General features: G+C 42.4%; 1 protein-coding gene across 6 annotated transcripts; it reads left to right on the forward strand.

Annotated features, from left to right (window-relative positions):
• Positions 1-32,272: 32,272 nt before the first annotated feature.
• LOC121277335 (Krueppel-like factor 3) lies at positions 32,273-119,482 on the forward strand. Of its 6 annotated transcripts, none has more exons than XM_041186691.1 (9): positions 32,273-32,386; positions 41,964-42,015; positions 71,449-71,545; positions 85,114-85,368; positions 86,121-86,580; positions 87,702-87,785; positions 87,998-88,139; positions 112,053-112,216; positions 113,980-119,482. In XM_041186691.1, exons 3-9 carry the CDS (start codon positions 71,489-71,491, stop codon positions 114,159-114,161), a joined length of 1,344 nt encoding a protein of 447 aa, XP_041042625.1. In that variant the 5' UTR covers positions 32,273-32,386; positions 41,964-42,015; positions 71,449-71,488; the 3' UTR covers positions 114,162-119,482. The 6 variants fall into 6 exon arrangements, with proteins under 6 accessions (XP_041042625.1, XP_041042649.1, XP_041042666.1 ...); XM_041186715.1 differs by having other exon boundaries at positions 85,114-85,245; XM_041186706.1 differs by lacking the exon at positions 32,273-32,386 and adding an exon at positions 40,545-40,563.
• Positions 119,483-141,154: the final 21,672 nt, after the last annotated feature.

The raw sequence follows: 141,154 nt of genomic DNA on the forward strand, positions 1-141,154 counted from the left end.
GATAAGTGAGGACAAGGGGGACCCTGTCATGGTTCTGGGAGGGAGAGGAAGGTGTGAGGGCGGATACATGGGAGATGGGCCGGACACGGTTGAGGGCCCTGTCAATCACTGTGGGTGGAAAACCTCGGTTAAGGAAGAACAGAGGAATTGTTTTCGAAAGTGGCATCATTAGAACAGATGCGACGGAGGCAAAGGAACTGAGAGAATGGGATGGAGTCCTTACAGGAAGCGGGGTGTGAGGAGCTGTAGTCAAGGTAGCTGTGGGAGTCGGTAGATCTGTAATGAATATTGGTAGACAGTCTATCGCCAGAAACTGAGACAGAGAGATCAAGGAAGGGAAAGGAAGTGTCAGAGATGGACCATGTGAAAATGATGGAGGGGTGGAAATTGGAAGCAAAATTAATAAATTTTTCCAGGTCCAGACGAGAGAATGAAGCAGCACCGAAGCAGTCATAGATGTACCGGAGAAAGAGTTGTGGGAGGGGGCTGGACTAGGGCTGGAACAAGGAATGTTCCACATACCTCATAAAGAGACAAGCATAACTGGGGCCCATGCGGGTACCCACAGCCACACCTTTTATTTGGAAGAAGTGAGACAAGTTTAAGGAAAAATTGTTCAGTGAGAGAGCACGTTCAGCCAGACGGAGGAGAATAGTGGTGGATGGGGATTGTTCGGGCCTCTGTTCGAGGAAAAAGCAGAGAGCCATCAGACCATCCCGGTGGGGGATGGAGGTGTAGAGAGATTGGACGTCCATGGTGAAGAGGAGGCGGTTGGGGCCAGGGAACTGGAAATTGTTGATATGATTTAGGGTGTCAGAGGAATAGCGGATGTAGGTGGGAAGGGACTGGACAAGGGGAGAGAGAATGGAGTCAAGATAGCAAGAAATGAGTTCCATGGGGCAAGAACAGGCTGACACGATCGGTCTGCCGGGACAGTCCTGTTTGTGGATTTTGGGTAGGAGGTAGAAGTGGGCTATCCGAGGTTGGGAAACTATGAGATTGGAAGCTGTGGATGGAAGATTTCCAGAGGAGATGAGGTCAGTAACAGTCCTGGAAACAATGGCTTGATGTTCAGTGGTGGGGTCATGGTCCATGGGGAGGTAGGAGGAAGTGTCTGCGAGTTGACGCTCAGCCTCTGCGAGGTAGAGGTCAGTGAGCCAGACAACAGCACCACCCTCGTCAGCAGGTTTGATGACAATGTCAGGGTTGGACCTAAGAGAATGGAGTGCAGCAAGTTCAGAGAGAAACAGGTTAGAGTGGCTGAGAGGAGCAGAGAAATTGAGAAAAATAAAAACAAAAAAGCTGATGATGCTGGAAATCCAAAACAAAAACAGAAATAGCTGGAAAAACTCAGCAGATCTGGCAGCATCGGCGGAGAAGAGCAAAGTTGATGTTTCGATTCCTCATGACCCTTCAACAGAACTGAGTAGAAATAGGAAAGGGGTGAAATATAAGCTGGTTACCACCACCCCCCCCCCCCCAAACCAGTTTATATTTCACCCCTTTCCTATTTCTACTTAGTTCTGTTAAAGGGTCATGAGGACTCGAAACGTCAACTTTGCTCTTCTCTGCCGATGCTGCCAGACCTGCTGAGTTTTTCGAGAAATTGAGATGACTGATGTCACGCCGACAGTTCTCAATAAAAAGATCAAGAGAAGGTAAGAATCCAGAGGGAGAGGTCCAGGTGGAGGGAGAATATTGGAGGCGGGTAAAAGGATCCGTTGAACGGGGAGAGAACTCCTGCCCAAAGTAGAGAGCACGGAGATGAAGGCAGTGGAAGAAGAGTTCAGCATCATGCTGAGCCCGAAACTCATTGAAATGAGGGTGTAAGGGTATGAAACTGAGTCCTTTGCTGAGCACTGAACATTCAGCATCAGAGAGGGGAAGGTCAGGGGGTATGGTGAATACATGGCCGGGGCTGGGATTGGAAGGCGGTATGGAGACAGAGGGACGAGCAGAGGTGGAGGGTCCTGGATGGGTTTTGGCAGTGCTGTGTACTGATTTACTTTATTATATATACCTGTTCTGTATATTTATGGTGGACATTAGCTATGCAGATGCTATCAAATTCACCAATATGGCATCTGGCGTGATTCACAGTTGAAATATACACATGGATTGGATGCCATATTAGTTCCAAAACTGCATCCATAACGATTTGACAATGGGTGCTACTGAGCCCAATGTTGTGCCCATTGCACTTACAGCACAGAAGCAGGCCATTTGGTCCAAAAGGCCCATGCCAATATTTATGCTCCACAATGAGCATTCTTCCACACTTTCTGAGCATTCTTCCACACTTCCTTATCTAACCCCATCAACATAGCCTTCTATTCCTTTCTCCTTCATGTGTTCATCTAGTTTCCCTTTAAATGCATTTATTTAGTAACCTTAACTGCTCCTGTGATGGTGAGTTCCACATTCTAACCACTCTCTGGCTGAAGGTGTTTCTCTTGACTTTTCTATTTGATTTAGTAGTGATGATCCCATATTTATCTGCCCTAGTTTATGCCTATGATTCTAAAGGACAAATTGTTGCCCTTGGGTGATAAATAATCACTTGACATAAGGAAAATCAGGAGGGAAGGATTATATATGCATAACGAAGCCTGCTCAGTTACCGTGTATGTAGGTAATGATTGGAGTGTCCAATCCTATAATCGTGAAAATTGTTGTGGATGCAGGAATCAGGGTGCTTTTAGTGGGGGTCTTATCTTCAGTTAACCCCCTACCCCCACAATATACCAATTTGTTTGCCAATATACCAATTTGTGTATTGTACAAACTATTGCCCACACAGCTTTCAGTGGAAGAGTCATATTAGAGAAAAGATTTGGGGTTTAGGTTCAGGATCCCAACATCAGGGTCAAATGGGGATCCCAAACCTGGACTACGAGTGGAGCAGACACTCGGCAGTGATTTTCCCTGAATTAGCCAATTGGCATGCTCACTATTCATTTAAGGGTTGTAGCTGATCTTGAAGCTGGAGGGTCAATAGGAGGCCTTCCAGCTGGGAAGGAGCTGCAGTTTGCATTTCAGGAAAGAGAGAGAGAGAGCGAGTTTCAATCTTGAGATGCCCTGTCAGCAACTTTAAAAACTTGTCAATTTAAAAAATGGCTGTGTTGCCAGGCCACCATTGTGAAGGGGGAACCCCGCCACAGGGTGACCCACAGCTGCAGCAATGCCAGGTAGCTGGGGAGGGCCTGAACCCCAGACTGCAGTTGGGAGGCCGCCTCCAATGCCACAGGATCCTCCAGATGGATCGAAAAATTCCAGTTGGTATCCATTAAATGGACTTAGTCGGCCATTAACTTGCCTGAATTAGCTATCCCCATCTGGGGGCGTAAATTCTGCCATAGGTTATCATTTAAATAGCTTGAGAATCCACATCTGGGAGAGCAGTGTCAAAGGGCTCGGCAAATTTGGCAGGAAGATTGAAGTTTTTTTCCTCATGTACTGTCCATTAGCCTTCAGTCACCTTAAGGATAGATCTCTGTGGGCAGAAACACAAGAGTTCAGGAGCTCACAGAGCTACTGTACAAACTCCATAATTATTGTTACCATGGGCCAGATACTTCCAGGCATAATGAGTATATGTATCAATTTCCCTTAGCAGTCTTGTGGTCAACATGGGGATCAATTCACCGTCTATTTCACGTTGGACATGTACCAGATCTTGATCACAGTGTATCTTGGGGAAGGAAAAGTCCCTTATTTTCCGCTGATCTGTATGATCTAATGATCAGCTGCATTATTAATATTAATTTGGTGACAAGTATTGGCTTCACAACCGCTAGCACATTTTTCAACCACTGAACCCAAACCTGGATTTAAAAAATATTCAATCCTGATGCTCAGAATGTTATATTTAATTGTAGTGAACAATGGAATTCACATTGTGTTTTGTATTCCCAAAAGATGCTCTGTATGCTGCCAACTGAATGAAGAAATAGCTGAGGCCAGTGATGTTTCTTTATAATTTGTATTTTTATTATCTTTACATCTTTAGTTTGACATAAACAGAGATATTGCAGCTTTGCCAAAGTGCAGCAGCAGTCTTCAACGAACAGGAAGCCAAATTCAGCCAGGTACACAAAAGAAAACATTTTGTTAATTTGCGTAAGGCAAATCACAACATAAATTCTTGCCACGTTTGTTTAAGAAACGTAACAACCTTTCTGGACTGTAAACTTTGTCACTAAGGCAATTTGAAATGCCTTAGCAAGTTTCAACTCAGCTGGGAGAGTTTAGCTAGAGGGTGTTACCATAGTTAAACATTGTTAAGAGCAGGTGCAGAGTGCAGAGGGTGGAGGGCAGGGTGTGGGGGAGTGAAAGGCAGAAAATAAGCATCTAACTGCAAGGCAACAGACGTGACTAATCAAAAGCAGAACTAAGAAAAACCATAGATCAAATTATGACTGTGCTTTGCTGGAACATTTGCCAATGAACAGAACCCGTCTTTCATCAAAAAAGTAGATTGAAAAACATGTGGAGCATTTATCATTTCAATCCTTTTTTAACGACCACCAGGGGAATTTGCAGCCCATTTATTCAGTCAAAATCAATCAAATAGTAATCTATGCGCATACATGCTGATTTAGAAGTGGGGACCAATGCTAACTAGTGCCAGCATTGGCCACAAATGCTGTGGGTTGCCATTGGTGTTATACTTGCACCATAGTATAATTATTGCCACTCAACATTGTCCATGAACTCTATCAGGAAACCATGCAGTATCCAAAGCCATTAGAGCCATTAGTAGAAGTGGTTTAAATAATTCAGAATGGTGCGTAACAAGAAAATAAATTGAAGCTGCATTTATAGTATTCAGTCATAATTGGGGATAGAATAAATACCATTACCCAGGTGGTCTGTGCTTTCACCATATTTAAAAACATGGAAAATCTTTATTTTAGTGAAGTGTTTGCTTTTGTTCCTTATAGTATACCCCATAAATAAGATGGACTAGAAGGAGGGTTTACAAGATGAGGCAAAGTGATTTAGGAAAGATAGATACACTGGTTACCATGCTACTGTGCTCTGGAATTCTCTCCTAAAACCATTTCACCTCACTACCTCCTTCCTTGATTTAAAAGCTTCCATAAAACCTGGTTTGTTGACATTGATTTAGGATTCCAAACTCCTCCCCCAAATTCATGCTGTATTCTAGTTATCCATTGTCAGAAATGGCTCAACCATGCGTGTGAAAAGTTATCTTGCCTCAGCTAAAACCACCCAGTGTTCTAGGATCATCATGAAAACCAAAGACCTCCCAAGGCTTCTTTTCCGTATGATTAACTGCCCCTTCCACCCTTGCCAAATGTGAAGAGGTAATTGATTTCTTCATTTCTAAGATTGAGACCATCCATAGAGCTACCTCCACTGCTATCATCCCTTTCTCTCCTACCTGCTCCTGACCTTCCTCAGTCTCTGCCATACTCTAGCTCTGATCTCCTGTCACTTTACAGGTTCTCTCCCATCTTCCTTCACATTCCAGGCTCATTGTTCCATGTGGCCCACTCTTTTCCCTTTGGCCTTCTCCTCATTCAACTATTGCCCAATTAACTACTTGTTTTAGCACAATGTTAATCAACGATCTTAATTTCTCGCTCTCTCACTCTCTGTCTCTTTCAAATCCATCATCATCAACCATCACCTCAAAAAAAATTTGATCCATCTTCTCTTTGCAATTCCTATCCCACCTCTAAGCCACCATTCTTGTCTAAATGTGATGCTGTTATCCTTTTCCAAGACTATCTATCCCAAAACACTGAGTAGGACTTCGCCAGTCTGTCTTTTGCTTTGCTCATAGCACTAGGACTGCTCTGCTCAAAGACACAAATAACATCTTCTGTGACTGTGTCAATGATGCATCATCTCTCTTTCTCCTCCTCAAGCTTTCCACAGTGTTCAGTACAGCCAACTGCACCATTTTCCTCCATCAAGCTTCCTCTGTCTTCCAGCTCCATTGGGCTGCCCTTACACAGTGCTGTTTCTACATTTCCATCTTAGCCCTACTCTCTGGGACCTCTTCCCTTAGGTTTCTGCTTCTTCACTTCTGTATGCCTCTTGTCACCTTTGGAGAACAAGTCAAAACTCGGCAGCCCAACTCTTCACCTGTGGCCGAGCATTTCTTCCTCTATTTCTATTTGTGAAGCACCCAGGGGTGTTTTCTGCTTTATAGGTGCTATGTAAATATTGTTTTTCTTCTTGTTATACCAGTCAAAAACATTTAAAGGTGATTGCTGCGAGTGAGTAGGATGTGTGGGCTGTTTCAGTTCACCAGAATTGCCCTTAACAACATCTGTAACATTTAGAGCAAATATCTGCATTCCTCATTCATCATTGCAGCAGCAAAACCCATAGCAAAGGTGACGCTTTGATTAATTTTTATATCACTTTAATTTTTATATCACTGCATAATAAATCATTCTACTTATGGGATGATGAAGCAAACATGCCCAATTTTCAAAATCAACAAAGGCACAGGTTGCTACACAGGAGAGATTTTTATGGAACAATTGGAGTTCCTTAATGTGCAAACTGTACACAATTAATTGAGGAAACATACTCACGATTCTAAAGCCTAAACAAAGGAAAAACAAGGATGAAAGAAACAGACAGTACGAGTTCAATTACTTTACATGGAGGATGATGAATTTGTGAAACAGATGACCCAGGGCAGTAGATGCTTTTGCCAAATTCAAGGAGATATTACACAGAGAAGGATTGAAGGATATGAGAGACAGAGTACTGTATGGTATTTTCCAAACTTGACACCAACTGCACAGACCAATAAAAGCTCCTCTGCTCTTATTCTCTAAAAATGACAAATGTCTTTAAAACCAACTTTCTCATAAAGTATTCAATGTATTTACACATGAAGCAAACATCTAGGCCCTGAATTTCTACAGGGCTTGTCCCAATCTTCTGCCTCTGTGATCTGTGGAAGATCACAGCCCTTGGAGATGTTGTTAATGGCTGGATTATTATTCTGCTGATCCCCCAACATCACAAAATCTAGGGCCTGCATTAGGAAAGATCTGTCACATGATCCAGCTCCTAATCCACAAAGAGATCAAATTCTGTTTGGCAAACTTGGATCTGTAGATAGACAAATTGTTCAAAATTCTGAAATGGTGAATCTCAACTCCAAGAGATACTCCAAACATGCAAGGCGAAGGTTTTTGGAGTTGGGAAGGAATCAGAAGCAATGCTAGAATGGAGTCCACACGTACGTCTGCACTTCATTTCAGTGATGCCTCCATTCATGTGTTGCTAGAGGCTGTGAAGGGTAAGAGAGAAATATACTCTTCCCTACCAATGGGAGGTAGTCTGCAGCAGAGACCAAGAAAGCGTGGCTGGAGGCAGCAGAGGAGGTCAGCAGCAGGAATGAGGTGGCAAGTTACAGGGTTCCATGCAAAAAGTGTTTTAATGCCCCAAGTAGGTAAGGATAGGTGAGTACAGTGGCACATTGAGCTGCATCCTGCCATATTATCACCTCATCCCTTGCTCTGCCTTGTCAAGCCCTCCAGCAGATCACTCCCCACACTCACTCACCTTTACAAGTGCACCCATCGAGTCTTTCTGTGCATTTCCTCACATCCCCATCCATCCATCGATCACTCTAACTCACCCTCATCCATTTGCAATTTCATGCCTTTCCCTCACATTCAGCCACACCAGATAGTCTCCATCCGTTCGATGAACACATGCCATGACACACACTTATTCATCTCCTCTATCCTTTCTTTCAGGAAAAGAGAATACGGAATATCAGGAAGAGGGAGAAAACTGGAGAAAACCCCCCCAAAAGTCTCACAGCTAATAAGCACAGAGGAGGAAGCACTGAAGATCAGTGAAGTGTCAGTGTTCTCAGCTGGTGGAGATGGGAAGATAGAAAACTCCTAGCTTCCAGGTGGCTGAAAGCAAAACCATGGATGTGTCATATGACATTCAGTCATGTTGACCTGATTTGAAATCAGCGAAGAATGATTATCTTCATAAAGATAACTTGCAACATATTCTTACCTTTTTCTGAAGATTATTTTCTTTTATCTCCCTCAGCACCTTCACGATGCAGCAGCAGTTGGCAGAGGTCACTGACAACGATTCTTCAGAGGAGCTGAGTCCATCTGAGAGTGCACCAGGACTCATACAGATATGTACATTCAGAGGAAGCAGGAAGGCAGAGAGCTGAGTTTTCACCTAGTGACTCACACGTAACAATTGAGCAACAGAAGATGCTGGAGTTAGGGAGAGCAGTGGAGAATTTGCTTCACAGGATGCAGCCCTCTGCAAGCTCTACTGAGCTGGACACAGATGCTGTACCTTGGGGGCCATCAACAAAGGGTAGGATCATTGAGCAACAACAGACACTGTGCAATGCATTGACAGATCTTCAAAGTGGAATCAACGCACTTGTAGAGAGGGCATTACATCACAAGACACTGCAATGACGCTGTCTTCCACAGAAAGAGTAACCAGTACTATGGACCATCAAACACTGCAATCAAATGAATCCAAGCACACCTTGAACACCACCATGTAGACGCTGGATGCCAACATGTTTGCCACTTTAAATAGACTGATAGATGCCTTAACCTTGATATTGTGAGGCTGCACTGATCTGCATTAAAGTGTTCTCCAGCACAGTGGTAGCAGTGAACTGAGGCTGGGCATGAGAGGGATGATGGCGAAAGGGAACATGGAAGTGCGGACTCTACTCAAAGTGCTTCAGTTTCTTATCCACTGCCCCCATCTGCATACTGCCTCATCTCCAGTGGCCAAGTCTGCCCCTGCACATTTGCAGGAGGAGCAGTGTTTGGCTGAGCCGTCACAGGCTCAGGACATTGACCAAGAGCAACTCAGTAGGAATCTGAGTAGCTGACCTCCACTCATGCTGGAACTGCACAGATTGCACGACATTGGTATGGCAGAAAAAGAAAGAGTTAGGCTTTGTAGTTGCACAAGGGAATGCACTTGTGTGTCTGAGAAAATATCCATTTGATAAGCTTTTCTCCTTTATTTAGCTCGTATAGATGTTACTCTTTTTTACCCCTTTCCCAGTTTGTCCATTCTTGCTGGGTGGTGAATGGGGTCCTATGTGAGGACATCTTTTGATGGCTATCAATAGAGGTTGTTGAAGGGATGGTTGGTTGGTTGTGTGTCAGTGACAGTGTGGGGATGGGTGATGTTTGGAGAGGGGGAAAAGAGGCAGTTTCATTTTCAGGTGATATGGGTGCACTGGTGCAATCTAAGAGAAACTTGTATTAATAAGGGGTTTCTGGCTTTCTGGGCAGAAATGGGAGCAACTGAGGATGCATTGCCCTCATCATGTTCCTCTTCTTCTTCTTCCTCCTCTTCCCCCTCCAAATCATCTGAGGAGGATCTGAGCTCTTCACCTTGTTCTTCAGCAGAGAAAACCATGACCATTTTCATGAAACCCTGGCTGGTGCATGCTGTAAGGCACCCTCAGATCTGTCCAGGCACCTGGTGTGCACCTTTAGCACCACATTGGCCTGTTCTTTAATACATCTGGTGGTAATATGCCATTTATTGTCATGCTATTGATCTTTCATAGTTGTGTTCCCGTTGGGTGTCATGATCAAGTTTGCAGTCGGTATCCCTCATCAACTGGCAGCCACTCTTTAATTCTGCTTCCAAGTCCGAAGACTTCAAGGAGCCACAGGATGAAAGCATCACTGCAGTTGCCTGGGAATCTTACACAGACCTGCAGAAATATATTTTTGTGTTTGCAAACCAGCTTCACATTGATGGAGTGGAAGTCCCTGCAGTTGACAAATAAGCCTGGTTATACTGTGGGTGCCCAGATTGGCATATGTGTAGTCGAGGGCATCCTGCATGGGTTTCAGCCAGAGTTCCAAAGCCAAGTGCTCATTCATTCTGAACACAATCATCAGGGACAAAGTTGACATAATGGCAGTCCTGGCAAACAACCCATCATCTCTCATGCATTTGTGTGCAGCTGACTGAAGGATTTTGCATGTGCAGAGCCCTGGAAGGATCCGGAAGCAAAAATGTTGACAGCCACTGGCAACTCATTGCCACTAGTCCAGCAGGCAGCCAATATCCTTCCAAGAGGCTGCAGATGCCTGCCACCACCTGATGAGACATCGTGACTTTCCTGAGAGACTGGTATTCAGACATGTCAAGGAAACTGCTCCTCTGCCTGTAGGCCCTGTTTCCCTGCACACTGCATTTTCTGATGGTCCCTTCTCTGCTGTGGAGCTAAAGGTCTGTGATCAACAAGCTTGTGGGTGCGGTTGCAGTCCACCTTGGTCCTCACCTGGGGTCCAATCTAAAGCAACATAAGTGGTCCCCTTCCTTTGTTGTGATAGAGCAAAACTCCAAAGTTCAGAAAGTAACCTTTAAATTGTACAAAGTAACATCTCAGCAAAAGTATTGTGAACAAACCCTTCACTCGTAGGTAAGGAGACAGCTGTGAGTGCTGAGTATTTGTTTGTATCTTTGACTGAGATTGCTCGAGCCCCCTTAATTAGTGCTTGCCTTTTCTGTACTGGCAAGCTTCAGGAAGCCGGGGAAACTTGTGAACCCAATGTGAAACTGAAAACCAAGTGCCAATTTCACTTTAATTGAGCAATTAACATATAGAAATTAACAATTCGCCCCTTGTCAGGGCTTCACAGCAGGCAGCCTAACATGCTACAACAAAATGACAAAGTCAGCAGATTGGAGCTAGTTCCCCAGCGCTAGTCAAATTTGTCGGTTTTAACCTGCCCCCGACCCCCCCCGCCCCCCCACCCCCCCACCTCCCCGCAATCTGCATCCAAGCGCTCTTCAACACTAAAATTCAGCCCTATGTTCCTAATTCATGACCAGTTAAAATAATCATTGTGAATTATCAAAAGCACCTTCTGATTCATTGCCTTGATTTGCCATAAACCACTTGGCAGGATTGTTGGAAAATATACTTCTGGGTCAGATAGTAACACTTAAGGGATAAGAAACCTGAGTCCTGTTGTGATACACGAGGGTGAACAATCTGACTGCTGCTATTGATGTCACTGATGCGGTTCACATATGTGGAAATTGTAAATTGGATGTTAACACTTGGTGGGGGGGTGTGGGGGGAGATAATTTGACCTCATCTTGTCATTTCAGTCATATGTGTCTTAAACATACCAATATCAGATGATGATCATACATGTCCAATAGAGGCTAAAATCACATTGGGCAGCCCGTGGTCTTCCTAGCCCCCTACTTAAAATAAGAATTTAGGCTATTAAAATATTAAGCTATTACTTTTATAATGGCTGATCTGCAGGAGAATGAGGAGCAGCAGCACCAGCAAGGAAGAGTATACAGGAAAGGAAATGCGGGTAGGAGGCAGGGGAGGGGAGGGCCCAGGAGGGGAGGGCCCAGCATGCTCCATCGCTGTGTGAACACAGGAACCTGATTCTGTACTTGAAATTAACTGAGGTGCAGCATGTGAGCCACCCCCACTTCATGAGGGAAGCAGTCACAGAGCTGTGGCACTTGTCACAGATCCAACCAGAACACTGTTTCAGGGACAGACAATGCTGCCTTCGTCTGTCAAGGTAATGGTGGCACTTAATCTCAACACTGCAGGGTCATTCCAGGACACATAAAGTGACACAAACAATGCTATTCAATTTGCAGTCTATTGCTGCATCAGTATATGCCTGATGTGTGATTTCTTGATCATTGCCTTCCCAGTGATCTCTAAGCCTCAGGTGTAAAATGGAGATTGCTTAGGTAAAGTAGACTAGATTTAATATACTGAGCATGTGTCAGCTGTGGTTCAGTGGGTATACTCTTTTCTCTGAGTCCAGAAGGTTGTTGGTTCAAGTTCTACTCTAGGATATTTGAGCATAGCAATCTAAGCTGTGCTCCAGTGCATTATACTGAGGGAGTGCTGCACTGTTGGAGGTGACATCTTTCAAATTAGATATTAATCTGAGACCTTGGGTGGAATCTTCCATTCTAGAGTTTAAATTTGGTGGTGGGAGTGATTTCTGCTGGTGGGGGGTTTGTGTGGGGCGGCACAGCTGACCAGGCGCAATTGTTCAGCTCATTACTTACGCATCAGCGAGGAGCTCGGCGAATCTCATGGTGGGGGCGGGCAGGAGGTCACCATCCCCAGCATTACCTCATGGAGTTGAAGGTCCCGACTTGAGTATCTTTAAGCCTTGGCCACCATTCGTGAATGTGCGGCATAGGCATGCATCAGGCAAGCCAGAAGGTGTTGCTCGCCTGATTTTGAACCCTCTGAGAATGTTGTCTGAACAGCATTTGCAACCAAGTCATTGAGTGTCTTGGTGGTGTCCTGATGTGAGATATGAGAAGGATGTAAAGATGCCTTAAGGGGAGTTAGGCAGGCCAAATGAATGGCCAGATGGAGTATAAGGGGCCAAAAGCTCTCAACTGTGGTCTGAGGAATAGCAACTGAAAGTCTTTCTTGGATGCCAGGATAATGAGAAGTGTGGACTGCCAAACAGACCTGGCTATCTTTGTTCAAAGGTAACTGTGAACTAACACATAGGTGCAGGTGGCAAGTAAGGACGCAACTGGAAAGTTGTTATTAATTGTAAGTGGGATTGAGTGTAGTATTAAAGAGATCAGGATGCTGTTGCTTACAGCCTTGGTGAGACCTCACCTGGAGTATTGTATGTCCTGTTCATCTCCTTACCTAGGGAAGAATAGGCCTCCCATCATGGGGTTGCAACCAATGTTCACTAGACTGATCCCAGGGACTGTAGGATTGCCCTTTGAGGTGAATGTGAGGAGAATTGGCCTGTATTCTCAAGTGTGCAGAGGACAGAGAGGCTAAATATGTGAAGCATAAAGACATTTTACAGATCTGTTCAGGGTGGATACACGGAGGATGTTGTACATGGCTGGGGTGTCCAGAATAAGGGGACAGTCTCAGAGTAAGAGAGACTGTCTAAGAGAGATCTAGGCGAAATAGGATTAAGATGTGTAGGAATTTCAACACTCAGGTCGTGAGTGTTTGGAAGTCTCCAGCCCATTGGGCAATGGAGGCTATGTCATTGAGTATGCTCAGCTTTTTAAAAATTCATTTACAGGATTTGGGCATCACTCGCTAGGCCAGCATCTATTGCCCATCCCTAGTTGCCCTTGAGAAGGTGGTGGTGAGCTGCCTTCTTGAACCGCTGCAGTCCATGTGGTGTAGGTAAACCTACAGTGCTGTTAGGGAGGGAGTTCCAGGATTTTGACCCAACGACAGTAAAGGAACAGCGACATATTTCCAAGTCAGGATGGTGACTCGGTGGTGGGGGGCGGGGGTGGGGTGGGGGGGTGGGTGGGGGGTGACTTCCAGGTGGTGATGTTCTCATCTATCTGCTGCCCTTGTCCATCTAGGTGGTAGTGGTTGTGGGTTTGGAAGGTATTGCCTAAGGAGGCTTGGTGAGTTTCTGCAGTGCATTTTGTAGATGTTACACACTGCTGCCACTGTGCGCCAGTGGTGGGGGGAGTGAATGTTTGTGGATGTGGTGCCAATCAAGGGGGCTGCTTTGTCCTGGATGGTGTCAAGTTTCTTGAGTGTTGTGGGAGCTGCAGTCATCCAGGCAGGTGGGGAGTATTCCATCACAGTCCTGACTTGTGCCTTGTAGATGATGGACAGGATTTGGGGAGTCAGGAAATGAGGTACTTGTGGCAGGATTCCTAGCCTCTGACCTGATCTTGTAGCCACAGTATTTATATGGCTAATCCAGTTTAGTTCCTGGTCAATGGTAAACCTCAGGATGTTGATAACAGAGGATTAAGCTATGATAATTCCAGCGAAAGTCAAGGTGCAATGGTTAGATTCTCTAATGTTGGAGATGGTCATTGCCTGGCACTTGTGTGGTGTGTATGTTACTTGCCACTTATCAGCCCAAGTCTGGATATTGTCCAGGTTTTGCTCCATTTTGACATGGACTGTTTCAGTATCTGAGGAATCACGAATGGTGCTGAATATTATGCAACCATCAGTGAACATTCCCACTTCTGACCTTTTGATGGAAGGAAGGTCATTGATGAAGCAGCTGAAGATGGTTGGGCCTAGGACACTACCCTGAGGAATTCCTGCAGTGGTGTCCTGGAGCTGAGATGATTGACTTCCAACAACCAAAACCATCTTCCTTTGTGCTAGGTATGACTCCAACAAACTGGTAGGCAACAGATTTATAGCTAAAGACCTTGAACGCATGAGAATATAAACCAGCACATTAGTGTGCTTCTCCCCACCCCCTACCACCCCTGGGATTCATGGAGCTAACCTTTGCCTCCCTCCCTTCACCCAACACCCTCCCCTGCCCTGCCCACCTTGGTCAACTTGAGTTGCCTTTAGCACAGGGTTTATTGCAGCATTCAACCTTGCTAGGATCTCAATGTTATGGGACCCGTGAGTCAGGGAGCAAACCTGCTGCTGTGTGGGCTTCACCATATAGAGAACAAGCCTGATCATCATTCTCATCCAGTTGGCTCATGATTAGTGTCCCTTTAGTCGGTCATTTGTGCTCACCATTAACTCCACGCACTCAAAATGACACTCCTCCCATTTTGAAGGATCAGACTTTCAGAACAACTGTGTACTGACTCAACCCTTTCAAACCATCTTTCTCCCACCATCTCTGCCTGGAAACCCTCCCCCACCCAATCACAGGCTTCCCGACATTGTGCATTGGGAAGCTTGATCCACCTTTGAAGTCCCGAGAACTTAATTGCAAAAGTTCATCTTGCCACCGGGGAACTGATTTTTGGCATCACACCCAATTAAGTTCCCCTGCCCACCAAGCTGCCCGCTGCAGATGGGGCCGGAAGCTTCCAGCCTTTGCCGGCCCTCTCAGCTGAATGCAAAAGATCCTGTTGCACAATTTCAAAGAAGAGCGAGGGAGTTATCCCCGGTGTCCTGGCCAATATTTATCCCTCAACCAACGTCACATAAAACAGATTATCTGGTCATTCGGACATTGCTGTTTATGGGAGGGTGCCATGTCTCCTACATGGTACAATGTACACCCTACAATGTACGATTAGGATAGTGGCTAACGAGGAACTGGACACTTGTGTGAGTTAAAGGTTGGCCTTTCTAGTCTGGGAGCTGGATTTAAAACCAGGTCGGAGTGTCTGTTTACTGTAAAGATCCTACATGACATGAGATTTCTAGTAGGATTGGTTTCACAGTACCAAACCCCATTCAGCACTAGTTTGCAATAAAAAGGCAATTTTGCAGAGGCTGCAGCCCCAATATTTACAGTGAGGCGAGGAGGTGGCGGGAGCTCAGTAGCGTGAAGAAATCTGGCAAGGCCAGGGTAATTGAGTTTAATGGCTTTCCATCACTAGCCAATCAGCTTATCAAATCCAGTGGCAGGTTGTAACCAGGTTCCATTGGGACAGTCCCTGACAATTGGGATGGGAAGGGAGCAAGAGATCAGGGCTTGTGCAGGAGGAAGGTCAATGATTGCAGCAGGGAGAGGCCACTATAGGCTGGGAGGATGCCAAAGGCTAGGGGAAATACTTCTGCATCTCTTGGCCCACAAGAAGTGTTGTAAAAGGTGCTTACCTTCTTGAGCCAGCAGCTCCTGCTACTACCCTACCCCACTTTCTCATGCCAGAATTCCCAAATCCTGGGAGACCCTCACAACAACTGTTAAATTTAAAAGTAGGCTCCTGATTGTAAGAGCCCAATTTAAATAAGATAATGAAGTTTTCTGCCTCTCAAGGCTGGGGTGCTTTCATGAAACTTCTTGCCATGTGAACGGCAATGAGTGCGTCCGCAGAGGGTTGGGGTTGCATTGCCCAATTTAAAATTTTTAACATCCTCCCCCCTCCCAGCTGCCGGCACTCTACTGCCCATCGTTGGGTTGGTGGGAGTGAGGTGGTGGTGAACATTGCAGTTTATAGTTTGTCTGGTGTGGAATATGTGGAGTTGAAAACCTGTACCTGAGTTATGCTTACACTGGATCCCTGAAATGCAATAGCAGTATTCTGGTTCCAAGTTTACATGCCAGAAGCGATATGCTTCTCCTGGCAGTAACTGGGACACACTGGCAAATGGAGGCATTTAAACCTGTCAACTGTTTATTATTGCAATTTATGTCAGTTCTCATGTGGGTGTATTTGCTGACGTGTATATCACTCAGTCACCTTCAGGCAAGGTGGAAAGAGACTGGAATGATGGAAATTGCCAAACCTAACTGTATCTCAGCAATTTGTTGCCAAAGGTAAGGGATTAAAAACAGGGTGGGACCAAAGTCAGAGTGGAATTGTGTTAATAAACCCATAATTCAAATAGATGTTTGTCAGATTATTACAAGTATAATCCAACAATCATAAAATGTTAGCCTCTTCACAAATATTAACACTATTTAGAATTTCTGCAAAAGCTGCCAATGAAGTAATTTGTTTCAATTATAATATTCAGATCACTATAATGGATTGCTATACAACAAACATGCATATGATTTAGCTTAAATTAGTCCAACTTTTAAGTTTTTAATGATAACTGAATCAAAGTTTTATTGATTCACCAATTAAATATTTAACAGGAATTCATTCAAACCAAATGTCCATGAATGGTTTAACCTCAGTAGAATCAGAGAATCATAGAATAATGATGATACAGCACAGAATAAGACCATTCAGCCCAGCATACTCATTCCAACTCTTTGAAGGAGCTATCCAATTATTACCACTTGTCTGCTCTTACCCCATAGCCCTGCAAATGTTTCCTTTTTGAAAATATCCGATACCCTTTTGAAAGTTAATATTGAAATCTGCTCCCACAGCCATTTCAGGTAGTGCATTCCAGATTGCAACAACTTGCTGCGTAAAAGATAACTACACAACCACCACCCACACCACCATCCCCCCCCGCCCCACCCCCGAACCCCTGTTTTTGGTATCAATTATATTAAATGTCTGCCCTCTGATTACTGACCCTCCCGCTAATAACAAAAGTGTCTCCCTATCTATTAATTCATATCCCTTCCTAAGCACCTTCATTAAATCTTTCCTACTCTATAGGGAACAGCACGATCTTCTCTAGTTCCTCCACATAATTGAAGTCCCACCTTCCTGGTAGCTGATAAATCTCTCCTGCACCCTCTCCAAGGTCTTAAAATGCTTCATACAGTGTGGTGCCCAGAATTGGGCACAAAACATGAGCAGAAATTTAACTAGTGATTTATTAAGGTTTAGTGTAACTTCTTTAGGTGGACTCTTGTGAAGCTTTGAGATTTGAAAACGAGGTGGGCGGGGGCACTTCATTTTGTGGGAGGCAAAATATCAGCATCCCAATGGCAGAATGAAAGTCGGAAAGTAAATTGGTGACAGATTAATGACAGATCATTGTTTCTGACAGAAGAGGCGGGAATCTATTTTTAATTCATTGGCATGTCATACTTACTCATTAAAACACATGGTTGTCAGGTTAAATTGTACCTTTGTGATTAAGTTGGCAGCAAAAGAGAATCGCGTGCCTTCAGATTCACCACTGGTAAAAGTTGGCATGCAGAAGGTGAAGTAATCTTCCTGGCTGATTTGGAGTGAGTAAGAGCTGCTTTCTTGTATGGGGAGCTTTGTTTGGGAAGAGGAGGCTGAGCTGTTGCGCTGAACCTGGGAGGCAGCTTCCAGGGAGATCGGGGTGTGGCTGTCCCAGAGAGGGAGGTGAGGTTGTGGCCGCCCTAAGAAGAGTCATGAGAGACAGAGGGAGAGAGATGGATGACAGAGGGAATGTCAATCTCTACCGAAGCCAGCATAAGCATGATAAAGGAGAGATCAAGAGTGATTGAGGTCAGGTCAATGGTGAGGCTGGGAGTCAAGTGCAACCTAGGGCAGGTCAAAGGTGATAAAGGCAGATTTGAGGGCGATGGGGTGGTGCAGGTCCAGGGTGCCAGGGAGCAGCTCAATGGTGACAGAGGTGGCAGGGGCAGTTCTAGGTTGATAGACAGTTGATAAAGGGTGATGGTGGGTGGCTCAAGGGTCACAGATGGAATAGCGTCAAAGATGCAGATGGAGGGAGGGTGCATATGGAACCTTCATATGGAACTGACCATTCTTGCCTCCTTTTACCTGTCATATTTGTCAAGGCCCATGAATCCTGGCATCTATGTGATAATTTTTTTTTTAATGGAGCAAAGCAGAGCTTTCTGTCACTTCTGTTCTGTCACTTTCCATGTTTTGTGTACATAACCCCCCAATTCTCTTTGCTTCTATATCCCCTTTAAAAATGTGACATTTAGTTTATATTACATCTCCACATTTGTCCTTACAAATATATCACTTCACACTTGTTGGCACTCAATCTGCCATCTTTCTGCCCATTTCACCAGTCTATGGGCAGAATTGTACGGCCCCGTTTCGGCAGGTACGGGGCTGTAAAATGCAGCGAGACATTCTATACCTCATTGGCTTCGGCAGGAATGTCAAATCCTGCTGCCGTAAAATTTCGCCCTATGTCCTCCTGAAATCTATTACTATCTTCCTTATTGTTTACAAAATTACCAAGTTCTGTACCAGCTACACATCTAATGTCCAGGTCATTAATCATATGTGAAAAAGAGCAGTGGTTCTAATACTGACCCCTAGAGAATACCGTTGTATTCCCTCCAGTCTGAAAAATAATCATTCACCACTCCTTTCTGTTTCCTGTCTCATGGCCAATTTCTTATCCACACTGCCACTGTCCTGTTAATCCCAAGGGCATCAACTTTCTTTTCTGAGTTCAACACAGAAATTATACAAACAAATATACAATTGCTATTTTATTTTTAATGCAGTGAAATTTTAAAATTTAAGTGTAGGTGTTGGAAGATGAGCCCTGTCAATGAGTGAGTGTCTAGTTCAGTGCTCTACCCATGTTAACTGCTGGGCTGAGTCAGGGTGTGTGGTGTTGTCCTGTCCTGGGCTGAGTCAGGGCGTGTTGTGTTGTACTGTCCTGGGCTGAGTCACGGTGTGTGGTGTAATGCTGTCCTGGGCTGAGCTGAACTTAGCTACTGGCACATGACACACAGAAAGAGAAGAGCACCAAGGATTCTCCAAGGCACTAGGGAGGTGAAACCAATTCATGGAGCCCAGATGTAGCTGTTAATTTCTAAAATTATAATAATATTAGAAATAGGAATAGGAGTAAGCTATTCAACCCCTTGAGCCTGCTGTGTCCTTTATTCAGATTGTGGCAGACCTTTGCTTCAACTCCAACTTCCTCCACTATCCCCATATTCCTTAATTCCCTAAATATCCAAAAATCTATCAATCTCTGTCTTTAATATACTCAACAACTTAACATTCACAGCTCTCCAAAGTAAAGTATTCCAACAATTCATAATCCTCCAAGTGAAGAAATTTCTCCCCATGTCAGTCCTAAAAGGTTGAAATTCTCTACTGTCTTCACTCTTTTGGGAAGAGAAAATTCTGGAGGAGTATTTCCTTCTGCCTGCTGTGTGATTGTCTTTATGACAGATCTGAATTGTTGGTTTTACACCTGTCAAATATCACTCTCCATTGCTTCAAAACAGAATAAATCAGGGGAGTTGGTTAAAACAGCATTGGACCCACTCTCTTCAGCTTCCTGATGGGTGAGTTAGGTTAAAATTATTCCCCACAGGTCAGAAAATCCACTTATATAAGATGGGCATCTGCAGTGGAGCATTTGGGATTTGAGGCAGATCCCAGATCCACCGGAGTTCTTACAGCTCAAGTAAACTGGAATCTGTGGATGTGAATGCTTCTTCTGCCCATGTCTCTGACATCCCGGCAGCAGGTTCGAGGCATTCCTGCCTTTCCTGAGGGAACACTGCTGAGAACAGGCCTGAGGCCTGGGTGGGCCCCACTGTGTCTTTTCCTGGGGATGGTTTGCTCTTTGCTTCAAAGCCCAGTATTCTGTAATCAGGATGAGAAAAACACTCTGAAACATTAAAGCTTTGGCTGAACCAGCCTGCGCCTCCCCTCCTTAGAGCAACAGGAGCGCAACTCTATCCCAAAGTCGATGCTGGATAGGTGGCCCTCAGATTCTAATGACCTGTATTTGGGACAGGGTCATGTCAATGCCTCAACAGTGCCTGTCATTTTGCATTGCTGGAATTCTTTTGAAACAAACATTCACGAGACATTGTGGGGCAAGTGAAGTTAATGCCTGGGGATCAGCCAGAGCTCCTCAATTCTAAGGAGACCATTTAATTGGTGAAATGTGATTGGGCTTAAACTTGAGATTAGAAGGAAACATTTTGCACAATAAGGAGTCTATTTTGATTTCAGGTGACCGACCAGTGGAATGTGCTGGTCAGGTGCCCATTCCAGAGGTGAAGACACCCCATTGATTATGAGTCCTTAGTTAACTCTGGCACCTTGTCAGATTAAAGCCACAAATTTGTGCCCCAAATACAGCAAGAGAGGTGTGGTAGGTTGAGATCTCAGAGGGTCTGGGGTCCTGGGATAGCATTGGCCCAAATTATATTTGGGAGACACAGTGGAGACAGAGGAATAATTCAACACTTACATTGACAAGCCTCTTTGCTTTCAAGCTCAGTGGAACTGGTTGGAGTGTGCACAGTAGCAGGTTCCAACCAGTTCAAGTCTAAAATGACAATCACAGTACTTATACATCGATGAACCACAATATTAAAAGGGCTCCATTGCCTGAGATAAATGGCTGCTTTGGATACCTAGTAGGAGTTCCCCTGCCCCGCCATTGAAATGGAGCTAACTGCATTGCCAGTGTTCATTGGATGGTAGAGCTTTCAACTTCATTTGTGGCTGTTACTTCCCTGTTAACTGTCCACAGATTCACAGAGCATTAGGAGACAGTGATAGGATGATCATATATAAAACAGAAATCGCCATGTTGTCCTTGAATAAGGGCAGAATTTTCTCCTTGTCGGCGAGCTTGCACCCAACCCAAATGGGAGAAAAACAGTGTCTGATGATGTCAGGCGAGCGTCCCGACATAATTGCGCACTTGTGCGATATTTCGATCGGTGGGCACACATGGGAGTCAGCAGCGCACCCGCCGACAATTAAGAGGGCTGTTAATTAGAATTTTTCCCTGCCCGTCCAACCTTACGGTTGGCAGCGGGTGAATAGGCCAAGCAGCCTTTGGATTTTTGAGAAAACCTCATTCATTAATTTAAAATAAAATAAAAATTTTTAGAACTCATTTTCAACATGTTCCTGCCCATGTGTCAGAGTCACATGAGGGGACATGTTTTCCTTTTCTTTGAAAACGTTATTTTTAATGTGAAAAGCCTTCAGCTCACTAAGGCAACTCTTTGCCTTCAGGGAGCTTTCACTGAGCACACCCGCGTGCATGTGCTGACTTCCGCTCTCGCCCTCCTCCCCACCCCCCACCCCGGGGGCACTGAGGTTATCAGCCCACATTTCATGCTGTTTGGCCACTATTTGGCCAGCCAGCCTGAAGTCGTGGTCGGGGCCAGATAGCGGGCAGTGGTTCACCATTGCTCCTGGGCCTGCCCATCGTACCCGCCTGATGAGGTAAAATTCTGCCCAAATAATCTTTAGTCCTTACCTCAGCCCCCTCACATGGTGGATGATGTAGAAGGTCTATAAGAGTTTCAGATGAGAGTCTTTCGATTCATACCTTCATCAAAATCCCTTAGTTCCCAAAATAAGTTCAGAGATCTCATTTTTTCTTCTTAGAGAAGTATACACTTCAAGAAGACTTGGTCAAGGCTATCAAAAAATTAAGGGACTAGGCCATGTCTGTGTGGATACACTATTTTCAATAGGTGGGTTAAGAAGATCCAGGGACAGGTATGTAAGTTATAGGATGTCTGTTTTTACAGAGGCATTGGCCTTTCAAACAAATTATCAGCTCACGCATTGAGTATAGATTTGCTGGAAGGGTTCAGATTGAAATGGGACAAATTTCTGCTTCTGGTTGATAAGGCAGTATATAAAAGATAGCTGGGCTATTGGGCAATGTGAGCTCTGTTCCTCGATGTTAACCAATACCTCTTCAACCATCTGGCAGGAGAGGGTTGAGTGATGGCTAAAATATCAGGATCAGGCAACCTGTCCCCAACCCACCCCAACTCCTACCTCTTAAATATTAAAGTGCAGAATTCAGGTCATGGATGAAGCTCCTGCAGAAGGTGGGTGCCTAATTAACACACCGAAATAGCAACCTGATTACATCATTGGTGTTGCAACTTAATTTTAACAGGAAGTGAAGTGGAGGCCCAAGCTGTGAGATTACCAGTAACTGTTCTGAGAGGGGAGATGACAGCTACCTGTGACAAGTGGCTCTTCTAGAACTCCTTGAGGGTCAGCAGGAGCAGCTGTGATTCCCCACTAGAATTTTCAATGAAAGCTTCAGCCTCCCCCATCTCCAGCTTCACACCCCCCAACCCTCCAAATCTCCAGCCTCCCACCCAATAGTCCTCCCAATATGGTGGACTGGAAGTGCCATATTGATGAAGCGATGGGCCACTGGTGATGAGCTGAGATGGGATATGGGTCAATGATACAAAATGTCATATTGCTGCCCATTTTTTTGAGTCACATTTTCTGTCATCAGTTCCAGTGGAAGTAGCTACCCATTTCTGGACATGTGCATGTTAATGAGGCAGTAACGACATGGCGTCATCATACATCCAGATGCATCATTCACACCTCATTTCTGCTCATTAATCGCACCAGTAAAACTTGAGACCAAGGTTGCTCGGCACTTCCCTGAAGATAGAAGCAAGTTTTAAAAAGACAAATATGTTAATTTCTGGGGAAGTAAAAATTTTAATAATATATAATTTTATTGCATCTTTGCTGTAGCCACGGACTTTACAATTTGCATTATACTATTGATTAAGGGATTGCCATTCTCTCTTTTGCCCATTTCAGACAGAGTACAATGACTGATAAGTGGGAAGTTAATCTGCCAGACAGGTTGTAGAGTGGCGGGGGTGTTGGCGTTCACCAGGTCTTCATGCTTCCACTCTTACCTATTTTATCATAGGCCTGAATTTTACCTTTGGTGGGTACGTGTGATCGGCGAACCCAGGAATGGTCGGGAAATGGACTGCCGACCACGATTGGCCCCCACAGGGATTGCACACTGGCTGGCCAATTAACTGCCAGCCAGTGTGAAATGCACAGCTGGGATGGCGGCGAGAAGAGGGCGCGTAATGATGTTTCCGTGGGTGTGGGTGAGCGCTGCGAGAAAGCTCCCTGAAGGCAGACAGTTTCCTCAGGGAGCTGCAGACCAGCAAATGCTCAAATAAAGGTTTTAAAAGCCGCAAAAAAATGTCCATGCATCACAATCAATCACCTGAAAATATGGCTGATAAAAATGATGTTCACAGATATTTATTTTTATCTCATAAAGGAAGCTTCATCCTGCTTTTGGGTGAGATTTGATGAAAAATGCAAAAGCCGCCTGGCCGATTCACTCGTCCACCAACCATAAGGTTGGATGGGCCATGAAAAATCGGAGACAACTATGCCATTAATGGATTAGTTGTCCTCTTAATTGTCGACAGGCGGGCTTCCAACTTTTGCATGTGCCTGCCAAGTGAAATATCACGCAAATGCGCAATGATGTTGGGAGGCTCGCCCAATGTCTCCTCGTGTGATTTTATGCCCGATATGGTCGGGTGCGCACCCGCCACGGGACGTAAAATTCTGCCCATAGTCAGAGCATCACCAGCAATGTTTGCTCTTCCCACTTCATTACTATCACTTGCGAGTCCCCAAAGGATTTAAAGGATCCATCTTTAGCCTCTTCCTCTCTCCTATTTATGTGCTACCTCTTGGCAGACTGGATTTTTGCCTCTCCGTCATTGCAAAAATGGTGGAAGAGGCCAAAAATCTGAAGTCCCACCCCCAAACATGGCACCTACCATTTTCACGGGGATGGTAATGGTCTTGGGTCAGGATTTGTTTACACACTTCATGGAGGCAGCTGCCCATATAAATCAGCAGCTGCCTCTACTCTTGTCTAATTTTGGTGACCCAGGTGTGTGAAACATGACGTGCATAGGTTAGACCTGGTAGGAGCAGGTCTGAACTTTGTGGAGTCCTTTGGAGAGGTGGGATTCCCTTTTGAAAAGGTAGGGCATCCCTTTGGATGTGGTCCCGGGACACCTTTGGGGGATGTCAGGTGCCCTTTGGGATTGTTAGAAGTAGGTATGAATGTGCATAAACTCATTACTGTCAAGTTCATTGGAACTGTCAAAAGTGTCAAAATGAACTGTCAAAGGCAACTGTCAGGCAACATTCCATTATCACAGCCTGCCATTTTGTGGCTTGATTGACAGCTTCAAGTGGTTATAGACTCTTTGAAGTGGGACTATGAATTCCATTCCTTGTTTTCATAAGGAATTATGCACTTGAATGAGATGTTTGTGCTTAAAGGGGATTATGTAGTTGAAGGAATGTAAATGTATTGCTGAAAAAAGACATTTTGACAAAGCTTTTCGTCTTGCCCTCATCAGGACAATCACAAGAATACCTATATCTGGAGAAGCAACAACTTTATACTGTTCGAGAAGAGAGTGCTGATTGGTTGGAAAGTGGCCATGAGGTGTTGCCATGGAGAATGCACCAGTTAGTGGTGACTGACAGTTAACCGCCAAGCATTGTTTGAAATTTAAACCAGGCAGCTTGATTCTGATTGATTAAGGCATTGCCTTAAGGAATGAACCAGCGAATGGCTATCACTTATTTTGTTTAGCTGAAAAAGGTGTACGGTCTATTCACGGAATCAAATCTAATGTTGGACACAACTACAGTATCCAACATTAGTTTTAATTCTGAGATTGGACAACACTTGGTAAATAATCCTCAATATGCTAAAGATATTGATAGCCAACTTAAGATTGTCAAAAAAAAAACAAACAAAAAAAAAAACAAAAAAACTGCGGATGCTGGAAATCCAAAACAAAAACAGAATTACCTGGAAAAACTCAGCAGGTCTGGCAGCATCGGCGGAGAAGAAAAGAGTTGACGTTTCGAGTCCTCATGACCCTTCGACAGAACTTGAGTTCGAGTCCAGGAAAGAGCTGAAATATAAGCTGGTTTAAGGTGTGTGTGTGGGGGGCGGAGAGATAGAGAGACAGAGAGGTGGAGGGGGTTGGTGTGGTTGTAGCGACAAACAAGCAGTGATAGAAGCAGATCATCAAAAGATGTCAACAACAATAGTACAATAGAACACATAGGTGTTAAAGTTAAAGTTGGTGATATTATCTAAACGAATGTGCTAATTAAGAATGGATGGTAGGGCACTCAAGGTATAGCTCTAGTGGGTTTTTTTTTATATAATGGAAATAGGTGGGAAAAGGAAAATCTTTATAATTTATTGGGAAAAAAAAAGAAGGGGGAAACAGAAAGGGGGTGGGGATGGGGGAGGGGACTCACGACCTAAAGTTGTTGAATTCAATATTCAGTCCGGAAGGCTGTAAAGTCCCTAGTCGGAAGATGAGGTGTTGTTCCTCCAGTTTGCGTTGGGCTTCACTGGAACAATGCAGCAAGCCAAGGACAGACATGTGGGCAAGAGAGCAGGGTGGAGTGTTAAAATGGCAAGCGACAGGGAGGTTTGGGTCATTCTTGCGGACAGACCGCAGGTGTTCTGCAAAGCGGTCGCCCAGTTTACGTTTGGTCTCTCCAATGTAGAGGAGACCACATTGGGAGCAACGAATGCAGTAGACTAAGTTGGGGGAAATGCAAGTGAAATGCTGCTTCACTTGAAAGGAGTGTTTGGGTCCTTGGACGGTGAGGAGAGAGGAAGTGAAGGGGCAGGTGTTGCATCTTTTGCGTGGGCAAGGGGTTGTGCCATAGGAGGGGGTTGAGGAGTAGGGGGTGATGGAGGAGTGGACCAGGGTGTCCCGGAGGGAGCGATCCCTACGGAATGCCGATAAGGGGGGTGAAGGGAAGATGTGTTTGGTAGTGGCATCATGCTGGAGTTGGCGGAAATGGCGGAGGATGATCCTTTGAATGCGGAGGCTGGTGGGGTGATAAGTGAGGACAAGGGGGACCCTATCATGTTTCTGGGAGGGAGGAGAAGGAGTGAGGGCGGATGCGCGGGAGATGGGCCGGACACGGTTGAGGGCCCTGTCAACGACCGTGGGTGGAAAACCTCGGTTAAGGAAGAAGGAGGACATGTCAGAGGAACTGTTTTTGAATGTAGCATCATCGGAACAGATGCGACGGAGGCGAAGGAACTGAGAGAATGGGATGGAGTCCTTACAGGAAGTGGGGTGTGAGGAGCTGTAGTCGAGATAGCTGTGGGTGTCGGTGGGTTTGTAATGGATATTGGTGGACAGTCTATCACCAGAGATTGAGACAGAGAGGTCAAGGAAGGGAAGGGAAGTGTCAGAGATGGACCACGTGAAAATGATGGAGGGGTGGAGATTGGAAGCAAAATTAATAAATTTTTCCAAGTCCTGACGAGAGCATGAAGCAGCACCGAAATAATCATCGATGTACCGGAGAAAGAGTTGTGGAAGGGGGCCGGAGTAGGACTGCAACAAGGAATGTTCCACATACCCCATAAAGAGACAGGCATAGCTGGGGCCCATGCGGGTACCCATAGCCACACCTTTTATTTGGAGGAAGTGAGAGGAGTTGAAGGAGAAATTGTTCAGCGTGAGAACAAGTTCAGCCAGACGGAGGAGAGTAGTGGTGGATGGGGATTGTTCGGGCCTCTGTTCGAGGAAGAAGCTAAGGGCCCTCAGACCATCCTGGTGGGGGATGGAGGTGTAGAGGGATTGGACGTCCATGGTGAAGAGGAAGCGGTAGGGGCCAGGGAACTGGAAATTGTTGATGTGACGTAAGGTGTCAGAGGAATCACGGATGTAGGTGGGAAGGGACTGGACAAGGGGAGAGAGAAGGGAGTCAAGATAACGAGAAATGAGTTCTGTGGGGCAGGAGCAGGCTGAGACGATCGGTCTACCGGGGCAGTTCTGTTTGTGGATTTTGGGTAGGAGATAGAAGCGGGCCGTCCGAGGTTGGGCAACTATCAGGTTGGAAGCTGTGGGAGGGAGATCCCCAGAGGAGATGAGGTCAGTGACAGTCCTGGAAACAATGGCTTGATGTTCAGTGGTGGGGTCATGGTCCAGGGAGAGGTAGGAGGAAGTGTCTGCGAGTTGACGCTCAGCCTCCGCGTGGTAGAGGTCAGTGCGCCAGACAACAACAGCACCACCCTTGTCAGCGGGTTTGATGACAATGTCAGGGTTGGACCTGAGAGAATGGAGTGCAGTAAGTTCAGAGAGAGACAGGTTAGAATGGGTGAGAGGAGCAGAGAAATTGAGACGACTAATGTCGCGCCGACAGTTCTCAATGAAAAGATCGAGAGAAGGTAAGAATCCAGAGGGAGGGGTCCAGGTGGAGGGAGAATATTGAAGATGGGTAAAAGGATCCGTTGAACTGGGAGAGGACTCCTGCCCAAAGAAGTGAGCCCGGAGACGAAGACGGCGGAAGAAGAGTTCAGTATCATGCCGAGCCCGAAATTCATTGAGGTGAGGGCGTAAGGGTATGAAACTAAGTCCTTTGCTGAGCACTGAACGTTCAGCATCGGAGAGGGGAAGGTCAGGGGGTATAGTGAATACACGGCTGGGGTTGGGATTGGAAGATGGGGTGGGGACGGAGGGACAGGCAGGGGTGGAGGGTCCTAGATGGGTGTTGGTGTCGATGAGTTGTTGGAGCTTGCGTTCCTTAGCACTTGAGAGAAAGAGAAAAAGTTTCTTGTTGAGGCGTCGGATGAGCCGAAGGATAAAATGAAACTGGGGGCACGCGCAGCTTTGAAAAAGGGTACGGCGGTGCTGCTGGAGGGAGAGGTCGAGTGTGTTCATATGGCGGCGCATGGCACTGAGAGTGGATTTCAGAATGTGACGGGAACAGCAGTCCGAGAAACGTTTTATGTCCCGGAGATACCTGTAATCCTGGGTGGGTTCGAAACATGAGGGGTGGAATTTCAGTTGAAATCCATGTGGGGTAAGTCGGAGACGGAGACAGTCACTGAGAAAGGAGATATGGCTGTGAAAGCGGGTTTTAGTAAACACCTTGTCAAACACTAGGAGAGAAATGGAAAGCAATGAAGGTGAACAAGGCAACAGAGAAATCCGGAAATCTTGTCGCAGAGAGGAACAGAACTTCTTCAAGGAGGTAGGCATTTCTTGAAGAGCAGTGGCAGTCAATTAAACACAGAGAAAAAAACAAAAAAACTGCGGATGCTGGAAATCCAAAACAAAAACAGAATTACCTGGAAAAACTCAGCAGGTCTGGCAGCATCGGCGGAGAAGAAAAGAGTTGACGTTTCGAGTCCTCATGACCCTTCGACAGAACTTGAGTTCGAGTCCAGGAAAGAGCTGAAATATAAGCTGGTTTAAGGTGTGTGTGTGGGGGGCGGAGAGATAGAGAGACAGAGAGGTGGAGGGGGTTGGTGTGGTTGTAGCGACAAACAAGCAGTGATAGAAGCAGATCATCAAAAGATGTCAACAACAATAGTACAATAGAACACATAGGTGTTAAAGTTAAAGTTGGTGATATTATCTAAACGAATGTGCTAATTAAGAATGGATGGTAGGATTATTGTCAGTTGGGCTCACAGTGTGGCACATTTGTGTGTACTGGAAGCTACATATATTAATACACAGGGCCCTGTTCTTTACAGCTTTCCATTTCACTGCCTCGTTGCTGTCAGCCTGTTTCTCCAATATATAATCTTAGATGAACTGCAATTTCCTGCAGGTAAACATTGGCAAGCCTGCATGAAGACTTTGATTTTGGTCCAGGCACAAACTACATACAGTTGATCATGACTTCATACTCCCCCCTCCTGCCCATGACCTCTATATCAAGCTCAAATTAGACTGCTCACAACTTTGGCATGCAGCTCGGTCCTGAGCTAAGGTTTTGTAGGAGGGGAGGAAGCTGGAGCTCAGGCAGGGAAAGCCAAAACTTTCCTTTTTGGGATTGGAATAGCAGCACTCTGCTCCTCCTGGTCCCACAAAGCAAAGGAAAGAGTTTACCTTGGAAAGGCTTCCTCTTTGTGATCCTCTCTAACTAGAGTTCACCTGATGGGAAAGAGCTGCAGCAGCTTCCAATCAGGTTAGAATTAAAATAGCAGACGGCACTAGATAAAAACAAAAAAACTGCGGATGCTGGAAATCCAAAACAAAAACAGAATTACCTGGATAAACTCAGCAGGTCTGGCAGCATCGGCGGAGAAGAGTTGATGTTTCGAGTCCTCATGACCCTTCGACAGAACTTGAGTGAAATCTTGTCGCAGAGACGAACAGAACTTCTTCAAGGAGGTAGGCATTTCTTGAAGAGCAGTGGCAGACGGCACTAGATCTCAGTCTGCACATTTAATAAGGACCCCAGTGGCCTCACACTTTTGTCACCTATACTCAGCAGGGCTGGTCAAGATCAAAGATAGAGGGAGCCAGGAAGGACATGGTTGATCTAAACTGCTGAGCTGTCTGGTGTCTACCAAGTGGATAGTTTTAAAATCAGCCCTTGGGTTTCTTTGTTACAACCACTGAGTTGCAAGTTTAGATAATTATAAATAGAAAAGCTTCCAGCCCATCAATAACCTTTCAGAAATCACCTGGCAGAGGGGAAGGATGGGCTTGGGTGTGTTAGAAATGCACACCAAACGTTAAAAGAGTCAAAAAGATCAGAATCCTTTATATTCTCTCAAGAAGCTAATGAATTTGGTTCATATTCTTTCTGCAGTTTAATCCTAGCATCACACTCTCCTATTACTAAGTTTGGGTGTTGAAGTGCATGAGGTCACCTTTCACATTCTCTCCATCTTTTACACTATCTCTGGGCAGCTTGCACCTTGCTCATCTTTGCCTTGCTTGCTTTTTTCTAGCTCCATTTTGCACCTTCTCAGCTTGTTACCCATATATTCCACTGTAGCCTTTACCCTTCATTGAGTTGCATTGCCCGGTTTCAGCCTGGCACTTGTCGACACTGCTGTCTCAGTGCTTTCTCCTAACTGGGCTGTGACCGTTGCTGATCACTCTGCCTCTAGAATCGCCAAAAGTCTTCTGATTGATCACAATGAGTAAGCAAAGGGTCAAAGCAGTTTCAAATTTGGCCTGAATGCCTCACCCAGCACCTATCTACAGGAGCTGTGTCAAGATCTATGGGGTTGGAATCACTATAATTCAAGTTGGGCCCCCCCTCTTTCAACCAAAATCCCAGCCAGGATTGGCAGGGGACATACTTTCAGAATTGGAGTCAGGAATTAACCAACATTGGCCATTGTAATACTGGTGGGTATTTTCAGCAGTAACAGACTGCAGCTCTAACCTGACTCTGTGACACTGTTTTCAATGAGAACAAACCCCTTTCAGACTCCACTCTGTGACATTGCTACTGCGACCGTTTCTCAAACAAATCCTGAGACATCATTGTAAAACATGGAGGCAGGAAAAGCGAACCCCTCCTGTATGCAGAACATCTTGTTCCCATAGCTTGCTTCACTGGAAGGAACTTTTTTTTTGAAAAATATACTTTATTCATAAAATATCTGGAAGAACATTCCAAACCATTTCAAAATCACCATCACAAAAGTATAATCAGGTTCAACTTTTACACATGTATCACAAGGTGCATCAATACAATCAATGAATATTACAATCATTTCAATATGGTCAATGGAGACAGTCAGACAATGGTATTGGAGTTATCAACATACATCATGTTGCACTCTGAGGTGCTTCAATACAATTATAATACAATTAGTATTCAATGTAGACATTCATTTTGAGCTGTATAGCCCGAGGGACTCTCAACAGTTCCCAGCCCCTCAGTGCACTGTGGCAAAGCTTCACTGGAAGGGACAACTTTATCAACTCTTTACACTCTGTTATGCTGGTGGTGGGAGCCTGTGAGTACTCTGCAGGGAGTCCTGCCTTCCATTACTTTACATTGACGTGAGTAGTTTGTGTAAACATTACATGAAATCCTATACTTCATCCTTTAGTGCAGAATAAATGTTGCATTAATGTAGTTTTGCCACTAGTCTCTCTTATCCTCTTCCCTTTCTCTCTTCACAGCCCTGTTGGTTGCAGATGCAATTCCACCAATGCACTTTCTGCCAGTGGGAGAAATTGTAAAGTTCAGTTATCAGCGCAATCAAGATGTAAAGTCAGGACAATGCCACAATCTCACACCTGACAAGAGACTATTCACTCAGTTTGATGTAAGATTTTGGATTTAATATATATTTTTAAAAGTTGAACAAGTGGAAGAAAACCGCCACATCAGAGAGAATCAATACATCTAGTTAACAGAACTGATCTTCAAACGGGATTTATTTGCTTATTCACATTGATTAATGTACCACATGATGTGCAACAAGCACAAAATGGGAAATTGTCTCATATTTGCTCTTTGTGTATGCATCCAAACATATATCCATACTCATGAACATATAAGCTGGTTCCTGAATTTATGGTTTAATGGTTCAAGTACACTGATTTAAGGAATGTTTTGTTGCCTCACTGTAATCATGGAATTATACAATGCAAAAGGATTTCATTTGGCCTACCTTGCCTTGAAAGATCTATCCAGTTTGTTCCATTCACCCGCCCTTTCCCCATAGCCTTGCATATTTTTTTCAGCCTTCGTGTATTTATCCAATTCTCTTTTAAAAATTAATATTGAATCTGCTTCCACCATCATTTCAGTTGTACATTCCAGATTATGACAGTCTTACAGTGTAAAAACAATTTCTTGTTTGCAACAGATTCTACTTTCTGGACTGACCCAATATTCAGTCCTCAGTGTTAATTCTTTTCCGTTTGCTTTGTTGGCAATCTTCTAGTTAGGCTTTGCACAAAAATCTTGGCAGATCTCCATCAACAGTTCCAGTCTTTTTACACAACATTTCAGCAAAACCTCAATAGCCTCTCACTGAACCTGCTGGCTTAATGCTTCTTTGCATTTTCTGGCTCAAACAGGATTTATAAGCACAAAAGAAGGACTACTGACCACTTTCATAGTTTTCCCCTTCCTTCAGACTCATTTTTATGCAAACAATCTCTACTTCCACAGATACATTTAAGATATTCTTTACAGCAGATCCAGAGCTTTCTCATTTTATTCTCAGTAAATTGGCACTATGAGACAAAGTTCATTTGTCAAGTTCTTTTTATGAATTATAAATAGTTGCATGATGAGTATAAAAGTAATAGGAGATTCTGAGCAATGTTAGGAGTATAGTCCAGAGCTTTTTTAACTCCACCCTTCCCCCTTTGGGCCCGCCCTAAATTTGGGTGGTCATGTGATTGCAGAGGGTATTGGCAGTGTTCAGGGCAGTAGGATTCACATTACATTCTCAAAGGCAGAGAGAAAGCAGTGTGTTTGAATTGAAATCAAGGATTACAGTGGGGAATTTACTAAGCTACAAGTAAGTTTTACTTTTGAATTATACTGTTAATGTGTTCAGTTACAAATTTATATGTGATTGTGTGTAGTTTGCTTAAAATGTTTAAATGAACTGCACAAGCTGCAGTTCAGTTGCTGGTGGAAGTGAATGGAGGGCCAGTCTTAAACATTTTGTAGAAGATATTCCTTATTCCTACTCAGTTGTAACAATGTTTTCTCCATATTTCTGTCTCTGACTCTTTTTGTCTGTCTTTCACAATCAGCTCTCACATGTTCATCTATTCACCTGCATATCCATTTAATTTTATCAGATGCCCTAAATTTTTATCTGTATATTGTGAGGCTGCTGTTGCATAATGTATGAAGCTATAGCCTGTTTACTCATCTGTTGCTGCCTGGTATCTAAGTCATTACTTTTCTTCAGTAATAGCCCTGTGACCATATCCAGGAGAAAGAAGCCAATTTTGACAGATTACCTGAACAGGCCAAAGGAAAAACAATCTAATTTTAACTTTTGTGCCAAAAAGAAACACACAAGACAAAGATTTAGTTCAGCTGCTTTAATAATGTACACAACGTTTATTGCTGTAAACAACTATTTTGATCTGTGATATTATAAATGAGTGCCATCCAGGAAGAATAGCAAAGTTAAAATATATAAAGTTGCAGTTTTTGTCTGATCACTTGCCCCAAAGAGGAATATTATCGTCCCTAGATCATTTGGACATGTTTAGCCAAAAACAAGATTTTTGTGGTTTGGGTAATAAAAGTGAGCAGGGTAAGGAACAACAATGTGCAATGCGCTGGCGTGTGAAAAGGTACCTAGAGATCTCTTCATCTGTGTAGTCATTGTGAAAAAGTGCCTTGACCTGTACTCAATCAACGAGCTTCAGGGACCACATAAAAAAGATGCACCACTGATTACTAATGTCAAAACTCTGCGGCAGGTCTAAAAGTAATAATGAAATGGTCACAGCCTTTTCTCAGTGCATAGGTTCCTGATATTTTTTTTTGCTGTTCTGATTATGACATGCTCAAAGGTGAAAATATTTCAGCTTTGATCTATTCTGATCTTGTAGTGGAAAGATTCCTAGTGTGTCAAGGTTCTACTTGGACAAATGATGATAATTCCATTTAACCCGAGACTCTACCCAAACTCAGATGAAAGAAATTCAGGGTGTTGCTGAGCCAGTTCTGAGTCTGCCCATTGCTTATTTTGTGTCTCATTTAATTCTAAAACCACATTTCCACGTTACTACACCCACCCACTGAATTCTGTGTTTTGAACACGTGTACATACATCGTTGGCAAAGTATTCTCAATACAAATAGTAAATATAATGGAATAATCGTTTTTGAAGAGGGAATCTTGCAGGGCTAGGGGGAAAAGGCGGAGAAGTGGAGCTAGGTGAGTTGCTCTTTCAGAAAGCAGGCATGGATATGACAGGCTGAATGACCTCCTTCTGTGCTATAACCATTCTATGATTCACTGATTTTTTTTTAAAGGGGCAGGAACTTCATCCAAATGTTTGATAACACTTTTGCCTGGGGATTAATGTCTTTAAAAACAAAGAGAATTTGGCAAACAGTTTATGAAGAGTTGTACCTTTAATGCAGATTTTTTGAATACTCTTAAGAAGTTGAATTGCCATTTTAATTTTCATTGGCTAAAAGAGGACTATTTCTTGAAGTTATTTAATCTAGTTTTGTGCATGGTTATTGTTCACTGATGATCCTGCTTCCAAAGTTTGTGGTCATTGCTTTGGAGATTTAAAATGCATGGATTTGATTGTAGTAAAAGAGCTGAAATAAATGGTTTATCTTAGAACATGTCATTGTCTAAATCTGAGGTTTTAAACTGCTACAATGAAAGGGCTTCTCCACTGGCTCGATGTGTAAATGCATCGCATGATGTGATATTGTTCTGTAAAGATCACAGTTGGGTGATAGAGGTAATACCTGGCTGACTTCAGCCAATAGAATAGTCGGGATACATCTACTGGCCTAGAGAGGAAACAAGAGTCAGCCTGAACACCCCTGCTTTAAGGCGTCTGGCTATTGAATAAGGACAGCATTGGGCTTCCCTGTGATGTTATCTGTGGCTGGATAGGCTTGAGAGTGAGCTTTTACTCTCAGTGGCTAGCCTTCTGTCATGGGATTATAGGCACACCAGAAGGCCATTCAGCTCTTCGAGCTTCTTCTACCATGCAGTGAGATCCTGGCTGATGTGCATCTTAACTTTATCCGCCTGCCTTAGCTTCACATTCCGTTACACTTTGCCATCCATCTGTTAAGGTTGTATCTCAAGGGTGCAACCTCATTATTAAACTGCCAGTACTCTGTATGCTAGAGGCCAGAACAATATCCAATGTCTTGGAGGTAGGGAACCAATTGTGGAGGCTGGAGCAGAGGGTGGCAGCAGCTACTGTGAAGCCTAGTGGAAGCGCATTTGCTCCACCTGGCACCATAAAAAATCATTTCTCATCTGCTTTTTTGGGATCTCTGCTTCTTTGTGTATGTACAGTGTCCAGTTTGCCCTTGAAATTACATCAAATACATATACAACACAGGATCCCAATTTGCATTCAGTTCTGACGCTCCTACCTGATTTAGACAGGTACCTAGGCTACCGCATAGAAGGCCCAGGATATGATAGTGTAGCAGGAATAGGTAATAAATTCACAACAGCGATTTTAACTCCACGAAGGCCTGCTTCTGGCAGGTGGGCCAAGCTGAAATCAGTCCTTATTGCCTCAAGCTCTCACAGTAAGAATAGTCTGTTGGACAATTTACAAGAAGAATACTGGTGCCTGTAGAATTGAATCCCAGAAAAATTCAGTGCGGTTAGCAGAGTGGAGAAAAGGGAAGGGAATTCTATGAAGAATCAAGTGTAATTCAATTACAAATCAACTTCTTTTGAGGTGCACTAAAAAAGATTAACATATTCCATCAAGGTAAATAATAATGGTGAATTAAAAATATATTTCTTTATTGTTGGTCTTGTATAGGTGAGTTCAGTTTAGGGTTAGTTTATACAACCTGATGAAATGGTTAATGGGTGTGATTAATAGTGAAGTTAAGGCAAAGCATGGCATTGTTACATTGAACAAAGCTTTAAACCTGTTACAAAAGGAGAAAATACACAATGCTAAAAAGATTGAAATTTAGAATAAGCAGTTATAGAAAAGTCAAGGATCCCGACATGCTTTATTTATTTAGTTCAATTAAGTAAGATTAAATAATTGATCAATCTGCTCTTCCTCCAATTGCCCTGTTCATTCCATTTTCTACTCCTACCTTCTAGTTTAGTTCTGTGCATCCAAAGTAGGTGCAGGCCTGTAGAAATCATCAATGTAATGGTTGTGAGTTTGAGTTTACAGGACTGGGTCCCCAGCAGGACTCATTTCCTTCACTCCCACTTAGATCAGCAACATTTATAGAGTAGGACCAGGTGCTGATGATCATGTTGGAGAGTACTCCTTGATCTTTCAGCAGCATTGTGAAACTGCTGAAAATGTAAAGGCCGGTTAATAGCTCTAGCAAATTATACCTTAATAGCTCGATCCATGAGGTGCGTTCTGGAAGTTGAAGTCCTAGGATTAATTTTTGGAATCTATCGTGCATCACTCCCATTAATGGGCTCTTTCTGCCTGGGTGAAGTTGTAGGAAAGAGCATCATAATCTCACTCATATCTGTGACATTTACATATAATGGGTGATTCTGTTGTGCCCAGTGTCTTGGTGTAATATTGTGTTTGAAGAGCCTATAGCTTTTCACTGGTATGAACAGGCATGGCTTGCCTTTCCAAAAGAATCTCATTAATAATATTGAGCAGCCACTAATAAAGAAAACTCATTGACTGTGTGACTGTTTTTATTTAAGTTTATGTAGTAGTTTTTAAAAATTTGGGTATAGCTTATAGTTTCTGTATTTTTCTTTGTAACTCCTAAACCGTAATATAATGAAACAAAAACAGAAAATGCTGGAAAAACTCAGCAGGTCTTGCAGCATCTGTGGAGAGAGAATCAGAGTGGTATGATCTTAGCTCATACCATCTGATGATTAATAGTCTTTAGAACAATAAAAAGAAGAAAATAGTCTCAAGGGACTTGACCGATCAATTATCAGAAACATGTGTGCAAAACAGACATACAACATACAAATAAAAAGAAGCCCCAGTTGGCACTCAGTTTTAATGGCAGCACCATTGACTGCCTTCAGCTGTTGAGGTCCTAAGCTCCTTTTCCCACCTTAGAGTCCTCATCCTCTCTACCTATATAGAAATGCAAGGTGTTGCACTGTGGACCCCAGTAAGTTCATTGTGTTAATTTTCTAAACCTCTTGAAAACTTTGTACCATTAATATCTCTATAACAATATGCAAACCAGTTCTAGTGCCCATTAGTTTAGTCGGAATCATGGCCAGGATTTTCCATGCGTCGGGCAGGCTCGGCAGGAGCGGGCGGGTGTGGTCGTGGAGCCAGCCGCCACCCGCGATTGGCTCCGCACTGTGTGGATCGCGAGTGGTTGAGTGCTACCTGTGCGGGTGGGAGGAGGAGGGAGAGCCGGGTCCACGTGCATGCACGTAAAAGAGCGTTTCAATCTCCCTGAGGCACGGAGCCTATATTTAAAAAATAAATAAATGCAATAAAAATTTACTGAAACATGTCCCCTCATGTGATTGCGTCACGTGAGATGGGACATGTTTTCATTTTCAATAAAAGTTTTTATTTCATTTGTAAAAGCTTTAGGAAATCTCATCCCACTGGTGGATGAGATTTCCTAAAAAACGTAAAGGCCACTTGGCCTTTTCACCTGCCCGCCAACCGTTAGGTTGGATGGGCAGCGTAAAATACCGGTTAAACACCTGGTTAATGGCCTTAACAGGCCTATCAGTTATTGGCGGGCATGCAGCTGACTCCAGTGTGTGCCTGCTGAATGAAATATCGTGTGACTTTGTGATGACGTGGGGATGCACGCCCGATGCCATTGCATGTCATTTAACGTTCCAGCATGTCAGGCGCGCGCCCGCATGCTGAATGGAAAATTCTGCCCCATATTTCTTGCTTGAACATTATGGGATTTTCAAATCATGAGGTTCCACAGATGCAAGCTGGGCTCTGCCAGCAACTCTGGGATTTATAGGCTTAATAAGAACATAACGTAAGAAAGAGGAGCATGAGCAGACCATACCATTGAGGCTGCTCCACCATTCAACATGATCATGGCTGACTTTGGATTTCAAATCCATTTTTCCACCTTTTATCTCTTGCATCCCTAAAGACCAAAAATCTGTCTAAGTGTATTAAATGATGAGCATCCACAATCCTCAGGGGTAGAGAATTCCGAAGATTTGAGTGAAGAAATTTCTCCTCATCTCGGTCCTAAATGGCCAGCCTCTTATCCTGAAACTGTGTTCCCTGTTCTAGATTCCCCAGCCAGGGGAAATGACCTGTCTTCATATTCTCATTCTTCGGTGCTTCTAAACTCCAGAGAATAGAGACCAAATTTACTCAGCCTTTCATCATAGGACAATCCTCTCATCCCAGGAGTCAATCAAGTGAACCTTAACTGCCTCCAATGCAAACATGGTGTAGTGCATTCACTCAGACAATCTGAGTGCTAGTCTGGATCTATGGATACTGATGGTAGAGGCTCCAGCATTCTATCACATGGCTAACCAGGAATCTCTTTCGCTATTACCACCTGCCATTGACATGGAAGGATTTGCAGATTGTTAATCAACCTGCTTGGCCACATTTTCCTTGGTCATCAAGTCTTGGGGTTGGACTTGAACCCAGAGCTCCTGATTCAGAGGCAGGAATGCTACCCACTGCGCCACAACACCTCCCCTTTTTGATACAGTTATATCTTTCTTTAAATATGGAGGCCTAAATTGAACACAGTATTCCATGTATGGTCCCACCAAAGCCATATACAAGACTTCTTTGTTTTTGTACTTCAGTTCCTTTGCAACAAAGGCCAACCTGCCATTTGTTTTCCTAATTTCTTGCTTACCTGCATTCCAATTTTTTTGTTCCTTGTAGGAACATAAGTCTCTATGAGCATCAACATTTACGAACTTCATGGCTTTTAAAAAATATTCTGCTTTTCTATTCTTACTTGAGAACAAGAAGGACTGGATTATTGATGAACATTGCAAAGCCTGGCGTGACACTAGTAGAAAATGCAATCAACACTTGGCCAAATGAAAGCACACCCAGTGCCTTTTCCCTGAATGACATGGTTTAAATTTTCAGCACAAGGCTTCTTCAGATATGCCTCGGTTCAATAAATTAAAATTGCAGTGGAGCAAAGTACAAAACTGGAGATTGTGTGAAAAATCGCACAGAGTGCTTTGGGGACCACAAGACCAGAGGCAGAAAAACCCAAAAGGACTTGAGCCAGAGGTTCCTCGTAACATTGCTGTGAATATGAATCACAGGCCACAGTATTTTCTCAGTTTATTACTTGGTTTTGTTTTCACAGACAACAGAGAAAATTTGGTCTTGAACTGTTGCCCTATACGTGTGTAGACAGCATGTAGATACCATTGTTGTGATGGAGCTACGAAGTGATTCCATCCTTGTTTCCAGCGTTATGTTGGTGAGGGGGTAATGGAGTGATCTGATGCAACATTTTGCTACTGCTGTATCAAAGATCATTCACTGAGTCAAATTGTTGAAATTCAATCTTTCCTGTAAGAAAATGCTCGGGATCGTATGTAGTGTGCTGATATAATCAAGGGTGGGGCGTGGGGTGGTGTGGGGGAGGGGAGGAATGGAGAGAGAAAGAGTGCAGTTTGAATGTTAGCAGCACCTTTGCTCCTTCACCTCTGAATGTGCTTGACTGCTTTTCTCTTGGTTTAGTGGTGTGCTGGAACTGCTAGTTCCTGTCCTGCAAATGTAAGAGTCCCTGGCAAGATTTTAGCTCTCTCAAAAACTATTTACTTACGGAGTTAAAATTGGATCTATAACCAGATCTTACCAGTAGTTGGCCTCAAGTGAAGCCCAGTGGACTTTGGCATTGCCAAAGGTGTAGGATAGGAGTTGTCCATTAGGAGCTGGCCTTATAATCTCACTAGTTAATGAAGTAATCTGACAAAAACAGTTTTAACATTTTCCAATAATTCTCTGCTTGGAAGGCACCAAATATTTGATATCAGTGTGTTTATGGTATTTTCAGAAGCATGTTGAGAAAATTATGTTGAGGGTTCAGTTATCACACACTAATTTCTTAAGAGAACACGTTACAGCATTAAGAGTCAGTCATGTTTATCTAATCCCATTAGCCACAGCTACTGCGTGGTCAATACGGACTCCCTTACAAGGCAGCATTGTGGCTCCCACAATAAAAACAAACCCTCCCTTCCAAACACACATGGCCACACCCAAAAAATAAAAATATCTTAAGTTACTAGTCTCAAAATTCTTAACCTGTACTCTCAGTTCTTCTACCTTACAGATAGAAAATATTTCAAATATCAATGTTTCAAAGACATCTCAACATTTGGGTCACAAAGTCCTTCTGTGTGCAAGGCAGCCCAGTGAGACTACAGAAACAAAACAGTTCCAAAACTCAATGAAAGCAATGCATTGAAATAAAATATATAAAACATTATTCATTACCTTCATAGGAAAAGCCAAATAGACCCACTGAGTTTGAGCTAAAAGTGCAGCTCCACTAGTGTAATAAACAGAGATTACTCCCATGTCACTTACTGTCAGTTTATAATCTCTGCAGGGGTCATATGTTTTGAAAGGTACTTGAGCACTCAGTTGATGGAATCATATTCAATGCAAACTGGTTCCCTCTACAGGTCAAATCAATGAAAGGTATGGAGATAACTTGCAATCTAACGATAACACAGTAATTATTTTTTGATTCAGGTCAATCCAAGTTAAAACAAATGTATCCATTTTAGGAATATTTATCATATTTTATATATAGGTTTAATTTGAGCAGATTCGTATTCAAAATGGTCTATCCTTTTTAAAGAAAGAAACACCATACAGGTTCAGTGTGTTGAACTGTGCTTTTAAGATATCATATTGTAACTTGTGCCAAATATTTTACTTACTGGTGTTAACAGCCATAAGGGCGTGACTGGGCTGACAGGCAACAAGCTGAGGGAGGAGGCTAGATGTTCATATATAGTTATATCTGGTAGGGGAACTGCCTGTATTCCCTGGCAGTCTAGGTAAGCTCTTTGTTCTTATTGGCTTGTTAATGGACAATATTAAATTCAGGTGGTCCAAATTCCTAAATTAAGCCTAAAGTCATATAAATCCTTTGAAACTGATTAGCTTGCTAGTTTGATTAGAATGGTTACTGTACCTGATGTGGATTTCCACAGTTAAACCTGCAGTAGATGAGGAAACCAATCTACAACAATACTTGTTTGTTAGTGATAATGACAAAGAACCTAATATGAGGGAGTGATATAAAGGTTCATATTACTCAGTAATGCTTGTTTAATATAACTGTCTTTGTGCTTTGGTGCTTTAAGAATTTGATTTACTTATGATCAACAGCGAAGGAGCAGTACTATAACTCTAAGAGAAACTTTTGACTTTATATATATATATATAATCCAAAGGCTTTATCTAACAATTTTGGAGAAATAAGGAGCTGAATACAGGGAATCTCATAAGCCTTGTAAAAAGTGTTAATAAACACTTGATTGTTTTCTACATCCCCAAATTCACGCCAGAGGTGCGTACTGGCACCAGAAGCGATAATGTTTTACCTTGTGAAAAAAGGGATTCATTCAGTCCCAGGAATTGTAGACAAGGTTTAACTGAACTGTGTCAAATGAAAGAGGATTTGTTTTCTTAAAAAGATCTATATTCCCATAAGGTGCCACTTGTTCATTCGTGCAAACAGTAGCAAACTCAAAAAGCAGGTTAAATCTGGATTGAACATTTAAAAGAATCGTTCTCCTAACTAAAGAACACATCGATGTCAGTCAGCATTCAAATGGCAAGCAGCCAATGATCATTTCCTGAAAACCACCTGACCCTAGCTGGCCCAGCTGCCCATGTAAATAAGGCTGTTTAGAATGTGTAAATGCCTCTCCCTGGTTTCACTCCACCTCAGCCAGCCAGAGCGGTTTCCTGCTCTTTGTTTAAGGGCTGAGGTTTGCGTCATGCATTCCAAGTGCTATTTCAATGTTCTTTCCTGTTTAGGTTGTTTTCTACCAGTGGAGTTGCAGCCCTGTCCCAGCCCTGTCCCACCCACCCCCCCCCCCAGCCCTTTCCTTCCCCCAGAGCCATTATCTATTGACATGTTCTATACTGATGTCACTTCTGCTTGGTTGTTTCCAGTCAGGAAAGATGAAGCTTCTCATGAGATAACAGTTTACAAATTGATTTAAACTAGACAATCAAGAGTCGCTGTGGAGTTATTTATTTTGTGACAGAAAAGTTAATGTACCTAGTACTTTGGGAGTTGAGACAAACGGAGAAGGTATCCAGTTGTTATAAGTTAGATTTGTGTTGTGAAGTCTTTAAGTGGCTTTCCTAACTTTATTTTAAACAAATTTTTCTACGGTATTATTATAATTGAAATTACAACATTTTCCTGATTTTCTTTTTCCAGAAAGAATCTGTTGCCTGAGAAAGGGACAACATTAATTGAGTGAGGAGACAAGGTAAGTGCTCTGAATTGATTATCTCCTCATAGGTCATGCTTCATTTTATTATGTGGGAATGATTGTGTCGCATCTATTATTACACACAAAAAAGCTACTTCTCATGAAGATCTTTTAATTTAGCTTTATCGTTGTTCACACGTTATTTTTTGTGTGTCTGTGCAAGCAGTTCTCAGTGTGCATCCTGTGTAGCTTGCATCAATCCCAGAGCGAATGCACTGGCCTTGTTTAGACAAACATATGAAAAGAAAGGGTCTTACTGGTGGCTGGTCTTAGTGAATCTGGTACATTCACTCTGGGTTTGTCAAAAGACCACGCCATGAGAGCTGGTGACACCAACAACCACTCTAAGATAGGAGCAGCTTTAGTTTATGGTAGACATGGTGCCTTGAGGAGACAAGAGATCACACACACTATATAAGGAAACTTTGATCAGTTTAAGAGGTTTAGCTCACTGAAAAGTTTAACTGATTGAATATTAATTCCATTTAATTACCATTTTGACACTTGCAAATACACAGTCTCCTTACTGCGTCAATCCAACTGTTCAGCTCCGAACAGTAATGCAAATGTAAAAACAATGAGCATGGATAGATTTCTACTCCCACCAGATGCCCTTGGATCGTATGAGAGTGCAGGACAGTGTTAATCAAAAGAGAGAACTTTGCTTAAATTTATAAAGTATAAATTTATATAGTATCAAGGATACTCAGACGACCCCTTCATTGACTTGGTGCCTTACTCCAGTTATGCTCCCTGGATTGTTAAGCTTAAGTGACTGTTATAGAGTGAGATCAGGACCTGACACTGGAATTATTCTGTCCCTGTTGCATCACTACAAAGTAGAAGTCACTTCATAACAATTCAAAAGTAGTAATATAACAGCCTCCTTAATTTATCATGGTGTCCACCTTGCCTTACTTTCTAACTGGCCAGCTGTTATGCACAGCTGTACTCAGAAAGTTGTGACACTTATGTACCTTCAGTACAACAAATAAGTGGCCCAGGTTCCAAGAGCCTAATGACCTCTTGCAGCTTTTATTTCTTAAGAATATGGTAATGACATGATCACATCACCATATGCTAGAATCAAGGATGTTTGTTATTTCCCAATCGGAAACATTAGTGCATTGGAATAAATGAGATTGCTGACACAGGACATTTACATTTCAAGGCGATAAAGAAAAAATGCTGGAAATATGGAATATAGAAAATGCTACAAGGACATTATCACTATCTGAAAATGGGAAAAGCAGGTTAACTTTTCAAGTTCAAACTCTTTCAAACTTACCATAGATCGCAGGGTAACATTCAGCCCAGCAAAAAAGATCTTTTCGGTGTCAAAAATCATATTTAGGCCTAGACTCAGTGTAAGTTGACCCCCTTTTCTGCTAAGACGTGCTTTTTTAAATTTATTCTTTCATTGGATATGGGCATCACTGGCTGGGCCAGCATTTATTGTCCATCCCTAATTGCCCTTGGTGGCGAACTGCCTTCTTGAACTGCTGCAGTCCTTGTGGTGTAGGTACACCCACAGTGCTGTTAGGGAGGGAGTTCCAGGATTTTGACCCAGTGACAGTGAAGGTAATACTACAGGTAATTAATTACCTGTAATGCTATACTTGCATTAAGAGTCAGCCTCAATTTTTCACCCCAGAAATGCATATTTGACTGATCTTATTTTGGCACTTGGGATCAAACAGACAATACGAGCCATGTTGCCATGAAGATGTGTGTGAGTTTAAGACATGTCCACACAGAGCAGACTGCAGCTGGTGAATGACAAACAGAAATGGGTTCTCTGGCAAAAAGGATGAAAAGTGGAGCTAGTTTCCAGCTAAAAACCATAACATTCAATAACTCATCAAATAACCATGCTGCAGCGAGCGAATTTGGTGTTTGTGAAAAACTGAATGTAGAAAGAAGAAATCCACCTTGAGGAAGATGCCCAAGACCAAGTGCACCATAAGAACAGGGACCAGCCACAGGTCTGATCTTGAGAAACGTGTATTGGAATGGGTTCTCAAAAGTCGTCAGGATTTTTACATCATCACCAGAAATGCAATGCTTATATATGCACTTAAGTGGGCCAAATTAAACACTAAGTACAGCAAAGATTTCAGAGCTGTAGCTAGTTGGTATAGCCACTATATGGAATGAAAATGTTTAGCAGAGGACCAAGATTGCTCAGAGACTACCAAAAGGCCCCAGTTCAAATTTACCAGTTTCTAGTAGAAAAATTCTCCGTTTCAGACAGCGCAAAAACACGGGCGCCCACAATGTCACATTGGCAACATGGATGAAGCACTCAGGAATTTCAATATACTCAACAACAAAATTGTAGAGTGGAAAGATTTAATCAGTTCTAGTGAAAACCACAAGGCAGAAGATAAGATTCACAGTGGTGCTAGCCTGCATTGCCGATGGAATTAAAGCCTATAGTAATTTTCAAATGTAAAATCATACTGAAAATCAAATTCCTTGCAGGATTTTTTTTATGCATATCCATGACAGCAGTTGAATGGAGTGAAGTTGTGGATCAGTAATGTGTAGAATAGGTATCCTGGTGGTTTGTGCAAAGAATGCAGCTTATTAGGGTGGGATATGTTCAAATCCCATTTAACCAATGAGATCAAGAAGTTCCTGTGAAGAAATTGCTGTTATACTGTGAGGGGTCTAACCATCCATAGTTCAGCTGCCTCAACAAGCCATTTAGGGATCATGTTCATGCCAAATGAATGGTTGATGGAGAAAATGATGCACACTGCCCGCTTGATGTTTTGTTTGATTCCGTCATTAAATTGTTTGATACAATTAATGGATAAATTGTCATCAGATTGTTCAAAAATGCAAAATATCAAAATCAGTGATGGAGAGAAAGATAATTTGTTGTGGAGGGATGATTCTGAAACTGAAAGCGTCACATCTGATCCAGAGTGGGATCCTCGCAATGATGCCATAGCCAAATTAAGTGACTCAGAATGAATTTGACAAACTCTTTACGTTGGATGCCGAAGACAATGCAGTTGATGGGTTTATAAAATGTTTTGATTGTGCTTAAAGGTATCCTTGTAGAATGAATCATTCAATAAAATGTGTCACATTGATTTGAATTAGTGTTTTTTTTCACATTTCAAAATAGCCACACCCACACTGGTTAACATTTTATACTCAGTGTATAAGTCGACCCCCACTTTTGGAAGGAATTTTCGAGACTTCAAAGGTCGACTTATATGCCACAATCTATGGTAGTTCTTGAGTTCTGATGAAGGGTCTCTGCCTGCCTCTGCATTACTCAGTAATTTTTCTCTTTACAGATGATGGTGAGCCTGCAGAGTATTTCCAGTATTTTCAGTTTAAGCACAACTTGCACTGTAGACAGTGTAAGCATATGCCTGTATTATCAATCTGTGCTTCTCACACCTTCAGCAATTTAATAGAAACAGGATATAGGCCTTATTTGTTCATCTATTTGTGATGTGTGCATCAGGTAACAGAGAAAATGATTTGTAACTCTTTCGAGTACAAACCCGTTTCCATCTGTTTCGGATGAAGTTACATTGTTTCATAGTTTGCCATTGTGAGATTTGAACTCTTGATCTTGGGGTTACAAACCCAGTACCATAACCACTTGGCTATTTAGGCCAAGTGAAAATGATTTGTACATCTATTTTCCTGTTATTTATTCTGATAGGAAACATCTTGAAATAGTTAATGATTGATTCGTAACAAGTTACGTGTCGGTGTTAGTTCAAAAGGTCAGTGTGGGGCTCGGTCTCATTCTTTTATCGGACGATTATGAAATATTTGAGTTCTCAAATTTCATTCAATTAGCTTAGCTTGATTGGGAACGAACTGAGTGTTCCAACAGAGGCCAGCATGCTGATTCAAAAATGATCTAATCCATCAGAATTGAATGTAGGTTGTTTTGACAAATGTATATACATAGCAAACAAGATTTATGTAAAATAGTTATTGACCAAGTATTAGTTTGTTGGTACGGCTTATGATCTACAGATGAAAATGTTAGCATCTGTAACCAGTGTAGCAATCGTGGTCAAACAGAAGCACATGTTATGCAACCTGAGTTTAAAAAGTAGAAATAATTAGCAAAGCTCTCTACTATAGTTATATTCTTGTCCCAAGCAGAAGTGTGGGTTTGAGACAGGAAACCAGACAGCAGTCTGCTCTGATAAGGGAGGGTATTGTCTGAGGGAGTTGGCTCAAGTGCACTCCCCAGAGATTTTTGGGTGGGAAGGGATGGCTGACAGGATACCACATGTAAAACTGCCGAATATTCTTCTCTACAGCTGGCTGTTTTTACTTAAATAACTAATGGGAAAAACCTGCATACACTTAGAACGTCATCTCATCTTGTATGTAGTTGTATAACTTCGTCACAACTGTAATCATTTCATTGCTTGTTTGTACTCCTTTATGATTTGCTTCAGTCATCAGCAAACAAGAAAAATATTTTCCAAAATGTATGAGCATGAGCATTGTTAGCAGGACTCAGGATGTTTTTGGGGTGTATGAAAATATCTGGAAGAATGATAAAGTTGAACAAATCTAACTCTTCCCTTGATCAGTCACAGTTGTCATTCTTAGTGAATCAAATAGCACATGTGTGCATTTCTAAGGCAACAGTACACATGGTTGACAGCTTTGTGAATTTTTTAAAAAATTGTATGTATTAAAAGGATCACTTGGCTCCTTTCTCCTCTTGTATTCCTGCCCTCCTGCTGTTCTTTTCATCACCTGTGTGCCCCTGTGAAACCTTTCTGATCAGAAGATAAGATTCAAAATGCTTGGTCAATCATAAGACCAAAAGACATAGGAGCAGAAATTAGGCCATTCGGCCCATCGAGTCTGCTCCGCCATTCAATCATGGCTGATAAGTTTCTCAACCCCATTCTCTCGCCTTCTCCCCGTAACCTTTGATCCCCTTACCAATCAAGAACCTATCTATCTCGCTCTTAAATACACTCAATGACCTGGCCTCCACAGCCTTCTGTGGCAATGAATTCCATAGATTCACCACTCTCTGGCTAAAGAAGTTTCTCCTCATCTCTGTTCTAAAAGGTCTTCCCTTTACTCTGAGGCTGTGCCCTCGGGTCCTAGTCTCTCCTACCAATGGAAACATCTTCCCCACGTCCACACTTTCAGTATTCTGTAAGTTTCAATCAGATCCCCCCTCATCCTTCTAAACTCCATTGAGTATAGACCCAGAGTCCTCAAACGTTCCTCATATGTTAAGACTTTCATTCCTGGGATCATTCTCGTGAACCTGCTCTGGACCCTCTCCAGGGCCAGCACATCCTTCCTGAGATATGGGGCCCAAAATTGCTCACAATATTCTAAATGTGGTCTGACCAGAGCCTTTTAAAGCCTCAGCAGCACATCCCTGCTTTTATATTCTAGTCCTCTCGAAATAAATGTCAACATTGCATTTGCCTTCCTAACTACCAACTCAACCTGCAAGTTAACCTTAAGAGAATTCTGGACTACGACTCCCAAGTCCCTTTGCACTCCAGATTTCTGAATTCTCTCCCCATTTAGAAAATAGTCTATGCCTCTATTCTTCCTACCAAAGTGCATGACCTCACACTTCCCCACATTGTATTCCATCTGCCACTTCTTTGCCCATTCTCCTAATCTGTCCAAATCCTTCTGCAGCCTCCCCGCCTCCTCAATACTACCTGTCCCTCCACCTATCTTTGTATCATCTGCAAACTTAGCCAGGATGCCCTCTGTTCCTTCATCTAGATCATTAATGTATAAAGTGAAAAGTTGTGGTCCCAACACTGACCCCTGCGGAACTCCACTAGTCACCGGCCGCCATCCTGAGAAGGACCCCCTTATCCCCACTCTCTGCCTCCTGCCAGACAGCCAGTCTTCTATCTAGTACCTTGCCTCTAACACCATGGGCTCTTATCTTACTGAGCAGCCTCCTGTGCGGCACCTTGTCAAAGGCCTTCTGGAAGTCCAAGTAGATAACATCCATTGGCTCTCCTTTGTCTAACCTACTCGTTACCTCCTCAAAGAATTCTAACAGATTTGTCAGGCATGACCTCCCTTTGATGAAACCATGCTGACTTTGCCCGATTTTACCATGCACTTCCAAGTATTCTGAAATCTCATTCTTAATAATGGACTCTAAAATCTTACCAACGACCGAGGTCAGGCTAATCGGCCTGTAATTTCCTGTCTTTTGCCTCACGCCCTTCTTAAACAGGGGGGTTACAATCCTGAAGTACAAGCAGCCAACCAGAGCTGCGATTTAATTCAGCTGATCTGAATCAGATCAATATTTGCTTCAGCAAATTCACATGATATGACCAAAAGTCCCACTGAACTGGACGTGGGAGGTGAGGTGCTGGAGGAGGATATTACAGTTGAGGAGAGGGATTGAAGATGCTGCACCATGATCACAGTTACTGTGGATCTAATTGGTGATTTCCAGTAGCATCGTTCTGATGCTGTGACAGAGAAGGAAATCTGATCAAGAGAATCAAACTGGGAGTTGCAGGAAAGATGGGCATAGGTTTTAAAATCCACCACACAGAGGGACCAAGGATTTTTTTAAAGAGGGTGGCAATGACAGTGGTTTTGAATGGAAACGGCAGTGTCTGAGGATTCCGAACTATTTACAATGACAGTTAGTGGATAGAAGGGAAATTAGTGGTCATCTGTAGAATTGAAGTCAAGTCAGTGTAGCAATAGGTGGGTCTCATGGGTGAGATGAGTTTGAGGGCATGAGGGGACACAGGAGAGAAACTAGAGGTCATGGGTACGTGGCTAGAGCGGGGGAAGCTTGGGAGGAATTTTGGTTTGGTGGGAAAAGGGGAAAGCAGCAAAGGTAGCTGAACTGATCTTCGATGATGGCAGATAATTTTAATCCAAGTGACAAAAAAGTCCATGAGCTCCTTATACCTGAAGGTGAGAGTACAGGGATTAGGAGAGAGAGGTTTACGGCAATGGCTGATAAAAGAAGCTGAGGCCCATCTTTACTCCAGGATCACCCTGGAGAGCATAAGTAACTGATTTTGTCAAGACTTAACCCGTCAAAAAAAATGCCAATTCTAATTCATCTTAGCATAAACGTCTTTTCAAAATGACTTGTTAAATGGGCAGTTTTAGGTTCGCAAAATAGTTTTTCTATTGTTTTGCCTTCCTGCAGATAATATCCACAGCATTGAACTTGAAAAAACACTGTTAGTTTGGATATAATGGACTTTCATAAATCTATGTGAATCATATGACAGTTGTGTGTAATAATTAGACAAAGTATATTTAAAGTCGTCTTGTTGCTGTGGGGCAGCTGGGTTGGGAAATTGTGCCAATTTGGTTCAACGTGTCCTTTGGGTAAACATTTTGCTGAGTGAAATTTGATCTTGGAGCATTGGAGGGGAATCACAGTTTGAGCTGAGAACATATTCTTCAGAAAATGCTTTTATTTCTCCTAAGGCTTTCATGAAACAGTTATAGAAATATTTAAAATGAATATTTGCTTTCATTTTGTGGGTCACTGATTTTGATCCATTTAGTTTCAGAAGTGTAACGTGTAAACTTTGGTGTTCAAAGACAGTCGACCATTCAATTAGATTGCATGGAAGCTTCTTGAAACAATACTTCAAATCAGAGACTTTCCTCCAGAGTCATTTTTAAACTTCTGCTGGTTGTTGGTGAACCTAAATGGGGAATTGATTGCATTATCAAGTTCTTTATTTTGTATTTTTATATGTATATATTTGATTGACATTTTGTTTTTGTTGAGACCCATAACTGAATTTTAGTGGTAAGAAGAATGACTAGTAAAATGCAGCAAGTTTCTCTCTTCATGCCTGACCAAGCTGTAGTTATTTACGTGACCCAGTTGGTTAATGCCTCTGGACAATTGCTCACAGTTTTTTGGCTTTGCCTCCTCATCCACCTCATTTGCATACAGAAGTGGTTGCTTGGTTTCACTATGTGGGAATGGGTGGATTATGTTTCCAAATTTCTGTCTTGTTTGGGCAAGTTAAACAGCCCTGACAAAGAGCCATGGGGCTGGGTGTAGAAAGGCAGGAACGTAGAGTGCTACAGAAACGTTTATTAACAGAAGAAAAGGTGGATTGTTTGCTTACATTAATAGCACTCTACATAAGACTTTCGGATGGTTTTGTTGTGAAAGAGCAGTGGAAAAAGTAATGTGAGCTTGTGCTGCTTTTTTTCAGCATGTAGTACGGTGTTTCCTATGGCAGTTAGCTTAGTTCTCCCTAAAGCAGTACAGTAAAACTGTTTTTAACTTCATTCTTTAGTATGCTAAGATAAAGTTCATAACACAATTTGGCTACATTTCAAATGTTTGTATCCAGGAAATTCTACTGCAAAACCCAGGAGCTGAATGGGGATGGGTACTTTGAAAAGGAATATAATCATCATTGAAAAACATTCTTGCTGACCCTTTACTGACATGTGGTAGAGTTGTAAATATAAAATGTACCATCCCACCATTTGTGATGAAAAAGCTTTTGTCCCCTGGCTCCTCCTTACTTAAACAATAGACCTGCCAAACAATTCTTCATAAAGAGGGAGACTTCATAAAGAACACCAATGAGCTATCAGACATCCTAAGAATAGGGTGATGGGTGGAAGACCTTGATCAATCGGGATCAATTGAATTTTTCAGGAAAAACAAGTTTTAGTAACATTTAAAAGATTAAATCCACACAATCAGCTGACCGAAGGAAAACATAACCAGGATTGCATCAACAAAAGTGGAACAATCCTCTGTTAGACTGGAACATCTGGTTAGCTTACTCTAAGCCACTCAGATGTACTGTGACCTCTGTTATAGCAGACATGGTTTATGTCTCCCTCAGTAATTGAGAAAATAGAATCCTTATAAGGAAACCACCTTTAAAATGCAGCAAGTTGCTAAAGATAGCTTTTAAAAAAGTGATTTAAAGGGTGTATTTATAGAAGGAGCAGTGGGAGTACTTTTCTATAGTTCACTGTTTTAAAAAAAGACTTCTTCAAACTTCTTAGAATGTTTCAAAAGTCCAAACTTTGTGTAAAACCTAACGTTTTAACTTGACTGAATCCAATCCCTTGAATGGTCACGGTTCAATGAAGTTCTGTCTCCTCACTGTACTTACGGAACTAAACTGCTTATTGACAGGGCTGTGAATTTTTGGACTCGACTACTTTAACATCATGATTCAGTGTCTGATTTTCACAAGAACACAAAGTGAGTTAAAAATGGTACATTGATTAATAACACTCAATTTAAATGTGGACTGCAGTGAGATCCATCACTTTAGACAAGTAAATAAGAACCACTCTACTGGTATTATTAGCTGACAGGCAAAAAAGAGGAAGAGCAAAATAAATCTTAAATTATGTTAACTCTGGATTTTGCTACTAGGGGAATTTTACTCCGTTTTTATAGTAGGGGGTAACCCTTAATTAAATTCTGCTACTCATGGTGAAGCTGACAGGAATACGCTACCTCTGAAGTCAGTAAGGTACAGTCACAAGCACTTGTACGGTAATGTTTATGGATCAGAGAATAGATCAAAAGGGAACTGTTATTTTCAAAACCATGGCGTGCTTATTGCTCTACCTCTACCATCACACACCCTCCTGCACCCCAGAATCAAGGGAGCAGGCATAAAATGAAATCCGTCAAATCAGATTTGCAATGTTTAAAATGCTATGAAAAATCCAAAGGCTATTAACTGATTTTCAGTCAGGTACATAAAGCAATTTTAACTTCTCATTATGTAAAGTTGCAAAATAAACTCAGACAGGAATCTAACCTGTTTACAGGAAAAAAGACCTCCAAATTAGGTTGCTTAAATTGTATTCCCATCCTTCCCCATATCAGTCCTTAGCCAATCGATCACTCTCTAAATATTTCACTTCAATTGCTGGGAAGAAGTGCTGAGCATGTGCTGGGGGTTGGTCTCTCCTACTCACTCTCAGGGGCTGGTGAATTGCAGTTGAGATGTGGGGGGTTAAGCAAGACACATAGCTTCAGTGCTGGTCCAAATTAAGAGGATGAAATATGGAAGTGGGTCAATGTTTAGTGTGTGATGTTTCATATGGCATTGTGAATGCAGAGAAGGAATATGCACAGAAAAGTGCATCAACCATGGCTCAATTGGCAGCACTCGCCCCTCTGAGTCAGCACAAATAAATCAAAGCTGATACTCCAGTACAGTACTGAGGGAGTGCTGTACTGTCTTTCAGATAAGATGTTAAACTGAGGCCCTTCATGTCCTCGCAGGTGAATGTAAAAGATCCATGGCACTATGTTAAAGAGCAGGGGAGCAATTCCTGGCTGGTATTTATCCCTGAATCAACATCAGAAAAACAGATTATCTAGTCATTATCAGACTGTTGTTTGTGGGAAACAAAAACAGAATTACCTGGAAAAACTCAGCAGGTCTGGCAGCATCGGCGGAGAAGAAAAGAGTTGACGTTTCGAGTCCTCATGACCCTTCGACAGAAGGGTCATGAGGACTCGAAACGTCAACTCTTTTCTTCTCCGCCGATGCTGCCAGACCTGCTGAGTTTTTCCAGGTAATTCTGTTTTTGTTTTGGATTTCCAGCATCCGCAGTTTTTTTGTTTTTATTAATGTTGTTTGTGGGAGCTTGCTGTGTGAATTTTACTGCTGCTTTTCCTGTCTTGCATCAGTAAATACATTTCAAAAGAAGTATTTCAATGGTTGTGAAGTAGCTCGGAATGCCCTGTGTTTGTGAAGGTGTGATATAAATGCAAGGTTCTCTTTGTTTAAATGGCTCTGTTTTCACTGATAACTTACCTGAAACAAAATCAGCCTGACTCAGAATTCAAATTAGTTCATCCTTTTGAGTTTTGGAATAATTTTGTGGCAGCTTCAATAACCATTCAATGAAAGACCTTGTCTCATCTCTTGTACTTTTTGTCCTTTTTAAGGTCACTCACATTAAACAGTAAATCTTTTTTTCCTAATGGTGAAGAAAGCAGACTATGCCCATGGCTGTACCATGCATTGACACATCATGTTGCTGTTGTATAACCATGGGGACAGTTCAGTTCACGATACTGGTGTGTTCAGCATTTAGGAGCACAAATGGACATTGTTTTGGCAGTGTGGCAATCCTGATTTTAGTACAGTCGATTTCCTTCAGTGGTTTGTACTCTAGTATAAAGTATGTTTGATAACATTTCTTCTTGAAATTTAAAAAAGACGTGGTACACAGAAGGAGAAACATTGGTGTGTACCTGGTTTCTTGCTGTTGCATAAATGGTAGGCACAGGAATAATTTGTACCTGAATGAATCATGATCACAACCAGGTAAACAATTGGCCTAAATTATTTGGGAGTTAGTGACTCAGCAAGTAGGAAGGTTTCAAACCAATTATATTCATAATTGAATAGTCTGATAATTATGAAACAATGAAATGAATCATTGGCATACAAACAAATGATCATACATTTCTGTAACTTCCCAGTTAAATATACTTTTAGACTCTTCTAATAGAATGCTCTTTTGGCCAGCTTCCCATTTTCCACCCTAGGTAAACATGAGCGTATCCAAAAATTCTACTGCCCATATCTTGACTTGCACCAAGTCCTGTTTAGTCATCATTCCTCTGCATGCTGACTTGGGCTCCTAGCCTGGCAACCTGGAAAGATGCATAACTGAAGGTGACAGGTTGGAGGGTGTGAACCAACCACTAGCGTGCAATTCTTCATAGCCAATTATAAAATTGGAATAGCAGAGAGAACAGGTCACCAATTGGCTGGGGAATGGATTGTCGCGATGGAGGAATGTAAATGACAAAAATACCAAAGCAAACAATGTGAGGAGCAGAGACAGGGTTTTAGAACATTTGCAAGGGCCTTCCCAGTGTTTGTGCATTTCACCTATGCATATTAATGAATTTGAAAATACAACTTGAGGAAACTCATTTGGGTTTATGTAATGTAGAATTACTTATGGGCCATAAGTATTATTATTTTTTCAGTTATCGTTAAGGATTACCTTTGGACCATTGACTTATCAGAAGTGTCTGAAAGTTGCTCGCCAGAGATTGTCAGCAACTTGGATGACATACGGTCCAACGGCTCCCTGGCTAATGTGGTGCAGCAGATTCATGGCACCCTGGAAGGATTCAGAGGTATAATACTTGAGGGCTGTTGTCACTTTAATTGTCACGGACAGAGCAGTTGTGACAATGGACAGAGATTGCAGAGCTTCATGATGCTCAACGGCATCATTGAGGGGCAGCTGTCAGAGCGAGGGAATTCAGGGGCCCAAAACATTTCTTCTGGAAAGAGAGGAAAACACCACGATAGAATGAAGTGCAGATGCCAGTGATAAATATGAAGGAGGATATTAAAATGTTCCTTGGCAACTTGTAATCAGTAAATGAAGTTGATGCCTGCTTCAGCTCAAAAAAGTCCTCACTAAACAGCAGAGCATCTGGCATAGACAAGAGCCAAGCGATTCCACAACCAGTGAATCAGGTAAACAGCTCTGCAGTCCTGCCACATCCAATTATGACAGGACAATTAAACAACTAACCGGAAGAGGAGGTTCATCAACATCCCCATCCTTAATGATGGTAGAGACCACTTTTTAGAAATTTAATTCACTCCTCCTGATATCAAGAAATGGCTGAGCACAATGGATGCAGCAAAGGCTATCAGCCCTGACAACATCGCAGATGTAGTGCTGAATACTTGTGCTCCAGAGCTAGCTACATCCCTGGCCAAATTGTTCAGTGCAGCTACAATGCTGGTATCTACCCAATAATGTGGGGAGGAGGTGGCATAGTGGTATTGTCACTGGGCTGGTAATCCAGAGACCCAGGGTAATGCTCCAGGTTTGAGTCCCACCATGGCGGATGGTGAAATTTGAATTCAATAAAAATCTGGAATTAAAAGCAATGACTATGAAACCATTGTCAATTGTTGTAAAAACCCATCTGGTTCACTAATGTCCTTTAGAGAAGGAAATTTGCTGTCCTTACCCATTCTGGCCTGCATGTGACTCCATTAAATGTGGTTGACCCTTAAATGCTGAACAAGGGCAATTAGGGGTGGGCAATAAATGCAGGCCTTTAACAAATAAAAAAAAATGCAGAAAATTGCCTAAGGATGCCCTGTCTAGTCTTGGTCCAAACATGGACAAAAGATCTGAATTACAGAGGTGAGGTGAGTATCTGCCCTTGACATCATGGCAACATTTGACCAAACGTGGCACGGAGGAACCCTAACAAAATTGGGTAGATTATTGGTGAATACGTGCAGCTTGAGATATTGTTAATGACCCCTCCCATCACTTTGCTGATGATTGTGAGAAGTCTAATGGGGTGATTCGCAGGATTTCATTAATCCTGCCTTTTGTGGACAGGACATACCTGGGTTTGGCATATTTCTAAGGTCCAGGACTACGTGCAGATGGATGAACCAACTGCTGCAAAGATACAATGGGGAAAGGCTATATCTAAGACTCCCGCTATGGTACACAAAGGGAGTGTAACCAGTGTAAAAAAGCCTTGGGCTTTATGTTTGCCATGTAATCAATATTGTAAATGTTAACTGTAATTGTAAATGGCATGAGTATCTTACAGTATTGAAAGAAACAGATTTTTTTTACACTTTATGTAACGTCAACTTTAAACAGTCATGTAATGTATTTTTATAAATTTTATGAATAAAGTATATTTTTGGGAAGAAAATTCCACATTGATGGGTAGATGCCAGTGCTGTAGATGTACCGGAACAGCTTGACCAAAAATGCAGCTTCTTAAACATTCGACATTCACCACCTTAAAAATATACTCCCTTCACCGCCAACATATCATGGCTTCAGTGTGTGCCATCTACAAGTTGCACTGCAACAACTCACCAAGGCTCACTTCTTCTCAATTCCACAACCTCTTGAAGGACAAGCGCAGCAGCCACATGGGAACACTACTAGTTGCATGTTTCCCAAGTCACACATCACTCTCATTTGGAAATATATTGCTGTTCCTTCATCATTGCCGAGTCAAAATCTGGGAACTCCCTACTTAACAGCACTGTAGATGTACCTTTACCACCGGGACTGCAGCTATTAAAGAAGGATTACCACTGTCTTCTCAAGGGCAATTAGGGTTGGGCAACAAATCCTAGCTTTGCCATTGATGCCAATATCCTGTGAATGAGAAAACAAACATACTCTTGTCTGAAATGGAAAGTGATGCCTTTAGATCAGTGTTTCTGTGTTTAACCAGAAGCGACATATAACCTAGGAATCATCTGTGTACTTGAACAGTGTAGGTGGGCACTGAGTAGTTTTCATGATCATAAGGTTTGCACTATTATAATTTTGAACTTTGCATCTAGTGCAGTAAGTGACGCCCTGTCATAATTTAGGTCAAACTGGCAATATTGCAGGGAGAGAATAGGTAAAAATATGAAAATAGTAATTTCACCCATGGCAGTGGGCTATGTTCTTCTGCGGCTGGGCCTGAGGCACGTTATTGGGGTGTGGTAGATAGAACATTTGCTGGCTTTCTTATGCTGATTCCAGATACGTGATGCTGACAACATATTGAGAATCCTATGAGTTCATACTAGTCGCAGCCAGCGCCCGTGCAGCACAAATGACTAAAATTACCCCTAGCATAACGAATCCCAGGACTGATGGCTATAATCTTAATGAAACAAAAATTTTAGCCATTACGTAAAATCTAGAGCACAGAAACAAGCCATTCTATGCTGGTTTTTATACTCTATATGAGCCCCCTCCCACCTTACTTCATTTCTCCTAATCAGCATATCATCTGACCTTATCAAAGTATTGATAGCGTGTCTATATTTATGTGAACATTGTACCTGTCGAGCTCTAAAATTCACCAATTAAAAACTAACTTTTGGAAATAGCAACATAAAACTGAGAAAAAACACGAAGAAAATTCCAGAACTGGCTCCAGTCTACCAGCAAACTATCTTTTACACTCCCAGCTCTCCGAACAGACTGCAGCCCTGACTTAGAAAAAGATAGTGAGCACTAGTAAAAATACATCATTTGTTGATTATGCAAATACTGAAAAACTGAAACAAATGCAGTAAAGGGTACGTTATACAAAATGTACTACAGCACTTTGCTAAGGTTCAAATCCTCAGCCACTACCACTTTGGAGGAGAAGGGCAGCAGACATTGAAGAACATCACCACCTGCACATTCCCCTCCAAGTCACACATCATCCTTACTTGGAACTATATCGCAGTTCCCTGACCTCATTGTCACTGGGTTAAGATCTTGAATCTCCCTCCCTAACAGCACTGTAAGTGTACCTACACCATGGACTGTAACTGATCAAGAAGGCAGCTCACCACCACCTTGTCAATGGCAGTTAGAGATGGGGATTAAATTCTGACCTCACCTGCAATGCCCACGTGAACAAATATATAAAAAAAATTACAGCCCAGAAGTCAACAGCAGATTTCATGGTAGCCCAATTTTATGAAAGATTGCTCATAACTATGGTAGTATCTAAATTAAATATCATTATGGAGAGTGCCTCTCTGTGAAAAATGGTATTCAGCTGACTGTTGAACTAAAATTAAGCTTTAGATGTACGGTACAGATGCACAGTGCTTTAGGTGTACAATACAGCAATTCAGTAGAGATAGAAATAAAGGCCAGCTCAATGCCACTTAAAATAACACAAACAGATTGTTGTGAAGTAACCTTTCAGTCACAGCTTTGTCTTTCTGGCAGAAGCCAGGGTGTAACAAAATGAATTCTCTTCTCTAAACCCCTTGTTAAACTGAAAATATACAATACATCATTCATCCATTTGGATAAGAAGAATCAGCCAATACCTGGAATCTGAAGTGAAAACAGAGAATGCTGAAAATTCAGATTTCCATCAGTGTCAGGAAAAGACAGATGAATAATTCAGGTGGGAGCTCAATTCTTGAGCCTAATTGTCATCCAATTCTAGAGGAAGATTATACCTGAACCAGTAGACGTTCTTTAATAATAAAACAGAAAATACTTGAAATACTGAGGTCTGGCAGCGTCTGTGGAGAGGGAAACAGAGTTACCATGCCTGATTTTAAGTGTGCAAGTAGATGGATTTTGAAAGCGTTAAAATCCAGGACCAACGTTTCAATTTGACGATCTTTCATCCGAATCTTTCTTTTATCGTCTTCAGATGTGGATTGATCTGTTATTCTGTGTCACTTGTATAGGCTTATGTGGCGGTTCCATAGCTTAGAACCATAGAAAGGTTAGGGGCAGAAAGAGACCACTCAGCCCATCGTATCTACGCAGGCCAAAAAAAGGGACAAAAGAAACTAGCTGCTCATTTTTAATCCTGCTTTCCAGCACCTATAACTTCAGTTTTGTTCTAAATTACCTTGGTTCATGTGCATTTGAGAATTTTAATACAGACACACCTTTTGCCTTTTAATGTACTGCAAGTTTTTGTTTTGAGTATATATTGTCCTAGTTTTTGGCTCAATACCATCTGTCTCCATCATTCACCGTGCAAGTCATATTAGAAATGCAAAAACCTCCACCCTAAACAAATATTTTAGATTTTTTTTTAACCTCCTTATGTTTAATATGGTGAAACTTGTGCGTCATCTCTACATACATATGTCAGGCAGTGTTTATCATGGTTTACTGTTGTAAACTAATGCAGGCAGGCAAATGTACCACTAAGTGTGTTTTAATTGTAAAGGGAAAGTAAGAGACAGCGATCAGATAAGAGAAATCCCACATTAAATAAAGCGCTAAACTTTTATGTGTGCTGCTGTTAAAAACCTGCAGTCATGCACCATTGAGCAATTTTTATTGGGACTAATCAGAAGGATGTTTGAGGCGTCCATGTCATTCACCGTGAAGCTATTATCACCATTCCAACCCCACCTTAGCCCCTCCAATTCGTGCAAACATCTTTGTGCATTCACTGGTGGGGAGATTGGCAGAGTGGAGGTGAGGGGGTGGGTGGTGGCGCTGGATGTACACAAACCAGTTTCACGCTCCTACTCTAATCAAGTGATACTTGTCTATTGTGGAACACACAGAACTTTGTATGATCATTCTGACTCTTGTACTTTAAATTGTAAATATTTATTCTTAATTTAAACATAAAGTGGCAGAACTTATTTTTGGTTTGAGAAGCATTTAGCTAGTAGCGCAAAGCAGAACAAAAGTGTCAAAGACCTATAGCACCAAGCTTATTCATGGTTTCTTTTAGGGGATGGAGTGTGGGAGTGCTTGTGTCTAGTTTTAATTATATATAAATAAGAGTAGAGTGATGTCACCATGGCTCGTCTCTCAGAGTCTCTGCTTGGAAGAGGCCCAGATGTACAACACCCCAAAGGCATTGGTCTTAATATTACTGTCCAGCTCCCTCAAATCAAGAAACTTGGAAAGAGGGTCAGAGCAAAATCTTGGAAATCAGGGAAATAAACGGAGTGGCTAAAGCTGAAACAGTGAATAATGTACAGAAAAGACCATCAATCATACACCTGTCAAAATTTTAGAAAGATTATTACTTAGGTAGCACTCTCACCTCTAAACCAGAAGGTTTTGGATTCAAATCCCACTCTAGAAACTTGAGAAAATCTAGCTTAGCTCCTGAGCGTCACACTGAGGGACTGCTGCAATATCACAGCTGCTGTTTCTTAGAAATTCTAAGACGAGCCACTGTCTGCCTCTTTGGGCCTATGAAAAGATACAATGGCATGATGAACAGGGAAGTTGTCCTGGTCAGCATTTACCCCTCAATTAACATCTAAAACACACTATCTAATAATTTTATATCATTGTTTTTTGTGGGAGCTTGATGAGCACAATTTGGCTCCTGGCTATCCAACCCTGTAGATCAACACTGACTACACTTTAAAAGTACCTCATTCGCTGTAATGCAATTTAGGATGTCCTGAATTCATGGAAAGCAATATAATTTTTTTTACCGAGATAACGGGTTGGAAACAGAGGAACTGGAGTAGGCCATTCAGCCCACTGAGCTTGCTCTGCCATTCAATGCAATCATGGCTGATCATCACTTCAATTCCTTTTTCCCCACACTATCCCCATATCCTTTTATGTCATTGGCATTTAAAAATCTGTCAATTGCTTTAAATATACTCAATGACTTGAGTTTCCACAGCCCTCTGGGGTAAAGAATCCCAAAGACTCACCCCTCTGAGTAAAAAAAAAATTCTCCCCATCTTGGTCCTAAGTGGCTTCCCCCTTATTTTGAAATTGCGTCCCCTGGTTCTAGACTCCCCAGCCAGGGGAAACATCTTACCTGCATCTACCCTGTCTATCCGTTTTAAGTATTTTGTAGGTTTCAATGAGATCACCTCTCATACTTCGAAATTCTAGAGAATAGAGAGTCTCTTTCCCCAATCTCTCTTCATAGGACAGTCCCGCCATCCTGGGAACAAGTCTGGTGAACCTTCGTTGCACCCCCTCTACGGCAACAATATCTTCCCTAAGGTAAGGGGACTAAAATTGCACACAATACTCGAGGTGTGGTCCCACCAAGGTTCGATACAATTGAAGTAAGACTTCACTACTCCTGTACTCAAATCCTCTTGTGATAAAGGCTAACATTCTATTAGCCTTCCTAATTACTTGCTGCACCTGCATGTTAGCTTTTTGTGACTTATTAACAAAGACACCCAGGTCCTTTTGTACATCCACACTTTCTAATCCCTCACCATTTAATAAATACTCTGCATATCTGTTCCACCTACCAAAGTGGATAACCTCACATTTTTCCACATATTCCATCTGCCATGTTCTTACCCACTCACTGATCTGCCAAAGCCCCTTGAATCCGCTTTGCATCTTCCTCACAACACACATTCTCACATAGCTTTGTGTCATCTACGAACCTGGAAATATTACATTTGGTTCCCACATCTAGATCAGTGATATATACTGTGAACAGCTGGGACCCAAGTAATGATCCTTGTGGTACCTCAATGCCTGCCAATGCAGGAACGACCCATTTATTCCTTCTCCTTGCTTTCTACCTGTTAAAACAATCCCAAATCCATGCCAGTATATTACCTCTTATTCCACGTGCTTTAATTTTGCTAACCAACCTCCTGTGGGGCACACTATCAAAAGTCTTCTGAAAATCCAAGAAGACTACGTCCATCATCTCCCTTTATCAATCCTGTTAGTAACATCCTCAAAAATCACCAATAGGTTTGTCAAATATGATTTCCCATTCATAAATCCATGTTGATTGTGCCCAGTTAGATCATTATTATCCAAGTGTTCATTTATCACATCCATTGTAACAGATTCCAGCATTTTGCCTACTACTGACATATGGCTAGCTCTGTAGTTCCCTGTTTTCTCACTCGCTCCCTTTTTAAATAGTGGGGTGATATTTGCTACCTTCCAATCTGCAGGAACTGTTCCAGAATCTATAGAATTTTGGAAGATGATCATCAATGCATCCACTATCTCCATAGCTACCTATTTCAACACTTTGGGATGCAAATAACAGGCCCTGTGGACTTATCAACCTTCAGTCCCATTAACTTCTCCAATACAACCTTCTTACTAATACTAGTTTCTTGCGATTCCTCATTTTCCCTGGTCCCTTGGATCTCTAATTCTGGGAGATTTCTTGTATCTTCCTCAATGAAGACTATCATTATGCTCCTCTGCCATTTCTCTATTCCCCTTTATAAATTCTCCTGACATTGCCTGTGATGATCCCACATTTGTCTGAGCCAAAATTTCCTTTTTTAAATGCCTATAAAAGCTTTTACATGTCTGTTTTTTATGTTTTTTTGCTAGTCTACATTCATATTCTGTCCTCCCTTTCTTTATCAGTTCCCTGGCCCTCCTTTGCTTTATTCTAAAATGCTTCTGAAATGATTCTAAGGTTCCTGAGGTTTTTAAAGCTATGGTGATAAAAATGTATTGATTTTCACAAGGAAATAGGTTTGGAAAGATCCACTGCTATTTTCCTCTTTTGCACTTAGAAATTACAAAAGCAAGGGTAGGAAATGCAGCAGAAATTTTTTGGAATTAATTGGTGGGGTTTAAAATCTACTGGCAACAATTGAATGGAAACCCACATTTAGCCGGCTTCCTGTTTGGTCAAGGTGCCTTTCCCTTCCCTTTCTGAACACATGCATATACCCAGCCTCAGTAGCTGGATAGAAATAACCATTGTTGAGTTTGGCAAAATTCTTTACAAAGTTGTACATTGAGGTGATGACACCTGTTCCTAAAAGTAAATGATTTAAAGGATTCGGGTCATCGCTATACAGCATCCACAAGATGTTTAACTTGGATTGTAAGTCGATGCAATCATTGACACTATTGATCAAATTCACATTTATCCTTTTATTTTTGTATTGTGCTTTCAATAAAAATATTTTTAAAGCTTGCATGAAATGATTTGCATTTCAGCTGTAGTTGTTTACATGGCAATCATGAGATTTTCAGAGTGGCTTGTGTAAAAGCTCTCTGTCTTCTCATTTTTTACAATGTGAATTAATTGCATCGGAGTCAGTTACACTGTTTACCAGCACATGACTAAAACTTTACTTTCTTTTGCAAGGTGGGTTTCAGTGCACTGGGGCATTGCTGAACGCGTCTTGTACAATGTTTGAGCATAGAATCAGAGACTAGCACAACACAGACATATAAAGGACCATTCGGACAATTATACTTATAGCTCGTCGAAGGAGCTATCTGATTAGTCCTTCTTTCTGCAAAGTTCTGCAAGTTTACCTCCTTCAAGTATTTGAGCGTGTAAGTTGTCCAAGGGTTTTTGCAAAATCCTGCACATTTATAGTTGCTCATAAGTAACGTTCCAAACCTTTAATGTTCTGACTACAGCCCTTCTCTAAAATCAGGGTAAGGTCCATAAAAAAGCAGTAACAGAAATTCATTACTGGCCTGTATTGGCAAACTGAGAATTCAGCCAGTTTGTGGCCAGAACAAAATGTGTCCCACAGCGTGCAGCACCAGCATCAGTGGGGATTTATGTTTGCTGCCTGCGGTGTGGAAGAAACCACCTCTTTGAGATGGGTCTCTGTGCTGCCAGACACACTAACAGGCCCCCATTTATATTACAGCACTGCTGCCAGAGTCGTTGCTGTGAATAAAAATGGCTAACGCTTGTGGTCGTAAAGCACACGTGGACTATAGCCTTTGGATTAGGAAATTAGAAAATTAGAAAAGGAGCTACTTTAAAAAAAAATGTGCAGAGTCAAAACCCCCAAATACACATCTGAAAACTGAAGAGAGAAAATAGCAAACTGGGCTGATTTGATGATAAACTCTGATGGGTAGAGGCACCTAGGGCCAAATTTTTGTCTGGCTTTGGAGGTGCATTTTGATTCACAAGGGCCCATTAGAATTTTTCTGGAGGAAATCTGATTTTCCTCTGCATTCCTAAAGCCACACCATTTTTGTATGCCTTCTTCCTGGGTCTGAAATGCAGTATAAAGGGTTAACAGATGGGATATGCTAATGTTTGATGATGATGATGATGATGATGTACCACTGACACTAGTCAGTCATGTGTTAGACTTGAGAGAGAGAGAGAAGTTGGAATCCTGCCTAAGAGCAACATGCCTACTCTGTAACCTGTTTAGATGTAATGCTAATAGACAAGTGTTAAGCAGATACCAAAGTATGTCTATAGTCTGTTTAAGATCCAAGCCCCACACCTAGAGTCCAAGACAGAAGGACTCAATCTCAGAACATGGTGCCAGCAATGGAGACATTGATATAAAAAATGCATTGCTGTTATCGAAGGAACCACAGAGTGGAAAAGCCTTTGAAAGCAGCTGGAGAGATTTTGGAGGTACGAGCTACACTGGAGAGAGGTAACAATGACGAGGCCTAGTGAGCAGTCCCTGCCCTTGCCCTGCCTGTTTGACTGGCCTGAGGGCCCATGGTGAGGCCAGCAGTTGGGGTTATGCAAACGCCATTTTCTCTGGCACTGAACAGCGCCAGGTCTTCACTAAAGATTCAAGTTAGTTCCTTTTTTTATGCAGTAGGTCCAGGAGCAGGTGGCATTCTCTTAAGGCAGCAGGAGCCCACTACGGATTTTGATTCCATTATTAAAGCCTTTGATACCTTTTTTAATCAGCCACGCAACCCCATTATCAAGCAGACAGTTCAGTGCATGAAACAGCCCCAACACTGAGCGGCGAATTGGGCTATAATTCATGGTGACACCGAGGCTTCACATAACCCCATAGATTGGATAGGCCAACGGCAAGTGGCCCACCCATGTTAAAGCTCACCGAGCAAAGCAAAAGAACTGGAAACTCCACACCGGCAGCCATTTTGAGATGCTTGCGTTGTGGTGTGAAAACCCAGCATAAATGCCAGGACTGCACAGCAGGGGTTGTGGAATGTTTCCAGTGTGGCAAAACTGGACATTTCAAGACCTTCTGAAAATCCAGCAATTTTTATTGAAGTCATGGAGCAGTGAATATTTATAAAACGTATTCCTTCCCAGAGATAGAAAGTCCAGAAAACAGAGTTTCTAGGGGAGGTAAATGGTCTTAACCCAGACCACTGGTCAGTTATGGTACAAGTTCAAGGATTCAGTACTTCCTTTAGAATTGATAATTGAGCAACTGTTAACATAGTATAGCAGCTGATCTTGACTTTGTGAAGTGTAGTCACTGTTGTAGCCGCTGTTGTAGTGTAAGAATTGCAGGAACCAGGAACCTGAGAATGCTTCCCCTGAGTTCAAGTTGGAGTCTATAGAGGACCACATTGTTAGAGAGCTGGTCACTTCTCAGGGTGAAAGTCAAATGGCACCCATACTTCAGTCCCAGCTGAAAGTCTTCTGTTCAGAGCTGGAGGTCAGCACAAAAGTTGCAGTAAATCTTTAGCACTTCTGAAGCTGGCGAATCCTGTACAGCAATCTTGTCCCACAGTTGATTGTCTACAAAAATTTTGCCTTATTACAGAACATGAGTCTGACTTGTCTCCATATTCTCAGTAATTCTTCCCATTGCCCATAATGGAGTCACCTCACACAGAGAAATGTGGCTCTTTTATCACTGCCTACCATGATAAATCATTGGGAAATCATCTCTTCTTTCCAGACAGAAAGTTGGCTGTTTTTCCCTTCATTGTTTAAGTTCATTGAAATCTCAGATCTTCAATGCCTTTTCAGTCTTTGATACAGCAGTGGAGAATACAGCTGTAATAGTCTTCCCTGGAGTTGAAGATTATTCCTCTTCTGGAGCTTCTTCCCAGAGTCCTTCTGGAGAGTAACAAGTTTCTCAGAGTGTCCTGAGTTCTTCTCTTCTAGTCCCAGAAGGTCCTAGGTTCAATTCTCTTCAGTCTGCCTTTTGAATCAGCCTTCTTGTTGAAAAGAGTTTGTTGCCCTTGCAGTTCGGTCATCCTGAAATCTGCAATCAGCTTCCCAGCTATGCTGACAGCAATGCTGATAAGGTGTTGCCCTATTCTGCACCTGATGATGTCCTACCAGAAGTAGAAGAAAACCCTTATGCCTCCAAGCGGTCTTCCCTATGGGCCGAAAATACTGAGAAAGATTGAATCCCCCCGGACTATGAATTGGGTAGGTGAAGAGTAGGAGTTGGAGTTGAGTAGAATCTGTAGTTGTTTAAAAAAAAGAGTTACAGAAATGTAATGTATTAGTTGAAGACATTGGGCAGAATTTTGCCATTGATGAGCAGGGGGTGGGGCCCGCTCGCCAATGCAGGATAACATCAAGTGGAACCCTCGACGTCATCCCACCCCATTTAAATTTTCAAGAAGGTGAGGGTGCAGCAAAATCAGCTGCGGGCCTGCCGACCTGTCAATGGCCAATTGAGGCCATTGACAGGATCGTTTAAGCAATTAAAGGACCTGCCTGTCCAACCTTAAGGTTGGCGGGTTGGCCAGGGCCCTGGCGGCAAATAGAAAAAACATGAAACCTCATCCACCAGCAGGACAAGGTTTCATGCAGGGTTTTAAAAAGTTCAATAAAGTTATAGTGTAAAATATGAACATGTCCCATCTCATGGGACATTGTCACATGAGGGGGACATGTTAGGGAATTTTTTTTCTATTTTTAACCTTTTTCAAGCGATCTCCCTGAGACTGCACTTAGCCTCAGGGATTATGTGCACTCTTTCGTGAGCATGTGCGAAAGAGCACACTCTCGCTTTTGGGGAATCCCTCCCCGCCTGCACAGAAAGCACATAGCGCTTCCCTCTCACTCACTTTACCATAGCACAGATGGTCATTAAAGCACTGGATCCAGGTTCCCTGGTGGTGTGTTGAGGCACTGACCTCCTCGCTAATCTTGGCTGAGGCTGCCTTGGTGGAACTGGGTGTCTGCCTGGGCACATGGGGAAATAGGACATTCCTGTGAGCCTCCATCTGGCGCAGGATGATTTCCAGGTCATGCTTGGAGAACCATACTGCAGCTCTTGCCCAGGACTCTTAGCTGCTCTGAGCATTGGCCACCCTGGAATAAGATATAAGGATGCATATGAGTCAGCATGAATATTTGTGATGCCTTTCATTGTCGAGTAGCTCATGTAAATGCTCTGTGGGTGGCCATATGGGATGGAAAGGTGTGGCTGGCAAAAGTTTGGTGGCCTTTATTGCATGGCTAGTGAGTGGGTAGCAAGCCATGTCCCAGGTCAACAGTGTTCCAACGGCACGAGGGACATAAGGGAGATTTGTGACTCTCCTTTGGCGCTTCTGGGGTTAGGCCCGGGGGGTGCTCAGTTTGCTGCACATCCTGTGTGGGCGGAATGCTTCGAGATGGTTGCTGTGGGTGTGAGAGGGTGGGTGTGAGAGGGTCTGAAGTGGACTGAGGTGAAGTGTGCTGCTGTGGCGATTTGCAGAACTTTGTGAGCTTTTGCACGATGCTTGTTCAAAGGCCAGAGACTAATAGAGGTAAACGTCACAAGGTTGGCGCAGCAGGGGAGTGAGAAGATAAGAGAAAGTGTGAACATTGGCATAAAACAATAAATGTGTGTGAATAACTAAGGCAATATAGTCAATGAGCCAGCTTACACAGGGCAGCAATGTATCAGCCAATAAACAAATACATAGTACTCCAAGGGTCACAGGTCACCTCTAGCATCATGTCAGGGCTATATCCGAGCAGATTTAGTGGGCGCTGCACCGCTTGGTGCCCTTTAAGAGGCAGAGGATAGGAGGAACCCGCCTCTGCCTCAGACACATTGCAGCTCCAAGCCTCGTTGCAGCTTTCAATCTGCACCCAGATCCCGTCTCCTGCCAAAATTACAACAATGGTGAGTGAAGTTGGACAGCATTCATGGGTGCAGTTTGTGTGTTGCGAAATGGCTTGTCTCGTGTTTCACGACCAGAAAACAAAAAAATCAGCCTCTTGTCGCATACAAATCATTGTGCCCAATGCATCTTTAAAAGCAATGTGTTTGCATCCCTGGTTGAGAATAGGTTTAGAGACAAAGGGTTATGACAATACAAACTATTAATCAAGAAAATAGAAACACTGAATTTTTGTTAAGTAGTCGACAGTGCGAAATGGGTTTCTGGAATTGGTGGGTCAAAAGTGAAGGGAATGCCAGCTTATTTTTTTTTCCCCCAAGAGGCCTGCAAATGCCCTTCACAAACAGGATTCACTGTGTCATAGCAAAAGTTATCCTTTCAGTTGGTGTCCACATCCTCTATTTGAAAAACATATCTTTTTGGAGAGGATATTGCAATGGTGAATTCACACATGCCTTCTAATTGAGTGGCCTCTAATTGAGGGGTAGTGGGTCATTATCTGTTAGATGTATTTTAAATCTTGTATTGTGGAAATACCCACTGATATTTGCTCGGATCCATGTGTGGGAGAGTTCCTATTGTTCGGATTCAGAGCATATTTCTTTCCAAGCAGTCTGAGATCAGAAATTCCTGCTGTAGCTGGATAATTTGGAAATTGAAATTGTGTTCTGTGAAAATTACAACAAACATTTAAGACTCATTTGTTTGTCTGTTAGTTTAACAAAGGTGATAAACATTTATTTTATATTAGTTAATCCTTTTCTTAAAATAGTGGACAGAGATACTTCATGCAAGCATTTTATCCTGTCTTTTGCCAAAATCCCAGGGCATAATTTCAATCCCTTGTTTCAGACTTATTGAAGGTTCTTGTTTCATTTGTGCAGAAGCATATACTGCCTCACAGCCATATTGTGAATGGCATTCACATTTTATCGCTGTTTGATTAAATGTGTGTATGTGCCTATGTGTGGTGGATCCTATCTTTTTTTTATCATCATCTTTTTTGCTGTTCACAAACTAATGCTCTTAATGGTGCTTTGGGGTTGTGTAGGATTCCTTTGGTGTTTGCCTTAAGGCCCCATGCTTTACAGAACTGCTTTAAGCAGAAGTGGTTCTGAAATATTCTTGACCCCTGCCAGTATTGTGGAATTTATCATGTTTACCTCATCTGGCACAAGTTACTGCAGTCGCGACTTTCACTTCTGCTCATGGGCCCAAATGCCCGTAAGTGGAAAATATTCTCACAGGCTGACCAGACAGCTGTCCGCTGCTGGTGAAAAATTGGCCATTTGATATTTGCTATCGATGGCATTGCTGGGAGCAGAAAACTTCATGAAATGCTAACCACTGGGGTGAATCTCTGCTTCTCCTGCATTGTCACTGAAGTCAAATAGGATCAATAGTGGCCTTGTATCATAAATGAGCCCGACTGGTGAGTCATTAACTGAATTAAGCACTGTTTATCTGTTATCTACCTTTCTCAAGTCAGGCACTGTTGTTGATATGCTGCATGCAGGAGAGATATCCCGATGTTCTGACCAATACCTATTCCCCAAGCAACATCACAAAAACAAGTAATTTGGCATGTATCAAATTGCTTTTGTGGGATCTTGCTGTGTGTTTCCTATATTACAGCGGTGACTACACTTCAAAAAGCATATTATTGGCTGTAAAATGCTTTGGGACATCCAAAGGTTACAAATGGTGCAATATAAATGCAGGTTCTTTCCTTTCTTGAAGCTCTTTAATTTAAAGCTAAATTCTACCAACACAATTGGGGTATAACAAGCACATCTCAGACAGCCGTGTTTGTCGGATTCTGGCAAGAGATCATATTTGCTGCTTTCTCCTTTGGGATGGGCGATAATTAAAGATGCTTTGTTGTTTCCCTTAAAAGAATGTCATTTCTATTCTGGAGAGCATAATTCCTCCCCCGAGCTTGGGCGGGTGAGAGGCCAACCACACCACACTTCTGCCATGACAGATGGAATTTCTGACAAAGGCCAGCACACCCTCCCTATAGTTATTCATATAACAAGTTGTTCTCCATTGTTGGTGAGACCGTCCATCCTCACTAAACGTACATTGATAAGTGATATGCCCTTTGGTAGGTTCATTTGTGTAAAATTACACTGTCTGGTAAACAAGTGGACAGAAGCTTACTGCTGCCCCTCAATGCCAGTTTCAAACAAAGGGAGAAGGGGCCCCTCAGTTCTCATGACTGGGGTGTATTGTGCTACATGGGAAGATACGAAGAGAAATGGAAGAGAACACATTAAAATAGCGTACACTGTTTATTTTAGTTAGTGTATGTGTTACATTATTTGGTCAAAATGAAGATAACAATCTTGGAATATTTACTAACTGTGTCTGGAACTAATACAATCAATCTATATTTCATCTGGGAATTTTATTTCCAAAACCTTGATTTTAACTTTGGCGGAAATAAGGCAGGCGGAGGTGCCGAAGTGAATGGCAAATCACCACCAGCCTCCCCCTGACCTCAGCAGTGTGAGGTTCAGCCAATTTTAAATGAGTTTGTTGCCAATCCAAAACCAGTGTGAAGTGGCAGCTGGCTGAATAGTGGGAGCTGAACGTCCCAACCAATAGCACATTGTAGGTTTTAGTGAGATTTACACTTTTCTGCATTTTGGTTCATTCAATGAAGTTAGGCAGTGACAGGACTGATATTTATTCAAAAGCTGGAATTACAATTTAGATGTTAGAAAATAATTGGAGGGTAACTTTCACAAATATTTCCTTTCTGGTTGAGGAGTCCTGTAGGAACTGATGACTTGAGCGCCCATATTCCCTGTGTGTGCTCCCAGTAGTGAAGTCTGTGGCAGAAACACAAATTCAAGGTTATTTTTGTAGGTTTGCAATAACTCCATGTTTGCTGCACATTTGCTGACAACATGTATTACTGTGTGTTAATGTGTAAAAGAGAAAGGGGAAAATCTTTACTTACAGCCTTAGACCTGAATTTTGAAATAAGGAAGATGTGCATGTTCAGCAGTTTTGAAAAAAGCAGAAGAACTCTTTTTAAATAGGCACTATGTTGATGAGAAATGTTTGAGAAAATTGTGTTTATTTGGGAAGGGAAAGGGAGATCCATTAGTGCTACGCATAATTTGTATCATAATGCTATCTTGCTCAAGCTGTTCATCCAGCAGTTTCACATGTTCGCAATTATTGCATCATGTGTTTGTAAATATGCTGAAGTGTTTGGGATACATTTTGAATGAAGCTAGTTTTCCTTTACATTGTCTTGTATTGCAGTTCAAATAAATTCCGCTTTGTTGAAAATTCTCAAAAGACCTTTACTTCCAATTGTGTGATGTATTTTTGGTGCATCCTTTGTTCAAGTGTATTGATGAAGTAATTTATAGATGATATAAGGGGAGTTTAATAAATGAAGCCCAGCTTTTGGTTTGCACAAAGCTATGTACTTAGATTAAATCCTTTTCTGTTATATTGGGTCACGTCTCGCAAAAGAGCTTGAATAAAACAATTTAATATAAGAATAATTAGACAAGCAATTTTAATATAAACACATTTATATTTATGTAAGAACTAAGCATTGCAAACAGAATTAACTGAAAACTTGGCAAAAATGTTGTTTATGATCCAGATATAAACCATTTTTAAATTGAACATTTTTACAAAGTTATAAAAGCGACAAATCATACAGCAGCTTTCACAGATATAATTTATTGGGCCTGATCTTGGCTCACTTGAAGCCCATTCACATGCACAATTTTAAAATCAGGCATATTCTCATGATTTGAGGAGTTAGAGGAGGCACTGGATGGGGGCAGTGCAGGCACATGGTGGGGGCAGGCCACATCTTTTCTTGGGTATTGTGTTGGCTTGGGTTGCTTTTTTTTGTACAGATAAAGACCAATAGCGGTGTGCTCTCATTGGTATCAACCTGTCACTTTTTCCGCAGGGATGTGTTGTGCAGTTTGTGAGAGGGACCCTATTGTATAGCTCTCCAGGAAGAGGACAATGCTGGTTGATACTTCCCCATTTCTAGTTGGAGGCCAATTGTCAGGTGCTCTGGCATGCTTCTACATCTGCTTAATCCACTTGGGTTGTCCTTTATGTGTAGGCACAGAATGACTTCATGAGTAAAGTTCAAGACCTTCCCTTTTCTTTTGACAGGCAATAAACCCAACTCTTCTGGCATTGCACCTCATTCAAAATGCTTATGTTTGACCATTTGCCTGGCAAACAAGACTCAATGGAACCAGTTCCAATGGTGAGTATGAATTGGCGTCGTTAAACAGGTGTTTAAGAAGCAATATCTCTTAAAATTAAATCTATTATTTCAGTTTAGGATTCTTACCTATGTTCTGATTCAGGACTTTCTACATAGTTCACCAAAATAGATGGAATGGTCATGCTAATTTACAGGAGAATGTCCTTCAAAATATAGCTGTCATTTAAACAGGATTCTTTCTTTTTAACAGTGGATTTTAAAAGGTATACATTGTGATTGTGTTTCAGCTTAAAGAGAGTTTATCCAGTTAATAGCTAAGCCATACCAATCAAAAGGCTCTCATTTTGATTGACAGTCTGTGCCATTTGCTAATCTCAGTTGGAGTGAAAGGGAGAACACAGGCAAGAATTTCCACTCACGATCATTATCCAATGACCCACTGCTGGAAATATCTATCTGTGGACTATGAGGACAGGTTCATGCAGATTCTGTCCCTCCTACATAAGAAATAGGAGGAGTAGGCCATTTGGCCCTTCGAGCTGTTCAACCTTTCAATGCAATTAGGATTGATCTTCTACCCCAACTCCACCTTATTGCACAATTCCCATATCCTTTAATTATCTTCATACTTAAAAATCTAAATACCTTTGTCTTGAATATACTCAATGAATAAGCATGCACTATTCTGTGGGGTGGAGAATTCCAAAGATCCTCCACACTTTGAGTGAAGAATTTTTTCTTCATCCCAGTCCAGAATGGCCAACTCTTTATTCTCAAACTGTGACCCCATTTTCTAGATTCCTCAGTCAGGGACAATATTCTCTAAGCATTTACCCTATCAAGCCCTTTAACAATTTTATGTTTCAATTCGAATGCCTCTCATCCCTCTAAACTCCAGGGAATATAGACCTAGTATACTTGATCTCTCCTCATAGAACAATCTCCTCAACCCAAGTCCAGTGAAACTTTGTTACATTCCCTCTAGGGGAAGTGTGTCCTTCCGGAAGCAGAACTAAACTGTACAATGTACTGCAGGTGTGGCCTCATCAATGCCTTGTATAATTGCAGTAAGACCACTTTACTCTTATACTTCAATCTCTTTGTAATTAAGCTAACATGCCATTTGCCTTCCTAATTGCTTGCTGTAGCTGCATGTTAACTTTGTGATTCTTGTGCGAGGACATCCAGACATCTATCCCCCTCCCTGATCGGTTTACCCCAAATGCAAATATTTCAATGTCTCACTATTGAAAGAATATTCTGCTTTTTTATTCTTCATACCAAAGTGGATAACTTCACACTTGTTATACTGTGCTCCATCTGCTGTGATCTTGCTGACTCACCCAACCTGTCTATACTTTTCTGCGGCCCCTTTGCATCTTCATTGCTTACTTTCCCACCTGACTTTGTATTGTCAGCAACTTCAATTCGTAATACTCAGTCTCCTCAGGCCCAAGTACTGATCCTTGCGGTACCCCGCTAATACAGCCTGCTAAAGCGAAAATGTCCCATTTATTCCTACTTTCTGTTTTCTGTCCTTAATCAATTCTCAAACCATGATAATATATTGGCTCCAATCCCATGAGTCTCCATTTTGTGGCAGAACCTGTTGGGGAGAAATCTTTTCACCCTGAGAGTGGTGGAGGTCTAGAACTCATTGCCAGAAAGGGTGGTTGAAGCAGAAACTCTTGTGGTATTAAACAAACATACTTGGATATGCCCTTGAAGTATTGTAACCTTGGTCTATGGACCAAGAGCTGGAAACTGGGAATAGGCTATATAGCTCTTTTCCCTGGCACAGACATGATGGGCCAAATGGCCTCCTTCTGTGCTGAAAATGTTTTATGGGCTAGATTTTACACTCCTTGTCAACTGGTTTGAAGCCAGGGATTGGGGGTGGTGGGGGCTGGTGATGGTCGGGGGGGTATGTGTGAAGGTGTTTCTAAAGACCAACGTGTGGCCTTCCCGCTTGCCCCCAACCTGTATGAAATTTTATTGGGTGGGGGGGTGGTGTGGGGAGAGGAGTCAGATGGCCTGCAAGCTCTTGGGTCTATTGAGGTCCTTAAGTAGTCAATTAATGGCCATTTAAGGGTCTCATCCTGTCCCCACTGCCTATCCTACCCATGGTGGGTGGAAACCCATGGCCCATGCCAGGCAAATAGCCTGGCAGCTTTAGCTGCATGGGCTAGTGTGGGATAAGGGTGGGGAGTAGGTTCCCCCTCTCCTCATCCTCTGTCGCATTGGAGGCAACCCCAGCAACCGCCACCCCCCCCCCCCGCTCCACCTTCATTCAGCAAGGATCACACTTCCTCATTTATCCTTTTCCCCTCAACTTTGGCCTCTCAAAACAGTCCTCCAACCCAAAACGGGGGCCGGTCAGCCTGACCCTGGCTATTAACCCGGCCCCCCACTTACCTTGGTGTCCGGCTGCTGGGATGATCACCATTGCGGATGGCCTGTAGTCCCAGCAGTGGCCACCCCTCCTACCTGGCACTGCTGCAACCACAGAGCTGCTGGTCATCTGATTGTCGCAACTCTCTAAGGTGGGACTTTCTATTGCTGAGGGGCGCAACGCTCACCTCAGCCTTTTATTGGCCAAATAGCTGTTAAATGACAGTGCAGCAGCCGTTCATCCCCTAGGTGGACTCCCCTTCAACTTTATAGCCAGTGGGTGCCAGGACTATGACATCCCATAAAATCCAGCCTTATGTTTCTCAATGACTTGCTCATAAAATAGTTGCCATGCAGCATGCAGTTTAACAGCAAAGGGTCATTTGTACCATTCCTTGTTCTTGTGAAATGGTCCAGAAACATATGTTTGTTAGCCCCACAATGCTAAAATATTCCTTTTAGTTGATTATTTCACAGCGTGACAGCAATAAATTGTTGTTCATAACCCCATGAACAAGTAAAATAAAATAACAAAAAATAGGACAGGAGTAAGCCACTTAGCCACTTGAGCCTGCTCTGCCATTCAGTAAGATGGCTGATCTAATTGTGGTTTTAACTCCACTTTCTTGTCTTTCCCCACAACCCTTAACTCCCTTGCAGATCAAAAATCTGTCTGACTCGGCCTTGAATATATTCAATAATTCCAAAGATTAACAACCCTCTTGAGAGAGGAAATTGCTCCTCTTCTTTGCCTTAAATGGGAGACCCCTTAATTTGAAACTGTGCCCCCTAGTTCTAGACTCCCTCGGGAGGGTAAACATCCACCCTGTCATGCTGCCTTAGAATCTTATGTTTCAATAAGATCACCTCTCTTTTCTTGAACGTTATCAAAACAATAGAGTATGTTATGCATTTTTAATTCCTCTGCAACACTGATAGGAAGTGCATCAGGTCTAATGTGCAGATAACAGTAGTGCCTTTTGCTGTGTAGTGCTCTATTACCACCACAGGCTATCACCACAGATTGATTGTAGTAAACTCTTGGTATAACAGGAGGTTATGTAAAAACAAAATGCTGTTAAAACAGTTTTGTAGAAATAATAACTAAATCAGGTAAGATGAGAAGCTGCAAATCTGGAATATGTTTTGCCATGGTTAAGGAACAGTGGAATAACGAGTTGCAAAATATTCAGGAGCTCCTATTATCAATAAATTACTTGTTTATTCTCTGTCAATTTCTCCCCCTCCTCCTCCTCCTTCTCAAAGCATTGACTTTTTGCTGGAGTACTGTTCCCTGATGCAGGTCATCTTCCAATGCCATTCATCAGGTGGCCATTATTAGCTTTACCACTGCAGGTAGGCAGAGGTAATCTTTGTGCCCCTGTTTGTTAGTCTGTTTGTAAACGGTATGAGCTGGATATTATGGTCACCACACTGGGTGTGTTTCAGCAGGGGGTATGTAAAATATGTTGGGTGGCTAGGCCACCCCGAGCAATTTTTCATTCATTCACGGGATGTGGGCTTCGCTAGATAGGCCAGCATTTATTGCCCATCCTTAGTTGTCGTTGAGAAGGTGGTGGTGAGCTGCCTTTTTGAACCACTGCAGTGCATGTGGTGCAGGTACACCAACAGTGCTGTTAGGAAGGAAGTCTAGAATTTTGACCCAGCGACAGTGAAGGAATAGTAATATATTTCCAAGTCAGGATAGTGGGGAACTTCCAGGTGATGGTGTTCCCATCTAACTGCTGCCCTTGCCCTTCTGGATGGTTATGGCTTGGGTTTGGAAGGTGCTGTCTAAGGAACCTTGGTGAATTACTGCAGTGCATCTTGTAGGTGATGCACACTGCTGCTACTGTGCGTCGGTAGTGGAAGGAGTGAATATTGTGGATGTGGTGTCAATTAAGTAGGCTGCTTTGTCCTGGATGGTCTCAAGCTTCTTGAGTGTTGTGGGAGCTGCACTCATCCAGGCAAGTGGGGAGTATTCCATCACACTCCTGGCTTGTGCCTTGTAGATGGTGGACAGGCTTTGGGGAGTCAGGAGGTGAGTTACTCGTCACAGGATTCCCAGCCTCTAACCTGCTCTAGTAACCACAGTATTTATATGGCTAGTCCAGTTCAGTTTCTGGTCATTGGTAGACCCCAGGAATTGATAGCGGGGGATTTAGTGATGCTAATTTCATTGAACATCAAGGAGCGATGGTTGGATTCTTTCTTGTTGGAGATGGTCATTGTCTGGCACTTGTGTGATGTGAATGTTACTTGCCACTTGTCAGCCCAGGCTTGGATATTGTCCAGGTCTTGCTGTATTTGGACATGGACTGCTTCAGTATCTAAGAAGTCGCGAATGGAGCTGAACATTGTGTAATCATCAGTGAACATCCCCACTTCTGATGTTATGATGGAGAGAAGGTCATTGATGAAGCAGCTGAAGATGGTTGGGCCTATGACTCAACTCTGAGGAACTTCTGCAGTGATGTCCTGGAGCTTAGATGACTGACCTCCAATAACCACAACCATCTTCCTTTGTGCTAGGTATGGCTCCAACCAGCGGAGAGTTTTCCCCCTGACTTCCATTGACTCCAGTTTTGCTGGGGCTCCTTGATGCCACACTCGGTCAAATGCTGCCTTGATGTCAAGAGCAGTCACTCTCACCTCTTTTGTCCATGTTTAACCAAGGCTATAATGAGGTCAGGAGCTGAGTGACTGTGGCAGAACCCAAACTGTGCATCAGTGAGCAGGTTATTGCTCAGAAAGTGCTGCTTGATAGCACTGTCGATGGCCCCTTCCATTATTTTACTGATGATAGAGAGTAGACTGATGGAGCGATAATTGGCCGGGTTGGATTTGTCCTTTTTGTGTACAGGACATACCTGGGCAATTTTTCACATAGCCGGGTAGATGCCAGTGTTGTAGCTGTACTGGAAGAGCTTGGCTAGGGATGCAGCAAGTTCTGAAGCACAAGTCTTCGGTACTATTGCCAGAATATTGTCAGGGCCCATACTTTTTGCAGTATCCAGTGCCTTCAGCCATTTCTTGATATCACACGGTGTCAGTCGAATTGGCTGAAGACTGGCATCTGTGATGCTGGGGACCTCTGGATCAGCCACTTGGCACTTCTGGCTGAAGATTGTAGCAAATACTTCAGCCTTATCTTTTGCACTGATGTGCTGGGCTCCCCCATCATTGAGATGAGGATATTTGTGGAGCCTCCTCCTCCGGTGAGTTGTTTAATTGGCAACCACCATTCACAACTGGATGTGGCAGGACTTGCAGAGCTTAGATCTGATCCGTTGGTTGTGGGATCACTTAGCTCTATCACTTGCTGCTTATGCTGTTTGACACGCAAGTAGTCCTGTGTCATAGTTTCACCAGGTTGTCACCTCATTTTTGGTGTGCCTGGTGCTGCTCCTGGCATGCCCTCCTACACTTTCATTGTACCAGGGTTGATCCCCTGGCTTGATGGTAATGGTAGAGTGCATTCTGCACCCTTATCACCCTCAGTGCTTCTTCCAAGTGGTGCTCAACATGGAGGAGCACTGATTCATCAGCTGAGGGAGGGCAGTACATGGTAATCAGCAGGAAATTTCCTTGCCCATGTTTGACCTGATGCCATGGGACTTCATGGGGTCCATGTTGAGAACTCCCAGGGCAACTCCCTCCTGACTATATAACACTGTTTCACCACCTCTGCTGGGTCTGTCCTGCTGGTGGGACAGTACACATCCAGCAATGGTGATGGTGAAATCTGGAACATTATCTGTAAGATATGATTCCATGAAGATGACTATGTCAGGCTGTTGCTTGACTAGTCTGTGAGACAGCTGTCCCAATTTTGGCACTAGCCACCAGATGTTAGTAAAGAGGACTTTACAGGGTCAACAGGGCTGAGTTTGCCATTGTCATTTCCACTGCCTGTGTTGATGCCAGGTTGTCCATCTGGTTTCATTCCTTTTTTGTTGTGGTTTGATACAACTGAGTGGCTTGCTAAGCCATTTCAGAGAGCTTCTAAGAGTCAAACACATTGCTGTGGGTCTGGAGTCTTCCTCCTATTGAGGAGCAGATGTCCCACTCTTGTCTAGTGTAGCCCATCCCCAGTATGTTATGATGGCACATTCCCTTCCCTAAAGGGCATTAGTGAACCAGATGGGTTCTTAGAACAATCAACAATGGTTTCATGGTGATCATTAGACTTTTAATTCCATACTTCTATTGAATTCAAATTCCACCATCTGCCATGGCGGGATTTGAACCCAGGTCCCCAAAGCATTACCCTGGGTTTCTGGATTACTAGTCCAGCTGACCTTCATAATACGTTAGGTGGGTGGATGCTGAAATCAGCAGTATGCCTGTTATATTTAAATAATAATTAAAGGTCAATTAGGCTTGTTAGCAAGCCTATTGACAGGGTTAATACACTGTCCATGCCATAAAATGGCTGGCATGGGCAGTTGGGCGGGAGTGGGCAAGCCGTTATTTGTGGTGTAGATGAAAAATGGTAGGAAGGGGGGAGTGTCACCTTATTCAGGGGAGACCCTGTGTGCATTGGGGGAACGCGCCCCCCCCCCCCACCCCAAGATATCACCATCCTCTTCCTCGCTGCCTGCCCTCCAAAACCTGGCCCCTCACCTTCCTCTTCCTCCATAACCCCGCCCCCCCCCCGCCCTGGAAACCCAGGACTTCCCTTTCTGCGGCACCCATCGCTCTCCTTCCTGCAGTTCCAGCAGCACTCACTACTGCTGGGATGGCCAGAGCTGTGAGCCAATCAGATTGGCCCGCAGCTCTCGAGAGCCGAACTTCCTCCTACTGAGGGGCAGAAATCCCTCTGTCTAGTTTAGCCCATCCCCAGCATGTTATGGCTGCATAGCGGCCTGCTTTCCATCAAGTCAGCTGCCAGTTGACACGAGAAGTCCACTGCCGCCCCCTTGCCCATAAAATTCAGCCCTATATTTCAAAAATGAATTAACAGCTTTCAACAAAACTTGGTACAAAGTGAGGGTATAGCCCAAGGAAGATCTGATTAATTTTTGGCAAAGATATGGATCCAGATCCTAGAATTATTTTAAAGGATCCATTAACACCGGGAGATAGTGCAAATGGGTTGTTTTATTTAGAATGTTGTTGACTGTTTTGGAATGTAGTGGATTGTGTCAGCTATTGTGGCAGAATTTGTCACAGTTGTCAAAATGTGAGCAGAGTTTTCAGAGCGGGTTTTTGGATGTAGATTGGCCTGAAGCCTCCTCAGTGAGATGGAAGCTCTAAATAAAAAGATTTCTTTTTTCAGCTTTGTAGTTACAGGACATCAATTAGGCAACGAAATGTCTCAAGGAAGAGCTGCATAATTGTACATTGAGTTAGCGCAAGGCATACGGGCTATTCAGTCCCTCTTCCCTTGTTTATATGTGAGCCTTAACTAGGACTTGACAAAGCTTTTCAATTGCAAAGCAATTTACAGCCAGCCTTGATCATATTCTGCCCTGACATTTACAATTAAAATCTTCTGATCAACATTCTCCTCCCAAACTCAGTGGGCTAATTTTAGCATCAATGTTGTTGTCTGGTCAAGATTATGTGATTCAGCACACTCCCAATCTTTCTGATCTGTTTGACTCAGCTATTCACTGGTAAAATGATGGATCCATCAGTATAGCTAACTGTTGAAAGGCAAAACATAATTCAGAACAAAGAGATCGGCTGTCACACTGCTCCAATCCATATCAAGAGTGTCATGATAATTTTAGAATAAGTGGTCAGAGCATTGCTATTCTAATTCAGAGATAGGACACAGGCAAGCAATGTGCCTGTAGCAGATAACATGGATAGTTCAACAATGACTGTGTGGCCCTAATACAGCACCATCTAGTGATGATCCTGGCAACAGAACAATATATACACCTTTTGGGATGGATGTTTGCAGATTTGGGCCTATTCTGGAGACCTTTAAAAATGGCAGACATGTCCTGATTCCAGGATTTCTGTCCCTATTCCTGGCACCGGCAATTTGAAATAAAAGTGTAAGATGGTGGAAACGTTCAGCCATTCAGGCAACACCTGTGAAGAGAGAAACAGAGATTGCGCTTCTGGGTTAATGGCTTTTCATCAGAACTGGAAGAAGAGAGATTTAGCATTAAATCATTGGCCTGAAATTTTAACTCTGTTACTCTCCTCAAAGATGTTGCCTGATCTACTGAATGCTTAAGGATCTTATGTTCTTATTTTATATTATAATTACCATGAATGAAGTGATGAGAATGATCTGCTACCAACCTAGAGACTGTGCAGTTTTTAAGAATTAAGAACTATTTGGTATCATGGAAAGCAGAACTTGTTTAACTTGGCTTTTCTGGGCAAATCCGAAAACACAATTTGGGCAAAGTCATGGATTCACAAAATGTCCTGTGGCTCAAAAGGCATCAGTCAAGTTCCTATCATTTGGAGAAAAAGAGGAGCCCATTTGACCACCTGTTCTACCTTGTGGACTTCTGAGCTATTATTGAATTTCGTCAACTTGGTAAATTGCTAATGCAATATTTTGTGTGTAATTCATTGTTGGGCAGGCACTAGTGTCAAAGCTGTTCTGGAAGAACTTCGGCAGGGAAGGCCAGTTCTATTGGACAGGTTTTCAATCATACCATTGAGATGCTGTTCCTACGTTCAGGGCATCAGTTTATTTTTAATGTCATGGGAGTAAACCAAATTGGCTGAACATTGACATCTCTCAAATGGAGGCTACAGTATGGCACTTTTGGCTGAAGATACTTGCAAACACTTCAATCTGCTACCATTATTTGATTGGTTGCACATTCTTCACTGGATGCAGTAGGGCTACTGATCCATTGGTTTTGAATTCTATTTTTCTGTGTAGAACCTGCTGCTTTTGATGCTATTGCATCCAGGTACCCCTATGTAACTGCTTCACTAGGTTGGTGTTTCATCTTCAGGTGTGCGTGGTGCTGCCCCATTGAACTTGAGTCAATCCCTTGGCATGATATCAATGGAGGAGAGAAGGATGTGCCAGATATTTATTCCATTATTTCATGAGTTGTGAGCATTGCTGCAAGACCAGCATTTGTTGCCCATCCCTAATTGTCCTTGAGAAGGTGGCGCTGAGATGCCTTGGATTGCTGTTGTCTCTCTGGAGTAATACTGCCCACAGTACTTTTAGGGAGTCACAATTTTTGACCCACTGACCATGAAGGAACAGTGATACATGAGATCCCAAATTATGGTGTTATATAATTCTGCTGTTGATGACTCTTAGCATCTCATGGATGTCCAGTTTTGAGTCTTACATACGTTCCACTTTGTTAACCAGTTGGGTTTTTACAACAGTGTGACAGCTTTCATGGTCAGTTTTTCCCTGATGCCTGATTTATTGAATTTCCAATTTGATATGATGAGATTAGAATTCATAACTTCTGGGTTCCAACTCGATTGCCAGAACTAAAAGATAAGCCTAGCTAAAAAAAAACGGAGTTTAAAAAAAAACTGTGAAGAACCATATCGGATGTGAGACATTAGCAGGCTTTGGATTTCATTCCAACGTGCAGTAGTGCTGAATGTCAGTGGCAAGGCAGACATTATCAGCAAAGCAGCAATTATCAGCACCACTTTGAAGGGTCAAACCCTGAAGCTGTCATCAAACAACTTTATACGGTCTTGCAACTCCCACAAGGGAAGAATATCTTCTCTCACGCTGAGAAAAATGTTGTTAATTTATTATTTGTTGCCATGGATATTACTTGTTTAGCAAGTGTTAGTTATTTTTTACAGTGAGGTACATGGTGAAAAACAGGGATAGGCTCATTGATGGGGCCTCATATCTAAAGTGCAGATGCTTCTTTATTTGGATAATTGGCTGTAACAATTCTAACAAAGCGAGCCTGGTAGCCTCCAATATATATTGTTTGCAAAGCGAAGAGAAGTCCCATTCCATCCCTGCTGAGTTATCAAAGCAACAGAATTAATTCCTAGTTATACATGTTGTTACAAATTTGCATCTGTTGCAGTTTTCAGCTCGTTGTTGATGCCGGGAAAAGGCAAAGTATGAGGCATTGTTTATTCCCGTTAAATTCCAAATGAAAATTTCTCTTCTGTTGGCCTCAGTTTAGATTGGAGTAGTGGAGAAGATGATTTACATAAGACTGATATTAATACTTGCAGGAAATGTGCTTTAAATGAAAAAGTATCACAGGCAAGTCATTTAATTAAATCTAAATCCATACTTTTCAGTGCATGAACTGATTCAAGACAACCCTTGTCATAGACTGTGCTTAGATCAGGCCATCATGATATGAAACAAATCTAACCTCAAGAGGTTTGAGAGTACCACTAAGGTTTCACATTCAACAAAGCTCAACATGACCATTCAGCACAGGCAAGGCTGCTGTTAATCAATAAAGCACTCCATGATGCATTAAATTGGGGAGGCAGAGGGATAAAATTCAAATCTCTCAGGTACCTATTAAAGAGCAGGAAGAATTTGGGTATTGGTTGAGTTAATTGGTGCAGCTTTGCACATTGAATAAGAAGATTTGCAGAAAGGCAGATATTTAAAGTGTTGTTCATTGAATGAAGGTTCCACTGTTCATGTAGAAATTACATTCTTCAGCAATGTATGATGAAGAAAAAACACTATTGTCAGTAATTGTGCATGGGAGGCAGAATAATTTACTAATTATTCAGTATATTTTAGATAGGAATGAACAGGATGGGGGAAAAACATCTATTTAATCAAATGAAAAATAAATGAGAAACTCCTGCTAGCATTTCTTCAACCCTTCACTTCTTTCACCAAAAAAACTTCTTTCACCTTTGGCACTATTCTTACATGATCTATCAATATCTTTACAAAAAGGACAAAAGTTCGGTTTATGTGATGATAGGTTTGGTGAAGTTCCCTGGCTAATACCTTACCTTTGACACTTTCAGCACTATGAGGTTTAGCAAGTGTAGGCAACACAAAGTTTTGGTGGCACGTCTAATTTTTGAGTAAAAAGAAAAGGAAATTTCTCCCTTTCTGCTGTCATTGCTGCAATTAATTAAGTCCATAAGAACCTTATGAAGATAGGCCATAGTGATCATACTGAGAATTTCCTCTTCCCGTGAAATTGGGAAAGAGCTTAGCTCGGTGTTTCCCCACAATGTCATGTTTGAGCTCAGTAACATGCTGCGTGCACACAATGATTTTATCAGTAGGATAACCATTTGCTCAGAAAATCCAAAAGCAGCCAATGTATGTCAACAGGAGAAAGATGTAAAACAGATTAAAATATTGAATTGACAGTCACATGAATTAATGCTGACATATCTGACAAATAATCTGATTGAGAATCTAGTCACATAACTTGGAGCCACACAGATTCTTGGAACTCCTCTGGGAAGGAAAACAGGAAGCAAGGAAAGAAAGGACTTGCATTTATTTTTCGTCTTTTCATGAGATCATGATGTCCCAAAGCACTTCACAGCCAATGATGTACTTTTCCGAAGTTGCAGTGTAGGAAACAGGCAAACATATAAAGAACCTGAGGAAATGAGGACCTGTTCTTGTGATCAAGGGTGTATATTATGAAAGAGAAAAAAAACTGGACAACAACATAGCCAGTTTAATTTTTGTTGCAAAAACAAAAATACCTGGAAAAACTCAGCAAGTCTGGCAGCATCTGCGGAGAAGAGCATAGTTAACGTTTCAAGTCCAAATAACCTTCAACCTTTTGTTGCCCCACTCTTAGACACTATTCTCAAAAAACCCAATTTGTCACCAGTTCTATGTAAAACATTTTGCAATCATTTACTTTATCAGTTTCCTCACATCTATGAATTGCATCAGTCATTCCAAAAAGCAAATGAGCAACAAATCTGGCAATCTACCAGACTGTATTTTAACATGACAACATTCAGTTCTGAAAGGAGCAATGTCTCAGTCACTGAGAAGAGATAACAACTGGCACAGTCATGCCACTTTCAACCAAATGGTCATAAATATCGGCAATTTGTTTTATTGTTGCAATGCAATAACACATTCCTGTGATTTATGTCATCACATTATAGTGTCTGATAAACTGCTGACAATCTAAAATAAAAAGCTGGAAATACTCAGCAGGCTGGGCAGTATCTGTGGAGACAGAAACAGAGTTCAGGTCAGGTCAATGATCTTTCCTCAGTGCTGGAATAGTTAGATATGTGATAGGGTTAAAGCAAGTACAGAGTCAGGGAAAGGTGGAATGGGCAGAGGAGGAAAGAACAAAAGGGGAGATCTGGGCAGGTGAGATTAAATGACAAAATGGATGATGATACAAGGCAAAAGGGGTGGTAATGGAACAAGTAAAGAAACAAAAAGATGGATGAAGAGGAATGGTAAATGACAACAGTTGAATCATTACCAGTTACTGCTACCTGAAAAAGTGGGAGTAATGATTATGATTTGAAAGGTTGAGCCTGGAAGGCAGCAAAGTGTCTAATCAAAAAATGAGGTGCTGTTTCTCCCGTTTCCATTGAGCTTCATTAAAATAATGTGGAAGGCCAAGAACTTAAAACAGTACATATGAGCACTTGATGTGAACACAGCTTCTCTCCAGAGAAAGGCCAGACTCTTCAGATGCATTTTATTGTGTCACTTGTTTCATTCTAATAGCTGTTTATCTGTATATAGTTAACTTTAATTGCCCTTTATTCCATCTTTTTAAATTTAGTGAATGAAGGGATGCTTTAGATTTTCAGCTGCTAAAAGTGCTAAACCACTGTGCCGCCCACTCCCCAGGTCTGGTGAAGTTCTGTTGTAGTCACATTGCACCTGTTTCCTATTGGGTTAATGTGACACATCTAATTTTACGTATAAGATTACTCTAAATTTTTAGCTTCCAATTTAAATCCAGTAGATATTCTCAAACCCTCTGAATTCTAGTAGTTCTTCTCCATATAATGATTACAGTGCAAAGTGGGGTAATAACATAATTCGAGGAAACCAATTTAAAAGACCACTATTCACGTCAGTATTAGCAGCAAGCCTCAATGTAATTGCATTTTTTCATACCCCAAGATACTGTTGGGACACAATTTAAGGACGTTTTCTTTTACCTCAAGAAACCTTGGCTTATGCTTAAGAAATCCAATTTAACCTTTGAGTACCTGTTCTAAAATCTCAAACATATGTTGCTCTCTTTTTTTAAGCTTGATTCTACCAAATGGGAAATATTCATATGTATTTTTTCTCCTTATAGTCCCTGGAGGAGCATTCCTGCTCCTCTGAGCTTCGGGAGGTCTCTTCTAGCCCTGATCCTCTTCTCCGCTGGGTTGGTCTGGCAGGAAATACACAGTCACTTTCCACTCAAGCCCCTGAGTTAAAATTGCAGGTGGGTCCAGATGACATCATCAAGATCCAAAATGCTTTTGACAGATGTCCTTGCTGGCTGTTCAGGAGAGCAGAGCGAGCAAGTGAGCATCAGAATCTGTCAGCTCCCGTGGCTCTGGGGTGGGTAAGTAATGATGAGTTTTAACTGCCCACCCATCCGGTTTCTACCTGGTAGATAGGATTCAAATTATTCCCTTCATCCCTGAACTTATGCTGAAGTTTCACTTCAAAGTTCAGATGTGACAAACTTCATTGCCAGTGGATGGCCAACTTCAACCGGTGAATGTTTAATATCTTTATCTAAAATCACCCTCTCCCCTACTTTATTGGAAATATTAATGTGTTTAAAAGAAATGGGTAACATCTCCTTTAACATAGTGGAGAGAGAGGTTTCAGGTGAATTCTTTAAGGCATTCATAAATTTAGACCCCAACAGTGTAATTTCAGGATCAATGCTCTAAATGGTGTGTACTTTAAATGGAAATTATTTTCAGTTCTTAAAAGCTTAAAGAAGAAGTAACTTTATGAATACATTTTTGACATAATTTACAGTTTGAAGAAGCACTGAGGTCAATTTTAGTCACCCTATCTATTGCTGTCAAAGTTGAGATCAGTTAGTTCACACAGAGAAATTAATGTATATGGTTCAGCTACACAGTGCCATTATTAATTGTGCTATTAAACAAATTAAACAATCTAATTCCTGAATATATTCCACGATCACAGATAACTATAACTCAGCATAGTGAAATGCAGACATAGCACATCTCCTTCACAGATTGTCAAAGTAGCTAAAAACTGGAGTGATCCAACTGGGTGATTTCAGAGTTGTAGTTTTAAACTTCTTTCTAATAATTCTCCATCCTTTTCTTACAGCCATTCCAACAAGGGTATAGGGTCCGAATAAAGAACGATATTAAACCTGAGAATAAGCACAGCATCATTTACTCACCTGGCTGCCACAGTGGACGTTTTCAATCGCTAGAGGCTAATGGGAGCCAAATTGAACCAGTCGATCTTTCACTGAACAAAAGGCACTCTCCGCATATGTCAAGCTCCCCCTCCTCTCCCTATACAATGACTATGCTAACTTCTGCATCTCCTACAATGAACATAACACGCTCCAGTTCACCTAATAAGAGGTCACCTCAGCCTCCCATCAGCATGCCGCTAACTATCCCCACAGTGCTTACAGCTCCACTGTTATCCCGCTCAGGCATCCCAGGCTCAGGCTTGTACTCGGTTATTCACCCAGTGGTAGTACAACCTGTCGTGTACACGCAGCCTATAATGGTCCCCACTATGTTAAAGGACGAGATGAGAAATAATCAACAAGGTAAGTGCACTTACTGGGGACTACATTGTACTATCTGAGCAGGTCATAGAAGTCTACAGGGTGAACAAACTTTGCCCTTTTTAATGTTGGTGTGTGCACTAATGATTTCATTGCTGTTTGTATGAGTTTATTGATAATTTGGACTCTCAGTATTGAACTGAAGTGCTGCACTAGATTGTTTAAGTCCTAGGCCTCAAAGTCATAGCCTTCTGGCTCAGAGGTGAGAGTGCTACAACTGATCCAAGCTGGCAATTAAAGAGATAACTTGTTTCAAAATGATTTAATATTATTTCATTTCTCAAAGATATTAAAAACTTGATGAAGTATATTTGCATTATGGGTTGGAATTTTTCCCAGTGGTGGGGTCACAGTTGTGCAGACCTTCCACACTCCTCCTCCAATTCCCCCGGTTACCCTGACCAATTTTTCTGGATCTAGCCATGCACAGTGCTCTCCCAGCGAGATTTCCAGCAACGCAAGTGAGCCCGGTTGGGTTAAAGAGGAAATTAAAGCTGTGCTGCTGTGGGTAGATTGTGACAGCACCAATGAGTGGCCTTAAGGGGAAAGAAAGCTCCTGAAAAAGGCAGGAGCTACATATTTTTAAGTCTTACAGAGACAAAGAGACCAAGGCCTACAACGGTATCTGCATAGGGTCATGAATGGAAGTGAGGAGGCCTCAACTGTGCCTTTTCCCACAATGCCTACACGTCAGGGCCATGACTTACCTCCACCTTAGGTCTACCAGCACCTCCCACCAGACGGTCCTGAGGATAACAATATTAGAAATGCATGGGAGAGAAATGGGATGGAAGAGCCAGTCCTTAATTCCCCCCCCCCAGCCCCAGCCCAGCCAGTATTTGCATATAGTGGTCAGTGAAGGAGTGACAGTCATGGTAGGACAAGGGAGAAGAATAGGGAACAGGGCTAGGAAGTGATGGAAGATCTCTGCACAGCATTTTCCCACCATTTTTGCCACTATCTCACCTGATTTTGCACAGGATAGAGCAGGAACAAAACAGCTAAAATTTGCATATAAGTTAATTGACATTGAAATTCGCACGTGATGCATCCATTGTGTTCTTGAGTATTTCACCTTTTTTATATTTCTTTTCCTTTCTTAGGTCCTCTTATGCAATGCGTGATTCCTGGCACCCGACATCTTTCCAGGCAACAGCACGTACAACTTTGTAACCGTCCACGAGGAAGTGAGTAAGAATGACACCATCCTGACTTGGAAATATATTGCTGTTCATTCACTATCACTAAACTCCAGTAACTAACGTTAAAGTAATGTGAGATTCGATGCGAAGCTGCTTACCGCTGAATATTAAGAGCCGGCCCTTCCTGCACAATATGTTACCGTGTGCCTTAAAACCTCAGTTTTTGACTAACAGCTCATTTGTTTTCTGTTGAGTAGGTCAACTACTTAATTCTGGTGAACAAGATCCCATGATGATGAATGTGATAAAATGCGAGCAAGAGTTTGATATGTTAAATAACTGCATCAATGAGGTGTCTCCTTCAGCCCACAGTCCTATGCAGTCAGTTACCTCACATGAGTAAGTGCTTTATACACCTTTTCTAAACCTTTTTTTTATTTTATGCTTCAAAATGGAGGCACAAGATACGAGTGCAAATGATCTGTGTGTGGGTAATCTTGGGAAGGGAAAGGAGGGTGAGATTGAGGAGAGCTTCCTTCCTCACTCCCTTTCCCTCTGAATCCCATCATCCCATGTTATGCCATGTTGCTGCTGGAATATACTGCTTCACTGAGACACCCAATCTGTCTTTCATTGCATTTACACATGTGATGTATGCCCTTAAGGAATGTAGCCTGCAGCTTGTAGGAAAGTTTCTGTTTCTTGGGAAGGGCAATGAAACTTCACCGTCAATCAATGATAGGAGAGTTGTCAGAAGTCTTTTGTGTAAGTATAGAGTGGCTGTGCCATGTTGGATCAAAGATTACTGTGAAAACTGTCTTGGGAGTTTGATTTATTACGTGTTTATTTGTTGTGGCAGAACGTGATAATGACTGCCAAGTTAACAGGTGGAATTATCTGTTTTTCATTACCAAGCCATGCCCAGCTCTCCAGATGTGCAAAGGATTCAAGAAACAATTTCAGCAGCAGGATTTTGAGGTCGTTGAACGGGCCCAGAAATGGCCAACTGCCTGCGATTGGCCCCCGACTGCGATTTCACTCTGGCTGGCCAATTAACAGCCAGCCAATGTGAAACACGCGCTGAAAGGCTCAGCGCTGTTGGGGTGGGGCGGGAGGAGAGCGAGCGTTGAAGCCAGCGCAGGCACGAGGGCGCACACAATGAAAGCTCCCTGAAGGCAGAGAGCTGAAAAATTTTAAACTTTTAAATAACGACCTTAAAATCCCAGAAAAAATTTCCACCCATAAAAATCAATCACCTAAACATGTTCATGATAAAAATTCTGCCCAAACATTTTTATAAAATTATTTTAGGAAACCTCATCCCACCTTTGTATGAGGTTTCCTCAAAAATCCAAAGGCTGCCTGGCTGTTTCGCCCAGGGAAGCAGGAAAAAAAAGCAATTAATTAATTAATGGCTTTAATAGGCCTCATAATTGTCAGTGGGTGCGCTGCCAACTCTCGCACGTGCCCGCCGACCAAAATATCAGGTGAGTGCACAATGACGTTGGGATGCTCGCCTGGCATAATCGCGTGCTATTTTACGTCCAGTCGGATTGGGCGCATGCGCACCCCAAGTCCTGCCCCAAGTGTTTCAAAACTCAATTATTTTAGCAGCGCCTAAAAGTTTGGAATTCCTTCCCTGAAGATCTCCACCTCTCTGCCTCTCTTTCCTCCTTTAAGACACTCTGTCACACCTACCTTTTTGGCCATGAGTTTGGTCATCTGACCTAACATCTCCTTACATGACTCGATGTCAAATTTTACTTTATAAACCTCCTGTGAAGCACTTTGGGATGTTTTATTGTATTAAAGGCACCATATAAATACAACTTGTTGTTGTATGCAATGCCTTTCACAACTTTAGGATCTCCCAAAGTGCTTGAAAACTGATGTGCTTTTGAAATATAGTCTTTGTAAGGAACATGAGGGTGATCCCATAAGCAGCAAGGAACTCCAAAAGTGTTATCGCTTGAAGGTTTCTCATCAAGGACTGTTACTGTCACAAAATAGTAAAATCACAATTATTGTATCATAGAACGCTTAGGTGATGTTACACATTCACAATTGGACATTGACTTCCAAGCTTAGCCAGTGCAGGGTCTGATTGGACTCCTGCTGTGCTGAGTGTTACTGGATTTTCTGACCTGACGCTGGTGGGTATCATCATGGGCAGGATGGGAAAATCTGGAGAGCTGTGAAAAGTCAACGGCTCTCCAAATTTTTCCGTGCTGCCCGCGACAATGCCCACAGGTGTCAGAAAATCCCACCCTTAATCTGAGGTGCATGTATAGAATAGATTTTAAGATTCATACTTTTTAGTGCAGAGATCTGAGTGCCTGGAGTCACGTCAGGACTTTGGTTGTAGAGTTCACTAAGTCCTGAAAGATTTTCCATAGCTGAGTATGCACCTGATGCATGAGTCTCCATGGCCTGAATTTGTAAAATCTACTCTGATATTTCTGATTGTGCAGTCAGAACGTAGCGATACTGTGAGGGTGCATAAGAGAGTTAGTGATGACATATTGTTGGGGCAGGAGATGGATACTGTCACGGACAGAATTTATTTGCTCTCTTGCTGCCAATAATCTGTGCGTTTTGTATGGAAAGAGGTGTGTCTTTTCTTACCCTTGGATTGTGTATTCCTATTAAATAATTCAACAGCAAGCTTTTGTGATTTTAAAAGTACAGAAGGTTATTTAGTCTCACATTGCCTACCTCAAGTTAATGCAACGACACACATTCGGCATTGGGCATGCAAACAGACACACACACAAGCACATGCACATGCACAAAGGAAGAATGGAGACAACTAAAGATTGTGCACTTCAGCAGATCGCAGTTAATTCATGATTTACGATTTCCAGTCCCCCATGTGGCAGGCCTGTGGTTTCTTGAATGAATTCGATGTTTTAAAGTTGAGGTGAGGGTCTTGTAAAGTGAAGGGTGCATAAGCACATTGAGAGGTTCCTTGTAGTCGGGTATCTAGGAGGTAGGTTTGCAGGTGATCTTTGAAACTGGAACAGGTTAAGTACTTTGGCTATTTGATGATTTGCAGCTAGTTTCAGGGTCTGGTTCTCAGAGTGGAATTTTCCGTGCCCTCTGGCGTCGGGCATGTTTGGCGGCGTGAGCGGACAATATGGTAATATGGTCAAAAATGGATTTCATGACATCGTGAAACCAGTTTGCAATCGTCGCTTTGTCCGTCAATGATGGGCCGCATTTTCCGTCATCGTACATCGGGAACTTCATTGCAATACAACTGCATATCATTATAAGCCAAGCTTACCAGAATCACCCCCAACATTGGATCATCCGAGCACGTCGGCGGGAAAACATGCTGGTGCAGAACATGTCTTGACAAGTGTGACATGCAGAAGTCAAGACTTACCATCAGGGCATTGCTCAAATCGCACACATCCAAGGAGCAGAAGATGCTGGAGCCCGACAGCAACAGCACCCTGGAGCAATGTCCATTGCATGCTGTATAGATTCTCATGGACATGGCTGCACCACGAAGCTGCTCACAGAAGGTGGAAAGTCACTGTGAGGGTCTGCTGAGTGTCTTGACCATGGTCTACAACAGATGATCATCAAGGGGGAGGGGGGGGGTGGAGATGAAAGTCCAGCTGTGTTTGGGAGAGAAATATGTCCTGGGGGGGTACAGAGGAAGATCTGGTTTCAGCTGGGAGAGGAAGGTTTGTCGGTGGTGATGGCAGGGAAATGAATTTGGGAGAGGCCTGGAAGCAAAGGTGTCGGGGGCGGTGAGGTTGGGAGGTGGGGAGCGAAGAAGTCCGGGGGGGAGAAGGAGTCCGGTGAGGGGTAAGAGTAAGGGTGGAGGAAGGAGTCAGGATGGGGGAAGAGCTAAGGGGCAGTGGGGGGAAGGAGTCTGGGGGAGAGGAGTCCCAAGGGGGGAAGGGGTTCCAAGGGGGGAAGGAGTCCAGAGTGGGGGGGAATGTGCAGGTGAACATGCAAAGGAGGGGTCTGTGGAGTCAATGACTGCCTCCTGGGGAGTGAACTGAAGGTGAGCGTAGTATGAGGGAATGGTGAGAATCACTGAGGGCAAAATGAGGCAGTAGGATGGGAGTGTGAGGATGCAACGCTATCAGTAGAAGGGATGGCGATGGTGGTTGGTGGGGATTTGGAGGCAGACAGGGACCCTGGTGGTGGGAAGGGGAAAGTTGGGGAGGTCAATGTGGATGGGGGTGGAATTTTCAGGAAGGTAGAGGGCGTGCACGTTCACCTGAACATCCCTGAAAGAAAAGGGTTGTGGCTGGTAGATGAGGGCGGGGAGGTGGAAGGAGATGCCAGGTGGCCGATATTGATGGAGGAAAGGAAATGGGTGACTGGGGCAGGGGAAAGGACAGGAGACCTCAAGAAAAACTATATCACTACCATGCTGGCTATATCGAAAGTGAAGGGAGACTTATGGTGGGCGAGAACAGCTGCTGCATGGGAGTTTGATCAATGGGTGGGTGGAGATGCAGTTCAGCTCAGATTTTAGCTGAAAGTGAACCCCAGCAGGCAGCATTGAAAATGCTCAAGACAGTGAGGTGAGTGTGATGGCGGAAGGATTGCGTGCGTGGGAGAGTGCTTGCATGAGGCTCCGATAGGCCCTACCACACACACACTTCTCCCTCCAGGATCACTCGTGGGCTGGCTGTGTGCAGCTGAACTGCTAGAGGGGAGGATGCAATGGGAGGACCTGCAAAGCCTGTCAATGAAGCTGAAAGACACCATTACACGTTATTCAGTGAAAGTGCGTATATTTCCAGATTGTAAAGTGACAAAATGTGTTCACCCGTGCAATCACCTGTTATCAGAACTTCTTAACTTTTCTACACCGTAGGCTTCTAGGTGCTGCCCTGACATCCGCAGCAGAGACGGAGACAGCCTGTGTAATGGTTGGCTCTGTTGCCTCCGATAACATCGGCATGGGTCCTCTGGAGAGCCGAGGCCTTGAGGGCCCCAGCTTGCTTTGGCTGTCCTCCTGTGGGATAGCTGCACTGTCTGTGGTGACAGAGGATGAGGTTGAGGGGGTCACAGGCAAAGAGGACTCAGAGGGAGCGGACAACCTCTGAGATTCCTGAATGGATGACCCAGGGGTGCCCAGCTGCTGCTGCTGCTCCCTTCGGGTGCACAAGGACCCCGGCCTGACTTTTTGTGGGGAAGGAGCATCTGGAGGCATGTCGAGGTGCCCTGCTTCCCTCTTGCTTTGTCACTGCAGGAACTCACCCATGGCAACTGTGATGGAGTGCAAATCTGCGCACACCTCTGCATTCTGCTGGACTAGTGTCTCCATGGCATCCGGCATCCTTTCCATGGAGACCTCCATACAGGCACATGTGGGCACCGCTTCATCAGAGAACTGGCGGATGCACTCCTCTGACTCGCGTGCCACTGTGTTCAGGGCTTCCAACAGCTCTGCATGATGTTCTCCTGCCTTCTGCTGACTCGCAACAATGAGTTGGAAGGCCGGATCCAGAGGCTTATCATCCGACTCGGACCTCACAGATGCCTCTTCACCAGCAGTCCTCCGAGTACTAGGGAGTTCGGCCGAACCTGCCTCCTCCTGCTGCGGACGCGTGACCACCAGATTGTGAACCTGAGCCTGATCGAGATCTCGGTCCCACTGAGGTGTGTGTCTCTGCGCTGGTACAGGGTGTGGGTAAGCGCTGTGATGGGTCTTCCAGGCTGCTTATTTCCAGCTCTTCAATGGAGGAGGTGTCCTCTTGGCTGGAGAAGAGGACCTGAATGGAGCTGAAGGGCTGGGTGGCTGAGTGTGTCAGTCGCTTGGCAGAGATCCCTGTGAACCAAAGTAGAGATAATTAGTACATCTTAGCAGAGTGAAAAGCAGGAGAGAGAGCACTCACATTTGCGTTGAGAGAGGGATGATGTGGTGCAGGATCCTCACATGGGTATTTGCTGCCGACCTCACCAGGTCTCTGCAGGTACTGTTCACATCCTCACCAGTCAGCACAATGGCGCGCTCCTCAAAGTGAATGAGGGGCCTAATGCGGGCCATTCCACCCCTGGTCTGGGACCTTTTCTTACTGCTTTGAGCCAGCTTCTCCTGCAAGAAAACAAATGGAGATAGTGTGAGCAGGACACATGGCACTGCGTGGAATGTTTGTGTGGTGAGCGGAGACATGGACAGGATGAGGATGTGAGCTCGAGAGGATATGAGCCTGATAGAGATATGAGGGTGTGTGTGAAAGTTAATGGTGTTGTCTGTCATGAAGCTATTAATGTATATAATATTTTTTCTTTTAAATTAGAGGTTTAGTTTGCGGGTGTGTCTTAATTGGATTAAAGTCAGCTAGTCTGGCTGCTTTGATGTGTACTGGTTTGAGATGTAAACAGGGAGGTAGAGTGTATTTTTTGAATAGAGCATTCAAGAAGTGGGGTGAAAACTTGATACCTATCTAGCAGCTACCAAGCAATATGTTTATATTACTAATAAAATTTGGTCTAATGAATGGGGTTTCATTGTTAAAAGGTAATGTTCAAAGAGACTGGTGAGACAGTGAGAATTTGAATTCAATCAGTGATGGTAAGTATAACTTCAGTAGTTTTCGAGTGTGTAGAGCAGAGGCAATGTAAGGTCAAAAGGCAGTTGCAAGCCTCCAACTGGCTCCACAGTGAAAAGAACCTCATTTTCACAGAAACACACGGTGCAGAAGAAGTCCTTCGGCCCATCGAGTCTACACCAACACGTGAGAAACACCTGACCTACCTACCTAATCCCATTTACCTGCACTTGGCCCATAGCCCTGAACGTTATGACATGCCAAGTGCTCATCCAGGTACTTTTTAAAGGATGTGAGGCAACCCGCCTCCACCACCCTCCCAGGCAGTGCATTCCAGACTGTCACCACCCTCTGGGTTAAAAGGTTTTTCCTCACATCCCTCCTAAACCTCCTGCCATTCACCTTGAACTTATGTCCCCTCATGACTGACCCTTCAACTAAGGGGAACAACTGCTCCCTATCCATACCCTCATCTTGTACACCTTGATCAGGTCACCCCTCAGTCTTCTCTGCTCCAATGAAAACAACACAAGTCTATCCAACCTCTCTTCATAACTTAAATGCTTCACCCCAGGCAACATCCTGGTGAATCTCCTCTGCACCCCCTCTAGTGCAATCACATCCTTCCTATAATGTGGTGACCAGAACTGCACACAATACCCCAGCTGTGGCCTCACCAAGGTTCTATACAACTCCAACATGACCTCCCTAATTTTGTAATCTATGCCTCGACTGATAAAGGCAAATGTCCCATATGCCTTTTTCACCACCCCACTAACATGCCCCTCCGCCTTCAGAGATCTATGGACACACACGCCAAGGTCCCTTTGTTCCTCAGAATTTGCTAGTGTCACGCTGTTCATTGAATACTTCCTTGTTAAATTACTCCTTCCAAAGTGCATCACCTCACACTTTTCAGGGTTAAATTCCATCTGCCCATTTGACCATCCTGTCTATACCTTCCTGTAGTCTAAGACATTCAACCTCACTGTTAACCACCCAGCCAATCTTTGTGTCATCCTCAAACTTACTAATCCTACCCCCTCACTAGTCATCTATGTCGTTTATATAAATGATAAATAATAAAGGACCGAGCACAGATCTCTGTGGTACGCCACTGGACACTGGCTTCCAGTCACTAAAGCAGCCTCCTGTCATCACCCTCTGTCTCCTACAACTAAGCCAATTTTGAATCCACCTTATCAAATTACCCTGTATTCCATGTGCATTTGCCTTCTTTATCAGTCTCCCATGTGGAACTTTGTCAAAGGCTTTGCTGAAATCCATATAAACTACATCAACTGCACTACCCTCATCTACACACCTGGTCACCTCCTCAAAATATTCAATCAAATTTGTTAGGCCTGACCTCCTTCTGAAAAAGCCATGCTGACTATCCCTAATCAAACCTTGCCTCTCCAAGTAGAGATAGATTCTCTCCTTCAGAATTTTCTCCAATAGTCTGCCTACCACTGATGTAAGACTCACTGGCCTGTAGTTCCCTGGCTTATCTCTACAACCCTTCTTAAATAGCGGCCCCAATGAATTTGAATTCATAAGGTGAAAATGCTTTGCCTGGTGTTTGGTTAAGCCTATGGGTTGCTGTTGCCTTAATGGAGATTAGTTTGGGAATTTGTTAAAAGTTATGATAGTAGTAATTTATAGCCATGTGTGTGTGTGTATATGTATATATTTATAACCTGTGTAAATTAATAAAATATTTTAATTAGTTTAATGTAAGACCTCAAGATGGTCTGAATCCTGAATTTAGAGTCACATCTCAAACATAACACTTAAAATTATAGGTTATGACAGTTGTTTAAAGTTTCCCTCTGGGATTTTTAAATAACTCTGCTTTACCAACTGCATCGGTCATAACACTGTCCCTTGAGTTGTGAGATCCCTGTGGATGCGTGATGGGTTTGCAAGTGTGAGAGTTGAGAGTTATGAGAACAGTGAGTTACCCTGGCAGAATGGGTGAGACCATTCATCCTCATGTGGCACTGGGTGTCTGTCCTCCTTTGCAGGGTATTGGCGCTGACCACAACTACCACTGCCTCCCATGCTGGATTGGTGACCTTGCTTGCTGATCTTCACTCAGAGCAGGGGTAAAGGACATCATGACGGACCTGCACAGCTTCCAAAAGGTGCTTGAGGGACAGATAATTAAACCAGGGTGCTGCAGTCTTCTTGCATTTTGGGGCCTTATCTTCTTTGCAGCAGTCCTGGGCTGGAAGCACCGAGAGGTGTGCAAGCACACTTAGTGTGTGCACTACACTTTAAATATGGCACCCAGCTTGAGGGAGAAGTGAGGTGATGGCATGGGAGGTGAATAAGAGCCCACCCAGCATCAAAACAGCATGTTTCCTAGGAATGCATGATTAATGAGGCGGGATTGGGATGAATCCGGCATGAAAAGCCGCCATTGCGGCCAGTAGGAAAACGTTATTTTTCCCGCCCGTTACCGCACTGAGGGCAAATCTGGGATGACTCTGCCCTCAGTCTGGATGATGACTGATGATTCTGACGGATTTTGTGGGGTAATAAGATACAGTCCCTGAAACTAGTTTCGATCACATGACCACTCAGTTAACACTTCTGAGGCCCACCCAGTCTGGTTTGGATTGGGAAGGCCATCATGTTACAATGGGAAGGTGATAGCAACCATTGAGTTTCGATCTTTCCTTTTGTCCAGTTTGAAACATGGAGACAGGCAGTCTGGAAACTCCAGACTGCTGTTTAGGTGTTGGCCCATCCTTAAACAATGAGATGTGTGAATTCCATAAAGGGCTCTGAAGTACCTTTATCAATGTCCATATTTAATTAGGTATTTGTCAGACACTTGATACTGCCTGCAGTCCAAATGTCAAAAGTCACATGATTTGCAGCAGTCTCTCTGATAGTTTCTGCCCCGTTTCTTTGAAGCCTTGACTGTAAGTTCGTAATATGGCTTGCCTTTACTGGGCATGAGAGTACTGAGATAGATGGAGCTATTTCTGAAAAAGGTTAAATGTTTTAATTCATGTCTCAAAAAAATTAGGCCATAAAATTATGGTGTAGAACAATGACGTGAATATTTAACATATTGATCTGAATTTTCTTTCTTTGTTGTTTGAAAGACAATGTTAGCCATTTTTAAATTCAGTCTTGATGAGGGCAGTTACGAGTCAACTATGTTCCTGTTGGACTTGAGTCATATATTGGTCAAACTGGGTAAGGGCTGTAGATATTCTTACATTAATAAACCACTTGGGTTTTTACAACAACCTGATGGGTCCCTTATTTTACTGAGACCAGCTTTTTATTTCCAGATTTGTTTGAACTGAATTCAGATTGACAAACTGCCATGGTGAGATTATGAACTCATGCTCTACTTGTTTATTAGTCCAGAACTTTGGAATATTAGTTCAGTAATGCATCTGCTATACTACTAAAACCTACTGTCCAATGAGGGAATAATCTGAAGATAAAAAAGCAGCAACAACCAGAACTCATTTAGAATAAACAGATGAAAATACCTTTGCTAAAATAGCAGGAAGTAAAATTTCAGACACACATGTTAGTTTGTACAATAATGCAGTTTTAGGACCAAGCATTAAGAGTTTTTAAATCAAAATTGTTATTTGTGTTCATTTTTGAAGGCTATGTTGTTGCAAATATTTTCCTTTATCATGTGGATGGGCTAAAAATTATTCACACATGTCCAGTTTTTTGTTTCTATGGACTTTCAGGATGCTTTTGGAGAATGGATAGGTACACTAAATTGTATCTCAGTCTGTCACTATGTTACCTTATGGTATGTCAATTACATTCCATATTCTCTGTATGTGAGATAATGAATGTTTACTCCCAAGAGCTTGCTGGTAATAGATGTTGTGCAACTTCAAATAATAGCATTTTGCTGGTAACTCCGGATGATGAATGTTAACATTCCTTTCAAATTCTGAGAGTTAAAGCTGCCAGTTAGAGGTCTAATTATGTTATCATTATTTAATGCATTGTCATGCTTCAAGCTATCACGGAGCATGCGAATGTTATGTTTATGTTGGGCAATGACTTTCCACAATGGGAAACTGTCTATTGATAACAATTTTTACATCAAGTCCACGGTCTCAATGCTGCATTGCGATTGAGTCATTATTACTTGGTGCAGTATCATTTTAATTTAAGTGTACAGTTTCACAGACATGCACACAGTGACTACATCAGTCACTAATCGCTATCTTCATTTCTGCACAAGCGTATGTTAGATGTTCATCTAACGAGTCAGTATCAGATCTTGTCACTCAGCTATGCATTGCTATAACCATCTTTACCAAAGTTATACAAAAATACATCCCTAGAAACTATCGTCATTTAGCTGTCTTTTGTTGTACTTCTACCATTAAGATGCACTGTATTGCAGCAGTAGAACACACCCACCAAATTATTAGGAAATTATGTAGCTATTGAAATATGTTTTTCTTCCCTTTACAAACATTTTCTCTAATCCTTTCCCAAAAATATTATTATCTTGTTGGGTTACATTTCAGTTCCCATTCCTCACCAAGTGACCATTTTTCATTAATGAACCTAGACAATAAGTTTTAAGTTATTTAACGTGATGTGCGAACATTTATGGAGGGGTGTCAGCATTGCAATTAAGCCTGATCCTATCCTCGTTCTGTATCCATGTGTGCTCACCTCTCTGTCAGATGCATTAGGTAATGATCACAGCACCGCTGAAACCCACCAACCCTCAAACACATGATACTGAAGTCAATTGTAGTCCCCAACTGCTACCTCAGATCAGAAAACTCTGCATAGAGCAAGGATCCATCCTGGGACCCTCATGGTCTTTATTGAGCTGCTACTCAATTAGGCATCAAGGAGCTAACAAAATAGGTGTACATTCATTTCTTTAATGCTATATGCACATAAAGTGTCTTAATAGTGCTGTTATAATTTAACATCAGCTTTTTTGTGACTTTAGAAAAGGTTTACTGCTACTAACACTGCCACATGCTTACTTTGTCCTGATGTTGTCATGTACATGGTGAAATAACAATGCAAATTTGTTAGGTAATGCATGTTTCAAGATAAAAGATTTTTTTTACAAAGTGGTTGAAGCTAGTACAGTAACCTAGTGAGTTTGTTTGGTACTGGACTGACAACCCAAAGACCATTGGTTCATATTTCACCATAGCAGAATATTAACTTGAATTTAGTAAGCCTGGTAATATATGGGCTAGAATGAAATACGCTAGATTGTTCAAAAAAGGTTGTAAAGATAAGCCCAGCAATTACAGGCCAGTCAGTTTAACTTCAGTAATATAAAAGCAAAAAAATGTGGATGCTGGAAATCCAAAACAAAAACAAAAATACCTGGAAAAACTCATCAGGTCTGGCAGCATCTGCAGAGAGGAACACAGTTAATGTTTCGAGTCCGAATGACCCGTCAACAGAACTAAGTAAAAATAGAAGAGAGGTGAAATATAAGCTGGTTTAAGTGGGGTGGGACAAGTAGAACTGGATAGAGGGAAAAAAAAGGGGGATCGGAAAAGGGGTGGGGATGGAAGAACCACCCCCTTTCTGATCCCCCCTTTTTTCAAATAATTTATATAGATTTTTCTTTTCCCACCTATTTCCATTATTTTTGAATGTATTTCCATCCATTGTTTTATCTCTAACTTTTAGCCTTTTTCACCCCACCCCACCCCACCCCACACCCACTAGAGCTATCTGTACCTTGCTTGACCTGCTTTCTACCCTTAATTAGCACACTCCTTAGATAATATCACCACCTTCAACACCTCTTTGTCCTTTTGTCTGTGACATCTTTTGGTTATCTCCACCTATCACTGGCCCTCTATCCAGCTCTACTTGTCCCACCCCCCCCACCAAACCAGCTTATATTTCACCTCTCTTCTATTTTTACTTAGTTCTGTTGAAGGGTCATTCGGACTCGAAACGTTAACTGTGTTCCTCTCCGCAGATGCTGCCAGACCTGCTGAGTTTTTCCAGGTATTTTGTTTTAGTTTAACTTCAGTGGTGGGCAAGATTCTAGATACAACTATTTGGGATAGAATTAATAGTCACATGGAAAAATATGGATTGATAAGGAAGAGCCAACATGGATTTCTAATGGGGAAAGCATGTTTAACTAGCTTTCTGGAGCTTTTGAAGAGTTAACAGAAAATGCCAATGAGGGTAATGCTGTTGATGTGGTGTACTTAGACTTTTAAAAGGCAATTGATAGTGCCACACGACAGACTTGTGAGAAAAGTTATTGTTCATGGAATAAAAGGGTCAATAGCAATGTGGATACAAAATTGGTTGAAAAATAGGAAGCAGAGAGTAATGGTCAATGGATATTTTTCAGGCTGGAGGAAGATTAGTTGTGGAGTCCCCAGGGTTGGTATTGGAACCCTTGCTTTTCCTGATATATATTAATGATCTAGATCTTGGGTGTGCAGGGGACAATTTCAAAGTTTGTGGATGATCCGGAGCTTGGGAGTGTTGTAAACTGTGAGGAGGACAGTGTAGAACTTCAAAAGGACATAGACAAGTTGGTGGAGTGGGCATATAGGTGACAGATAAAGTTCAATGCGGAGAAGTGTGAGGCAATGCATTTTGGTCGGAAGAACATGGACAGACAATATAAAATAAGGGGTGAAGTTTTGAAGGGGGTACAGGAGCAGAAGACCTGGGGTGTATATATGCATAGATCATTGAAGATGGCAGGACAGGTGGGAGTGAGCTGTTAATAAAGCATATATATCCTGGGCTTTATTAATAGGGGCATAGAGTACAAGAACAAGGAGGTTATGCTAAATTTATATAAGACACTTATTAGACCTCAGCTGGAGTATTGTGTACACTGGGTGCCACATTATAGGAAGGACGTGAACATATTGGAGATTGTGCAGAAGAGATTTACAAGGATGGTTCCAGGGATGAAAAACTTCAGTTACAAAGATAGATTGGAGGGGTTGGGACTGTTCTCCTTGGAGAGAAGAAGGTCAAGAGTAGATTTGATAGAGTTGTCCAAAATCATGAGGGGCTGGACAGAGTAGATTGGGAGAAACTGATCCTGCTTGTAAAAGGATCGAGAGCAAGAGGGCACAGATTTAAAATGATTTGCAAAAGATGCAAATGTGACATGAGAAAAAGCTTTTTCACACGAGTGGTTCGGGTCTGGAATGCTCTGCCTGGAAGTGTGTTGGAGACAGGTTCAATCGAAGCATTCAAGAGGGCATTAGATTATTATTTGAATGGAAACAATGTGCAGGGGTACAGGGAAAAGGCAGGGCAATGGCACTAGGTTGTAATGTTCATTTGGAGAGCCGGTGCAGACACAATGGGCTAAATGGCCTCCTTCTGTGCCCTTAAAATTCTGTGACTCTGTTGCAAAAGTCCAATTGGTTCAGGAATGTCCTTCAGGGAACAGAAATTGCCATCCATACCTGACCTAGTCTACATTTGACCCCAGCCCCAAGCAGTGCAGTAAACTCATAAATACTGTCGGAAAACCACAGAAAAGTAATAAATACTGCCTTACCAATATTGTCCATGTATCTGGAACAAATTTGAAACAAATTTATTTCTAAGTATCATGAATTAGAATATCTCCATGTACAGTCACCCAGCGAAAAGTATGTGGTGCATTCTGTACAATTCGGCTTCAACTTAATAAAGACTGCATTGGTAGACCAATGCTTCGTACTTAGGGAGCCTCAGGTCATGGAATCTGTAAAAGGTGCTTTTATCCTCCCCCTACCCTTACAAGACAGACATCAAAGGATGTGGCACTGCCAACATTGGGAGTTCCTTTGTTCCTCGCCCTCAAAGAAACCTAATGTATCAGCTGGCCAAAGGATGGAAGTAATCACACCTAGGTTTCCAGGTTGGGTTTGTGCTTTATCATTGAAATGTTTAAAGTCAAAATTCTTACAGAACAATGTGGCACATTTTATCTCTGTTGACAACAACAATAATAACATATTTATTTAGGGCTTTTAATATAGTAAAACAGCCCAAAGCACTTCTGAGGAGCATTATCAAACAAAATTTGACGCCAAGTCACTTAAAAAAAAATAGGATAAATGCCCAAAAGCTTAGCCAAACAGAGGTTTTAAATAGCATCGTAAAGGAGGAGAACGATGGGAGTTTTAGGAAATTCCAGAGCTTAGGACCGAGGCAGCAGAAGGTGCAGCTGCTAATGGTGGAGTAATTAAATTTGGGAATGCATATTGGAGGAGGGCAGTTATCTCAGAGGGTTGTAGGGCTGGGGGAGAGGTTACAGAATGTGGAAGGGACAAACCATGGAGGAATTTGAAAATAAGGATGCAAATTCTAAGATCAAGATCTTGCCGGACTGGGAGCCAATATAGGTCAGTGAGCATGGTTATGATAGGTGAATGAGATTTTTAACGGTTAGCATATCGACAGTAGAGTTTTGGGTGAGCCCAAGTTTATAAGCTTTTGTTATCTCTAGACTCGACTATTCCAATGCACTTCTCATGGACTAAGTGTTCCAGTATGTTAGTATAAAAAGTTAGTATGCGGTACAGCATGTAATTAAGAAGGCTAATGGAATGCTATCCTTTATTATGAGAGGGATTGAACATAAAAGTAAGGATGTTATGCTTTAGTTATACAGGGCATTGGTGAGACAGCACCTCGAATACTGTGTGCAGTTTTGCCCTCCTTATTTAAGGAAGGACGTAAATGCATTGGAGGCAGTTCAGAAGGGGTTTACTAGATTGATATCTGGAATGAGTGGGTTGTCTTATGTGGAAAGGTTGGACAGACTGGGCTTGTTTCCATGAGTTTAGGGGTGGTTTGATTGAAGTATACAAGGTATGGCCTTGACAAGGTGGACGTCAAAAGGATGTTTCCTCTTGTGGATGATTCCAGAACTTGGGGGCATTGTTTTAAAATTAGGGGATGCCCATTTAAGACAGAGATGAGGAGAAATTTTTTCTCTGAGGGTTGTGCGACTTTGGAATTCCCTGCCTCAGAAGGCGGTGGGGATGGGGTCATTGAATATTTTTAAAGCAGTGATAGATAGACTCTTGTTAGGCAAGGGAATCAAAGGTTATTGGGGTTAGATGGGAATGTGGGAATCGAAACGCAAGAAGATCAGTCATGATCTTATTGAATGGCAGAGCAGGCTCGAGGGGCTGAATGGTCTACTCCTGTTCCTATTTCTTATGTTCTTATGATAAGCTCACATTTTACCCTCGATAAAACTTAAGGTGATCCATAATTCTGATGCCCATGTCCTTACTCACATCAAGTCCTGTTCACCCATCACCGCTGTGCCCACTCACCTACATAGGCACCCAGTTAAGCAGTGACACTCTTTTTAAAATTTTCATTCTTGTTTCCCTTAAAACCCATCTCTTTGACCAAGCTTTTTAGCCATCTGCCTTAATATCTCCTTCTGTGGCTAGGTATCAAATTTTGCTTTATAATGTTCCTATGGGCTGAATTTTATGTTCCGCAAGTGGGCGCGCACCCAACCTGATCAGGCGTGCATCCTATTTCACTTGGCAGGCGCACGCAAAAGTTGGAAGCGCGCCCGCCAACAACTAAGAGGGCAATTAAACCCATTAATAGCGCAATTGTCTCCGATTTTTCGTGGCCCCTCCAATCTTGCAGTTAGCCAGGCAGACTTTGCATTTTTTATCAAACCTCATCCAAGGACGGGATGAAATTTCTGTAATGAAATAAAATTAAAAATAAATATCTGTGGACAGCACTTTTATCAGCTTTATTTTCAGGTGATTGATTATGATGTATGGACATTTTTCTGCGACTTTTTAAACCTTTATTTTAATATTTTCAGTTCTGCGGCTCCCTGAGGCAGCTGCATGCCTTCAGGGAGCTCTCTCGCAGTGCTTACCCATGAAAACGTCATCACCCGCCCTCTTCCTGCCCTCACCCCGGCAGTGCTGAGCTTTTCAGCGCACGTTTCATGCTGGCTGGCTGTTAATTGGACAGTCAGCGTGAAATTGTGGTCGGGAGCCAATTGTGGTCGGGGGTCTGTTGCCCGACTGCTCCTGGTCCCGCCGATCACTTGCATCTGCCAAAAGTAAAATTCAGGCCTACGAAGCACTTTGGGATGTTTTATTACATTAAAGGCCCTGCATAAATACAAGTTGTTGTTTTTTGAGGAAAGAAGATGGTTGGAATGTAATGGCACCCCTACAGTCTGTCACATATTCCAGCCTCTGGGATAAAGCTATATTGCATCTCTGCCACTATTGGTACTACTCCATTATGTTCAGGTTATGCAATTTCATTTTTATAACACAGTGACTTGTTTCTATGGTAAATGAAGCATTGCAGAATGGACACAAACCAATTGTTCAATAATTTCCCTACTCATTTTGAAAAGGTAGAATGTGCTTTAAAACTGCCCGCCCCATCCCAATACATACACATGTTAATAAAAGCCCTCTTTATCAAAAAATAACTTATCTAAAAGAACTATTTACTTATTTATTATATTTCATTAACTGTCAGCAAAATGCAGACAATCAGTTCTTCGCTCATCTTTAAAGAGGTGGAATTCCCATCCAAGCTAATTTTAGCAGTAAGGTCATTTATGAGTATAAACCTCTGTTTCCTGCTTAAAACCTCACACCAACTTTATAGCAAACACAGGAATTTCACCTTAAAGTCTACTTAAATATCTTTATATGTTAAAATACTAAGCTAACAAAAGCGCCTTTTGGAAACCTGTTTGTGAGGTGGTGACTCTGTAGCAGACATCCTGTGGGTGGGATCCACAGCTGAAACTACTTTTAGATGTTGACATCAGTGTTTGAAAGCAGCCACACCCGACAGGCAGTATCAAAACAACAGGAAACAGTTAATAGCACATTGAAGGAGTGGCTCCACAGTAAAAATCCAGAGTTCTAAACTTTTGCAGACAGAAGGACTAATGGAGGATAATTTAGAATCTAAAAAATAACTTGTCCCACCAATAGTTGAATGTAATGGTGCACTTATCAAGGTAAAGGATGTCAATGCTGAAGAATGCAACACTTGAAATTAGTGTGGCACCCCGAACCTTTATTTTGATGTTTTAAATCAAAAATATTTTCAGATAATATCGAAATTTATCATTCCTGGAAGTTACATTTTTCACTAAGTAAAATACATGGAACTGCAGTGTTATTTCATAAAAATGAATGCTGGTTTGCTTTGTAATTCATTGCAGTAGAATTATAATGATATGAAATCTTTTGGATTCATAGTGACCTCCTAATCTTGCCTGTACCATCAGGGAGAGGCACTGAACACAGTTTTGGCACTCCCTCGTTTGTCTATAGTTGTGAAAATGGGTTTTGCGGAACAGGGGACTGGGTGGTGTCATGTGTTTGAACTTTTCACTTTCCTGTCCAGTCACACTGAGTGAAAGCACCCTTTCACTGACAGCTATCAAGGCTCCTTAATGAAATTAGTTTGAGAAATTTGGAACATCCAGCATGAACCATCCTCCAGTTTAATGTAAATAGTTGACAGACTGCAACTAGCTAACAACCATTTGGGAATGAACCATATATGGTGATGCAGGAGAAGCCCTTCCGGAATTGTCATTTAAACATATCAAGCTTAATGTACACTTTGGAAAAACATAATTTGTTCTATATTCAAATTTATGTAATTTGAGGCAGAAAATTTGCATAGTGTTGAGCTTGTGTAGGTAATATCATATTCATCTCACTCATGATATAGCTGAATTTGATATTATCAGTAAACAAAGGAAAAATCCCTTATTCAACATTGAATTTCTTACCATTTAAGCATAAATTGCAGTGTTGGAAGGATACACAAGAAAAATCTGCTGGTAATATGTAACTCAATGTTTTAAAATCCTTTCAGAAAGTCTGACAAACTTTGTAGTATGTTATAACTGTACATAATTTCTTTAATAATTTAGCATATTATCACCAAGTCTGCTTCCAGCTCATCCATCGATAAATTTCAATGGCCTTATTTAAAATTGAAGAGCTTCTTCCCCGAATCATTTGCTTCTACTGGAGTTCAAAATCTGGCAGTGGAATAAGCCATAGACTGTCCAGAAATACACAGGGTTGCTAACCATGGGATACAGAGGATCAACGCGTTGTTAATTTTATTCCCAATGAAGCTTATTGAACAAAATCATTATATTGAGATGGGAAATCATAACAGTCTATGTTAGAGTTGATACTCCTAGATACAAACCTGACTTTTAGCTTATTCAAAATATTTATGAGTGAAATCTAATCATGGTATTGATAATCTATTACTGTAAAACTGCAATGTTTCATGAAGACAACATATTTTGCTGCTATATCACTCCAATTCTCTTTTGATCCATATTAAACAAAAATCATTGTAAACAGCTCCCTTTAGATTATTGCTAGGAAGAATTCTAAATAAATAGTCGACTTAATAAAACCTTTTCTGACGTTCTCATCAAATTCATATTAAACAACCCTTGCTTTCTATATGCATATAGGAACTGTGGTACTATTTATAAGATAGAAGTTGCTTTCAACCCCTCCCTTCCCCTTAAAATCCTATCAGAGGAGCAACTATTGAAAAATGAGAAAACTTATTTTGAAGTCCTTTCATGTGGATTGGAGAAACAAGTGTTTACATTTGTATGTACATGATCATTTGTCCAAATAGATTAAAGCCCTGAAGATGAGGAAGCCTATTTTTGAAAACTTGTGTCAAAATTTTAATTGCACTAGGTTAGATAAAATCTCTTTGGTAAAATTTGTCTTTCATTAATGTAAATGGGGCAGTGAAGTTTTGATGTATAAATAATAGTTTTATTACCCTTAAGTTTAGATTGAGCTAACATTGGGCATTAATGGTCTTAAATGTTTCAAATCTCAAACAAATTAGCAAAATTCAATATCCACACATGCCCAGTCTTTATTTTACTTAGTGATTGCAAATCACCGAAGCCAAACGATAGCCACCTCATTTGCTGAGTTTCAGTCTGCTACATGCCCAGTGCTGCACACATAACCTGGCTGCCAATTCAGCACATACACCACAGAAACAACAATCTACTGTTCATTTCTTTATGACAAAATTGCTCTATTCAACAACACAGGATCATTATTTACTTCAAACTTGCACTGCCCCAACCATGCAGCCACCCCAACTCTGCCACCACCTCCAGCATTTAGTGGAATTATTTTGGATTGTATGAGCACATTTTTGTTCCAGTTTCATTCAAATTATAGAGGATAAATCATCAAAACACACACACAACTTCACTGAAAGATGCCAGGATTTGAAGATGACCTTTACATACCAACACACATGCACACAATTGCACACATCAGCTGGAACTTCTTATGATTATAATTTGCTCATTTACTCATAGTAATGGTTGCTAAACAAATTGCTACTTGTAGAATCCTGCTGATGGTATCTAGTCTGAGTTTGAGTTGAATCTTTTCGAGCTTTTAGATTGGCAACGGCAGATAATTTTGTAGCAGAAATGCAATTGATATTTACAGTGGGGAGAATTTTCTGCATGTTCGGCAGGCCGGTCGGGAGCGGGCGCAGAGCCGATCGCAGCCCACGCTCGGCTCCCCGTGGCCATTTTAAGTTGGCGTGACGCATGGCCAGTAGCGTTACCTGTGTGGGCAGGGGGTAGGAGGGAAAGTCAGAGCCTACATATGTGAGAAAGAGTGCAGAAATATCTCTGAGGCACAGAGCTGCCTCAGGGAGATTAAGAACATATTGAAATTTTTTAATAAAGAAAGAAAAAAATTATTTACACAGTGTCACATGAGCTGGGACATGTTTGTCAATTTAACAGAATTTATTTATTGTTTTTATTAAACCTTCAGGAAACCTCATCCTGCCCGTGGATAAGGTTTCCTGAAAAACACAAATGCCACTTGGGATCTTTCCCTCCCGCCAACCTTAAGGTTGGACGAGCAGAGCTGATAATTATCTTAATAACTTCCCTAATGGCCTTGACAGGCCCTTGACTGTTCAGCCGAATGAGAGATCTAAATGATGTGTGATGACGTCAGGACGCACACCCGACGTCATCACGCATCATTTTACACGTTGACTTGTCGGGCCCGTCCCTGCACACCAATGTCAAAATCCTGGCCAGTGTCTTTATGCGGAAACCTGTAACTCAGCCAAGAGAATGCAAAGTACACACTTCAGGAGCTGATTTGCTGCCCCAGTAGACATGGCTGGGAAATTGCAGTGCTCCATTAACTAAACCTCTTCCTGACAGTGTCAACAGAGTACAGTATTCAGGGTCAGAACCAACCAGCAACAGCAGGTAGAAGCTACAATTGGGACTGGCATTAAGGAGTGGAATGAGTTGGAAATAAAGGGAGCCACTATGATATGAGGGCAGTTGGAGAGAGAGACCCTCTCTGAAGAGTTGAATGTTTCTGTGAATGGGAGAGAGTAAATATAAAGGTAGTTTTTGGGATGTGATGGTCTTATTCATTACACTTAGAAAACAGATGCTCATTTATGTTATTGTTATTTGTGGTACCTCACTGTATGTAATTTGGCTAATATGTTTCCCTACATTATAACATTGATTACACTTCAAAAATATTCAATTGGTCAGGAAGCATTTTGAGAAAAGCACTATATAAACGCTCAGTTCTGAAGAATAGTTCTATTGGACTCAATGTTAACTCTGTTTCTCTCTGAGCAGCTGCTAGACCTGCTGAGTTTTTACAGCACTTTGTTTTTATTTCAGATCTCCAGTATCCACTTGTTCTTTTTATGATGGTGACGGTTTCCCCATCAGTATCAAGTTTCAGCACCTCACATGATCCCTGTTAAAATTACATTTAAGCAAATTGGTTTAAATGTATTTCTTACATTGCATTACTAAAGTGTCAAATAAGTTGACAGAACTATATTATTTAATACAGACATGGGCCCAGATTTTCGCTCCCAGATCAGGTGCGCAGAGACGGGAGAATCCCCAGGTCTGTGAACCGGGCCTTTAAAAATGGCCACCCGCCCCCAGTACTAATTTTTGTTCTGGGGGAAAGCTGGATTAGAAGTTGGAATGAGTGCGGAGGTTGCCAGATGTGGGGGTGGTCTGGGTGGAAGGCCAGTGTCTGTGCTCCAGCACTTTGTTGAATTTAATTTAAAAAATGATTAAAACAAAAAACAGCCCTCCAGCCCTCACCCTTCAACTCTCTCACATCCCCACACATTCCCCACACCCCAGCCATGCCAACCTATGGTACTTCATGCCCCCATTCACCCCATGGCCCCTCATACCCCCTATGCAAACCCATGCCCCTCTACCCACCTCCACGGTGCCTCATACTCCAGTTGCAGCACAAATCCTATAATGATAACCCACAGGTTTATGTCAGCAGACAGAATGAAATATCAAGCACTTTTTTTTTGAACGCCATACTTTTTAAAATTTAAAGCCCAGCAGACATAAATCCTTTGACAGCTCTAATCAGCTTTGACAGTTCCAATGAGTTTATGCATTTTTTATGCACAATCCTGGCTATATTTAATAATCCCAAAGGGTGCCTGGCCTCTCCAAACGGTGTCCCAGGGCCATATCCAAAGGAGTACTGTACCTCTCCAAAGGTGTACCCTAGCTATCCAAACGAATCCACTAAGTTCAGACCACCTCTTACCTGGTCACACTCCTGGCCGACCAAAATCCTACTTCAGTGGAGGCAGCTGATGATTTAAAGCATGCATGCGCAAACCCCAGCCTGAATCAGGTAATAAAAGCCCATAAAAGTAGGAAATGTGTTCAGGGATGGGATTTAGGATTTTCATCCCTTTCTGCTATTTTCATCACGATGAAGAGCACCTCTGTTGTGTTGAAAATCTGGGCCCATGTTATTCACTTATGAAATTCTCTCTATAAAGAATATATTTGATGTATTTACTTCATATCATGTTTCCAATGTTGATAGATGAGCCTGTAAAAGAATTATCCTAACTATAAGTGAGAATAAGATTAGGTTAGCTGCCAGTGACAATAAATAGCTATTTTTGTCATTTTAGTATTATCAGCCAGGATCCTATTACAGTGCAAGTAAGTTTGATGCAAAAATATAATTTTGCAGCAATACAGCCTAATTTTTGTCATGAGACACTGAGGAGGAACGCAACAATAACACCCACCCCACCCCTGCGCCCCCCACCCACCCCAGAAAATGTCTGCTCTATCTTTCTGTAAGTGCTATTGCAATATTGTAAACTTATTGATTTTAGTGCTCACCAATTTTGCAGTGGTCTTGAACATTTCACTTTGATATGTGAGAAGAATATGATGAGGTTTCCAAAAAAATTGCTTAAATGCAATTTCAACACTAATGGGGATATCTAGCCCTTTTTACAATGCAAGATCTGATGTATGAATTGAAACAAGAGAGAATAGATGGTTTCAGTTTGAAATAAATTTAGCTATTCACCCTCATGTTGCTTTCAAACTTTTAGTCAGTTAATTTGTGTATGATCCACAAAATTATATTCTTTTTGAACTTGGCTCCTAATGCAAAATTAAGACCAGGGCTGGAATTTTATACCCCACCTGGTGTGGGTTGTGGGGTGGATGGGATGGCACCAGGTCCATTGCCTACCTGCCTCCACTTGGATTTTGCCTTTGGAGGGGAAGACGGTGGGCATGTGCCTATGGACCAGTTATGGCCCTTGAATAGCAAATTAATGGCCTCTTAAGGGCCTCTTCCCTCTGCTGCTGGGATTTTGCACTAGCAGATTTTTGCCAGAGTTAGGTGCCCAGGCAACCAGGTAAAACCCTGTGCCCAATGGAGAATCACCACCCCCTTGGTTGTTTTACTCTCACCGTCCATTTCTCCTACTTTGCTCATCCGGGCCTGCCAGCCTGGCCGCAGCAAAACCCCAGACTTACCTTAAGTCAGGTCCAAAGTGTCTCTTTTTTGGGGGCTGTAGCCTCAGCAGTGGCCTGTGCTCCTGATGCTGGAACTAAAGAACTGTTCCATTTGATTGGCTGACAATTCTTGGAGGCTGGATTCCTCCCAGATGGGGATGGAAGTCCCCCCTCATGCTATTTAACAGCCTGGTGGTCATAAAATCACTGCAGAGCAACCTGGCAATGTGGAGGGAGGCTCACCTCCAACTTTACAGCCAGGTAAAATGTGAACAAAGATGAATCCATAGAAAGAAAATGACCTTTATAAATATTATACCTATCTATGATATGTACTGAAGAAGTGTACAAATCAATGAAGTTCGTTCTGGAACCTCTTTGGACTGAGGAAGATTCAGCCAAAATCCTTAATGCAATGCATTTTGAGCCTGTTACTTTGCAAAGTCTGTTGGCTCTGACTGCTTTTTATCTGGTGTCGGATAATGTATCAAAAGTGTTGTAGCCCTCGCACTGTGTTTTATGAGTAAAAGATGAACCAGCAGAGTCCTGAGGTGCTCAGTGAGTGATCCTCTACAAAGAAATTATCTGTTCACAACAAAGGGAATTGAATCCCTGAAACCACACTTTGTGCGTCATAGAACACACACTCCTGAGTATTTAAATAGCTGTATGTTCTGAACAGTCTTTGTTGGGGGCCATTACAAATAAATATGCCCATACATATGCCTCTGATCAGTATTGAAGTGTCAAAAGCCTATATGTTTTTCATATGTTATGAACTCACTATCTTATCTGAAGTTGGCTCCTAAGCATACAGAACAAATGGACTTGTAATATCAATGCATGAGGAATCCATTGTTGGTTGAACAGATGAAATGTGATACTTCATTTCTATTCTATCAGGAGCCATACTCCTTCAGTTATTGTACATGCTGTATCAAGACCACACCCAATCGAATCCCCAGACACTCAGAAGAAGCGTCGCATACACAGGTGTGACTTTGATGGATGTAACAAAGTGTACACAAAGAGTTCACACCTCAAGGCACACAGACGGACTCACACAGGTAAGAGAAATCATTCCATAGAGATTGTTATTTCTTATAAGTCTAGCTGTTTTAGAATAGAGCCATTAAGCTACTGTCTGTACAAAAATCTTTGGGGACTAACTTTAATCAATTTTTTCAAGCTGGTCCTTAACAGTTAGTTGTAACCTTTTAAAGAACCCAGCCATGAATTTTTTCAGGGTTCTCCTTATCTCTTGTTGTAGCTTCAGCAGAACATAGGTGATAATCCTCGGGTTCCACTGACTGCTGCTGGAGTATCCTGGAAAAATTCCAGACAGGATTGTGTCCCTTTTTCTTTTGCAGCTACATTGGCCTTAGTAGTTCAAATGGTTGCATGTTTTTTTGGCCAATTTCACTGATCTTTGTTTTTTGTCAGCTATTATTGATCACATTCTTTTGGTTTAAAATTGTGTTTATTCTGTTTTCATGCAACAACGGAGCCTACTGATTAACACAGTTTATTAATGCAGTTCAATTCATCTCCTTGAAGTCATCCCTTTATACCAAGTATTTTCTTGGTTTTCCTGGAATATACCAACATTAATAGAGGACAAATTGATTTTAATGGATGGGAAATCTTGCACTGAATTCATGCTTGAATTTCTAATATGCATACCAGTGAGAGCATGAATTCATAAAATACAGCCTAACATGTTAATGGCTGCCACTGGGTGGGCGGGCCCGACCCAATCTCTGGCGGGCGGGGAGCTGATCCCCGCTGGAGAAGCGGGCCCCGCCGCCATTTTAAGTGAGCGGGCCAATTAAAGCCCACCCAGCAGGAAGCGCTATGCGCTTCCTGAGTGGATGGGGGGTGGGGGGGGGGGGTAATTCCCCAAATGCGAGAGTGTGCTCTTTTGCGCATGCACACCAAAGAGCGCACATCTCCCTGAGGTTAAGTGCTACCTCAGGGAGATTGCTGAAAGTTGTTCAAACGTTAAAAATAGAAAAGTAAAAAAATCCTTAACATGTCCTCCTCATGTGACAATGTCATATGAGATGGGACATGTTAATAACTTTCACTAAAACTTCATCAAAGTTTTTTAAACCCTACATGAAACCTCATCCCACCAGTGGATGAGGTTTCATGTTTTCTGCTATTTGCCGCCGGGGCTCCTGGCAGGATGAAGTTTCATGTCCGTTTTTTAAAAATTTAATAAACTTTGTGTTTCGTATTAACATGTACCATCTCATGTGACATTGTCACATGAGTGGGACATGTTAATAATTTTAATATTTCGCTATTTTTTGATTTTTCGTGCCTGTCAGTAAACTTCCTGAGACAACACTTTGCAGGCATGCGCGAAAGAACGCACTTTGACAGATGAGGAATCCCTTCACCCCCCGCACAGGAAGCGCATAACGCATCCTGTCGGGAAGGCCGCTGGACGGGCCTTAATTGGCTCATCCACTCAAGATGGCGGCTGGCCCCACTTCGGCAGCGGAGTTCGGCTGCCCACCCGCCGCCGAGCCGGTGGGGCCCGCTCGCCATCCGAGGGCAAAATTCTGCCCTTGCATTTCAAGAGATATTTCTTAAAGTTTTAAATATGATTGCCTTCACAACTGAATTTAGATGAGTCATTAATTAAAATTATGAATAATCTTTATTCTGAACTAATGCAAGGTTAATATGCTTATCATTATATCTAGACTCATGTTTACTTTGATGTTTGGTCTGGATTTCCCTTCTTAGTATGCATAAGAACCATTGTAATGAGTTCAAACTATTTATTATAGCTAAAATTAGATTTTCCTTTTTCCTGAAGGTGAGAAGCCCTACAAATGTACTTGGGAAGGTTGCACGTGGAAATTTGCCCGCTCGGATGAGTTAACCAGGCACTATCGTAAGCATACTGGCATCAAGCCCTTCCAGTGCCCTGACTGTGACCGTAGCTTTTCTCGTTCAGACCACCTCGCTCTGCACAGAAAGCGTCACATGCTGGTCTAAGCCTGTCACCATTCACGATGTAAACTAGACAAGATGCAAACTAAATTCATACCTTTACCTAACCAAGATTCAGCTGGGCCGAATCATTCAACAAATGAATACTTTCATGTAGTCAGTATCTGATACACAAACAAAGCTTATTTTTCTCATTATATGCAGGAGTTATGTTTTAACAATATGAATGTCTTTACGTTAATGCATAGCTTTCCCCACTGTGCTGGGCAAACTTGTGAATATAAAATGACATATTTGTGTAGCCTGATTTGTTGGTTGAAATTGTTGGCATTTCAATTGATTAATCAGCCTTTATCGTCTTGCCAGTGAAACCCCTGCTTCAGTGTAGAATGCTGCTGTATTCCATTTCCTTCATCAAAACCACACCTCATCCAAAATGTTTTTCTTTTGCAAAAAAAAAAATGATTGATGGTTTCTCATTATTCAGAGACTTGTGGTGCAAAATTAAATTTTTGTTGTGAGGCTGGAGGACCCCAAGAAACTCCTATGCAAACAACTGAAAGAAGAAAAGGCCATAACCTGGGATTGGAGGAACCTGCCTATTTTGACAACCATTTCAGGATTGCTCTCACCTCCTGTTTCTCGAAAGTCATCCAACCCATTCTTCAGTGTTAGTATTCGATAGGGTCATTTCTTCAGCAGTGATGTCTATGTTTCAATATCAACTTCAACACTTTAATGGAGTTAAGCACCGGAAGTTCACCAACAATGACTTCTTTTCATATGGATGCACAATGGAAGCTTCATTTTCTTACAGTTCCTTTATTAGAAATGCTGTCATTCAAATAAAGTTTCCCTTTCCCTAGTGGAAGTTTCATGCTTTCACTCATGAGGCTGAGACTCAATAAAAAAAAACAGAAAATCCAGGAAATCAACCTATCCAGTTCCCTAGAGTTTGTAAAAGTGAGGTTTAAATACATATTCCTTGTCCTGCACTATATTGCGTCTTCTTTCATTAATGTTCTAATTACCTTTTTTATTTGGTTTAGGTCTATAACCAACTTAAGAAGGTAAACAAAAATGAAAAATAAGGTATCCAGATATAGTTCAAATTACCAAAAGAAAAATATTTAGGTCTGTTTTCAGAATCTGTCTTTGTTGGAAAAATATATTTCAAACCACATAAAAGATGGTCAAAAAATGAAGAATATTAAATTTTATTTTAAAAGATTGATCTTATTTTGTCAAATTTGGCTAAATTTGATTCCTTACAGCCGTAATTAGTAGATAAAAAGAATGCTGTGTCGTGAGTTCATAACTTCTAAATGTCTTGCAATCACCAATAAACCTTTTTGTTGCCATTGTCTTTGTTAAGGACAATAGTCAAAAATTACTTGATTTACATTGAAAATAACAAAATTCCTTAATTACCTGTGTGAGAAAGGAACCTGTTTCAATTCCTGTTTCAAAAGAATTCTGCTCCGTGCATTTGTCATTGGCTATGCCAACAGCTTAGCCAAACTACAATTATACGAATACCATCGATATATTCCTTTGGCAGGTAGATATAGAAATTCATAGGCCAGGATTTTCTGGCCCCGATGCGGGAGATTTGACGGCCTTGCCAAAAGTCCGTTGACTTTCAGCGGGAGCAGATGATTCCGGCGGCAAGTGGGGTCAGAAAATCCCGCCCATTGATACAATCCTGGTTTCATGATGCATTGACTAGACTCAGCAGTTGCTGTGTCCTGGAAAATCTTTTCTGGAAAACATAATCAATGGGAATGAAAAATTGGGTCAATGTGGGTAAGAAGATCTGCCAAAAAAAGGCACTTTATCAAAGCTCAGTTGTTTTCATTTATTGCAATGGTTATAACATTTAATTTTAATCATTTTAAGGTATTTGGGGCCAAATATATTAAGCTGCTCAAAAAATAATCATCAGTCTTTTAAACTCTTGTGTAAATATTTTTATTATTGGTTCATTGCTTGCAGTTGATAAGGTTTTAACTGTATTGAGTCAACAAGTTGAATGCTGAAAGTATAGGGTCACTGAAGGTACCCTCTTTTATATATCTAGGGCAGACGTGAACCGTGTCCTGTGTAAAGTTACATTAACAGCCATCAGAAAGCATTTTAAAATGTGTGTCATCAGATTCCAACTTTATTAATTTATTCTATATTTTGAAAAGTCAAACTTCAATTCCCTTGGGAATAACTTTTCAAATATATCACCAACTGTTCCAATAGTTTTGTATAGAACATTTAAAGCAATACAATCTTTTAATTGAACAGTAAAACAAAATGATTGCCTACCAGTAAGACTTCTGACAACGTAAATTTCAAAAATCTGTAAAAATGGATGAGTTACAGCCTGATATCACATACATATATAAATCACTGCTATAAAAATATATTGGATGAATCATTCCTCTCCAATTCTTGCTCTATCTTTAAAAATATAAAGGAAATAGTCACTAATGCGCCAGTTTTTATTCTATGTTCATGTTTGAAAAGACATTGACTGTAAGATGTGTTAGTGACCACTGCTGCCAATTTGAACATTTAAATCAATAATGTACTTTAATATATAGCAAACATCATATATCATTTTGAAACTCTGAAATAGAGTAGAATTTGAGATGCAACATTTATTTCTGCAGATCCTCTAATGGCTCAGCTGGTAAATGCATTGATAAGCTTGGAATTGAGCCAGACAAACCAGAAAGGGCACAGATTTGATCCCCAATTCATAAGGAATTATTTAATATCACCGCAGGCAGCAGTGGAGATGCTACAACTAGCCTAAATGTCTTTGGATAAACTGGCACAAACAATCAAAGTTGTGTGATTCTGGTTTCCAATCAGGATCAGTTGACTGCTGCTGGAAAGCGGATGTAAGGGTGGACTTCAGCTGAGGACAGAAGTAGGCTCGACTGTGGCCCACCAACATCCACTGTCTACACTTGAACAGCTACTTAGCCAAAGAACTCAGGAGGTGTGGATGGGGCTGAGAAGAGGGTAGAGAGTTGTCTAAACCTGTAGAACTGCAACCCAACAGCAGTCAATCCTTTAAGAGAGAAAATTGGAAGGAAATTTGTTTTTTGTTTTATTGATGTCTATAAATGAATTTTCATTGCATCATCACAGCATTGTGACAAATAGTGGTAGTTAAAGTAAGCTTTCCAAACAGCAGCAAAATAATACCTATGGAGTTTACAGGTTCAAATAGTATGAGTGTTTTGTAAGAAGTAAATATTCTAAGCGCAATTTTTTCAGAGTTAAATTCTGAGCTTGGGTCATCACTGGCAGGAATACCTGTAAGGAATTGGGTGCACATTGCTGCAGATGATGCTCAATATCAGAAGTGCACGGTACAACATTCTGTGCAATAGGATAAAAACTGTTGAGGACATTAGTTTCACATGCATTTTAGTGAATTATTTCTAAGCTGAACAAAGGGCTGAGGGATAACTGGGACATGTGAACACAGTAGTTTGTGGCAGCTGGCCTGCCTCATGGGTTGTAGTCATTCTTCTGTTTTCTATATGAAAGAATGATGTGGTTTTCTATAAGATAGGGGGTGTGGGGTACCTGCCATAGAGTAGGACATCTTTCGAAGAATTTAAAATAAAATGCACTTGAAAATGAGTGCAATCAGGTAATGTTCACAACATAAATAATAAAATGTTGTGAATTCCTATTTTTTGTATAAAAAGCCTCTGCTTCAAAAGGTAAAAAAGTAATTTAAAAAAAATTATAATAATGCAGCAAGGGTGTTGAAAAACTGAAATGTCCTCTTGTTTGCTGTGTCATATACTGAGGTGGGAAGGGAGATTTAGATGGCATCCACATTGTGAATCAATTCTTCTCAGCTTAGATACTTAAAATGTGAATTTTAACTTTTTTGTGGGGGAAACACATGTTTTGGTTGAAAATGTTGGTTTTGGGATAATAACTTGACAGCATTAATATTAAGAGGCATTCAAGAAAACTCGAGGTGCTGAACAGATGCAAGAAATGTAGTAAATATGCTTGCCTTGTTTTCATGATCATATGTAGTGGCTTTTGTAGATAGAACTTTAAACTGGTCCACAGAAATATTGCCTGATGTGATTGACTATTTGGAGCCACACTGTGCATTAGGATAATATTTATTCTGTATTATATGCACAGCTGCAAATCCTAAATTAAGTATTTACACTTTTTAAAATGTATTTTTTTGAACTCTAATATTAATATGTAGAGCTTTCAACAATTACAGAAGTATGTGTATAATACCACAATTAATGCAATATTTCAAAACCAGTTAATAAGAAAAGATGTGTCCCTCAATACTCCACTGATCTGTGAACCTAGCAACATTCAGCAGAGGAATAAATTCATTTTTACCAGCAAGAATCCATCAAGCAAAATGCTCTTAACTATGAAACATGTAACAGAGTTACTTTATAAACGTTTTTTAAAAAGCATTATTGTTATCCATTTTTTTTAACAAAAAGGATGTAGAAATAATGAATTTTACAATAATAGTTCAAAAGACTTTTGTGGGTTCAATTCCGACCAGAAGGTGATTGGCTACATCCCCTATCATTTGAATTTGACTTCCTCGGTCGGTTGATTTTCATGAGTCTCAGACAGGCCGCAAGAGTTGGTGGACAGCGCAGCAGTGATAACAATCATGTGGGCTGAACTACCCCCATTTCCCCCTCACCTCCCCTTACTCCAAACCTTCTGACTAGTGATGGATGTGTGGTGATGAGAACCTACAACAGGGAGGCATGCTGGAGAAAAATTTTAAAAGTGCACACTCTTGGAAAAATACTTTTGATTTCCAAAGATGTTTTTAAAGTTCTTGAAAAATATTGCCCTAAAATATTATGTTCTATTACCCTAAGTTGTGAAGATAATTTACCCACCATTCGTTGTTAAGCACTTTCACTTCTCCATTTATAATGTTCTGTCCTTTATGTGGCCAGGATTAATTCATCTGCTCAGCACCTCTGCAGTCCTGCTTGGAGTACTCTGGTTTATTGCTGTTAGATTAAGCAATAAATTGTGCTGAAAATGTAGAACAGTATAGGACTATATTTCAAGGGTTAATAAGACTAATTTTGGGTTTATATTAAGTCTTGTTAACTTTATTTAAGTAATACGATAGTGCCTGCAGTCTATATAATTAAAGATGTGAAAATATAAAGTTTTTTTTACTATTTCTTCTTCATTTCTAGATTGTCCCATGGGAGTTTAGTAATGACATTTTGTCATATCAAACTGTGAACACAAATTTGTACTGTACAGCCTTCTTATTCTATATTCAATATGTATATGTATTGTACATGTCAATAAAACTGTATATACACAAAGTATCTTTTTTCATCAATGAATATAGCACATAGTTTAATATGATATCTGATCAATCAACGAGTCAGGATCCTGCACTCACACCACATCAGTGTAATTACAATACAAAATAGAATCAATACGAATAAATAAGGTTTGTAACATATATGATTGGTATTCAAGAACAATCAATGTACATAACATCGATGAGGACTGATTCCACTGTCGGGCGCCACCTGACATGGAACATGCTGGCTGGAAAATTGTGGATAGGAAAAGGGGGATAAAGCCAAAGTCTGGCATAAAAATCTTGAGGAGATCCAGCGGTATGTGTGTCATGTACAGACTTAGGTTACATCCAAAGGTCCTCGATGTTTTACACCTATTTATTGAACTAGACTTCTTGTGGCTGATTGTAATGGCTCTGTGCTCAACATGTTTCAGAATTGATGTGAAGTTATGCTCAGAATTTTGGATGCACAGACTCCTGTATTCACCTAGCGGTGGGGTGGTAAATTGTGTCCAAGTGAAATTTAAAAGGATGGGAAAACTAAAGGAGGGGGTGTCACAACAAGAGATGATGCATAAAACCTTCAGGAATACCCAAAACGGACATGAAGCATTAACCATTAGCTCAAGCTAAAGAGGCAAGGGATAAGAAGTGACAATCAAAAATAAGGAGATAGGAATCACCATATGCAGGGTTTGAGGCTGCAGCTCAACAGTCCTGTCAAACAATGCTTGGCAGTTAACTGTCAGTCACCATCAGTGGTGCATTCTCCATGGCAATGTCACTTGCCAACCAATCAGCACTCTTCACATACAGTATAAAATTTTGTTTGTCCCCTTATACTGGTATTATTGCAAGTATCCTGATGAGGCAAGACAGCAATACTCAAGTCCTGTCATTGAGTCAACTGAACTGTGCATATTAACAGGGGTTGTCCAGACAGCTCTATCTCGCTTTCTGATGCAGAGCTTGTACAAGATAAAAGCAAAATATTGCAGATGCTGAAAATCTGCAAACATTAAAGAAATGTTGGAAATATCCAGTGGCACCTATGGAGTTGGAGAAAGGGTTAGCGTTTCGGGTTAATGGCTGTTCATGAGAACACCTGGTGAATATGCTTACAGCTGAACCATACACCAATGGAGTGGAGACACATTTGAGATTCTGCTCCTAAAGTCTTGGAAAGTGATCCACAATGGAGTGTTCAACAGAAAGTTTATCCAACACAACACAAAGAGAAAAAGAAACAAAGAGAAAAAGTATGTGAGGAGGAGTGAGAATGAGAGAGAATTGAAAACTACTCAAACAACTTAAAAATGCATTACACAAAAAGAGGTTTTTTTTCAAATAAGAGCAGAAAATTCTGGAAAAATTCAGCAGGTCTGGTAGCATCTGTGGAGAGAGAAACAGAGTTAACATTTCAAGTCCATCTGACTCTTCGGAGAAGAAGGATTTTATACTGTTTGAGAGGGGTGCAGCAGATGAAGCAAGATAGAACATACGAACAAGGAGCAGGAGTAGGCCATTCAGCCCCTCAAGACTGCTCCGCCATTTAATAAGATCATGGCTGATTTGATAGTAACCTGAAATCTGCATCCCATCTACTGCTGATAACCCATCACCCCCTTGCTTACCAAGAATCTATCCAACCCTGCCTTAAAACTTTCAAAAACTCTGCTTCCACTGCCTTTTCAGGAAGAGAGTTCCAAAGACTGACAATCATCTATGTGAAAAAAGTTTGTCTCCTCTCTGTTTTAAATAGGCTACCCCTTATTTTTAAACAGTGACCCTTAGTTCTAGATTTTTCTGTAAGAAGAAACATCCTCTTCACATCCACCCTGTCAAGACCCCTCAGGTTCTTATATGTTTCAATCAAGTTGCCTCTCACTCATCTAAACTCCAGGGGACACAAGCTTAATCTGTCCAACCTTTCCTCATAAGACAACCCACCCATTCCAGCTATTAGTCTGGTAAACCTTCTCTGAACTGCTTCCAACACATTTACATCTTTCCTTAAATAAGGAGACCAATACTGTACACAATACTCCAAATGTGGTCTCACTAGTTCCCTGTACAACTGAAGCATAATCTCCGTAATTTTTTATTCAATTCCCCTTGCAATGAATGATAACATTCCATTAGCTTTCCTAATAACTTGCTACACCTGCATAATAGCCTTTTGTGAATCATGCACTAGGCCACCCAGATCCTTCTGCACCTCAGAGCTCTGCAATCTCTCACCATTTAGATAATATGCTTCTCTTTTATTCTTCCTGCCAAAATGGACAATTGCACATTTTCCTACATTATCGTCCATTTGCCAGACATTTGCCCACTCACTTAACCTATCTATATTTTTTGGTAGCCTCCTTATGTCCTCTTCACAACTTACTTTCCTACTTATCTTTGTGTCATCAGCAAATTTGGCAACCATCAATTCAATCCCTTCATCCAAATATAAATTGTAAACAGTTGAGTTCCCAGCACTGATCCCTATGGCACACCACTCATTTCATCTTGCCAATCTGAAAAAGACCTATTTATGCCTACTCTCTTCTTCCTGTTAGCCGGTCAATTTTCTATCCATGGCATAACATTACCCCCTATATCACGAGCTTTTATTTTCCGCAATAATCTTTAATGTGGCACTTTATCAAATGCCTTCTGGAAATCTAAGTACGTACATCCACTGGTTCCCCCTTATCCACAGCACATGTTACTTCCTCAAAGAATTCCAATAAGTCGGTTAAACATGTTTTCCCATTCACAAAACCATGTTGGTTCTCCCTGATGACCTTGAACTTGTCCAATTGCCCTGCTTTAATTTTTTAAATAATAATTTCTAACATTTTCCCTATGACAGCTGTTAAGCTCACTGGCCTCTAGTTTCTTGCTTTCTGTCTCCCTCCCTTTTTGAATAATGGAGTTACATTTGCTATCTTCCAGTCTAATGGGACCTTCTCCGAATCTCAGGAGTGTAGAAAATTAAAACCAATTCATCAACTCTCTCACCAGACGCTTCTTTTAAGACCCTAGGATGAAGTGATTCAGCAGGTCAGGGATGGGTGGGAGGTAAGAAGAAATTTGACAAGGGGGTCATGGACACAGAACAAAGGAAGTGTTAATGGTAGTGGTAAGGACTAAAGGAAGTGCTGATAGTGGCAGAATATGTTAATAGCAGAACAAGGCTGAGCATTCTGTGAAAGCACAACGTAGAAACAAGTGACAGATGACCCTGTGGGGGTGGGGTGGAGTTGGGGAAAGAGGATTAAAAAATTGATAAATAAGTAAAAATAAATAAAAAATGAAAATAAATAAGAATAAAAATTAGAATTAAAATGAAAAAAAAATTGGATTAAAAAAGGAATAGAGATGGATGAGAGAGTTTATGGTCTGAAGTTGTTGAACTCAATGTTAAGTCCAGGAGGCTGTAAAGTGCCTATTTGGAAAATGAAGTGCTGTTCCTCCAGTTTGCGTTGAGCTTCACTGGAACATTGCAGCAGGCCAAGGACAGACATGTGGGCATGAGAGCAGGGTGGTGTGTTGAAATGGCAAGTGACAGGGAGGTCTGGGTCGTGCTTGCGGACAGACTGAAGGTGTTCTGCAAAACGGTCACCCAGTCTGCGATTGGTCTCTCCAATGTAGAGGAAACCGCATTGGGAGCAGCGAATGCAGTAGACTAAATTGAGGGAAGTGCAAGTGAAGCACTGCTTCACTTGAAAGGAGTGTTTGGGCCCTTGGACGGTGAGGAGAGGGGAAGTAAAGGGGCAGGTGTTGCACCTTCTGCGGTTGCATGGGAAGGTGCCGTGAGAGGGAGTTGAGGTGTAGGGGGTGATGGAGGAGTGGACCAGGGTGTCCCGGAGGGAACGATCCCTGCAGAAAGCCGCCGGGGCGGGGGATGAAGGGAAGATGTGTTTGGTGGTGGCATCATGCTGGAGTTGGCAGAGGATGATACTTTGAATGCAGAGGCTGGTGGGGTGATAAGTGAGGACAAAGGGGACCCTATCATGGTTCTGGGAGGGAGAAGAAGGTGTGAGGGTGGATGTGCGGGAGATGGGCCAGACATGGTTGAGGGTCCCCCTTGTCCTCACTTATCACCCTCACCAGCCTCCGCGTTGAGTGAATTATCCTCTGCCATTTGTCACAGAGGCAACGGTCCCTACAGAATGTTGACAGGGGGTTGAGGGGATGATGTGTTTGTTGGTGGCACCCTGCTGTTGTGGTAGAAATGGCGGAGACTGGATCCTTTGAATGCAGAGGCTGGTGGGGTGAAAGTTTTTTTTTCAACTTGACTTACCTGTCAGGGAAGAATATTCTAAATTTGGATGTATATGACAAGCAATTGTCTGACTGCTATTTCCAATTTGCACTCCCATTTGCTAGAATTCCTGTGTGCAAAGTGAGAAAAATATCCCTTAAACAATGGGATAGAGACATCGTTGTGTAAACAACAATGCAATCTTGATTACGTCCATGAGTAACATCATGAGAGATCGACTGTTACAAAACACTCCATCCTCCAAATTGCCGTGAGCAAAGTCATGGGAGATCTGTCAGCCTGTTATTAATTACTTTATGATTTTTAGCTAAGAAACACTGCTATTTCCTTGTTCACTGAAGCTGTGGCTATGTGTAATTCCGCTCATGTAGAAAAGTTTCTAACTTCAGTCAAGTCATCCAGTTGGGTAAAGGTCAGGGGAAAATTCAGTGGGTTAATCACTGACCATTCTTGTGCAATTTCCAGGAATGAAATATTGGGAATTGAAATGTAACCTTTAATGTTATAGAGAAGGATCTGTGCTGAGAGAAAAATGACAAATCATTCACTTTTGAGAAGATTGCTGAGTGAGAGAAATGCAAAAGGCTTAAATGTTGCACATATGATAAATTTGAAGGTAAAACACGAAAGAAAAAATATTCACTGACTAAAGTTTTATTTTCAGGGAGAAACTCTTGTTTTCATTCTTTTTTAATAACTCACAATTTAATAATGTATTTTCCAATTGTCAGTATAAATTGCCACACCCAAATGTATCCAACGTTATATTTTTCACTTCTCCTCCTCCCTTCAGTAATTACTGCTCTTAGTCTTGCTCATTGTAATGAATGTACAGATATATTTGTGTGCACTTATTGAAATGGGTGTGACTCACTACAGGTTCAGATAACTGATAAAGATCCAGCAGCCAAAGCACAATCCGACAAGCAAAAATTACAGTGATAGGGGATGGGAAGAGCGGGAGAGGAGAACTAGAGCATAAAAAGAGAGAGAGAGCGACACACACAAACACGTTAGTGAGAGGAGAAAGCTACTGCACCAGTTTTTGTCAAGGTTGAGTAGCATAAGTGCCTGAGTTTTAGAGGTGGGCGGAGCTCACTAGAGTTTTGGCTCCTGTGGAACAAATTGTCTGAACACTGACACTTATTCCTGGCCCAAGTGGACTTAAAATTATTCCACAGCTCTGTTATTAGCTAAAATCTCCTCTTAATTCCTAACATCCTGCTTTAAGTTGTGTTCCCTGAAGCATTTGAAGCATTCACAATAGGCTGCCATTCCTCTTTTTAGGAATGAATTTTACAGTGGGGTATTTGAAGGCTTGGGGCTCGTAAAATAAAAGGGGAGGCCTGTCTGGCACCTTCCCATCCATCCCCTACCTGTCTTCCATATTACATTGGGTGGATAAGGCATCAGGCAGCCCATCCACTGTTGAGCCTAAAGAGCCCCTTAAGTGGCCAAGTAATACCACTAAGGGCTTCATTCCACCTCTGCCGCTATAATATGTGTGGCAGGGAAAGGCAGAAACAAGGCAGGCAGTCAAACAGCTTTCACTGAGCAGTCTGCTGCCCTCCCGTGGCGTCTAAAGCACAGCCTCTCACCCCTCCCTACCGCTTCATTGGGGTCTGCCAGGGAGGCCTATCCAAAATCCCTGGACATACCTGAAGTCCAGAATCCATGACACTTCTTTTCTGGGGACTGCTTGTTGTCCCAGCAGTGAGCTTTACCTGACCGTAATGCTACTGTGATTGGCTGGCAGCTCTCTAAGACAGGGCTTCCTCCCAGATGGGAATGAAAGTCCCACTTTGAATCAATTTTTATTATTTATTCATGGGATGTGGGCTTCACTGGCTAGGCCAGAATTTATTGTCCATCCCTAATTGCCTTTGAGAAAGTGGTGATGAGCTGCCTTCATGAACCGCTGCAGCCCATGTGTGTAGGCACACCCACAATGCTGTTAGAACATAAGAACATAAGAAATAGGAACAGGAGTAGACCATTTAACCCCTCGAGCCTGCTCCACCATTCAATAAGATCATCGCTGATCTTCTTGTGTTTTGATTTCACATTCCCATCTAACCCCGATAAACTTTTGACTCCCTTGCCTAATAAGAATCTAGATACCTGTGCCTTAAAGTTATTCAATAACCCTGCCTCCACCACCTTCTGAGGCAAAGAGTTCCAAAGGCGCACAACCCTCCAAGAGAAAAAAAAATTCTCCTCATCGCTGCCCTAAAAGGTCAATCCCTAATTTTAAAAACAGTGCCCCCTAGTTAGGAAGGGAGTTCCAGGGTTTTGACCCAGAGATAGTGAAGGAACGGTGATATATTTCCAAGTCAGGTGTGTGGTTTGAAGGGGAACCCCCAGGGGGTGATGTTCCCATGTGTCTGCTGCCCTTGTCCTTCTAGATTGTAGTCGTTGTGGGTTTGAAAGGTGCTGTCTATGGAGCTTTGGTGAGTTCCTTCGGTGCATCTTGTAGATAATACACACTGCTGCTACTGTGTTTCAGTGGTGGAAGGAGTGAATGTTTGTGGATGGGGTGCCAATCAAGCAGGCTGCTTTGTCCTGGATGGTGTCAAGCTTCTTAAGTGTTTTGGGAGCTGCACTCATCCCGACAAGTGGAGAGTATTCCATCACACTCCTGACTTGTGCCTTGTAGGTGGTGGACAGGCTTTGGGTAGTCAGGAGATGAGTTACTCATCACATGATTCCTAGCCTCTGACCTGCCCTTGTAGCCACAGTGTTTATATGACTAATCCAGTTCAATTTCTGGTCAATGATAACACCCAGGATGTTGATAATGGGGGATTCAGCAATGGTAATGCCATTGAATGTCAAGGGGCGATGGTTGGATTCTCTCTTGTTGGAGATGGTCATTGCCTGGCGCTTATGTGGCGTGAATGTTACTTGCCACTTGTCACACTTGGGGTATGATGAGCTCCTTATAAAGCAACATAATTGCTTTTGATTTTGTATTCTCTCCATCTGCTAATGCAACCAAGGGTGGAATTTTCTGTGCTCACTGGTGTCAAGTGTGTTCGGCAGTGTGAGCGGATAATATGGCAAGAAGGCCAAAAATTGGTTTCATGATGTCTCAAAACCAGCTTGCAATTGTCTGCTCTGCCCGTCAATTGTGGCCATATTTCCCAGTGTCAGGATGTTGGGAATCTTATTGTAATACATCGGCATCTCATTATAAGCCCAGCTTGCCAGAATCATCTCCCCACGCTGGATCATCCACCCACATCGGCGTGACACACCAATGTGTTTCACAACAGCATATATAAGGCATGCACCTGGCGAGTTACACTTTGAGTGGAACTCGGAGGTGGGTGCACAGTAAGGTGACGGAGTGCTCACCAGGGTTGCCTGTTGGGCTTCAAGGTGGAAGTGACTTGCTGGGGGGAGCGGGTGGGGCGGGAAGAAGTGGCCCAGTGTTTGAGGTGAGTTGGGGGGGTTGCAGGGCAAAGGCTGCCCTGCGGTGAATGGTGGTGCACAAGCACGTGCAGGGTGAGGTAGAGGGAAGCAGCCAAACATTAGGGAAACCTTGTATAAAGTGCCAATTCCTCTGCAGCTGGGACAGTTCAGGCGCAGCCACATTTACATGCTTGGAGTCAGGCACTTGACTCAATGTGAGGAAGTCCTCAAAGGTGACAATGGTGGTGATGAGGCCATAGCACTGGCCAGACGAGGCAGGCATCCTCGGGAGGGCCTCATAGCTGCTGGATTTGTGGAGGATGATGACGACATGCAGTGAGGAGACACCTTAGATCCTCACATTGCATCTATGAACACTTGACACCAGTCTGGCTGATGGTAGCGCACATTCCCTCTTTGATAATGCTTCTGTCATGCAGATGCAGTGCAGGCCCTAACAATTGCTCAATTCCAGGAGGATGATGACCACATGCAGTGAGGGCACTCCATAGATCTTTACATTGTCTCTGTGAATGTCTGACTCCAGTCTGGCTGAGAGCAGCTGGCCTGTGCTCTGTGATCAGGGTCATATCATGGAGACGCAGCCATGAAACTTTAAAAGCATCTGACCGTTTGTCAGCTTTCAGCACCTGACCCCTCAAGGAGCACAGTGTCACCGGTCACAGATGCTGTAGGGATTGGGGCCAGCCGCACCTCAAAGGTGCTGAGAGCACACAGAGAGAATGATAGAGCTCTGTGACGCCTGCCCACAACACTCTGGCAGCAATAACAAGCACCATCGAGGTGCAGACATCATTAATGTGTCCAGTGAGTGTGAAGCCAAACCATCACTTTGGTCTGAAGGTTACACACTGCACAGGGAAGAGGCCCTGGACTGAAACACCTGCCTTTATCTTCTGCAGGAACCAAGGTTGCACATCTGAGTGACACAAACACTGCTCATCATAACAAGGAGCCACAGACAGGGAGACATTCTTGGGAATTTATTTACAATAGTGAACATTATGTACAAGTGATTAACACCCATGCCCAGGCTGTGCAACTACATCTTCATAACGGCTTGGCCTAAATAGCCAAGTGGTTATGGTACTGGGTTTGTAACCCCAAGATCAAGAGTTCAAATCTCACAATGGCAAACTATGAAACAATGTAACTTCATCTGAAACAGATGGAAACGGGTTTGTACTCAAAAGAGTTACATCTTCATAACCTTCCTAACCAAGATGCTACATCTTGGTGCTCCCCTGACATCCACAGCAGAGGTGGAGGCAGGCTCCTGACTGCAATGCCCTATCTGTGATGACCTTGGTGGCGTCCTCTGGAGGGCCGAGTCTTGAAGGGCCCTTGCCTGCTTTCAGGGTTCTGCTGTGTGGCAATGGCACCCTGCTCGGCCTGTGGAGCTGGAACTGCAGGGGTAACAGGAAGAGGGGATTTAGATGGGCCAGACACCCCTGGAATCACCTGGCTGGATGGCCACAAGGTATGCATCTGCTGACCTTACTCCCTATGGGTGCAATAGGGCCCCTGGCTGATTCCTTGAGGAGAAGGAGTAGCTGGACTGAGATCGAACTGCCCCACACCAGTCTTGCATTGACACTGTTGGAGGCCAACTATGGTGTCAGCGTCAACAATGGAGTTCAGCCCATGGAGCTGTGCAGGACTGATGTGCTGGAACAAGGTCTCCATATCAGCCTCCATCTGGCCAGTGTTGACCTAGGTGTGTTGGCATGCCGATGCTATCACCTTAGCCTGAAGGCAGACAGCCTCTTCCATCATGGCTTGCAATCTGAGGAGTGCAGCGGACATGCCATCCTGATGTTCCCTTGCTTGCCTTTGCAGCTCTAGCAACTGTGACATGACCAAGTCCAGAGGCTCATCATCTGACTTGGAATCAGCAAGTTTCTGGCCTCCGGCAGTCCTCCAAGTGCTGAAGACCTGGGAAGCCCCTGCGCCGGATAGTGTATTGTGTGGGTGTTGAGTGGTCCCATGGATGGGATGACAATGGAAGAGTGTGTGAGAGAGTGAATGGTAATGTCCCTTGAACTGGCAGTAAGTGAGATCCCTGTAGATGTACGATGGGTTTGTGAGTGTCTGTGAGGATTGGATAGTGTATTTTGCTCATCAGATTGTGATCCCGAGGCTATTCTAAAGCTAGGTTCCACTGAGTGTGTGTCTCTGCACTGGTGGAGGGGGTGGGTGAGTGCTATGATGTGTCTTCAATGAAGGCGTCTTCAGATTCCTCTTCAGAGGTTTCTTCAGGGCTTGGGTCGAGCATCTGTGACTCCGTCGGCTGTTTCCCAGATGTACCTGCAAAAGCAAGGAGAGCTAATTAGTGCATGGCAGTGGCCAGTGAACCACGATACATCACTCACGGCATGGTTGTCTGATGGATGTTACACTGCTGGATCCTCACTTGGCTCAGCATCGCTGACCTCACCATCAGCACAGGAACAGTCCAGATCTGTGCCAGTCAGCTGGATGGCTCTGTTTTCAAAGTCTATGAGGACTTTGATTTCAGGCATTCCTCCACCAGTCTGCAACCTCTCCTTCTTGTTGTGTGCCAGCTTGTCCTGTATGAATAGAGATGGAGAGAGTGTAAGCAGGACGCCTGCCAGGCCAGATGATAAGTATGCCTGACATGTGCGGGCGGTGAGTGGTCCCATGGACAGGATGAGGACAGTGGAAGAGTATGTGAGAGAGTGAATAGTGATGTCTCTTGAATTGGCAGTGAGTGAGATCCATGTGGATGTGTGATGGGTTTATGAGTGTGTGAGTTGAGAGTGATGAGAAGAGTGACTTCCCTGGGGGAACGGAGGAGATCATTCATCCTTTTTTGGCATTGGGTGGCTGTACACTTTTGCAGGGTGTTTGCACTGACCACCGCTGCCAACACCTCCATGCATGATCGGTGATGTTGTTTTCCCCCCCTGCAGCCAGAGCGGTGGTAGAGGACATCAGGGCGGGCCTCCAAGGTGTCCAAAAGGCACTCGAGGGACACGTCACTAAACGGGGGGCTGCAGTCTTCTTGCTTTTCGGGACCATGTATTCTGTGCAGCAGTCCTGGACTGGAAGCACTGGGAGGTGTGCACCCGGATGCACTTTAAATATGGTGCCCGGTGTGAGGAAGCCGAGAAGTGATGGTGTGGTGGACGAATGAGAGACCACCCGCCATGGAAACGGTGTGTTTCCTGGGAATGCATAATTAACGTGGCAGGATTGAGATGATACGGCATGAAAAGCCACCATTGCCTGCCGGCGGGTAGAACATCTTTTTACCTGCCCACTACTGTGCTTAGTGCAAATCTGGGATGATTCCACCCCAGTTTCTTATTTACCTTCAAATTAAAGTAAAATATTGTGGACATCGTAAATTTGAAGTAAAATAGAACATTTTTTAAGCCGGTCAGATAGCATCTGTGAAAAGAGGAACAGAGTTAATTGATAGAATTTTACCAGTCCCGTGGTGGCGGGCATGGAGATGGCAGGTGGGGGTCAGTCAAATGTGTAGGACTGCATCAGGATGGCTCCCTGGCATCATTGCGCTGCTGAGCCATTTTACAAGATGCAGGCAGCACAACAGGTAAATAGCTCACTGATTGGCAAGCAACTGTTTTTTTTCTCTCCACAGATGCTACCTGACCTGCTTTAATTTTTATTTATTCTTTCATGGAATGTGGGTGTCGCTGGCTCGGCCAGCATTTGTAGCTCATCCCTAATTGCTCATGAGAAGGTGAAACTGCTGCAGTCCATGTGGTGTAGGGACACCCATAGCGCTGTTAGGGTAAGAGTACCAGGATTTTGACCCAGCGACAGTAAAGGAAAGATGATATGCTTCCAAGTCAAGGTGGTATGTGGCCTGGAGAGGATCTTGCAGGTAATGGTGTTCCCAAGTGTCTGCTGCCATTGTCCTTCTAGGTGGTAGAGGTCGTGGGTTTGGAAGCTGCTGTCAGAAGAGGCTTGATGAGTTACGACCATGTGAACATATGAACAAAGAGCAGGAGTAGGCCATTCAGCCCCTCGAGCCTGCTCCGCCATTTAATAAGATCATGGCAGATCTGACAGTAACCTGAAATCTGCATCCCACCTACCCCCGATAGCCTATCACCCCCTTGCTTACCAAAAATCTATCCACCTCTGCCTTAAAAATATTCAAAGACTCCACCATGCTTCCACCATCTTTTCAGAAAGAGGGTTTCAAAGACTCACATGCCTGTGAGTGAAAAAAATTTCACTTCACCTCTGTTTTAAATGGGTGACCCCTTATTTTTAAACAGTGACCCATAGTTTTAGATTTTTCCATAAGAGGAAACATCTCTCCACGTCCACCCTGTCAAGACCCCTCAGGATCTTATATGTTTCAAACAAGTCACCTCTTACTCTTCTAAACTCCAGCGGATACAAGCCGAGCCTGTCCAACCTTTCTTCATAAGGCAACCCACCCGTTCCAGGTATTAATAATGTAAAACTTCTCTGAACTGCTTCCAACACATTTATATCCTTCCTTAAATAAGAAGACCAATACTGTACACAGTACTCCAAATGTGGTCTCACTAGTGCCCTGTACAACTGAAGCATTAGCTCCCTACTTTTGTATTCAATTCCCCTCACAATAATTGATAATATTCCATTAGCTTCCCTAATTACCTGCTATACCTGCATACTCGCCTTTTGAGATTCATGCACTAGGACTCCCAGGTCCCGCTGCATCTCAGAGCTCTGCAATCTCTCACCATTTAGATAATATGCTTCTCTTTTATTCTTCCTGACAAAATGGATAATTGCACATTTTCCCAAATTATACTCCATCTGCCAGATCTTTGCCCGCTCACTTAACCTATCTATATCCTTTTATAACCTCCTTATGTCCTCTTCATAACTTACATTCCTACTTATCTTTATGTCATCAGCAAATTTGGCAACCATCCCTTCGATCCCATCATCCAAGTCAATTATTTAAATTGTAAACAGTTGAGTTAAAAATATGGCACAATTCATGAATTTGCATATCAGTTGCTGCATTGCGTCTTGTATATGGCACACAGTGCTGCCACTGTGCATTGGTGGTGGAAAAAATGAATGTTTAAGGTCATGACTGGGATATAGGTTGCTTTGTCCTAGATGGTGTTGAGCTTCTTTAGTGCTATTGGAGCTGCACTCATCTAGGCAAGTGGAGAATATTCCATCATACTCCTAATTTGTGCCTTGTAGATGGTGGACAGGCTATGGGGAGTTAGGAGGTGAGTTACTCATGCAGAATTTTTTTAAAAATTCATTCATGGGATGTGCTGTTAGGAAGGGAGTTCCAGGATTATGACCCAGCGACAGTGAAGGAACGGCGATATAGTTCCAAGTCAGGACGGTGAGTGGCTTGGAGGATAACTTCCAGGTGGTGGCGTTCCCATCTATCTGCTGCCCTTGTCCTTCTAGGTGGTAGTGATCGTGGGTTTGGAAGATGTTGTCGAAGCAGCCTTGCTGAATTCCTGCAGTGCATCTTGTAGATGTACACACTGCTGCTACTGTGTGTTGGTGGTGAAGGGAGTGAATGTTTCTGGATGTGGTGCCAATCGTTTGGCTGCTTTGTCCTGGACAGTGTCAAGCTTCTTGAATGTTTTGGGAGCTGCACTCATCCAGGCAAGTGGGGATTATCCCATCACACTCCTGAATTCTGCCTTTTAGATGGTGGACAGGTTTTGGGGAGTCAGAAGGTGAGATACTCGTCACACAATTCCTAGCCTCTGACCTGCTCTTGTAGCCACAGTATTTATATGGCTAGTCCAGTTCAGTTTCTGGTCAATGGTAACACCCAGGATGTTGATAGTGGGGGATTCAGTGATGGTAATGCCCTTGAACATCAAGGGGTGATGATTGGATTCTCTCTTGTTGGAGATGGTCATTGCCTGACACTTGTGTGACGCAAATGTTACTTGCCACTTGCCAGTCCAAGGCTGGATATTGTTCAGGTCTTGCTGCATTTGGACATGGACTGCTTCAGCATCTGAGGAGTTGCGAAAGGTGCTGAATATTGTGCAATCATCAGCGAACATCCCCACTTCTGACCTTATGATGGAAGGAAGGTCATTGATGAAGTAGCTGAAGATGGTTGGGCTGAGGACACTACCCTGAGGGATTCCTGCAGTGATATCCTGGAGCTGAGATGACTAACCTCCAACAACCACAACTATCTTCCTTTGTGCTGGATATGACTCCAACCAGCGGAGAGTTTTCCACCTGATTCCCATTGACTCCAGTTTTGTTAGGGCTCCTTGATGCCACATTCTGTCAAATGCTGCCTTGATATCAAGGGCAGTCACTCTTACCTACCTCAGGGGCTTAGCTCTTTTGTCCATATTTGAACCACAGCTGTAATGAGGTCAGTAGCTGAGTGGCCCTAACAGAACCCAAACTGGGCATCAGTGAGCAGGTTATTGCTAAGCAAGTGCTGCTTGACAGCACTGTTGATGACCCCTTCCATTACATTACTGATGATGGAGAATAAATTGATGAGGCAGTAATTGGCCTGGTTGAGTTTGTCCTTCTTTTTGTGTACAGGGCATACCTGGGCAATTTTCCACATAGTTGGGTAGATGCCAGTGTTGTCGCTGCACTAGAATAGCATGGCTAAGGGTGCAGCAAGTTCTGGAGCACAAGTCTTCAACACTATTGCTGGAATATTGTCAGAGCCCATAGCCTTTGCAGTATCCATTGCTATCAGCCATTTCTTGATATCTTGTGGAATTAATCAAATTGGCTGATGACTGACATCTGTGATGCTGGGGACCTACAGAGGAGGCTGTGATGGATCATCCACTTAGCATTTCTGGCTGAAGATTGTAGCAAATGCTTCAGTCTTTTCTTTTGCACTGATGTGCTGGGCTCCCCCCTCATTTAGGATGGGGATATTTGCGGACCTTCCTCCTCCAGTGAGTTGTTTAATTGTCCATGACCAATCATGACTGAATGTGGCAGGACTACAGAGTTTAGATTTGATCCGTTGGTTGTGTAGACTTAGCTCTGTCTATCACTTGCTGCTCATGCTGTTTGGCACACAAGTAGTCCTGTATTATAGTTTCACCAGGTTGACACCACATTTTTAGGTATACCTGGTGCTGCTCCTGGCATGCCCTCCTGCACTCTTCATTGAACCAGGGTTGATCCCCTGGTTTGGTGGTATTGGTAGACTGGGGACCATGAGGTTACAGATTGTGTTCAAGTGCAATTCTGCTGCCGCTGATGGCCCACATCGTCTCAGTCTTGAGCTGCTAGATCTGTTCGAAATCTATCCCATTTAGCACAGTGGTAGTGCCACACAACACGATGGAGGGTATCCTCAATGTGAAGGCGAGACTTCATCTCCACAACGACTGCGCAGTGGTCACTCCTACCGACACTGTCATGGACAAATGCATCTGTGGCAGGCAGGTTAGTGAGGATGACGTCAAGTATGTTTTTCCCACTTGTTGATTCCCTCACCACCTGCTGCAGACCCAGTTTAGGAGTTATGTCATTTAGGACTCGGCCAGCTCAGTCAGTAGTGGTGCTACCAAGCCACTCTTGGTGATGGACATTAAAGTCCCCAACTCAGAGTACATTCTGTGCCCTTGCCACCCTCAGTGCTTTCTTCAAGTGGTGTTCAACATGGAGGAGCACTGATTCATCAGCTGAGGGAGGGTGGTACATGATAATCAGCAGGAGGTTTCCTTGCCCATATCTAATCTGATGCCATGAGATTTCATGGGGTCTGGAGTCAATATTGAAGATTCCCAAGGCAACTCCCTCCTGACTGTATACCATTGTGTTGCCACCTCTACCGGGCCTGTCCTGCTGGAGGGGCAGGACATACCCAGGGATGGTGATGGTGGAGTCTGGGACGTTATATGTAATGTATGATTCCGTGAGGATGATTATGTCAGGCCGTTGCTTGACTAGTCTGTGAGACAGCGCTCCCAATTTTGGCACTATGGTAGACTTTGCAGAGTCGACAGGGCTGAGATTGCTATTGTCATTTCCAGTGCCTAGATCGATGCCGGGTAGTCCATCCGGTTTCATTCCTTTTTGTGACTTTGTAGAGGTTTGTTACACTGAGTGGCTTGCTAGGCCATTTTCAGAGGGCATTTAAGAGTCAACCGTATTGCTGTGGGTCTGGAGTTACATGTAGGCCAGACCAGGTAGCATGACAGATTTCCTTCCCTAAAGGACATTAGTGAACCAGATGGGTTTTTACAACAATCGAAATGGTTCCAAAGTCATCATTATACTTTCAATACCAGATTTTTATTGAATTCAAATTCCACCATCTGCCGTGGCAGGTTTGAACCCGGGTCCCCAGAGCATTACCCTGGGTCTCTAGATTACTCGTCTAGCCACCATTGCCTCTCTGTTGCCTTCCTAGCATAGGACTTGCTTTTGTAACACAGTATTTATATGGCTAGTCCAGTTAAGATTCTGGTCAATGGTAACCTCAGGATGGTCGTAGTGGGGATTTTAGTGATGGTAATGCCATTGAATGTCAAGACTGATTGTTAGATTCTCTCTTGTTAGTGGTGGTCATTAGCTGGCACTTGTGTTACACACCTCTTATCAGCCCATGCCTGAATGTTGTCTGGGCCTTGCTGCATATGGACACGGACTGATTCAGTATCTGAGGAGTCACAAATGGTGCTGAACATTGTGGAATCATCAGCGAACATCCCCACTTCTGATTTTATGATGGAGGGGAGGTTATTGATGAAGCAGCTGAAGGTGGTTGAGCCAAGAACACTACCCTGAGGAAACCTGCAGTGATGTTCTGGGGCTGAGATGATTGAGCTCCAACAACCACAACCATCTTCCTTTGTGCTTGGTATGATTTTCTGATTCCCATTGACTTCAATTTTGCAAAGGCTCCTTGATGTCACACTTAGTCAAATGCTGCCTTGATCTCAAGGGCAGTTGCTCTCATGTCACCTCTTAAGTTCAGCTCTTTTGTCCATGCTTGGACCAAGGCTATAATGAGATCAGGAGCTGAGTGGCCCTGGTGGAAGCCAAACTGCATATCAGTGAACAAGTTATTGCCGAGTAAGTGCTGCTTGATAGCTAGCTGAATATTTCCAGCATTTTGAGTTTTTATTTCAGATTTCCAGCATCTGCAATATTTTGCTTTTGTGTTAAAATAACCCATGCTTTATTTATGTTGTATTGGGTAAGTTTTGAGTTGTACCCACCCACACAAAACCCATCTGGAATTAAAATTAGCGCCTTGGTTCAAGTACACTGCTGGTCAAGGAGACATTTCATTAAATTTTATCCATCAATGTTCTGGCCCTGGAGAACAGTATAGTAATTATGGTTGTCAATAAATGTCATGTCCTTTCTGAGGTACTTGAATGAATGCAGCAGCCAATCTCTTTTAACCTTCAGCCCGTGTTAAAATAGTAGGTTAAGAAATGCCAAATAAACAGATTAAAGTTTTGTCTGTTAATATTATAAATAAAGTAATTCCTGGGCAAGTTGTGCATTGGAACAATGAGCTTGATCAGCTGAATAGTTTTTCTTGCTCCAAACTTTGTTACCTTATGTATGTTTTAGCATCAGAAAACCCTAAAATATTCCCCAGTAGTTTCACATTTCTAATCTGGTGCTGCTGATTATTTTTATCACAAATTGCTCAAAATTCTGTGCAGCTATTTTTTTCTGAATATTTTTTCCCTAGGGTCCATGTCTGCATGTATCTTCTGCCTAGTAAAGATGTCTTATATCACATAAAATCGATTTATCTTTTACAGTATTCACTCGTAAAGTGAAATTACTACTAAATAAAAAATGCAAGGAGAACAGAAAAGTGAACTGCCGTGATCCAATATTAATCTTATGTGGCTAGATTTCCCTCTAGTGGTTAGTGATGTACATTAACGAAATGGAAAATTACTATTGTTCTAAATTAACATCTAACTACACTGATAGAGGACCATTAATCTATTGCCATAAGAACATAAGACATAGGAGCAGCAATGGACCATACTGTCCATCATGTCTGCTCTGCCATTTATGAAGATGGATGTTATCTTTTTTAAAATATTTTTGGGAATATGGTGGTATTCTGTAAAGAAGGTTGTGTGTGTGTCCATAGGTAAATAAACTGGGAGAAGGTTAGTAAGGACAGCTTGTCTATGGGAACTGAAAGATGAAAGATAAAGGTCCTGGATGCATGCATTTGTAATGAGAGATGATGGTGAAGTTGGAATTACAAGTAAATAAGTTGGGCTTTAAAATTTGCATTAGGTGATAGGTAAGGACTTGACTTTTCAGTTGTCAAATTTCAAAGGGAGTTCAAGGAGCTTTTACAACTTACAAAGGTTTCATAAGTAAACAAAGGAAGGTTATTAAATGTTATTTGACCCAAAAGTGGAGGCAAAAGGAAGACATGAAATATTTTTTATATTTTGGAAAAGTTGAATTCAAAGAGGTGCTTCGGACAATGGAGTCTAGAATGAAAGGTAAAAAAATATATTTAAGGGAGATGTTTAATTGAGTTGAGGTGGCTGTGTGGGGGAGATGTCCTGAGGCCAGTGCTGAGAAAAGTTGTGAACTTGAATCAGCCATCCAGTTTCAAGCCAGAAAAGTCTTTATTTTCAGAAAGCAGTTTGTTTCTGAGCTTCTTTCAAGATTTCCACAGCAGAGTGGAAGAGGATGAGCAGTCGTGTGGTATACTTAATTAAAGTAACAGCAGTTTTTGCCTTAGGTAATATTACTGGATTTTTATGGTTAAAAATTTACAATTTGTGTGTTCTGACCAAGTGAGTATTTTTGGGGAACATTTTGTTCGACTGTTTCAACTGTGCAATTTTACTCTTGCCTGTTTAAGTTTTTTTATCTTCCTGATAATAAATCTTTTAATTATAAAGTCCTGAAAGTGTTACTGGGATTCTATGCTTCTGGGATCAGTAGTTGCCCCTCATTTTCAAAATACAGAAAAAAAAGTTATGATCAGCAACATAAGTTTCCCTCTGGGATTTGGATTGCTCGGTGAATAACATTGGCTGTGGTTGTAGCACATTCAGTACGATCATGGCTGACCTTGGGCTTCAATATTTTCCCGCCTGCTCCCTTAACTCTCTGAGAGACCAAAACTCTATCTATGCCAGCCTTAAATGTATTCAACGATGGAGCACCCACAACCCTCTGGAGAGAATTCGAAAGATTCACAACCCTTTGAGTGAAGAAATTTCTCCTCATCTCAGTTCTACCATCCTTTCAATATTTTGGTAGTGTTTGTTTTGTTCCCTTCCCCTTTTCTGAAGGTGCTATGATATGGCTGTCTGTCACTGGCATTCCTCCAGAGTCTCACCCAACTATGCATACTTTGCATCTAAACCTTGCAACTGAATTTTGGCAAATTATTCCATTATGGGGAAACAAACCAAAACTTGGGGTTATATTTTTTAGCCCCTGCCAGAGATAGGAAGTGGCAGGTGGGTGTGGAAATTTGTGCCTCTGGCCTGAGTGCCAGTTCCCTGGCTCCATTCCACCACCAGGCCATTTTCCAGCAAGCTGGATGGAGGGGTACCCACCCACAAGTGGCAGGAAGCCAATTGACCTGCTTAAGAGCCTACAAAGGCCTATTGTCAGAGGCTGACTGGGGTAGTCCAGTTGGCTTCCAGGTATCTGCAGGTGACAGGGGAGAGTGTAGCTCCCTGGAGGTGGTCTACCAGCAGCAGACCAGTGACCAATGATGCAGGCTGGTTTAGAGCTCCTTCTGTTCCAAAGAATAGTCAGATTGGACTTGAATTGTTAACTCTGTTACTCTCTTCACAGATGCTGCCAGACCTGCTGAGTTTTTCCAGCACTTTCTGTTTTTGTTTCAGATCTCCAGCAACCCCAGCATGATGTTTTTATTTTAGAGGCCCCTTCTGCCTGCCTGTGTTCAGCAGCCATCACAGACTTCCCTGTGGAAGGGTCCCCTCCTCACCCCTCACACAGTGGAGGCCTGGCTGCAAAAACCTGTTTTTATATTAAACTTGAAAGTGTTGGAGAGAGGGGCCCTCCACTTTGGCATGCCTTCTCCTAGACTTAGCTGCCAATGGCATCCCGCTGCTGCTCAAGCTAACTTCAAAAGCTCGCCCACCATTCTTAATTGGACCATGAGCCCACTTATAATTCAGGAAAAATCACAAGCGGGTGGGTGACTGTTTCCCACACTGTGCAGGCTTCTAACACCCATCTGAGCTTGCCAGCAGGGGTCAGAAGCCGGCAGGAAAATTTTGCACTTGTTCTCAATCAATCAACCAACAAACCAGCACACACACACACAAACACAAACACAAACAAAATACACACGTACAAACAAACCAGCACACACACACAAACACAAACACAAACAAAATACACACAAACAAACAAACCAGCACACACACACAAACACAAACAAAACACACATACAAACAAACCAGCACACACACACAAACACAAACAAAACACACACATACAAACAAACCAGCACACACACACACACATGCACAAACAAAACACACACATACAAACCAGCACACACACACACACACACACACACACAAACACAAACAAAACACACATACAAACACACACATACAAACAAAAACATACAAACACACACACACACACACACATACACAAACACACACACGTGTGCGCATCTGCACACTAACACAAACACTCACACGCTTGGATGCATTTACATACACTTCTCAGCAAGGATTAATATGGGACAGTCAGGAACAGGCTGATTTCTTTCCCCAGTGGTAGGGCCAGTTTGTACCACCCATGCTGGCTGAGATCAGCCAGTTCATCATAAATTAAGAATCAAACCTGGGAACTTATGGCCTGGCATAATGACACAGCAGATAAGGCAATTTACTTATTAAGCCATCGAAAGAATCCTGGCATCATTTTATACAATCTACAAACCCACTTGCCAAACAGGCAAAAATTATTTGACGCTTGTTCCCTGAACTACATGCACCTTCTATTATGTGAAATTATTATGTAAGCAACCAATCTACAGCTTGAACAAAGATCTGGACATTGCTGCAAATAAATGTAATGCATTTCTCAACCAGCTGCAAGCATCAGCTCATACTGCGACATCACTAATGTCCTGGATCATTTTTTCAAATCACACAGGTAGTTGAGGACATGACAGTTGCTGTGATATGATGTGCATATACCTTTAAGTATCTTAAACTTCTGTCAATCATTACTACCTTGACAGGACATGACATATTAGTCCATGACTTGTAGTCAGTTGGCAAGTAGCAATGGTTGAGGTCATGTGTCTCACATATATATATATAGTTTTATCTTCAAATAATGAACTCACATTACTGTTTCACCAATCCTTGTGTATGATTGGTATGTTTACATCGAAGAGAAGTAGAACGTAACATGGTGGTGGGGGGCGGTGGTGGGGCAGCATAGTTTTGAAAATTTGACTGCAAAATATACAAGCCTCAGCCCTTCACACACAATAGAAGAAAAAAGCTGGTGTGAAAATGAAACAACTATCAAGGGTCCCTGTGCGTGAGGATTCTGCAGCTTTGTAGAGATTCCATACACAGTAGCTCCCTGTTCTGGGGTCACATCTCACTCCAGCTAGCAGGCATCGGGTCCTGGTAAGATTGTTCAAATTTGGGAGAGCTTAAATAGCAAAAGTCTACATGCTGTGAAGTTTAAGAGGGAACAGGAATAAAATGGCAGAGCATAGAGGGTCTCATTTTGATTAGTACTCACAGACAGGAGACAATCCATTGCTACTCTTTCTGGGGAATTAAAATACTGCAGACTGGGCTGAGAAGAATCCATCCAATGATAGCCAGAGGAAGCCTGCAAAAAAGCTATTTTCACTCTTTGCTTTTCACTTCTGAAGCCTGCAACCATTTTCCCACCTAAATCCCACCTGTTTTGTGGATGTAGCTTAGAGCCAAACTAAGAACAATCAGAAAGAGCTCAATAACATCACCA

Source organism: Carcharodon carcharias, chromosome 1 (assembly GCF_017639515.1).
Source record: "Carcharodon carcharias isolate sCarCar2 chromosome 1, sCarCar2.pri, whole genome shotgun sequence".
Lineage (NCBI taxonomy): Eukaryota > Metazoa > Chordata > Chondrichthyes > Lamniformes > Lamnidae > Carcharodon > Carcharodon carcharias.

Bases quoted from the DNA above. Each gene is read 5' to 3' on its own strand.
- LOC121277335 (XM_041186691.1), top strand. From the start codon at position 71,489: ATGCTTATGTTTGACCATTTGCCTGGCAAACAAGACTCAATGGAACCA. The intron at 71,546-85,113 runs GTGAGTATGAAT...TTCTCCTTATAG, and splicing joins CAATGGAACCAGTTCCAATG to TCCCTGGAGGAGCATTCCTG. The intron at 87,786-87,997 runs GTGAGTAAGAAT...TCTGTTGAGTAG, and splicing joins TTGTAACCGTCCACGAGGAA to GTCAACTACTTAATTCTGGT.